Below are 110,079 nucleotides of genomic sequence, written 5' to 3' on the forward strand. Positions count from 1 at the left end.
ATTTTAAACTGAAAATATTCCCTTTCATCATATTTGGTTTTGTTTTACAGCATGGTTTTAAATAAATCAATGTAACAACAATAGTAATATTTTGGAAGATACGAATCAATATTTTATTTGATATGTATTCATGTTCATCTTCTAAAGTATATTAACAGACACTAATACGAGTTAGATATTGATTGATGGTAGTTACCAATAGTCAAAACCTGTATTATCTTACAATCATCCTTTCACTTCCCTGTGCTTTTACATCACTAGAATGCTTGAACATGTTATGATTGACAGCTGATTAGACACTTGCTAAAGCTGTAAACCACCAACATAAGGATAATTGTTTGAGAATGGGCAGAAAGTTACCAGTTGATTGCTCTCCTTTGTTCCTCCCACACCTATTCACCTATTCACCTATTCACCTATTCACCTATTCACCTATTCACCTATTCACCTATTCACCTATTCACCTATTCACCTATTCACCCTCCAACTCATACACACCTCTCAAACAAGGTGTGCTGGCTTCTTGCCTTTATACAGGAGTCAGGCCAATCAGGGAAGACCTGGGGGTCAGATGCTTCCCCAGAGCGATTCATCCCTAGGGCTTCTGGGAAATGCAGTGCTCTTCAAGGTGGCCATTTTGTGCCCCACCCAGCACTGCACACACTCATTCATACGTCTGTAAATAAATTCAGATTAATACACAGATCCACATCGGTATATTGTATATATTTGTTTTGCCTAATGTGTGTTTATTTCCAAGAACTGTTCATTATCATCAGTATTTGTTGTGAGGTTAAATATTCTAAGACCAAAAGTGATTGTTTTAAATCAAAGCTGTGACTTTAAATTAGTTGTTGATAACAGTGTATGAATATTGATATATATAGTACTTTCGCCTATAGATGGAGGTGTTGTACTGCAGTTTTCCTTTCACAAAAGTCCCTTTCATTAAAACCTCTCAACATTTCAAAATCAATTATTTGAGAGCAGTTGGCATTGTAGATTCAGATAATTATTAACTGAGGATTTAAGGAAAATGTCTGTCTGATTTTTTTATTTATTTTTTGTGGTTTCTGTTCTGATAAAAGTCAGTTACTGACTTTAAATACATTTTGTGAATGATTTTATGTTTTACCCTTTCAATATTTTAATATTCCCCCCTTTTCAATAATTTAAGTCCTCACTTATAGGACTTAACCTTGTAATAATTATAATTCACTTTATTCATGCTTTCATGACAATCCTGACCCCTGCTAAAGAATTATTCTCTTTTCACAATCTGAATCTTAGCACATTTAATGAATCCTGACTAATTTCAAATTTGTGCTTATCTAACAGTATAGCCTAACATGAAGAAAAATGCATTTCATTTATCACCAATGCATAGTCAGTTACCAATCCAACTTACCATAAGTAAACAAGTGACAGCATTTCAGATGTACATGTTTGTACAGGACTTAAATTGCCCCAATTATATAGTTTGATACATATAATTTATAGAGCAAATAAATAAAAACCCTTATCGCCCAAGCAGTTCCAGGTTTCAGATTATCACAATGCACTTTCGCCTTTTTAAACGACTGGAATGATGCTGCAAACAATACACATCCCAGTTTTAAAGAATATCTGCTGGAAAAGTCCCCGAGTGTCTCCTCAAAGCTCCCAGTCAACCAGTGACAATCAGATAGTACCCATTTGGCCACACAGAGCTACACAACGAACTCCCCACCCATCTCAGTTTTATGACATACTCATTCAGTGCGTGTGGGATGAGCTATCAAGCAGCAAGAGAACATACTTTAGCTGACATCACAGCCTACACTCTTGCTGCCGAAAGACAAGTGAAGAGTAGTGCTCTTCGTCTGCTCAGTTCCTGAGGCAAGCAATGCCACTCACACAACTCACAGTGCTTTTAACTACTCCTCAGCTGTGTGGCTCATGCCAGTCTATGGGCAATTGCAGTAGCCTCCAGTAAGAAGAATGGCTGGCTTTTATTCCTTATTAAAAAAGTGTCACGTTTCATTACTTGGTCAACACGTCAAACTATGCCTAAATCATGTGACAGGCAGGTTTGTCAGTCACAGAGCCAGATATTGTATCAGTCCTTCCAGTTCAATCTGGGAAATGCCTTCAGTTTCATTACTCTGTAATATAAGCATAGCAAATTGTTGGGTCAATGTTTTTACATTAGAGAGAAAATATAACATGACTGTTGTAAATAAGTGTACTACTTATTTTCGTATAAATTCCCAGAAAGCCATAGCATACATATTTGGCACAACGCCCAGGACTATCAAGGTAGCTATCAAAACCTAGAATCATTTGTTTTCTTATCACCTTTATTTCATATATGGTTTCTTGCCAATTATGTATTCAGATGTGCAGGACAAGGGACTTGCCACGTGTTTTTCTTGCTGTCTGTTTCTCTCATATCAAGTTTCAGAACAATGTCTTTATTGTCATCACTTGAACACAGATATCAGAAGACTCTTATGACACCTATATCAAAATGTATCCATCCTTTACAAGCACACCAAGTTCAGAGTTCATTCAGTAGAATACAGATGTATCCATAAATAAAACCAGAATAAATCAATTCTGTTCCCAACCTCTGTGTGAGCAAATACCATAACAATTTGCATAGCTGATTTTAGTTTTTTCAGATTAGACATATTAACTTGAGATTGCTGGGAAACATATTTGATTGAATTGCTTCATTTTTAAGGCCCAATGCTTACATAATGTTGTAATGGGACACAATAGGCACAACCTCACCATTTCAGACATAACCATAAACAAACAAGGCGTACCAACTGAGAATAAATCAAAGAAGCAACAGGCGAAGGTTTACAAGCCCGTCTTAACTCAAATATATCACCTGAAATCCTTTGCTTTTTCCAAGCTTACTCAGTGTTCAACACACTCTGAAAACATAATGAATAATGAAGGGCTCTTTACTCATTTTCACTCAATCATTTGAAAATATTTTTGAAACCAAAATGGTCCTAAAATCTGTCAAACATACTAAAGCTGCTTATAACCAAATAAAACAAGTATAATCAAAAAAGAATGTACATTTATAAACGTGTAAAAATACTTCAGTGTTTATACCACAACTGGGATGTCATGAGGCAACATTGACAGGTGAGTGAATATAATCCAATATACTCCAAGAGATTAACACTGAATTGACAAAACAAAGGGTGGAAAGTATATTTCTTGTAAAATTTGGATATGTACACATTTATTATAGTACAATGCTATCGTACAAACAATATCAATGCACAAAACCTTAGGAACTGACTGAAGCAAAATCAAAACAAATCACATCTATTATGGGTATATTTCTAAGCAAATCACAGTAGGCACAAAATGATGCTTCTGAGAAATTCAAAAAACAAAAACGAGAGCAAAGGTTGGTTGTGTGTGTTTTCACAGTGCACATATCTGTCACTGCAGACAACATTTACCATAGCTGTAATATTTACTTGCTGTTGGTGTAAATATTGTGCTGCAACCTTACATATCTGAAGTTGCCGTAGAAACTGTTTCTATGCGCTTTAATGCCAGAGATTAACACTTGGCAGCACATTCCAGAACATTTGGAAAACAAAAGCTGTTCCAAGGCTATGATTTGTAAGTCTCTCCTGTTATGCTTCCAATACTTAAACACACTAGAGGATCAAAAACAAAAAAAATACTGTTTACAGAGCTTTGTGCAAACACACAATGTACAGTCAGTCAGTTGTTAATGTTTGCAAACTGTGCATATTGATTGAATTCAAAATTAATCACTGCCTGACATTTCTTGGGAGTGTGTTTGGGGTCATGGATCTTCTTACAATATGAAATTCTACACCAGTATTTCCTACAGAGAAAAGAAAAGGAAAACCATTAGTTTAGGCTTAGTTTCGAATCCCCAGTAAAGGGAAAAAAAATCTAGTATGGTTTAATACATACGATATACGATGATACGTGTAACTGCAAAACTATTCAAGAGGACCGCCACAATCCAAGTACATTATCAAACTTGTGTGGGAACATTCTTGGCAGATCATTAAGCATGTTGTTGTGTGCCTCGACACTGGCTACTGAAAATATCAAGTCCCTGTGGAATTGTGCGAAAATAACTTTGACCTTGCTACATCATAGATCATTCTACATAAAAGGACAAAAGCCGTCTTGGACACAAAAAAAGTTATAGTTCACACCACATCAAATAGAGCTTATAGTCAGAAAGTATTATTAAAATAAGAAATGTATCATGTACTTTACGTTTACATTAATATTAATAGTATTATTAATCCATGACATGCTCAGAAGGCAATTTCAACTAATTTAAATACATTCAAAAGAATATTGTGTATTTCCCTTCATTGTTTGCAGTTTGATTTTCAAGTCAAGATAATGTTACTCAGTTGTCCTAGCATGCAGTTGTTGAGTTAACTATGTAATGCAGCATACCTAAAGACTCAAGGCTCCAAAATGTTTCAAACTGGAAAGATTAACATTTTAAAGTGTACTAGTCCTAATCTTATTAAGTCCATAGTGATAGAGTTATGACAACTAAAACCAGAGGATTCTGACACCATTATTGATTTACTCCTGTTTTACATTAAACATCAACTACCTGTATTCCCACTTTTTTTTAAAACAGGTCAAAAGAAAATCTGGAGAGATCCGCAGACATCCAGCTGACCAGTGTAGCACAGTATGCCATACAATATATAGACTGGTTTAACAAAATACATTAAGATTGAATAATACACAGCAAGAGCAATTAGATGTGGTTTTCTTCTGAAACTTTGGCATGCTGCAAAATATGATAAGTGTGAATAAAGTGTCAGTAACATGAAGACGTTTTTTTTTAGACAAATTAAAAAACAGCAAATAGAAAAGCACTCACCATGAGCTACATCTTTTTCTTCCGTCTTAGATGCCCTACTGCTCACTGAGCACACCAAGAAGCACAAGACAGGGAACAAACACAACTAGGCCGGCTCTTGCGGTCCTTTTGGGAGAAAGGGAAAGGGAAGAAATTCATGACATTGAGGCTGTACATTGTGTCCATAAATGAGCTCTGTGCAGGAGTTGGGTACGAACGGAACTAAACGAAATGTGGTGTGTCCCCAAAAATAACAAGGTCGCGCCAAAAGACTAGTCCAGCCCTATCTGGTGACGTCTTTAAACTGGGCTCTTCAGCTCCCTGCTGGGGACTCACTCCGCTGTCCCTTTTGTAGGACAACAAATGTCAAAGCAATACAAAACTATGTCAGTGGCAGAAAAAGAAAAGAGAAGAAAGGAAAGGAAGCAGAGTATGCCATTGTGTTCAGTCAGATTGTTTTTTACCATGAAAAATAAATGATACCTCTATTATAGGTTCCCCCCAGTCTTTAATGAGTCAATGGTTAAAAGAAAAGTGCTATAGATATAAAACCCACAGCCTCTGTACTAACCATAGACACCACCAACTCATAAATGCCTTATAAATATGCTTAACACTTCTATTTTAAAATCTTTATTTTTTTCTTCTTATTCTTTGACTTGTTAACGATTTGGAGTCTTCATGGGTCACAAGTCATTGATTTCTCAAGTGCTTCTCAGGCGCTTCTCAGGCAAGTGCTAACAGCCAGGAGGCTCATTTAATCCTGAACTCTCAGCAATGCCATATTGTTGTCTATAAAGACAGTTTAAACCCCCAATTAAAGGCTCCCTAGCCATTAGTTGTTAATCCACAGTTTCTCCCATATCATGCTTGCCCTTAAAGTTAGTGCATCTATAATAAAGGAGGCGCTTTGAAATATAGACTGATCTAAAGGGGTTATTGATTGTGTCCGCACTAACAATAAGTAAATGTATACTTGAATGTATCCAGGTGTATAGAACTGGTTCCTAAGACAGCAACACACGGAACATTGCCCTGAATTATACACATAGGAGATAATTAGCATCTGAGGCATAATCAACAAACATTGTGTGTGTGTGTGTCTTTGTTTTACTCCTACTGGAGGTCTAGAAAGCACTTTCACTGGCTGAGCGGTGCTTGGATGAATGTAGTTGTCGAACTTGAATAACTTGCAGGCTGTTTGGAAAGCCAGAGCAAATCTATTCATCCTCCCTCGCTGCAGCCATGGCAACCCTCCACAAGGACGAGCTGCCTTCCCGCAGACTCCGAGCCCAGCCGCCGCGCAGCCGCACAGCCGCACAGCTACACCGCATCCGCACAGCCCGCACAGCCGCACAGCTACACCGCAGCCGCACAGCCGCACAGCCGCACAGCTACACCGCAGCCGCACAGCCGCACAGCCGCACAGCTACACCGCAGCCGCACAGCCTGCACAGCTACACCGCAGCCGCACAGATACACCGCAGCCGCACAGCCCGCACAGCCCGCACAGCTACACCGCAGCCGCACAGCCCGCACAGCCCGCACAGCTACACCGCAGCCGCACAGCCCGCACAGCCGCACAGCTACACCGCAGCCGCACAGCCCGCACAGCCCGCACAGCTACACCGCAGCCGCACAGCCCGCACAGCCGCACAGCTACACCGCAGCCGCACAGCCGCACAGCCCGCACAGCCGCACAGCTACACCGCATCGCCGGCGGAGAGATGCAGCACCGCGCCTACCAACCCGTGCTTCCATGTGGAAACAAATATCTACAGCAGAAATGGGACCGAGCGGACTATGACGCGCACAGGAGAAAGGTATCTTATTGGTGATATTATACATGTAATGGGTGTCTCTGCCATTGCTTTTTAGTGCGTCGATACCTTCGTTAAGGCTTAATATTCAATATTATTGAAGCGTCTGTGTTCATTTCTCTCAGTTTTTGTCAGGAAACAAGCGGCTTGGCTTGATTGATGTATGTATGTATTTCTTACGGTAATGGGTTTGCTGCCACGTTTCGCTTGTGTTTCTTGGTCTTAATTGGATTTCTCTATCACACACACCATTGCGTTTAAAAAATGCATTCGGTTAATCATTCGAGTTCAAATTAACTTTATTCTCTATAATCTTCCAACAAAGGAAATCTACTCAAATATATAGTCTACTCTTAGTCGTGTGTGCTTCTTTCAAGATTGCATTAAAATAAATTAAGTTACTTTTAAGAACATTTAGGTTTATTTAATTTCCTATGCATGGGAACCAACTATCATCTAATGGGAGTGTCAATAACTTTTTTATATATATATATATATATATATATAAGTTCCCTTTTCTTTTGCTTGTGCTGAAGAATACGCAGTACTTATTGCATTCAATCTTCAATTTGTATGACCCAAGTCTATAGTTTTTACGTTATATTAATTAATCCATCTCGTAACTTAGACAGCAGTGAAATATTCAACGTTTTTTCTGTTTTAGGTGAAGTCCGCAAAACCTACGTTGAACACGACCTCGCCTCAATCATACGGCCACATGGAACTTAAAATGAAAAAGCTGCAGGTAATTAAAACATTTTTCAGAAGTTGTCTAAGTTTGGCGAAAGCAACCTAACCAAAGGGTCTTTCGTGATTATGCTAATTAAATGCCAACCTCTCTTTATTTTTGGTCAATATCAGTTCACTTTGGAAGAAATGCACTGATTTTGCTGGTCTTCATGTGCCTATTTCTCAATATCAGTGGGCATGAAAGGATGCCAGTTCTGCGATTTATAAGCGTGTCAGGACTGCATGGTGAAAAGTTATCAGTATGTTTATTGAGTTCTGTCTTGTTCCAAAAGCTGGAGGTAGAGCGCCTGACTATTATCCAACGAGACAATAACATGCTTCTGGGGAAGATTTCTTACATTATGAGGTCCACGGGTCGTATTGACAACAGGAATGACTACGAATATAAAAGGTACCCCCACCATTTATGTGTACACTGTCAGTAAAATCATGGAGCTGCAATTAAACAAAACATAAAAGTATTAGCATACTGACTCAAAAGAAAGTGTATCACCATTCTCAAAACTTTAAGGGCATGTCTGAAGTTCTTGAAAGACTGCAGTTGTATTTATCCAAAAGTACCCATAATACATTTATATTATTTATATTTGGGCAAGTGTTTGCATATGTGCAAGTGCATGCTTATGTGCATACCTATCAACACTAGGGTTTGTGCAGCAATGCATAGTACACTCAAATAACCTACTGGGGGTACTGGAAACCCCCCCATTCATTCTCTCACCCTCCACATCTCACAACAATGAATACAAATAAAACATGCACTTCTGTCCAATTTAGGATAGTCTATACCTGGTCCTACAATTTGGCAGTCCTGTATGATTTATACTGTAGAATGTATATTGAAGAAAGCAGATATTTGCTCAGTTTCACTGGCTTAGTGCCTTTCTTCTTGACTGACTTATCTAGAGACTCTGGTTAACAAGACACTCTGATGGTTGATGTGTAGGAAACAGGGTGTCGATTAGAGGAGTCGCTTCTAACTGGAGTGAGGTTGTTAGTGGAGTTCCACAGGGATCAGTACTAGGGCCTTTGCTGTTGCTAATCTATATTAATGATCTGGACTCTGGGATAGTTAGCAAACTTGTCAAATTTAGAGATGATACTAAAATAGGTGGCTCAACTGATACAATCTCGGCAGCACAGGTTATTCAAAGGGACTTAGATAATATTCAGTTGTGGGCTGACACCTGTCAGATGAAATTCAGTGTGGACAAGTGCAAGGTATTACATGCAGGTAATAAACATGGCCACTATAATTACACTATTAGAGGAATAGAAGTAGATTAAGTAACGCATGAGAAAGACCTAGGAGTCTATGTGGACTCCTCACTTTCTCCATCCAAAAAATGTGGGTAAGCAATAAAAAAGGCAAACGGGATGTTAGGGTATATTGTCAAAAGTGTAGAATTGAGAACAAGGGCAGTGATGTTCAGACTGTACAATGTGCTAGTTAGAGCTCATCTGGATACTGTGGACAGTTCTGGGCTCCACACTTCAAGAAAGAGATCGCTGCTCTAGAGGCAGTTCAGAGGAGAGCAACCAGACTTAATCCAGGTCTGAAGGGAATGTCCTACTGAGAGACTGAGGAACTGAACCTTTTCACCCTGGAACAGAGGAGACTACGTGAGGACTTGATTCAAGTCTTCAAAATCATGAAGGGCATCGACCACATCAAACCAGAGGAGCTTTTCCAGATCAGCAGGGACACACGCACCCGGGGACACAAATGGAAATTGGCCTTCAAGATGGAAAACAGGAGACACTTCTTCACACAGAGAGGCATCACAATCTGGAACAAACTCCCCAGCGATGTGGTTGAAGCTGAAAATTTGGAAACATTTAAAAATAGACTGGATAGGATCCGTGGATCACTTATTATTAATGGACACCAAACAAGCATGATGGATCAAATGGCCCCCTCTCATTTGTAAACTTTATGTTCTTATGATTGGTTGTGCCCTGGGCCAATAAAATGGCTCAACTGGTGCACGGAACCTGGATTGCCCATTGAACCTTGGCTCTGCTGTGATGTGTCTGAATGACATTGTCATTGCCAAGCTGTTGTCCAATAGGTTACTAAAGCTTTTACCTCTATGTGTATGAATCTTAAAAACTGGGGAACTGGTGCTGATCAAATGCCTCAAATTTGGACTTGCGAATGTGTCTTTGTAGTCATCAGTGTCAATATGTCTGTTCTTCCCGGTTCATCCGTAGTCTGGGCAGAGAGAAGAGGCAGCAAGAGCTGCTGCGCATCACCAGGGAGAACGAGAGCATCTTGGAGCGGATCTCCCGCTGTGGGCCGCAGTACACCTCAGAGAAGTGGCGCGAGGACTGGCGCCGGACTGAGAAGCTCCGGGAGAGCATCGCACGGTATCCCCGCAGCTGGAACAGCGCCGGCCCCAACAAGGTTCAGACTATTTCAATGACTCTGTTTACCTCCAAAGTGTCATTACTTATTTTTAGGTGTTACAGCTTGGATTACAGTATTGAAAGTGTCATGCTTTGGGCCTTCGTGTTGAAACTGTATTCAAAATTATATATATAATTTTAACCAGTAATAACCACCTTAAATAAGTCGGGAAAGTACCTTTTCCACTGCATTTCCACGGTTTAAACTAGGTTGCAGTGAGTGGCAGATTGGGCATAGCTTCAAATTGTTGTGTTGCATAGGGTTGGCATTCTGACTATAAGCTAAATATAAGATACAAATAACTGCCAACCTGAACCAACCTCTGAAATATGAAGCGACACCCAAACTTCAACACATTAAATCACGGTTAAGCCAGTCAAATTGCAATCCTTACACTAATGGAGGTCTACATTTCATTGTGGCCTTCTGCCAGGACTGGTGTCCATTTCAATCATCCCAAATAATGTGTATCATTTGTCGAATATCAGTTGTTCAGTGACAGATTAATTTCCACTGTAATCGAACCGAATGTAAACATAGTCAACGTGAACCCTTTGTTGTCATTGTGTGTTGGAGATTGACGTTTTCTTTCAGTTACATTGTGGAACAAAAAATTGTGGGAGTGTCTGTTAATCTCAGATTTTTATTTTTATTTTAAGACCAAACCCAAGTCCTCCAAGAAAACAAAGGAAGTCCAGAAAGACAAGGAAAGAGAAACAGATCTGAATGGAGAGAGAGAAGACGGTCCTGATCGGCCACAGGAGAGGTGTGCCACAGAAGTAGACCGACAGGAAGAGGGAGAGGGCAGCCCTGCAACACAGAAACCGGAGGAAACGCACGATCAGACCGCACACAACAGTGACCAAGAGGACACTGACCAAGAATGATGGTCAGGCAAATGATTTTGTACACAACAAAAAGAAACCAACCAGGAGTTTTAACTGCTGCTGATTTGTTTTATTTCTTCTTGAGCTCAATTGTCATAGAAGCAGGTTTCTCTCAATTAATTTAAACTATAGTTATTTTGTAATTACTAATTTTTTGTTGTGTATATATTATATATATATATTGTGACAGTATGTGGGGTTGAGTTTGGCGTCTAGGCTCCATGACCGAAATAAATACAAAAAACAAACAAAACCCTAACTCTTTTTAAGCCTAAATGTGAATATATATACGCATGCACCTGATATACACCTTAATTTCTTGACTTGTTTTATGATCTAATTATAAAATATAAAGAATGTAATTCCAATATTTGTAGTAATTGTATCATCATAATTCATAATAAAAAGTGTTAGATATGAATCTGACATTCATTAGTTTATATTTGAATCAGGTAAAATTGTGCAGCAAAATGTTTTGGGGGGCACAGTAGGAAAACATGATTGTTACAAATGGCTGGTATTTAATGCTTTGAACTACATCTATACGGCATCCTACATCTTTTTAAATGTAAGTGTGCCTTAATGTATTGCTCTGCTGATTTTGTTGTATTCTAAGTGCTGGTATTTCAGATACCAGTTACTGTTAAAACATCTTTGCTTGGGGTTTGCTAAGGGTAGGCATCTAACACTGCTGGAGTGGGGACCCTTTCTTATATAATAATCTCTTGCCAGTCGATCTTTTGGCACGATTAAACTTTCTCTCTGTTTCTGATTTATTACCAAAAAAAAAAAAACTGTACATACTGTATTGTTCAATTGGGTAAATAGATATTATTGCAATTGAGCTTTTTAGTCCCACTAAACAGTAATCACTCGCAAGACCACCTCCTACCTTTCTGAACCTTACTGGTGCTGGTACTTCTGCTACAGCTGGCTTCAGGGACATGAATGGACCCCTTTTTATTCTCGTCTCTTTGCCAGTTGATCTTCTGGCACAATCAAACTAGTCTCCCTTTCTGATCATAAAAAAAAAGTCATTAAAAATTGTTTGCACTTAATTAAGTCAATGGAATTGCAACTGAGGCTTTTACAAAGTTCCTCTTTACTTGTTGTACTATTTCTGTTTTATCTGTGTCACCCTAAACAATAATCACCTCCTACTACTTTATATATGCTGTACACCCAGTTACACAAAAACATTTAATAGCTTTACTATTATTATTTTTTCATAAGTTCGCATTTTTGTAAAAACACACATCAATGCATTACAAAACAACAGTCGAGAGATAAAACAACGCCTATTCTGATGTACTTAAAAATAGTTTTTAGCAGATTGCATACTGATTAAAAACGGAACATTACCACATAAAAATGAAGATAATATAAAAATAAGCAAGATAAAGTAAAATTAAAAGCCTACACTTTTTTTATTGAAGCGTGCTGTATTAAAGTGCTGTTCAGTGTGTGAGGTCTGTCACTCAACGTGCCACAGAAACACCGGCGCCGCCAGGTACACACGCCATGATGCGCATGCGCTGATTACGGGGCTGTCGCTAAATTGCATGCTGTAGTTGAAGTGGCGAGGGATCAATCATATTTACTGAAATGTTTCTACATAGGTTTGACATACAAAAAACATGAACAATGGATATCATTTGCCCCCTGTGCTCCAAAGCCATGACGCCACTGTGTGTGCCCACTACCCTTTTTGTTGCAACTGCTGCTCATTATTACAAGTTGGATGCAAAGTACCTTTTTTGTACATTTAACTTTTCCTTGATGACACAGACCTACATGTTATTATTATTATTATTATTTATTTTTTTTTTTTTTAAATTATTTATTTATTTATTTATTGGCAGATGCCCTTATCCAGGGCAACTTACAAAATATAAGCGCAATACAAAGTGCAAAAATACAGTGCAGTACAAGGCATCAAACATTACAAATTCAGATTTACATAAAGCAAAGCAATTCAGAACATAATACATTGTACAAATTCCAATTTACACAAGTAAATACAATAAATGAGGTCTTACATCCTGGAAAGTAAAAGCTAAGTGGGGTCAAAATGTGCCCTTCTCCAATCTGTCAGAAATAGGCAACATAAGTGTGCAGAATGGTACTTACTGGTAACTACGGCATCTCTAGTTGTACTAGTTACTGAGTATGTGTTCATTAAGGAATCTGAATTAGTTATGGCTGCCAATGGGTGCCATTTTCCACAACTTCCACCTTGGATGCTCACCTCTGTAGTAGAGGAAATTTTAATTATTCTGCTCTTCTGTCTCACCATTCTGGATTCCTATGTTTTAATATATAGGGAGGGAAGGAAAATTAATGAAGAGTAGAACATTTCTGGCTCTATGATGCAACCAGGACTTCGGACTGTCATTCCACCCAAGACCTCAGGTGGTTATTTGAAATGATTATTTGATAAATTAGGCAAATTAAGCATTCCCCCAGGTTTAAAATAGGTACACATTCAAATGTTTGTATTGGAGGATTAATGGGTACTGTCATCCCATATTAACAAATACAATAAAAATGGGAATCATCTTACAGTTGTTATCTACTAAAGCACAAACATAATGGAAAAGGTAATGGTAAAATAATTATAACTACTTATTACTTTAAATGTTAAAAAGGTCATTTACTTAGAAGGAGATTGTGAATCAATGTAGACTAAGCAAAGACTGCATAAAGAACCATATGTAAACAGATTCACATTGATTGTGCATTATATTTTGCTCCTTTTTGTTAATTCTCTAGAAATGGTAGTCGACACTTCCCAAGTTGTGTCTTCCATCTGACTTTCTTTTGAACAATTTCTGCCCATGACATTTTATAATGATCACATAGCAGGTGCCTATAGGGAAAATGGGCATCTTCCATAACACTAATTAGGCCTTAACCAATCAAAGGTTTTTAACAAGGGTTTTAAACCTGTCTAATGAGAAACAGCAATAATGTTCTCTCTCTCTCTCTCTCTCTCTCTCTCTCTCTCTCTCTCTCTCTCTCTCACTATATACATAAAGGATATTACTGTCTGCATTTGTATAAGCTCTACTTTAACTGTTCCTACTTCAAACACTTTATATTGTTATTCATTTTAATGTACGTAGTGAAAGAGACACAACGATGTGGTCTGAAAGCTCAAAGCTAAAGACTAAAAGCTTATTCTGACTTTTGCATGCAATGAAAATACATAAAGTACACAAAGTAATACATGAACTAAGAGTAGTTATGGCTGAGAAAATCCACTGCCAGGGCAAGCAGGTAACGTGATGTGATATGAAGGATAGCATAGAAATAAACTGCAGTATAATATTGATAATGATGACTATTATTAAGAGCACAGTGAGTTATTTGCCCAGTAGTTGCAGTGCTTTCCCTTCTGCCGGGCCCTTTGTTTACAGCCGGTGTTGCCGGTGGGACCATTGCGAGTGTAACACCGCCGGTACTACAGAAGTCGCGGGATCGGATGATAATTACATTTAGGCGGTGTGTGTGTGTGTGTTTGTTTCTAAACCTTACTTTTTTATTTTTTAAATATAGCATGGCAAACTTTTGAGTCCTTAAGGAATAAGTGCAACGATCACCATGAACCTGGACCGACTGCGGAAGCGTGTCCGTCACTATATCGATCAGGTAGAAAGATTTGCTGTTGTACTTGTGGATGATCTTCGTTTAGTCGCACAATATACGCTTGTTCCCATAAAGGTTACTATATCAGTTATCATCTATATTGCCAAGCCGTTTTTCACAAGGGAAATACTTTATATATGCAATAGTCTTAAAGGAGTTTCCTGAAGCGATGGTTAGTTAATGCAGTGATAGGGCAGGCCTCTTTGGCTTGGTGTATTTATTTATTTTTTAATACTGAAGTGAAACAATATTGTTTTAATATTGTATTCTAAATATATTGTGTTGAAGATGGCATAATTGGCATATCTCTGAATTGAATTTGAATTTACAAATGAAAATCACGTTAATTAACAATTCTTAATGTCCCAAGGTGGTAGTCAAATCATGTTTTATGTTGACAATACTAATAATGACAACCGATTTCATTCAGGTTGAACATACTTATACTTAAGGTGTGTATAAAACCTTATACAAGTCATTTCTTCTGTCTGCACAATCCGTTGATGTGACATATGCAATTATTATAAGTATTATAGTGTAAAGATGGTCCGAATAGCTATTTCTTGATCTGTCCAAATGAGTACAATATGAAAAAACTCATTTAACACTGCTTGTACAATTATTGTGCATGTGTTTAAATTTAGACAACCAGTATGCTGTGTAGGAAAGCAGGGGTCATTTCAAAAGCCATTGTTTGTGCTTGATTGTCTGTACCAGATGTGAAATGATTTGCAATTGATGATTGGGAACATGCAAACAATCCTTATAGTAATAGTCTTTGTAACAAGTTAGGGCTCTGCTACTCCAGTCTTGGATTGCCACAATGTTTCAGTCCTGAATTGCAACCCTGGACTGATATCTATATATATTTAACTATTACAAGGTTACATGTGTCGCAGGTCTCCTGTTTTTGAATGTATTAAGTTGAACTGTGGCTCTCCACAGCCTGGGTTGCAGAGCAGTTTCATTCACCGTTTTCCCCTCTTTTTGCAGCAACAGTATCAAAGTGCCCTGTTTTGGGCGGACAAAATTGCATCACTGTCTCACGGTGAGAATTGTTTTATTTGAACTTCTCCTCCACCTTCTTCTGCTGCTCATCCTCATGACAAGAATGTATAACTTGCCCTCAATATGTTAGCCTGTAAGCCATCCACCTAATTTCAAAGAGTTAGGCTGTCTTCCTTTTACTTTACTCTTTAATAATTTCAGGCATTTATTTAGCATGGCTGACTTTTGTTTCCTTTCTCATTGAAATGTGCGGTTCTTTCCCTTATATTTTGTAAACTGTATTAATAAAACAAATGAATAAACTCTTCATAGTATGTTTTCTAATCCCATAAATCTTAGACCTGATCAGTTGACTGTTTGTATATGACTGTACTAACTCACTTCTTAAAGTGATGCTGGTGATTAGATCCTAATAATGTTTTGCCTACTGCATTGTCCCAAGTGTGAGGAATGGTGGTCCGCTGTAACTCAATGCTCTCTCTTTAGAGGACCCCCAAGACATTTACTGGCTGGCACAGTGCCTTTACCTCACATCACAGTACCACAGGGCCTCTCATGCTCTCCGGTCACGCAAACTAGACAAGGTAAGACCCTCGTCGATTATAAACTACTGAAATTATGCTATTATTAAACCTGGCTCTAATTAGCAGAAAATGTAATGTTCAGCAACTATAACTGATTTATTTAACATGCTTGTCATTTGCATTCATACACTGTGGTTTGTCTTGCATCTTAACTGAATGTTGTTTTCAAATTAAACATTTTATGGGATGTTTTTATGTTCTGAGCGTTAAAAGTAAGTCGTATTTCACAATCCTTGCAGGCGTATGGTGCGTGTCAGTATCTTGCTGCTAGATGTCATGTGAGTATTTATTTATTTTTCTTCCGTAACTCTGAAAATGGAGTCACTGTGACACTGTGCGGGATAGTTATTGAAAGGGATGCAATGCTCACTGTGCTTGGTAGTCTCCAGCACAGTACTGTAATTAGTATGTTTAAACAGTAGGTGTCCCTGTGACACAGCAGTACCATTGTGTAACAATTTTGTGGGGGAGATTTCCCTCTCTCTAGAGGGGACAGAGACAGTGTTACAGTGGAATATAGGCCTACGATTCGTCTTTCATTTGGTACTAATGTTATCAAATGACTGTAACTATCACTTTGTAATAGTATTCCTTATACCCCAGGAAAATATTTATACATTAATATGTGTGTCCTTGTTTACTTTTGAAGCTGACGATTGTAGTTATCCTTTAAATGTTTATATGGGCATAACCTAATTGTTTGCTTCAAGTACAATTAGATAACTGTTGATTGCATATATTTTTTTAAAGTATGCTGCTAAAGAGTACCAGCAAGCTCTTGACATCCTTGACATGGAAGAGCTGGCTAGTAAGAAGTTGCTCGACAAAACAAGTGCAAAGGAGGATAATGGCATCAAAGAGGCTGCCAAGGACTGGGGCATGTCTTCCTCCTCAGTGAGTATGATTGGCTTTTCACAGCCTCTTCAGCATGAAGGGAGAAACAATATTTCAGACATGGATTAGAGATTTCTGTATTTGTGCCTAGATTTTAAACCCATAATTGTCAGCCTATCATTTTGAAATCCTAAAAAAATCACATGGCGTCTCATGCTCTGCACTGTGTCACACTCTGCTTAAAACAACATCCAGGGCTTGATGAAAACAAAATGTAGCTGCCAGGAATTTAAGAGTCACAGCTAAGTGTTAATGTAGTAATTAGTCTCACCTGCTTTGGTAGAACATGAATCTATTGCATATCACATAGAGGCAGTGGCCAGGCACCTGTGAAGAATTAGTCATTATGTTTTTCCAGAGATTTATCAAATTCCTGCCCATTGCTAGACCATACTGATAAAATTGTATCTTTGTGCCTTTACAGGCAATTAAGGGCAATTTTGAATGCAGAAAATCAATGTATCTAATTCATCTTCCCTCTGGATTTAATCCAAATTTGAATTTACTTGCCTCTGCACATTACACGCCTCGTGTTTGATGGCAGCTTTTTCTTTGCGAGATGTTTCTTGCTGCTACCTGTATTCACTGGCACTTGGATATCCCAAAGAGGTTCAAGATGTGAAATAGACGGGTCACGCAAATCTGCAAATAACTGCAACTTTTGAATGACTTCGACTATAACTTCAGTATCGTTCCACTCTTAATCTCTCGTTTCAGTAGCAAAAAATGTTGACATTCACTGCCCTGTTTAGAAAGTTGTTGTTTTTATTTGATGTGTGTGATCTTGCCTTTTATGATGCTGCTTATTGAATAATAAAAGAGGTTACCTGACCTTCCCCCCTGCAATCTAGATCAACAGCTCTATCTGCCTTCTGCGGGGGAAGATCTATGATGCCATGGACAACAGACCCCTGGCAACTTCCAGCTACAAAGAGGCCTTGAAGCTAGACGTGTACTGCTTTGAAGCCTTTGACCTTTTAACGTCACATCATATGCTGACAGCTCAAGAAGGTGAGCTGCTCACAAATATTTCCTCGACAGAACAGAGCGTCATCAGTTGTTAAAATAGTTGAATATATTAGTAAAACTTACTGTACCCTAATGCATCTCTCGTTCTCTCTCTTATAATGAAGAAAAAGATTTTTTGGAGTCCCTTCCTCTAAGTCAACAATGTACAGGAGAAGAACAGGAACTGCTACGTTTTCTTTTTGAAAGTAAATTGAAAAAGGTGGGTGGGAAGGCTGTGTTCTGGTCAATAACTGCAGATATATGACAGTGAACCTCAATTGATGTAACGTGTTAGATCTGTTCTTGAGATTCAAGTGCTTTAAAAATATCAATTAACCATATCATCAGTTATTTTTCTTGTGAGCATCAAAAAAACAGTTTGGTTTTTATTTGCTACTGGCAATCAGCGTCTTTGAAAAACATACATTATTAGTCATTCGTTTGGTTGTAATTTAATGAACCCATCTCATGCTGTTTAACATGCATGGACTAATGTATTTATAGTATGAAGTCCCGTAGTCCCTAAATGGAAACAATTATGTGTTTGTCAACCGGGCTGCATAAGTAGTGGTGATGCATAGATGTATTCTGGTGGTAGTTTAAGCACGTATTTAAATGCTAATTTTGTGGGGTACCGGGACATCGTTTTTTTGACAAAATATTCCCGCTTTCTTACCCCCAGTATAACAAACCCAGTGAAACAGTGATCCCGGACACAGTGAATGGCCTTCAGGACAACTTGGATGTTGTAGTTTCTCTAGCAGAGAGACATTATTATAACTGTGATTTTAAAACATGCTACAAACTCACGTCTATGTAAGTATAATTAGAGCTTGCTTTATTTGGAATGGGAAGTGATGGTTATTGTTTATGACTGGTTGCCGTGGATCTGCTGAAGTGTCATCACGCTGGACTATAATAGATTTATAATTGTGGGTTTTGTTTTCAGCTGACGAATAAAAGTAAGTTGGAAAGGTGAAGATGACACTCTGAATATGTTATGGGTACTTCATTTAAATGCTTAAATCAGAGTCCTTAGTCAGAATTATAGAACTCAATATTTACGGAATATTTTAAGATTTATATTGGTTTATTAATGAGATATATTGTGTTTACATTAGGTTTTGTGTATTTTAATCTTCCCCCATTCCTAGCAGTAGTATTTGTAATGTTTGTATTAGAACATGAACAGTTAAGGAATACATAGTCAGTCATTTCCAATTTATTTCCCCAGGGTGATGGTCAAAGATCCATTCCATGCCAATTGCCTCCCAGTACACATAGGAACACTGGTAGAACTCAGCAAAGCAAATGGTAAGACAGGGAGACGTCATTCTCTGTGACTGAACCCACCTTACAAAATTAAGCTTGTTTTATTTTTTGCTTTGTGACTCTGTTTCTTATGGTCTGTTTATTGGTTTCAAAATGATATCTGTAATTTTTCAGATGCATAATTTTCAACATGTTTTCTTGAGTACATTATTTGATTCTCTACAAAATAAAAAATAAAAATGATGTTGTACAAACATTGGAAATACATGTCAATTACAACAAAGATGAATGGATTCATACTCCTTTATTAGTATTGGTATGTTTGTTCTTCACAGCTTAGACTGCGGGAGACATTTGATGCAGAATTGCCTCACAGCTTCATTATATTTGGAGCACTCCTTCAATGTCTGTAGGGCTGATCTTTATTCATTTCTCTCCAAGGGACTCCATTTATTAGTGTCAGGCAGCAAGAGGAAAACAGTGAGGGGAAAAAAAGTATTTGATCCCCTGCTGATTTTGTACATTTGCCCACTGACAAAGAAATGATCAGTCTATTATTTTAATGGTAGGTGTATTTTAACAGTGAGAGACAGAATAACAACAAAAAAATCCAGAAAAACTTTGAGTGCTCCTAATCTCAGCTCATTACCTGTATAAAAGACACCTGAGAGCCAGAAATCTTGCTGATTGATAGGGGATCAAATACTTATTTCCCTCATTAACATGCAAATCAATTTATAACTTTTTTGAAATGCGTTTTTCTTGATTTTTTTTGTTGTTATTCTGTCTCTCACTGTTAAAATACACCTACCATTAAAATTATAGACTGATCATTTCTTTTTCAGTGGGCAAATGTACAAAATCAGCAGGGGATCATATACTTTTTTCCCTCACTGTATATATAACCACACTTTAACATTTATGAATGACACATTTAAAAAGCATCTTTATAGCCTGGTGGATAAAACCGAGTCAAGATTGTCTTTCAGAATAGTATAACTGTATGTCATGAAAAGAAGCGATTTTAAATTAATTTCAACGCCTTATTTTTCTTAACAGAGCTATTTTACCTGTCACACAAATTGGTGGATTTGTACCCAAATAGCCCAGTAAGTTCAATTATCCCTTTCTTCACTTTAAAAGTAAGCCGAATGTCCAGACCTGCTTCAGTGTCATAACAAATGATTATAAATAACACATTTGTGATATTATATTAATTTAGAATTACTACTCATTATACTTACAGTTTGTAGATTACCTGTATTAATCTGAATAGTTGATTTTAATTAAACCTTAGTCTGTTGTCTTTAGTAGTTTGCTTTTGATTTGAAATATAGTCCATCTGGACTTTAGATTGCTAAATGCTTTTACTGATTTTGTGGGCTGTTTTACTGTAGATTGAACTTTTCCTAACATGCAGAGTATTTTCGATATTTTCTTTTCATAAGGAATTGTACATTCTCAAATAAGATAAATGTAATGCTCATTTGCTGCAAAGGCTACCCAGATTATAATGACAATATTTTCTTGTCAGGTGTCATGGTTTGCTGTCGGATGCTATTATTTAATGGTTGGTCACAAAAACGAGCATGCAAGAAGATACCTTAGGTAAGGCAAACCAGGTTGAAAGTAACATTTTTATGATTATTTTGGGGACCTTTAGGATTAGATGTTATTTCTCCCACATCCTGACTTATTTAGGTTTCTCCTTTTCAGTAAAGCCACCACTCTGGAGCGGACATATGGCCCTGCTTGGATTGCCTACGGGCACTCTTTTGCGGTGGAGAGTGAACATGACCAAGCCATGGCAGCTTACTTCACTGCTGCGCAGCTCATGAAGGGGCAAGTCTGAGTCCAGTCCACCTCACTGTATGCTGCTTCTGCACACCCGGGAGGAAGGATATATATTAGTATTTCCTGTCCAGTGTTTAACCAACAGTAGATCAGGTTCTTTAAAACTAAAACTAGGACTTGTTTCGCACAATAGTTTGTTTTCTTCCCTAATGCAACTTGTAATTTGCTCATTGATTACCTCCATGAAAAGTTTGACGTATTTGCTGGCCACAGTGTCATGGAATATTTATTATTATTATTATTATTATTATTATTATTATTAATCTGAAGGAATTTGAGATGTGAATTATATACTTTTGATAATACATTAACCGGTCATGTATCATAAATTGTAACTGGATACCTGATAAGGTGTCGTTTCTTTGTTGATTGGACTCTTCCTTTCTGGATGTTGTCCCCAATGTGATCACACAATGAGCTGTAAGAGGAACCTGTCATTTTTATGTTGACCTGTTTTATGTTAGCCACTTTTTAATAGCAATTAGTTTTTACTATGATCATCTATAGTAATTATAGATTTACACACTTAATGAAATGTCTGTCTTTGGAGGTCACTGTTCTTGGAGTCTATGTAAAATGGCAAGGATTAAATTACTTTGGCAATTGTTCTGCATAGTATCAGTGAATTAATACCTTGGGTGCCATTCCCAGTGGAAAAGTCATCTCAAAGTCTTGGTGGATTCTCACTTTGCAAACTTAGTATTAACTTTCACCAGCAAAGATTTAGAAAGCTAATTTTGCTAACTCCTTCATCACTGAAAATCTAAACCGCTTTGGTAAAAATGAAAGACAAATGTTTTGTTTGAAATCTGGGTTTTCCAGGTGCCATCTCCCAATGCTCTACATCGGTCTGGAGTACGGTCTGACCAACAACTCCAGGCTGGCCGAGAAGTTTTTCAGCCAGGCCCTCAGCATCGCTCCAGAGGATCCTTTTGTGATGCACGAAGTTGGAGTGGTGGCCTTCCAGAACGAAGAGTAAGTAAATTTCATTCACAGCGTAATTTTTGTGGGATAACTGTTTGAAAAATTGATCTTTTTTTTTTTTTTAGACCCCCCACACTTATGTTTGGAGACCCATATTTTCTAGAAAGAGGTTTCCATACAGCCCAAAGGTGTGACATGGAGTTTACTTTAATGCAAACGATGGTTACTGTTTGCCAAATGGTGTTCAGAAGGCAGATTCTCGAGGGTAATGTTTGTACAATGAAAGGTACAATAAAGGATGGGATTTGAATTCATAAAACGAGCGATGGGTGCTACTCTAAATAAAAACTCGATTAACAGATGAGGTGTCGCATGTTTTGACAAACTAACCGAATTCTTGAACTTTTCAGCTTGAAGTTGGCAGAAAAGTTGTTTCTTGACGCAATGGAGAAAATAAAAGCCATTGGAAGTGAGGTATTTATTGTTCTCATTTTGCTAAAGATAACAGATTTAATGTTTAACAAGTTAATTACATAGTTTCTGTTCTCAACCTGCAATGTCTTTCAAGATTTTAAATGAACAAACGCAGTATTCAATAACGATGTATTCAGGTAGCAAAGCCAGTGCCTAGCAGACAATCCGTGTGTATCTGATCTAGACTTGTTGTTCTCCTGTATTCCTAACGGGGTAACCCTTCTTCAGTGGGTGAGAAATAGAATAGACGCATTGTTTACACAAAGAGCACTCCATAGTTTTTATAAAGTTTTCTTTAAAATCTCGAACCAATTTTCAAATCCTGAATGCTGCTCATTGTTCTGCTCACTGAAAACACTGAATTGAATTTCTGACTCTAGTTTCACTTTGAGTACGAGTGAGTTGTTTAGATATTGTGTATTACAATATCATATTAAAATATCGTAAAGGTCAGGTATTCTGTTTGGAATCCTGTTTTGTTTTGTTTTGTTTTTTCCCCTCCTTCCTCTATCGGTTACCCAGTAATGGAGATGTTTGTTCTTCTTTTGTTGATTATGCTCTGCTTTAATGAGACAACTCTGAAGGCTGGTTCTGTTTTATTTTATTTTAATTAAAGCCTTCCCTACCATCAAGGCAGAAGTGACCTTTTTCTTCAGTGTGCCAGTCTTAAATGTTTTATTTTTAAGTGTGCTTCTGATTTCTCTTATTTCAATGAAGTCTAATAGTACACACTAATGAAAGGGTCCCTTAGTAATTGGTAGATGACTGGAGCGCATGGCTGGTGGTACTTGATTGGGAGTTGTGCAGATTTTCAGTGAGCTCCAGGACAGTTAGGCCTAATCACATTCTGTGTAAATATGTATTTTTATTTTACCTATGATATGCTTCCCCTCCGTACTATGAGAAAACATTTGAACACATCTCCTTTAAGTATTTATTTATTCCCCAGTTAAATACTAGGCTTCTATCTAAGACTTGGTTTTAAAATATATAATCAAAACTGAACTGAAAACACTCCAGGGGAATCAGTCTCAAAGTAATGTTTGTATCATGTTGTTTCTTAAGAGCAGCTAATTAAGTGTATACACATCTAACAATGAGGTGGCATATATGGTGCCTTGCATATCTGTTGCAAGGCTTGGACTGCATCTGTTTTGGACCTATTACAAAACTACCATGTCTTTTTTCATTTGCGTGCAGGTGACTGTGGATAAATGGGAACCACTGCTGAATAATCTCGGCCATGTTTGTCGAAAGCTCAAGTGAGTACGCGCTTTAATGCATGGGTTGATTTGGTGATGATCTTTTGCTGTACAATATGTTGTGCCAACACTGTTTTTGAGATGAAATTGTACCTAAACAAATGTTTTCCCTTATCCAAGTCGTGTGAAAGTAATTCTGTGGAGTTATGTCTTTGTTAAGAAGAATGTGCTTCATCAGATTCTTACCAAGCATGCTTGTGAAATTTGGCAGCGTCATCTTGTGGCAACGCGTAAATTCTTCATAAAAAAACAAAATGGTCTCAGATTCTGGAAGCAAAAAGCTGCAACATTTGTTTTTCATTGGATTCCATCTGCTTGTGGTATTCAGTATGTCTTTTCTTTACAACACAGAGGTAGTTGTTTCATAGACTAGGTGTTACCTAACCACCTTTGTGCCAGACGTTTTTTCGTGCCAGGAAGTTTAAAATATTCATGAGACAACAGGGTGTTAGTTTTTGGCATGGGGAGAAAAAGCTCACGCTGGAACAACTTAAACAATATTTTGTTCCTTTTGTATTTGTAGTGCAAAGCACAATATAAGCTTTTTTGGGGAAGTGTACAGAATCGAGTATCCCTTTCAGAAACTATAGGTCATAGTCTTTGCATCCAGTCATATTTAACTTCTCATTTAATTTCATTTAACTTCTCCTCATTTCAAAAGTAATTGTAAAGAAAAAAAGAACTGTCCCTTTAAATAAGTGCCTTTTTGTTACCATGGCTAGTTATGCATATCACTTCTGTGAATGTTTTTCTTTGGCAGACTAGCCTACCTATTGTAAATGTGGCATAATTTAATGTTCCACTGTAAGCAGGACAGCTGCTTTCAAATGGGTGCAATTAATTAAATTCCTCTTCAGGAAACAAATCCAATTTAAATGTATGAAAATTTCAGTGCACTGGGTGGTAAATACTTCCTATACCCACTGTATATGTGTATAAAGTATGTGTATATTATTTGTGGGCCAAGGTGTAGATCACTTGAGCTCCTTTCTCCAGAATTAACTATTTTTAGTCACACGTGTTCATTAAAAGAGCTCTCTCAATTCTGCTCTTTCCATGGATAAATCACTCGTGTGCCTTTGTTTCCTGTTATACCTTGTGTTGCATTTATACATAGAATAGACGATTGTTCTACGTTTTTTAAGATCTTACAAAGCACCGTTCTCCGTTTGATATCTGATATTACACAATAGTATAATATAATATCATATATACTTCAGTTTTTTTCAGTTATTTTTCTTCTTTTAATGTGTTAACTTACTCCTAACTGACTGACACATACCTGCAATAACAGAATTGTGATTGAAAATGTATAATAGAAAGGGATAATCCATCAATCTTTTCTTGGGGGGGAAGAGCATCTGTCTCTGAATTCCTTGCTGGTACAGCCTGATTTTCACATGCTTGTTCTCTCTGTAGGAAGTACGACCAGGCTTTGGAGTATCATCGACAGGCTCTCGTGCTCATCCCCCAGCATGCTTCCACATACTCTGCTATTGGATATGTGCACAGCCTCATGGGAGACTTCGAGAGTGCAATTGACTATTTTCACACAGTAAGATCTCAAGTCTTTTGTAATTGTTGGACTGGGTAACATACAAGTGCCATTTTTTGGAAGTATCCAACTCCAACAGATTCCTAGCTTATTTTTTCTTGTATTATTGAGCAGCGTATATTACATGTTTTATGTGGTTTTACTATAACCATTTCATTTCTAAATTTTTAGAATCAAGGTGTAAGGTTTTATATGTATCTAAATCAAGCTCTTTTTTATCTTTAATTTTAGCCAATTAAAGGCGAACTGCACCACAGTTTTTTGTTTTGTTATGTTTTTTAATCTTAATTGTGTTAACTGTATATATTACATACTACTAGGAGTCTGACCCTGGATATGTTCCATTTGTTCCATTGACACCAAAGTTTCATAGCTGTGTATAAAGCAGTATAAGGATGTCTCTTCCACATGAATTATTGATCTGACAGCGCTGAGGTGTCTGACTGCCAGTGCATAAAGATCCCATCTCTTCTGCTTATGTTAATGCTCGAATACATACATTAGTGGACACACCGCTACTGAAATGTGGATTTTGATATCTATTGATTTAGATAATGTTCAGAGCTGTACACACATACACACACACATATATACACAATGTCAGGAAAAAAAACTATTTGATGTATAAGTATGTGCACATTCCTATACATATATTTTCACTTCAAGACTATTTGCGACATTGCCATATTTAAAATAATGTATACAGCTTACAGATTTAATATTCAAAAAATTGTGGTGCAGTTCCTCGTTAAGTGTATGCATTTGATTTGAAGCATTTGTTTTGCGGTCGTGTCACAACTGATTCTCGTGCGAATTCTGACAGGCTCTCGGTCTTAAAAGGGATGACACGTTTTCTGTGACGATGCTGGCGCACTGCATTGAGATGTACATTGGAGATGCCGACGCTTACATAGGTATGAAGCCAATTTAATAATTTATTTACAGTGCATTCCGTGGTGGCTTTGTATATATGTGTTACCTGCAAAAGCAGCTGTTCTGATGTTTATGTTCAATTTCAGGGACTGACATCAAGGACCAGCTGCGCAGTACGCTGAGCACTCCGGCCCTGATGAAGATGCTCAACCACAGTTCGGTGGACAGCAGCGAGTTCAGGCCCCAGCCTCTGGAGGAGAGCGGCATCATGGCTCTCGAGACATCGCCCCACCCTGACAAATCCACCGAGGCTGCTCCACGGCCCTACGTGCCCCTGGAGTTTGACATGTACGAAAGCGATATGATGTTAGAGACCTCCATGTCTGACACCAGCACGTGATGGCCGAGGCCTGCCGCCTTCCTGGGGTCATTGCGAAGTGTGACTTCCCCTGAGACAGTGGGCCGAGACTGACCCGAACCACCCTGACCAGGGGAGGAAACGCAGCGGCCGTGAACGTCCACCCTCTCAATTGTCACTCTCAAGCCAGCTATGTATTACTTACCTGTGGATTTTTACATCATTGAATAAATAAAATGACCTGAACAGATTGGCAGTTTTCCAGCTAATGCATTGATATAATAAACGGCATGTGAATTTATTTTTACAAAGTTGTGCATTTTATTTATTTGTTTAGCTTTTTCCCCCCACAGATATTTTCATTTTTGTATGTTCTATATTTCAGATTTTTCTATATGTGGATGTATATTAATTGTCCCAATTGTGATTTAGTTCAGTGATGATTGATTTAGGAATCTTCGCAAACCACATAACATCCCTAACAGCAGCTTTTATCAGCTTAGTTAATTAGAAATAACTAGTCCTTGTGGGACTCCCCAAAACCAGGAAATGTAGAGCTTGTTTGAGGGTGTGTTTTATAACTTCAGGTGATGGGTGTGTGGAAAGTCTCTGATCTCTTTGTTACTGACCTTGAGAAGGTCCTCAGTGGGACCATCAGGTGGTTTAGTTGTAATGAATGGCATGCAATTCTATGTGAGGAAGGAAAATAACACCTTGGATTTGCTTAAGCGCCTTTACGATACGAGTAGATGCACAGGAGTGTTTGTCTTTAAGGATGTAGTTTCTGTGTTGTGGGTGCGCACATACTTCCTACACTTTCTAACTAGACCTTTTTACTAAATTCAAGGAAATTCAACATATATGGTAGTGTGTCAACATTGAAAGGGGTATTAAAAGAAAAATGTCTGCTTGATCATTTCTTACTCTCCATTCCATTTGTTGTGTGCACTGGTTCTTAGTTTTTGTTACTTTCTTGTCCATTGCCATTTAAGACAACTGATCTGTGTAAAATGATGAGCACAACTAGTGACACTTCCCCATACATACTTCCTGCTAAAGTAGATCGGGGCAGAGTTCATGGACCCTTTCTCAGGAATTAGGTTCTCTAGATTATTTAAACACAATCACAAGGAGTACAGACTATAAGAAAGGCTAAAGAAGGAGCACAATGTCAGGATGGAAATCCCTGCCCCCAAAAACAGGAGCATCCTTCAGTCAAGACATAGGTTTGAGGCCTAACACCAAGCACATAGCTACTGGCCAGTATAGTGGTGTCTAGCTGCTTGGCTTGACTTAAATACTCTTGCAGACGGTTCATGCTCCTACATCGGGCAAAGGAGTGGTAGTTAATATCTGTAATATCCCGCATTCACCTGCTCTGGCTCCCTGTGACCCTGTACTGGATGAAGCTGTTATTGGAAATGGATAAATGGATGGATCTTGCATTTATATTGTGCAGTTCATCCCGTGGCATCCTGAAGTGCCTAAAATTGGCAGGAGTATTGCTTCATCCACCAGTGAAATTCAGCCAATGCCAGTGTGTGTGTGTTGTATAAATATGTTCAATATTTTCCCTATATTTGGTTATCATTTTAAGATGGCAAAGCTCTTAAATAGTCCAGATTGTGACCTAATTTAAACAGAAAGTGGGAATTAATTTCACAGCACTTATTTGATTTGGTTACTGCATAACTAATTACCTGGTTCTCTATTCCCAGGGCCATCTAAACATTGTTAACAGCCCCTTCCCCCTCTCAACCCTAAACAATGCAGCAGATTTTTATAATTGAAACCTTTTCTACATGCAGCTCCACTTCAGGTGGTCTGACGTTGATGCCGAAATGTCTCTTTGGAGAGCACTTACGTCAGAGTTCCCCCACCCTTCATAGACCTGCTGAGGGGAAAAGGGGGGAGATCAGTAGCCGGAGTAACCGTGGGAGTACGCTCTGTAGCCTCCTTGCTATTCCTGCTGCTGTGTGACAGAGATTCGACCATCTGAGGCTGATGGAGAGGCCACGATGGGCTGCACTCCGTCGAAGTCCAAAGCCACCTACACCCATGACAAAGTCTGGAGGGATTTTGACACCTGCTCGACGCTGGTTTCCAGTCTCAAAAGCTCGGTGTCGACGCCTGAAAGACCATCTCCTCGGCTCTGTCTGGACACCAGCAATCTTAAGCAGACTTTTCTGAGTGGTAAGCGTCTTGTGTCTGCTTCTGACTGGCAGCAGAACCCCAGGAAATAAATGTGTTTGCTGTGTGTTTTGGTTAATCTGTTTTCAAGAGACTTAATAGGCCACCGTGCTTTAGAGAGAGATTGAATCATCATATATTGCCCAACACCACATGGACAAGGAGCAGTCATTTAATCAAACTAGAAAATGAAAATGTGACTTTCACTAGGAAAAGGGAAGGTTTCAAAGAGAACTGTACCGATTGGGACTTCAATCTATTTTACAAATTTTTTCCATTATAAGGAAATTAAATAAATATTATTGACTTTGCAAGTAACGTTGCTTTACTAATAATCCTCAAAAAAGGTAACAATTGACAATAGTGGGCAACCATTCTTAATGTGTGAATCCCACAGGAATAATGAATGTGTGTCTCAGGCACTGTCAGTGAGTTCTGACTTTGACCCCAGGTAGGACCAATAGGATAGACCAATCCTAGTCTGCATCCCTGACCCTAACCTTGTTATACTGTGTGATCAAGAAGTGCTGCCCATTACTGTAAGCTGTGACTCTCAAAATAACCACATAATCCTCCTCCTCATCGTGATTGTGCACTGATTGTGTGTCCTGGTTTAGTGCCTACCCGGGACTATCACGGTAGGACCCTCAGCCAGCCGAGCAGCCCCGACGTGTGGAGTACCTTCAGCAGCCCGAGTGCGGCCAGTCCTCTCTGTCAGCCCCGGCCGAGCATCAAGCCCAGCAGCAGCGACAGCGACTCCTCCGACAGTGAGACCCCCTCCACCAAAAGACGGTAGCAGCAGCACGACCACAGCCCCTACTGCCTACCTCTGCTTACCACCAAACCCTGTAGGCGACACTTTCAACGACGCTTTCATCGCTGTCAGTGAGTCTCAATGCAATATCTGACCGCAATTTGTATTTCTGCCACTTGCATTTGCAGTAAATACCTCAATTGTAAAATTTAAACACCTGCGATATTACATGCATGCGTTTAAACGAACAATTTAAGCAAATGATTGCCTTGTGGCACTGTTGTGTGACTTGTCGTCACAGACAAAACTGTCAACTCATTTTTAATAATGGTATTTTGTAACAGTTATCAATATTTGCGTATTATTGTAGCTGTTTTATTAACTTAGCCATTTGACTAGATTAGCAAGGGGGTGTATAATTTACCTTGATTTATTTGCAGTCCAAAACAGTCAACACTTCAATTCTATTCATTTCCCTAATTTTTTTTTTTTTTTTTACAGATCAGTTGACCTAAATTGCTTGAAAAAGTATAGCATTTCCCCCTATTTAAATAGCAATACTACTTCTGCTGAACTGAGTACATTTGTATTTCTATATGCATTTTACATTTCTATAGTGTGACTTTTCTATTTGCAAAGTTCTGTGCATTTGTATTATGAGATTTTTATTTTATGAGGTCTTCCCGGAGAAGCCTGGTTTAATAGTTTCAAATGAACACTTATTTTCAATAGTCAGGTAATCCTAGCATAGGCTTTTCCATACTGTGCTGTGTCATATAAGTGTATACAATTGTGCAGAAGATTGTGTTTATGTCTGTGTGTCATTTTAATTTTCTTACTGTTCATTGAATATACACATTGGATAAAGACGTCTGCTAATGAATAAATAATAACACTATTATCATTATTTATAGGTTAAGAATCGTATAAGATATAAGAAATATATACTCCACACATCTGAATATGAAAGCAGGTTATTCTTTTATTTATGTTATTTAAAGACACGTTTCATATTACTCAGTGGATTTGGAATTCAAAGTAAACGATCTATAAATGCAATTTATACCAATATCTGTTTAATACATCAATGTTGGTCAAAATGTTGGCCCAGTCTTTGAAGTTCTGGTGATGCAGATCCATGCTTGTGGTGCAAGGATTATACCAGGACACACTCGTGATGAACAGCTTGTATTTACTAAAAAGTTACTGGTCCATTTCAGTTGAAAGAAATGTCTGTACACTTGCCAACAGTGTTCCTTTCCCTTTGGGCTACACCCACAATATGATTACAAAATATATATATATATATATATATATATATATATATATATATATATATATATATATATATATATATATTGTACATTTCTCTATACTGTGCTGTATGTAAAGTATGAACATATTTAGGTGAATCGGCAGTGGTTTTCGAAATGTACTTGTAAACTGTTTGCATGACAAATCTGTTCCTTGTTTAAAGTAAATTGAGAAAATATTAAATTATTAAAAAGTAATTAAAGTACTTGAATGTAAGTCATACAATATGTGATTTAGATTCAAAATCCTTTTTTTTAAATGTGTGCAATCAACATAGTTCTGCTTTTCTATAAAATAATAATAATAAAGTATTACATCAAGTTCCTGGTTGTGTAAAAACATGTTTAAATATTGTACAATAATATGCAGCTATTTTGGTGTCATGGTTTTGGATTAGGAAAACATGTTTTATTATTATTAAATAGATGGATTTTATGGATTTTACATCATGTAGCCTAATCTGTTAAATCAACTATATCAAATGAGATGAGGATGTTTATTTGTTAATAGTTAAATTGCTATTTCAGATATTACATTGATTTTAATCTCCCCTACTGAGCAGGACATCTCACAGCAGCAATCACTATTCAAATGTTTAAAAAATAAACATGTTTTTGCTAAGAACTCACTAGATAGATTATTTAACTTAAAAAAACAACAACATGTCCCATTCCCATATATCATACTATTAAACCCATAGGACAGAAGAAAGGGTTAAAGTAGAATAAATCTAGTCACAAGATATTCTGCAAGTCATTTCATGTTACCTTCCTGGAAACTCAACTTTTTCTCGCAGCTCTGACCAACGCTTTTCCTCTTTGTGCCTGATTAATATTTCAATGGTTAGTCACACCTGATGAGGACGTCTTGCAGTATCCAGTTGCAGGTATAAAAACAGTCTTTATGGGAGATCAGGTTGCTTTAACACAGACATCGAAAGCAGACAGTACAGACACTAGTTTACACTCACAGAAATGAATAGAATGGAGGTTAAGAGTCAAACTGCGCTCTTCTTGCTATTGCTCTGCTGGGTGGTCGCAATACTGTCCTATCCCACTGGAGCCCCTGTGGGTCAATGTGTGATGATGACTCCAAACCATTCCAACGCGACCCTCTCCAACATGTCTTCTCCCTACTCAGTAACTGTGAATGCATCTACATACGTGCTCGGAGGCATTATAAAAGGTATGTGTGTGTTTGCTTGTTTATATATTCATGGTATTCTGTCACATATATATCTTGTTATTGTAGGGTTTATTTTTAACCCTTTGGTGCACAAATATTCCACTGCTTAATGTATCATTTACATATAAATATACTTCAAACAAATGTGTTTGTTAATAGTAGTACAACACATTTTATGTTCAATTTTAATGCAGGAGCTGTGTATAGGTATTCGGAGGAACACAGACAATTGTATGGAACGCAATCTAACATAAACTATAAAAATACACAAAATGTGTCCTTAAGCACAATGCGTAACGTGTAAAAACAATAACATTGTCTATAACGTATTTAAACGTCTTAAAAAAGTTTTCAGAAAACTATAATACAATTATTACGATTATTTGAAATTATATATGTCAGATTATTTGTTGATTTATTGATTTATCTATTTATTCCTAGTGTACATAAATTCATCAGTCCCCTATAGAGGTATTTTGCTGGAGGCTAGGGATGTCAACACTTCTGCCATTGTTGGCACTTGGAAAGATCTATCAACTAATACAAAAACATTAAATGTAAGTCTCATTAATTCACTATTAAATTACTCTGTGTCTTGCATGTTTTTTTTTTTTTTTTTTTTTTTTTAAGATTAAGATATACATTTTCCTTAGGATACTATTGAAATTACTTTTGCTTGTAATCCCACCACAAATTATGTATGCAGCTTTATGACATGTAGGCTATCTGAACTGGTTAAACACAATTTGTACATGTTCATATTTTTTTCATGCACAATTACTATTATTCTCTTATACTTTGCTGCATTTAATGTTTGTAACAGTGTATAATGATAGTTTGTTACATTGTTTTCACTAAACAATTTTGATTTCTTTTAAAGTGTGGACTTGGAACCAATAACGCAGTAACTCATTGCAATAATACAGATAAATCTGGGTTGGTTTATACCTGGGTGGCCCCTGCAAAAAATGGCCCTAACAAAGTTGTATTCATGTAAGTACTGCAACTGTTTACTGGCACAGAATGATAAGTGTGGGCAGAAGCAACTGAATCGGATTATAGTAAAGAAATAAAGCTGATGGGAGAAGTTGGGTGAGCAAATATTGGGCCTACTTTGACAACTGTACAACAGCGCCCCCTGTGGTTTGGTAGATTATTGTCAGCCTGCACCAATTGGTCCTCTTAGTAATCCATTAATTCAGCTGTGTACACTGTGGCTTCACCGAGCACAGTTTAGAGTTGAACATTAGAAAGATGAAAGACAGGAGGTCAATTGGCCCATCTTCATTTCAAGACTAAAGAGATTCCTGCTATATTCATCAAACCATCCTTTGAGACCAGGGATTTATGGCAAGCCAAATTATCATTTAGAGATATCTCTAAATGCATTTAAAGATATCTTCAAATGATTTAGAGATATCTGCAAACGATTTAGAGGTATCTAAATAAGGTGCTTTTTAAAGATATCTCTAAATGATTTGCAGATATCTTTAAATCATTTAGAGATATATGCAAATCATTTAGAGATATCTTTAAATGACTTCCTGTATATTGGCTGAGATTATCACTTCCTGTTTCCTTATTCAGTTACATAGAAATGAATGAACAAGTTAACAGGAAGTGATAATCTTGGGCTACATACAGGAAGTCATTTGAAGATATCTCTAAATGATTTGATATGGTGAGCAATAACAAATATGTCTAGAAGACATAATACATTTAAAATCTAGCAAAGTTAACAAATAAAATCACAGTATCTGCAAGTTAGTTATATGGATATCAGCTATAAAGTCAAGTTAGACATAAAATAAGATACATCTTCTCAATGTTTTTATTTTAAATAAATGTTTATTTTTTCCAGTGGATAGGTTTTTTCTTCTTCTTTATAAGAAATACATTTTCTTTTCATTGCAATCAGGGCTACTGTTGTCAAAATAAGGGTAGAATACTGGATTGAACTCAAATCTTCAGAGCTAACATTAGGTAAGTATACTCTCTAGAGAATTTATTTTTCAAAGGAGACAAGCAACAGTACATGGTGACAACCCCATGGTGACTTAATTTCTATATTAAGCCTTATTTCAGTGAGCCCATCCCTGCAAAGAGTATATCCCATACCTTGAACAGAAAGTGCAAAACAAGAGAATATACCTTAATAATGTGTGTGGACCTTTCTGGCAGATATATGTAAGCACTGTGTTTGTAAACCTGTATTACTCCTTTTTTATTGTGGGATTACTTTAAATCCTGTCCCTCCCATCAACCCAACATCAAAGAATAGGATGATATTATATTATTATATATGTTTTCAGTTAATATGAATATATGATTAAATAAATAATGATTAAATGGTTAAAAGTGGATTTTTGTTGTATTTCAGCTACCACTGGAGCGGCCTTTGGGCTGAAAAGCAGTGCCTTTGTTACTTTGTCACTGTTGTCATTGGGTCTTGTCCATTTTCTCTGATTTTCCCTTCCTGTGTATGGAGTGGATCCCTTCACTTCTCTCTCTAGCCTAGAGGATAAATGTACTCAATTTACAGCTTTAGTTTAGTGAGATAAAGATTCTATCCATGTGTTAAATTCACCTCTTTGATCTAGTTTGTCTACTTCCTAGATAGTTTATGAATATCATTGACATCACACATTTTGCACAAATAACTCCTACACAAGAATGTGTCCAACCCTATGGCATTTTGATTCCCCTCTTCTGTAACGGAGTTGTGGATGTCTTGTGGCAATGTGCAATATTTATTGCTATAATAATTAATTATATATATATATATTTTTTCTATTTAAAATGGGTTTTAGGAAATGCCTTCTTTTAAAAAAAAACTACCAATCTTCTACCTTTTATTTAAATAATTTTGATATGGTTTTGCTGCAGCTTTTCTGTATTAATTTGACAGGTACTTCCGTATATTAATATATATATATATATATATATATATATATATATATATATATATATATATATATATATATATTAGCCGCACAAAAGAAGAACTTTATAAAGAAGGAGGAGTGTGTTGTAGATTTAACCTTTTTATAACATTCTTGGAAAACGTATTTTCTTCAATTGTTTGTGTGCTATGTCTTGTTTTGTTTAACGACTAGTTTGACAATGCCTCTTGTAAGATGAGTTGGAAAACAGCTATTGTAAATAGGTGAATTGTCTTCATCTGTTTATTTAACTTTCATTAATATTTACCTAATGTTTTCATGTTGGTATGTTTTCCTTTGTTATTCAAAAATAAACAGTTTCTCTTAAATTCTGCCTTTGTGTGTCTTCTGTTATTAGCCACAATGATGAAATAATACTCATAAAGTGGAATGATTGGCACCTTTCTGTCATAGAACTATTGGAAGTATTTTAATATACGTATGGTAGAGACCAAGGTATTGCTTTTATTTAAATTGTCCAACATAATTCATAACAGAAATATTAGAAGCTGAAACGATATTTTAACAGGTGTTTTCAATTAACATGACATTATGATTATTATGATTATGATTATTATGATTATTATTAAATGAATAGTATGAGTAGTTTTAAATTAAGGTACAACATACCTGCAATACCTACATAACACTTGCCGATAAAAACTAGTTTGCATGTAACCTTTAAAATATGTAATTCAGCATTGAAAGCACTGCCAGCTAATATCTAGCCAGTGTCGGTGCTAGCATAGTTGGGGCCCTAATTTTTGAAATGTATTATTTACAATAAATCTGATGCTTAAAACAACAATTGTGGATCCCTCACATTAGGGCCCCCCAGGCCTTCTCGGGGCCCTAAGCAACCCTAGTCTGCTTATAGCTGACACTGGTCCTGTATGTGGCACAGACGCACGTCACAAAGCCTTTGATGAAATGCCCCTGATGTGCGGTAATGTCACACAAACACAGTCAGTGGGATCTTGTGAGGCTCGGCTGCCCGCTCAAATCTCGCGGTACTTGGCCTCAGTTCTCGCGAGCGGGGCTGTCACCCTGACCGCGGACAGAGAAATGAGGTCCGAGAAGGAGTTGCTGACCGGCGGCCGGGAGAGGAGGATCGTCGAAATACAGTTCAGGGACTTGCCGAGGGACCAGGACGGAATCCCGACCAACACGAAGCACAAGGAAGAGAAAAAAGAGGTCTTCACAAAGGTATTCAGGGCGGTGTTGGGACTGTTTTTAAGCGCAGTACAGTAGGAGGCATGGACATGGAGGCGAAGCCGGGGATCAGCACCACAGACAGCGACGCTGCGGTCAGTGGGGCAGCCGGGCACAGCCGGGCACAGCCGGGCACATTGAGGCGAGGGCAGCTGTGCAACTTAATGTTGAATATATACGTCAAAAGACAAAAAAGCAGTTGTGTAGTATAGCTGACGCGCTTGGGTGACTGATTTGTATGTGAAATGTTCACTATAGTATGTGCCTTTGAAATAAGCAGCGCAGCTAGGCATAGCGATGTTTCACTTTCTGCTTCAAATGATTCTGCATTGTAGAGCTTTTTCCCAGTTTTTCTATCAGTATGAGCGAGAAAAAACCCCAATCAACAAATAAGTAAATAAATGGGGCACGCGAACAAGCTCAAATATCGCCTGGACGGATGTGCGGTGATGCACACATTGGCACTTGGTTGTTGATGCATGTCCTTATCTACAGAAAACACAATGGCTTACTATTGCATTGATATGTGATGGTGATAATGAGGATTAATATTCATACAATGGCATGTTATGTAATAGCCTGACCACGTGTTCCCAAGAAAACATTGCGAAGCGGCGAGACAGAGCTTTTGTGATAACAGAAACTCAATTGCGTGACCTTGTCAGTATTGGATTCTTTACTGGGATTATAACTAGAAATCAAGAGACATGTGACACTGGAGAATTAGGGACGGGGAGCCATTGCTTGATAATATGACGAGACTCCTAAATAAATATTATCAAAGCATACTGCAGTTTTTCAAAGGGGAGACCGGTGGCTCAATAATACTTGCCCCATTATGATTATCAGAGGGCCATTTGGGGATTTCAGGTGTTTGAGGTCGGTAGTGTCTTTTAATTATCCTTCTAAAAGTGTTATCAGTTGAACCTGATTGAACAATTGAACCATTGCTGACTAAGCAAGTGAGGATTGAAGACAGCCCAACTCCCTGCAGGACTGTATTGTTTTTTAAGTTTATATTCCCTAGTCACTCATTTCAGAAGTATGCTGCCAAAGATATTTAGCTGTAAGGTCACAAATAAGAAATAAATGGCTACCAAAAGTGGGGATCGCAGATAACTTCTTATTTGACTGATTGTGTTGTGATGGTCAAGTTGGTATGCTTGGATTTATTGTTGCCTTTATGTGTATAGTTATCTTGAATCTACAATGAACCATCAATATATAAGGACAAAGCAGATATTAAAAAAGTATAAATTCAGACATAAATATCCCTCTTGAGTATAGAATCAATAACTGAGCCGATAATCCCCTTAAAGCTTTACTGAGCAAAGTAATAATAGCTATCATTGTAATAGTATTAATAATTGTAGCTATTTTAATGAGCTTCGAACCTACACTAACATATTTTACAGGTGGTTATTCGGCGCCTCCCTCCTAATCTGTCAAAGGAACAGCTTGAAGATCAACTGAATCCTTTACCTGCGTATGACTATTTTGAATTCTTTTCAGCTGATCAAAGGTAAAATTCAAAATGATTCTGTCTATCAGGAAGTTTGAGTAACATGACAGTGGTCCTTTTGTGACATCTGATTGTGTTAGGCAGTGCTAGTGGGGTTTGCTTTCATGCTTGGGTGTCACTTTTTAAAGCAGGCTTAATATTTGTCAGTCTAATGGTACAGTTTGGTAAATATACATACTGTTTATCTAAGAAGCAGGCCAATAAACTGCAAAGCATATTCATTGTTACATTGTCAGATACAAAAACTACTTAAACATGATGTATATGAAATTGGTTCTGCTCATATGGCTGGTTATATATTTTCAGAAGTATTACTTAGGAGAGCTAGTTGAGAAAGGAATTGTGTATAATGCATTTCACATTTTTTGTCTTGCAGCCTTTATCCACACCTTTTCTCCAGAGCTTACATTAATTTTAAGAACCCTGAAGACATTGTTCTCTTTAGAGACCGCTTTGATGGATACGTTTTCATTGATAACAAAGGTAATCCTTTGCCTAATTATAAGGCAATTAACTCGTTGTGCGTACCAATTAACTGCATTGTGTGAACTGATTTCATAATGTAATTGGCTCAAGTACCGTGCTTTGACTAGTTGATGTTTCAGTTGTATTCTAGAAAGAACAGCCATCTTAACAGACAAGCAAACCTAAACACACCTTCTGTGTTTCACCAAAACAGTAATGCTGGGGTCACTAACACAGGTTTTTTTTATTCAGGTCAGGAATATCCTGCTGTCGTAGAATTTGCACCTTTTCAAAAAGTTTCAAAGAAGAAGCTTAAAAAGAAAGATGCCAAAGCCGGCAGTATTGAAGAAGGTATTTATGGATTTCTTTGCCCTCTTTAATTGTTTATCATAGGAACAGCTTAGTACTGGTTTCAAATTGAAATAGCATTTGCTATCATTGACAATATTCCTCTCTAATTGTAATTAACAATTCAAAATGCTTTAGAAGCCGTGCTCCTTGTGGTTGAACTTGTCCCCTTCTTGTTGGTATATATGAAATTATGTTGTTGCCTTTCCTTCAGATCCTGAATACAAAAAGTTTTTGGAAAATTATTGTGGCGATGAGGAGAAGGCCACAGCCAATCCCGAGACACTGCTGGGAGAAATCGAAGCAAAGACCAGAGAGCTCATAGGTAAGTGATTTTTTTCTTTTCAAGGCAATTGTGACAGGGAGCAGAGGACACAGAGACTTCAGATTTAGCTGACAGGTGTTTTTATTCAACACCTTTACGCTGTGGATAACAACAAAGTAAATCAATTATATCCTCCTCATGGAAGAGTCTTCAAAATCCCTGGAGGGGTTCTAAATAAATAACAAAAGAAAGGCAAATGAACAAAACAGACATTGGGGATGTCTCTATGACGCTTTAGAGGATTTCTCTGACAGTAGATGTCTGGGTAGCTTGATATTTCAGCAACACAATCGTGATGAGTACAACAAAGAGTTCAAAGGACAGACACATACGCTTCACTCACCAGCCCTTAGGAGTCAAGCCTCACATGAGGAAATAGTGGGGTTAGCGAAATTGTACAGTATCAGGAGCATAATTACTCATTATGAGGACAATAATCATAATGTATTCCAAGGATTTTTGTTTTTTCTAGGCTTTGTAACAGAACATTCCATGACTAAAACACTTGACCACCCAGCACTACACAAATGCAATGCTCCTAGTGAAAAAACATGTATATGGTTATTTTTTTACAGCTAAAAGAACAACACCACTTCTGGAATACATAAAAAATAAGAAACTAGAAAAACAGGTAGGAACATGTGTATCTCTTCACTGATCTATATCTATCTCTTTCTCCCTCTCTCTCTTTCTCTCTCTTTATATATGCAGTAATTTCTTGTATCAAAATTATAGTATAAGAAGTCGATTGTGCTAATAACAATGCATATTAATTATTTTAAAATAATCTGATAATTTATTAATTAGACTTGGTTCCAGCACTATTAGTAATAACATGCATTTTGAATGTCGCCCACCATGTCAGGAGATTCCACCATCATTCTATGCCTTCTTAAATGGATTTGAATACCTTACACAATCAAACCTGAAAAATAGAACATTAATCAAGACACTGCTCAATCCCATAGCAGGTTGTTGAAAGGTATCCATGCGCTTGCAAAAGGTAACCAGATCTAACTGCCCTCTTGTGCTGTAGCCAAAGACAGCGCAATCATGCACGGGCAGTTTAAAAACAGCTGCCTCATTTTGTAGAGAATCAGGGAGGAGAAGAGAGAGGAGAGACGTCGCAGAGAGCTGGAGAAGAAGCGCCTGAGGGAGGAGGAGAAGAGAAAGCGTAGGGAGGAAGAAAGACGTAAACGCAAGGAGGTCGAGAAGCAGAAGAAGCTGGCAGAGAAGGAAATTAAGATCAAGGTCTCATTTTATCTTTTTCTAGCGGGGATTATAGGCTGAAAATCAAACAACGTATCGTGCTGCTGAATGCGTGAGCGAGCCAGCCAACAGCATCTGCAATAATTACAGCCCATCTTTCGTGGTTTAGAGTGTGTAGTATCGATTCAAGGAATGCTGTCAGCTTTGATGCATATGCCATTCGGGCAGGAAATAGGTGTAACAGGTTGCAGATTTCCTTAATACAATAATCACACCCGTTACTTTCAGATAGGGATTATCCTGGTTCCTTTGATAATGTAGTATCAGGAAAATAAATCTCCTTAATGTAATAAGTGCCTAAAATATATGTATACAGTTTGGTCCATCAATATTTGGACAGTGACACAATTGTCATCATTTTGTACACCACCACAATGGATTTGAAAGGAAACAATCAAGATGTGCTTTAAGTGTAGACTTTCATCTTTAATTTTTATATGTGGTCCCCCCCATTTTAGGGGCTCAAAAGTAATTGGACAAACTAACATAATCATTAATTAAATTGTGAGTTTCAATACTTGGTTGCAAATCCTTTGCAGTCAATGACTGCCTGAAGTCTGGAACCCATAGACATCAGCAGATGCTGGGTTTCTTCCCTGGTGATGCTCTGCCAGGCCTGCACTGCAGCTGTCTTTAGTTCCTGCATTATGCCTTCAGCAAGTGAAATGCTGCTCAATTGGATTCAGGTCAGGTGATTGACTTGATCATTGCAGAACATTCCACTTCTTCACCTTAAAAAAGTCTTGGGTTGTTTTCACAGTATGCTTCAGGTAATTTTCCATCTGCACTGTGAAGTGCTGTCCAATGAGTTTTGAAGCATTTGGCTGAATCTGAGCAGATAATATAGCCCTAGACACTTCATAATTCATCCTGCTGCTTTTGTCAGCTGTCACATCATCAATAAATACAGGGGAACCAGTTCCCTTGGCAGCCATACATGCCCATGCCATAACATGCTTCACAGATGAGGTGGTATGCTCCGGATCATGAGCAGTTCCTTCCCGTCTCCATACTCTTCTCTTCCCATCATTCTGGTACAAGTTGATCTTTGTCTCATCTGTCCATAGGATGTTGTTCCAGAACTGTACAGGGTTCTTTAGATGTTTTTTGGCAAACTCTAATCTGGTCTTCCTGTTTCTTGTTTACATCTTGTGGTAAACCCTCTGTATTTACTCTGGTGAAGTCTTCTCTCGATTGTTGACTTTGACACAGACATGCCTACCTCCTGGAGGCTGCTCTTGATCTGGCCAACTGTTGTGAAGGGGTTTTTCCTCACCAGGGAAATAATTCTTCTGTCATCCACCACAGTTGTTTTCTGTGGTGTTCTGGGCCTTTTGGTGTTCCTGAGCTCACCAGTGTGTTCTTTCTTTTTAAGAATGTACCACGTAGCTGATTTAGCAACACCAAATGTTTTTGCTCTCTCTATCTGATTGGTTTGTATTGATTTATAAGGCAAAACTGAAGGCAAAATACCCAAAGAATAAGCAGGAATTAAAGACAGCTGAGGTACAGGCCTGGCAGAGCATCACCAGGGAAGAAACCCAGCATCTGCTGATGTCTATGGGTTCCAGACTTCAGGCAGTCATTGACTGCAAAGGATTTGCAACCAAGTATTGAAACTCACAATTTAACTCATGATTATGTTAGTTTGTCCAAATACTTTTGAGCCCCTAAAACTGGGGGGAACACATATACAAATTGGTGTAATTCCTACACCATTCACCCAATTTGGATGTAACTAATCTCAAAATAAAGATGAAAGTCTACTTTTAAAACATATCTTGATTGTTTCACAAATGCATTGTGGTGGCGTATAGAGCCAAAATGATGACAGTTGTGTCACTGTCCAAATATTTATGGACCTAACTGTATGTCTGTTAGTATGTGATATTGAAATATCAAATGTGTTCTGCTTTAATTTGTCTGAGTCTGTTATTTGTGCCAGTGTCTATTCTTTTGAGAGTAATGTTTGTTTACTTCAACCCTAACTGGAACATCCTATAGGCCTTAAACATATATTTTTTTTAAATACATACATATCATGCTAGTTTATAAGAAACCAATAATGTAGTCAACATGAGATGAAACCCTAAATCAATGATGTATGTGGCTCATTTTAAAAGTTAAACATTACATGGTTATGGTGTTTAAATTTCTCCCCAGCTCCTAAAAAAGCCTGAGAAAGAGGATGATGTGGACACAGACAGGCTGAAGGAAAAGGGAGACAGTGGAGACACTGAGAAGAGCAAATGGGGTAAATCCTCTTTATCTGGACACATGAAAATGAAACACCCAGACAAAGATTCAAAAGACAAGTAAGAAGCTTTCTATTTTCAAACCTGGACATACTGCTGTAGTTGACTAAAATCTGAAAAACCAAATCAAAACTTTGATCCCTCCACAAATCACAAATTTCAAAGTTGTAACTGTGTCACATTTTGATTTGTAAATAGTTGCGTTAGATTAAGCTGCGATAGGTTGCAGATTTGTGCTTTGCGTTGTGAAGAAGCTAATATAGAAAGAAGTAGCAGAGATCATAACTGTTGCAACTGTTTACATCCCATGTTAAGCCATTCCATTAAGCCATTAAGTAATTGTAGTCAACAAGTTCCTTTGTTATATTTTGTCTTGTGAAAGATCACTATAAAACCAAGTGTCGGCCTCCTGTTTCAAATCAGTAACAGAGCAACAGTGTTTCCACAGTCAAACTGGTAGTGTAAAGCTGTAATATCATAAGAGGCCCAGTTTAGGGTATGAGAGTAATTCAGTATCTCCACCCTGCCCGCACAGAGCGCATGCCGACAGCGACCGAGAGCAACGTGAGCACGGGAGGAGGCTGCGGGAGAAGGATCCTGACCGGCAGAGAGGCCGAGACGAGGAGCGCCGGAGGCAGAGGCACCACTACGAGTTCGACAAGTTCATGCGGCGCAAAGAGGAGACCAAGTGGGGCAAGGGATACTGTCAGGACCGAGCCAAGAAGGACGGGCACAGCAGCTACTCCTACTGCGGAGACCTGGGAGACAAACTGGGCAAGGACGACCGGGCTGACGACATGGGGTCCAGGAAGGAGCGCATACGCAACAAGGTGAGCAAGACAGGGCCGAGCCGTGACGTAGATTAGTTTTCGTTTGATTTGTTTTGTTTGAAGAAGGATGACATTGAAGACTTTAATGAAAGTGTAATTCACACCAATTCACCAGTAATCACAATTGGTGATGCTTTCCTGGTGTCCATGCTGCAGTTTAGGATGGGGGCATATATTTTACATTTTTGTTTCTGCCTGTGCCAACTAGGTGGTAAAGAAACAATTCACTGTATTGTTTTATTTTCAAAATACTGAGTAAACCCTTGGTAACAGTATTGCTTTTGTTTATTTGTTCTGTTTGGGTTAGGGGGTACATGTCGTCAAATGTCGTCAGCCCGGTCGTCCTTGCCCAGTTTGTCTCCCAGGTCTCCGCAGTAGGAGTAGCTGCTGTGCCCATCCTTTTTTTTTTGGGGGGGGGGGGGGGGGGGGGGGGGCGGTAATAATTGCCAGGATTTAGGCAGCTATATTAATTTACGAAGGCTGGCGTTGATTTTAACAACCACTGAAATATGAAAATTAATATGGAAAATAAACATTCAGAGGATTATAGGATTGAAAATCCAATGACACTGAGCCAGTTTACAGTACAATGACATTAATCTTGCCATTTTTATACCCAGGCTGTAGCTGAGTATTGGTTTTAACCTGCTTCAAATTGCCTGGAATCACACTTATAAAATACTCTTCCACTCTTGCTATCAATAAGGGCAGATTTGTTTTATAATGATTGTGTTCTTATTATTGCTCTACACTTGCTTGTTCATGCTTGTTTTCATTTTCCATATGGTAGTAGTCAGGTAAGAAGCAACAGAATACAAAAACAAATGCATGATTAGCATGTTAATTGGGTTTGGAGACCATAGCAATAGGTTTGAGGTCTACAGAAAATGTCTTTGTTTTTTAACTGTTTACGTAATCAGATATATCGTAGTTGAATTCTGAGAATGTTTAATGAATGTAGCAGGGAAATATATATATATATATATATATATATATATACATTTATAATATATGTAGACAAGAATCGATATTAATGTCTAATAAAGTTAGGCATTGTCACAAATGTCACCCCTCCATTATTCCCTCTACTGACTCCATACATGTGGCAAATGGAAGAAACTCTGTACCTAGTGTCAGCCAAACCAATTTGTTGTGTTATTAGTTGTACGCTGCATTTCAGCACATCTCTGTTAAGCCGGTTTAGCTTGAATCAAACTATGGCTGCAGTGAGCTGAAATTGATGGACGGCCCGTGTTTCTCAGTCTGTGTTAGTGCATCAAGAGAAAAGGACCTCCCACTCAGAGGGGCGTGACGTGATAGGAGGGGCTCTGCCAGTGAAGGTACAGCTAGCTTTCGAGCTCTCGAACCCAGGGGAGGGAATGGCCTTATGCGTCGAGGGGAGGCTCCATCCAGGGAATTGCCTGATTTTGACAGCAAAAGCCAAAGGAAAGACCTATGATAAACCCAGCAGACACAATTGACTTCCTTCCCCCTTCCTTTAGTCTCCAAAAGCTTACAAATAGATTTGAGTATCCCTCGAGCAGTGGAGTGCGCAGCTCTGGTCCTGGAGGTTGGGCAGGTGGAAAGACAACCTAAAAACACTGCAGCCCTCCATCACCGCTCTGCACCCCTTGCCCTGAAGAACATCGTATATATGTGGTCTGGGGATACAATAGGCACGGAATTAAACAGAAAAAACATATTTAACAATAAGAGTCTTACGAAGAGAAGACATTGGGGGACAGGACCACTATGCAACATTTTTTGTACTTTCTCCTCTTGGAAGGGATATATGAAAAAAAGTAATGGGTATCGTGTCATTCTGTTATACAAAACCCATACGATCGTTGCATTGACCGCAAGCAGAATATGCTGTGCCCTAGTCTTATCATATTTCTCCCCTAGCTCTTTTGTAATTCTGCGAATGGTTCCTTGTTCCATGTTCTGATGAGGGAAGCCATATGTATTCCTTAGATATGAATCAACCAAAGCTTTACTGCTGTCTTTTGCTGTCAATAAAAATGGCATTTGCATCATTTGACATATAGTCCTACATTGTAAAATGGGAACAATGAAGTATTGAGTGGCATTTCTTGTTAAGTAAAATCAAAAACCACTCAAATGTGACACATAAGTGAAACTAATTAACCTATAGTGAGCAGTGCATGGTCTTTACCTACACACTGGCTGACTCCATTATCATGCTGCTTGCAGGGTCAGCTTGGGGAGGGTTGTGCACTGCCAATACTTCCCATTGACATAGGCTGGGGTGTGAAAGGGAATGTATATTATGTTTCAGGGGCTATCAGTGTTGAACACCATAAACACACACCAATAAGAACGGAGAAGAGCGCTGATATGACATAAAATGGCACATGTGGTAAGGGCCGACACATGCTTATAGGTCTTAACCACACTTCAGTTTTCCACACTTCTGTGTTTAATTGAATCATTAAAAAACAAACACTGAAGGCAGGAATTTGTAATTGAACATTAGTAGGCATCGTCTCCTTGGCTTGGCAGTGTACATGATAGCACTCCCATCGGACACTGTGTTGTGCAAACGGGGCATTTTTATTTATGATGGAGTGTGTTGTTTCTTTTTCTTTCTTGTCTTCGCCTCCTTTTGGGCCAGGACCGCCCCGCTATGCAACTGTACCAGCCCGGGGCCCGGAGTCGCACCCGAGTCGGATCTGGAGGCAAATCCTATGACTGCTCCAACGTCTCTCCAGAGGACACCGGGGACAGGAAGTACGATCTAGCAACAGGAACCGGATCGGAGAAGAGTGGGGACGAGTAGTGACAAGCTGCATGCGGTCCTGCGCGTGAGGAATTTTACTGTATTTGTTCCCGACATTCTCCTGATGTTTTTGGAGAAGAATAGTTCCTAAATACTATGGCACCTTTTTCTGTTCGTTTTCCTTTTTTACATATTGTTAAAATTGTAAAGACCATCAAATGAATTTAACGCTTGTGACGTTCAATTCAGTTTGGATGAATGCACCGTGCTGTGTAGCTACAGATAAAACTTTTTCAGCCGTGTTTGAGCTTAGTGCCAGATGTCACTCACTGCCTGATAAGTTTACTGTTTTTATTTGTAGACGAGACTAAAAGAATATACATTGTTTTATACTGAAAGTGCACTTAAACTGCACACCTAAACTGTATCTGCCACCTGCCTATTGACATTGAATACCTCATCATTTAGTAAGATGTTATTATACATGTATTTTGTAGTGTATGGCAACTAATTCCATTAGAATGTAGATAAATATATGTTTATACATTTAAGATATAACTATTTATCAGAAAGAAGATATATAGTGAAAAAATTATGTATTGAAAAATATATATCTATTATGGTATTGCATTGCTGGCTAGGTAATTTACAGTATATATTTTAAAACAGTATGTACATATGTAATGTTTATGTCATGAAAATACATCAACGTATTTATTTTTGACTTTTGATTTTTCTGCGCAAAATTATTTTTCCTGTGTGTTGCCCTTTCAAAAGTTAATATTGTTCACATTTTTATATCTTGTAATATACATATAGTATTATTATATCTTGTAATATTGTGTTGTTTTTGTTTTGTACAGACATTCTCTTGTTTGATTCAATTTGAGTGAAAGTGTGTGTGGGGATATGATTGGCCGAAGAATGGAAAAGTCTGGTCACTAACAGACAGTATTGCTCTCTTTAGATGATATGAACAAAATGTTTGTATTTTGGGTTATCACCACAGTCTATAGATGAAGAAAGAAAGTCCAGTATTTTACAGTTGTAGCTCAAATTTGTATTTTCTACATAGGGGATACAATTTAAATTTTGAATAGAGCTATATCATTTGACAGATATCTTTTTATCTTTGAAGCATGGGTTTTAATTGACTGAAATGTGTAATATGCCATTATGTTCACATTACAATTAGATCCCGTTATTAGCAATATTCATTCCATAGTTTTTTTATTTTTCCCCACGAATACCAAAACCATTTGATAAAATACAATAACACGACGAAGTATTTTAGCACGCACAATGAAGTGATGTAATTGTATTCTGTTTAAGGCTTGTCTAATCCGATTTCCACTCAGTCACTGTCAACAAAGTGCAAAATAAACATCTTGGACTATGATCGAGTTTGTACCTTCTCATCTGTGGGTTCCAGTGTAAAGCTCTGTTGGTGTCACTGGCTAGTTTAGTTAAAAGTATCCCGTGGTGCTCTTTCTCCTCTGCTGTCTGGATTTGTTCAGGAGAGCACGGCGTCTGCGGAAAACCAGCAGCTTCTGTTGGATTGCCGGACTCAATCCTTCCAGCGGCGCACTGCCTGTGCCACAGCGAACTCGCTCAGCTTGCTCCCAAAACCCATCGCTGTTGCACACCTGAGATTGGAAAACACGATCCTGCATTAGCCGCAGATGGCTCCTTTACTTTGAAAACATGCCAATTCCTCAAGTGTGTAAATCTTTTATAACTTGAGGTTTACTCCTTAGTCTGATGTCAACTCTCCTTATCCCTCCGAATCTGACCTCTGAAGTCTATACTACTGTTTGGATCATGTTGCCCTTTCTCATTTTCAGTGATAACAACAATACAACATCATTACCTGTTGAAGTCTTGTGCAAGTCCTAGAAATACTCTTAACATCCTCCCAACTGAGAAATGATAGGATGCATATGATTAGACTTTCAGGCAGCCGCACAAGATAGTCATAGTGCTGTTGACAGAGATTCACAATATACTCCAGCGTCTCTGGCCCAAACACTCTTTTTATTGTACCTGCACGAAGACAAAGGCAAATACAGTAGGGTTAAAAAATGAGCCACAGTGTTTGAAAAGTTATTTATTGTTAGGTTTCAAATTGGAATAGGAATGGAATGGAGCTGGTGCATAAAAATGAACAAATCCCCAGGATGCAGTCTGGCTCAGAAAAGGGCGTTTCAATAATTTACTGCATTTCCTATCGTTGAGCATCGTCTGAAGTGCCGATGTAAGAGAGAAGTGGATTCTGGATCGGGGAATGGAATTGAATGCATCTGATCTGAATATTGTATGTGTGGAAGGCTGAATCTCCATGACGATATTAGCATCACACATGTTTTAGATGTTGCTAAACAAGCTCATTCAGGTATATTCTTGTTGCCTGCTAATACACAAGAGGCACATTTCTGATGTGCCCAGGCATGCCTACAAAGCACCCATTTATTGATTTATTGAAACCCTTAACATGTCTTATACAGTCACTATATATTGAGGAAGTAAGAGCAAAATAAACACTCTAATAAATGATGCATTGTTTTTGTGATGAAGCGTTGCAGTAAATCAGTTTACCACAGAGCAGAGAACAAAAGAGGTGGTTGAAGAGTTAAAACACATTGGCAATGGGTTCTTTTTTTGTAATGCAGTTTTTTCTTGTCGTCTATGATCCTGATTCTTGTAAAAATACATACTCTTTTAGCTCACATACCCTGCATTTGGTTGTCAACCAGAAGTTCCCGGTGTGACTTCCTGTCCTCTCCTGGGAGGGCTCGTGCATTTTTGCAGGGGTTGGTCACCTTCCACACTCTCAGCACTACCTGACACCAGACAGGGACCCCAGAGGTTACCTGCATTTGCTTCCGTTTCTCTCAGATTCATATTAGTCAGTTAGGGTCAATATATGATATTAAATCATACTACGGTTTAATATCAGTAAACTGATAATGGTGCTTTCAGCATAGTAAACAAAATGCCTCTTAATGTACATTCAATAGACATAACTTGTATACTGTTGCTATCTTGACTAGGCAACATTTGACACTGTGGAACATGTAATCACCTACCCTTTAGAAAAATATGATATATCTTATGGAACATTTGGAATAGCCTTCGAATACAATCTTTAAGGTCCTTTTTTAATTTCTATGCATAAGTGCAACACTAGGTATGATCATATAAACTTAGATACATGCATACATACATAAATACAAACATACATATATAGATAATTATAAAGTACATATGTGTCTTCTCATATTTGTACTATTAAATACAATAGCAATACTAGCAATAATACAAATAATAATAATAATACCTCTTCCTTTGAGACTTTCAGATGGTAGTAGTCCTTGCTTGGTGGAGGAGCCTGCAGGCTAATCTCACACAGACTGTCCTGCAGTAAAGATGCCATGCTTTGCCCAGGCTGTAGTGAGAAGCCACACAAGTCTTTAGTCTGTTACTAGGAGTGTTATCTGAAGGGTCAGTGCACTTCAGCCCAGCACACACACTCCTTCTGAGCTATTGAAGTTTGTAGTACACTGCAGCCTGCCAATGTGCAGTACTGCAACAAAGTGAGGCACAAACACCACTTTTTGTTCGATTTTCTTAAATTCTGCAAATCATTTGAATCGCAATCTATCTCAATCTCTTATGAATGCATTTTTATGAATGGTTTATGTATTTTATATGAATATATATGAATATAGCTATATTGTAAACGTGGTGATCCCTATGGAGCACGCCTTGTTCTAACAAGAAACCAATCGGCTGGAATCTGTATAATTTCCTCGAAGCTAAATGAATGTTTAGCAAACTCAGAAAAGATATAATATACAATTAAAAAAGAATAATTAAGTTCAGATAAAGTGACAAAATTAGTCACTGAATGATATTGCTTTAAATTAAATTTAAAAACATTAAAATACAACTGTAAATATATTGCTTTTACCATACAAAAAACTATATAAAATAAATATATTTAACTTGTATATAAAAATTGAAACTGTGTATGTAAATATAACAGAACCGTAACAGCTTCGAACAGCGAATTGGAAATAAATAAATAAAAATAGACACAAGAGGCAGGGCTTCCTGTCATGCGTACCTTACACAGACCCTGATTGGCTGACGCCAAACCGCGGCGGAGAGGGGACGTTGCAAGCTGTCTATGCTATTCTTTTTTTTACATGTCAATTACTTAAAACTGTGTATTTAAATAAAATATACAACATAATGCATATCAGTCGGTAAAACAAACACTGAGAAGCATGAGTCTAGATTAATCTGCATTGAATGTTGGGGAAGCTGAAATTAAGGGTAGGTAAACGTTTTGTAGAGCATTTTTGCAAGATTATGTTTTTTTTTTTTTTTTCCCAGCCTTCGACTACTCTAGATTACTGTAAACTATCCATTTTACATCACATTATATGTGTATAAATGCAAATCTGCACATGCAGTCATTTGTTTAGAACTGGAACTCAATGGAAATGTGGTCACGGGAGATTGCAAATGTGTACTTATGCGTCTGAAGAAGACGGTGTGGAAAGATTAATAATATTCAGCCATATCTGCCATGCATGTTTTAGTTATGATTTTTTAAATCTTTCCAGTATGTCTACGGCGAAATGCACATTGTACTTTTTGATGTCCTTTCTGGACTGCATTCCCCTAGAAGGCGACGACGCTGAAAACACTACAATCCTCGCGGTGACAGTTACTTTGTACGGTCGCTTCCACTGTCGCTTTTGTTTCATTGTTACTTTCTCCGGCTCTGAGAACTCGGCTCAGCTGCCGGTGGACTTCACGGACAGTTGAGTGAACCCCCCTCTCTCTCTCTCTCTCTCTCTCCCTCTCTCTCTCTCTCTCTCTCTCTCCCCCCTCCCTCTCCCTCCCTCTCTCTCTCTCTCTCTCCCCCTCCCTCTCTCTCTCTCTCTCTCTCTCTCTCCCTCCCTCTCTCTCTCTCTCTCTCTCTCTCCCTCTCTCTCTCTCTCTCTCTCTCTCCCCCTCCCTCTCTCTCTCTCTCTCTCTCTCTCTCTCCCTCCCTCTCTCTCTCCCCCCTCCCTCTCCCTCCCTCTCTCTCTCTCTCTCTCCCCCTCCCTCTCTCTCTCTCTCTCTCTCTCTCTCTCCTTCACCACCACTCCTCCTGCACCCTCTCCCTGGCCCCCATCCCAACCTGTGACAGGACTGACACATTACAGAAGCGCTGACCAGCAGTTACTCTTTTTAAATAAAGCAGATTAAGATAATTATACTTAGTATTTACACCTCATGGAATACAACTAAACTAACAAAAAACTTTAAATGAACTCTAAATTGCAACATGCTCAGTTAATTCCATCTTTACTGCTGTTTCTAAATAAGCATTCAAGTTAAAGCAACTTAAAAAACTTAATAGACACTTCACTTCTTTTCTTATAATAGTCATCGATGTATTTCAGTGGTGTATTTTAAATAGTTGTGAAGTACAGTATGTCAAGATTCAAATATAAATATAGTAGTGGCTATAAATAGGCTGTATTTGCTAAAGTCACTAGGTAAGTATAATAGAACAGGTGTTAATTATATTTGTGCTAGAGATTGTAGGCGAGCAGATCATTTTTCTTTGTCCAGTATGCGTAGGAAAAATATTGATAATACAAAATAATCGCAAATATTGAGCAGAGGAAGATCAGTGATGGAAAAACACAAGTTGTTTGATTTAAAAAAAAAAAATCTGTTTGTGGTTAAATACTAATGTGTCAATTTCATGTGCAGATTGTGGCGGTTGCAGATATTCCAGTTTCCACTGGTGCCATACTTACAGACATGATTTTTGCCAGACAAATGTGATGTGGGGAAAAATACAAAAAAACTAAAAACATATTCAGACAACATGTCCAACTGAATGACAAATGCATAAAAAAAATACATATATATGCATTTATGAATTTCGACTTAAACACGCAAAAAAACAACAACATAGGGTTTCTTATGAAATAATCATGCCAGTGTACCAAAAAATGTGATGTAATATATATTTTTTAAATTTGAATTATTTTTTAGATAACAATATTTAATACCTAAGTATTTGTATTCTTAATTCCTTTAAATAGGCCCATAGGAAATGGTGGGGCCTGGCCCTCTCTGCCTTCTGGGAAACAAGAGACAGCTGGATGAGGACAAACAGCATTTACCAATCAGCTCGGGGGAGGGTGGAGCTTTCATCTTTCCGAGCGACAGCTTTGGAACACAAATAGAAAACAGCAATCCATTATTGTTAATGTTCATTAGGGTTGTCTTTTCAACACAAATGGCTGCAGCCTCACTGCTTCAGGAGGGCTGATGTTATGTAGCAGCTGTGAAATTTGATGTTGTTTCCTTAAAATATCCCTTGCATTTCTGCTAAATGATATGTAAACCTTGACAGATTTACTTTAATCTAACCATGCATAAACCTAAACCTGCCGATTTGTTGCTATGGCAAATGTGTATTATTTCACAGCAGTGAGGTGTAAGAATAAAAACAAAAACAACTTGTGCAAATCACCTTTACTTTCAAAACCCTGAAATGTCTGTATCGTTTTTAAATAGAAAGGTGTACTAAACGGCAGACTTTGAAGTATTTTGATTAAAATAATCGATCCATTATGTAACTAACAATATTCTAAGATATATTGACAATATATACAATATAGTGTAATTTGGATACAGTTCTCCACTCAGGGTAGAGTTCCAGTTAATAGTTGATTCACAAAAATGTGAGTTATATTATAGTTATTAGAAATGAACATCCAATACTGGGGTGTAACATATACAATAACATATTGATAGCATGCTTACAAGAATAATGTATTGCCTCCCTTGTTTGCACTACAGCATTTGGTTATGGTCTTTAAACTAATTCTTAAAACATATTTCAGAATGTAGTAATATGTATCGAGGTTTTTCAGGAGGCAGAGGATAGAAACATTTTCAATCAGCGTGTCACAAAATAGTTATATTCGTAGTTATTCGACTACTCTGACTGTGACCCCAGGAGAGATGTATAATCCCATAGACTCAGAGTGAAATGGATAACTGTGAGATCAATCTGAGTGGGGAGAAGTTAGGGAAATGTCTAGGCGGGCCAGATAAATATTGAAAACAATGTTAGGTGAGGAATTCCTCCTCTCTCTCTCATATCACCTCAGACAGTGTCATTAAATACCTCTCTCAAGAAACTCCTACCCTATTGTCGCAGGATAATTTTGTGTAGCATTACTTTCAAATATCCAGGTCATGTTTTTTCAATAAATGTTGCATGTTATGTACGTTAGTTATAATACAAAAAAGTAATTATACAAAATTGAGCATACATCTATTTTATATAATACGTACAAAGAAACCATTTAATTTGATTTGTTGCAAAGTGATTAATTTCTGCTTCACGATGAGGATAACTTGCATTGTTATCTGTACCTTGCATGTTTCCACACTTTTCTGCAGCTCGTGAAAAATGAATGGTCTTTTTTAAGGTTTTTAATGTTGTTCTGTTTCCTTGTCTTGCAGATCAGGTCTTCTCTCCCTGTGACAGGAGAGCCTGCATGGCACAAAAGGTAAAGTCCATGGAAGCACACAGACAAATGTTCAACGCAGGAATGAACGGACATTTACAATGTGCCTTCTGTAGCTACCAGTGTGTTAGCAATGAGACCTTCCAGATTCATATGGGTACGTACCATCCTGTTCACTGTGACGAAATTGACGTAGGCAGGTTGGGCAAGGTCATCATTTACCAGAGAAGTGCCAAACTCTACCACTGCAAGATGTGTTTCTTCACCGGGAAAACCTACGCCCGAGTGTACGACCACGTCATCGTCAGCCACTCTTTCTCAGGACACAAGAACATCCAGGCGTTCAAAATCAAGACCAGCGAGAATGGAGAGTTGAAGGAGCACCTGAGTGATGACAACGAGGACAAGGAGGTCTCCGTCAAAGAACCACCGAAGGCCCAAATTGGGGACGGCAAGGGAGAGCATCCGAACACAAAACCCGGTGCGACCAACCAGGATTACCTCAACAAAATGCCGGCCAAGTTCACGCCTCTGAACAGCACCAAGAACGAGGACGAAGGGTCGGACGAGGACGAAGACTCCCTTGGTGTTGGAGCGGTGACAACGTCGCTGAAGAGGAAGAGAAACAGCGATGAAGAGCAGCCGCCGGACGATGAGGACTTCCCTGACTACTCTCCTGGCGGGGCGTCGAACGCATCCAGCAAGCAGCTCGAGCAGGAGGAGTCAAAGGATAATGCCCAGGCTGAGGAGGAGTTCCTGTCCAAGTATGTTCGGCGCAACGTGGGTAGATACTATTGCAAGATCTGCAACTGGAGGGGCAAGATGAAAGGATTTGTCCTCTACCACGTCAGCAGGAAACACAACATCCCCAAGCCCTACGCCTGCAAGGAATGCCACAAGTCCTTCTTCCTGGAGAGCCTGCTCAACAACCACATCAGTCTGCACCACAAGCAAGGTCTGTACAAGTGCCCCTATTGTCCCTTCGAGTCCAACTTCCTGCGAGGTATCAGGAAGCACCTGAAACACTGCAGCTCGCAGCAGGGTGAAGCTCGGGACAACGAGCCCTGGGACAGTGACGAGCACATGGATGAGCAGGAATAAACAAGTCGCCAGCGCAGGGCCAGACGGACGCACCCCCTTTTATCTTTTTCTTTGATCCCTGGGGTTTGGTTGGATCCATATTTTTTTCGATGTTGTTGCCCCGTGTCGTCTTGTGTCGTGCACGCCCCAGAAATGCAACTGTGACAGTGACCTTTATGGAAAAACAAGTCAAACAATTGCTATTGCTGCTAAAAATCAATGCCCACATTGTATTTTTATGAGACAAGTCACGCTTGTGCCCATAGCACAAGAGCTCAGCACTTGGCAGCCTTAAGTGACTCTCCATTAACCAATCACCTCAACAGTAGCAAGCTAAGGAATACATTATGAATGGGACTTTTTTATATTTCCAGTGAATACATTATATTGATAATAATATATATTAGTAGCATCTAATTTAATGGACAATTATATGAGTTTATTTGTTTTGGGGGATTGTTATTTTACCTTCAACATATTGAAATATCCCATACATCAAATGTTTACTCACATAGGGAGGCCTCCTGGATAGGAATGTAATGGTACTGTATTCTCTAAAGAGCAATAGTGAGGGTTGTTGTAAAGAGTAAGTAGTAGCCACCTGGAAATGATAGTGTTACAGTTTCCACATTACAGCAGCTATTTAGGTCGACTGAGCAGGATTTCATATTAAAAAAATCAACCATAACACTAACTGCTGTATTAAATGTTTAGTATTATGATTATTTGCTCTCCTTCAGTTGCTTTTTAGTAGTGTGAGGAGTGCATGACAGAAATACAATGCATGGCGGAAGACAATGAGGGACTAAAACCTTTTACTGTGAATGGTTATGATGTTTACGGTGGGAAAAATGTTTTTTTTACCTCTGCAGCTGTAGCAAAATGTGGGGCAGTGCAATGCTGTTTTTTTCTAAACCCCACAACATCTTTAAAATCCCAAATCAGCCTGCAGCTGAGATTCATTGACCACGTATTACTCCAGGGGACAGATTTTAGAAAGTTCGCTAACAGACACGGCCAGTTTTTGAACACGTTCACTAAGTTTTACATACACACTGCGGTACAATCAGGAGGCCATTTATGCTGATCACGGTGATGTTTTTTGAGGAATCTTACCTCTCATGGTTGATTTAATCATCTTTAAATTCAATTGATGTACTTCTAATGAATTTTCAACCCTTCAGGAATCAAAGTGGATCGGAAGACTTATCCTGTTTTCTATAACACTAATCCGTCTCAGAGTGCAAGGCGGCCTGCGGACTGGAGGCTATTCAATTACAGGTGATCACTCTCGGCTGGTATGATTCACTCTTCTCAGCCGAGCTGGGCAACCAAAGTGAAGCAGATCCACTGGGGACTTGAGCCTCCAACCCTCTGGTAATGAGTAATAGCATCCGAGTCAGTGCTGCACTCTGCCCTTCATTTCATATGCATACGGACATTGCTTTACTCTGTGATTATCCCATTGCCAGACAGGAAAAATGAATTCCCAGGTACATAAGCTGGTGTGGAATTAAGCTCCTGCCTTTCACTCATTATATCTGTAACATTCTTTTTTATAGTTCTCTAATTCCCAACATGCTCTTCTTTTTGTACATCTTGTGTCCCCTAGCTGTGTCTATTGTCCAAATCAAGAACTGTTGTTGAATACTCTACCAGCACTTATTTACTGTTTTGTTTTGTTTTATAATTTGTCATTTCAGTCTACATTATTCCCCCGGCTGGATATCAACTCTACTATAACTGTAACTCTGTTAGTTTCATTTGTTATTCTAATTTATGGTTTTCCAGGTGCTCTTTTTATGTAAAGTAGTATGCATTTTTTGTCAAACATGCAGTATTGGATTATTTTACATTAAATTATGTTTTGAAGTCACACTCTGCTACTCTTTCAATTTGATTTTAATGGACATAACATAATTTTCTTTATTTTGCTTAAATTAATGACAAGAACGATGTATTTGTTCAGCATTTTTACATTGTTTAAGGAGTATGCAGTACTTGGAAAAATTATGAACGGATGTTATACTTACTATATACTAGTTTGCAGTATATTAAGTAGGTAAGAAATAATTGAATGGTTATTTGAATTGATTTAAGGGAAATACTGATGAGGTAAAATGAGAGTGTATAGCAATGAAATTAGAGGAAAATACAAAGACTGCTCAAATTATACTTCCAGCAGATGTCAGTGGTTTACTATTGTTATACTACTGCAGATAATTTCATTTTACAACACTAGGTGGCAAGACTTCGAGGATTTATTAATATTAATAACAAATACCTATACCTTTTTCACACCCACAATACTACCTCTTACTACATTAGCATAAGATTCCACTATTCAATTTCACTAAATGTGGAACTTTCTCTCAAGCAACAAAGTTTGAAAATAGTTTTATCAATACAGAAATATAGTTTTAAATAATTTCCTCTATATAATGAATACTGTATTAAAACTATATTGTGTATTCTATATTTAATAATGACAGTAAAGGCTCACCTTTCCGGTATATGTGCAATTAAACAGATCTGGTGATTAAGAAACATCTCCAGTACTGTGTGTACTGTCTGAAACATGTAGCATAATATTGTCTTTGTTCTCAGTTTTTAAAGGAAGTGTTTTTTCTGCAATCTATATTAGAAGAGGGAAATGCAATCCCATATAAACCAATACTGAGAAATATGTATTTCCAGACACATTGCACATATTAATAAAACAGTAGCTTGTATCCTAGACACATAGGTAACGTTGAAGGAGGGAACATAAAACTGAACTCTTTGTTGTTTCTGAACTCCTGTGGGCATTTTCACTCAAATGAAACCAAGTGAATTGAGTACTGGTGGGGGTGTGGATGGGGAGTGAATCCTTGTTTCTATGCATATTAAGTGAAGTGTGAAGGTTTTTTGAATGTGCAACTGGGAACAGATAAGTCCTAAATTGCAGTCTGATGCAAGGTTACATGCATGCACACAGGCTTGCACAGTTGCAGCTTGGACTGGATAATTGGTAGTAAAAGATCAACTAATTGCTGCCCTCCATGGACTAGCCCCCCATCCAGACCATGTACTGGATTAAGTGGTTATTGATAATGGATGGATGGGGGTTTGTCTAATGCAACATTCCCTCATCTCTTGATGAAGATTAAAAGAAAGGAAGGAAGGAATAAAAAGAAGAAGAAAGAAAAACAATACTAGAAGTAATGAGAATACTAAAAATAATAAGGAAGAAATACTAAATACATAAATAATAATAGTTATAATAATATTTATTTGTATTATTCAATATTTCTTGGCAGATGCCTGTATCCAGGTTTTACAGCATTATAGTGCCTATTTGCACCTATTTGTACAGTTAATATAAAATACAAAGCATACAGGTGGGGATGGAGGAGAGAAGAACATCCAGTTCATCCAGAGAAGTGGTGAGTGGACTGGGAGGATGGTAGAGAACCAGTAGGAAGAGGTGAGTTCCACTGCATGGAGGTCAAAGATGTTATAGATAGAGGAGAGAAAGGGGCAACAGAGAAGGGGAGAGCAGAAAACCCATCCAGATGCACAAAGACAGAGTAAAGGATAGCAGGAGTTAGTTCTCAGGGGAGATCCATGTTTCGGTGAGAGCAAGGAAGTCCAGAGAGATATTGGAGGGAAAAGTGGAAATTAAGCTGGCCCTGTTGGAAGCTGAGTGACATTGATGGTGCAGAGGTCTGTGAGGCTTTTACAAAGTCCACCTGTGACTACTTGGAAGAGATCACACACAGAAACTGCGTTGAATGACACTGGGTTGGGGAGAGCGCGAATTCTTCCCTATTATAGCAATTGTGTTTGCAAACAAAAGTGCCCTGGAATGCCAGGAATGCTATCACAATTTTCTGATTGCAGAGAAAGCTACCAAGCACACATTTCCACTGTACAGGAGCTCAAAACAAAATGCTAGTTTTACTAGTTAATAATAATAATACTATATTTTTATAATTAATAATAGTACAATACGTTAAGCCCTACCTTTAACCCTCCTGAACCCACAGTCAGTATTGTTGTATTGCCTTTGACTGCGGCTGTGTATATAACTGTGTACAGGAATGGGGATCACTAGTCATAGTAGTGTCACCATATCTGGTGTAGTAAACACAAACTGTCTGACAAGCAGCTGGCATTGCAGTTGCATTTCTGACTAAGTATGAGAGAAGGAATTTTTAAAAAGAGACTTTTACAGGAGAATCGGGAACTGGTGGCACAACTAAATAAAGTCAAATAAAGACAGACAATGCCATAGTATATCTCTTGTGTAAAGTAGTTTGGACAAACTTGAGACTGAAATAAAATCAGTAATCTCTCCAACCAAGTTTCTTATGTATTTATTTATTATTATTTCAAATGTTTTATGAGATCTCAGAATGGAGTAAGCTTCTAACTATTAGTCATGGTTTCTTCCATCTTTTCATTATACTCCACAAATGAGTTTTTACACCCTATCAGTCTTAATCTTCAGATAATACTAATGTATGTAATATGTTACATATTAAACAAATGTTCTCAACATGTGCAAGAGATCTGGTTTTGAACCTAGGAAGTGAAACATGAATGCCAACCCCCTACCCCTGAAACAAAACCTGTAGCCTTAAACAAATAGCTTTTAACAAATATGATCAATTTGCTATTTGATCGTATAAACCTTAAACAAAAACACTAAGGGTGCTAAACAAAATGTTTCCTTCTGAGGACATGGCATAATTAAAAATGATTGGGGTGATTTTCATATGTATCATATACACTCACCTAAAGGATTATTAGGAACACCATACTAATACTGTGTTTGACCCCCTTTCGCCTTCAGAACTGCCTTAATTCTACGTGGCATTGATTCAACAAGGTGCTGAAAGCATTCTTTAGAAATGTTGGCCCATATTGATAGGATAGCATCTTGCAGTTGATGGAGATTTGTGGGATGCACATCCAGGGCACGAAGCTCCCGTTCCACCACATCCCACAAAGATGCTCTATTGGGTTGAGATCTGGTGACTGTGGGGCCAGTTTAGTACAGTGAACTCATTGTCATGTTCAAGAAACCAATTTGAAATGATTCGACCTTTGTGACATGGTGCATTATCCTGCTGGAAGTAGCCATCAGAGGATGGGTACATGGTGGTCACAAAGGGATGGACATGGTCAGAAACAATGCTCAGGTAGGCCGTGGCATTTAAACGATGCCCAATTGGCACTAAGGGGCCTAAAGTGTGCCAAGAAAACATCCCCCACACCATTACACCACCACCACCAGCCTGCACAGTGGTAACAAGGCATGATGGATCCATGTTCTCATTCTGTTTACGCCAAATTCTGACTCTACCATCTGAACGTCTCAACAGAAATCGAGACTCATCAGACCAGGCAACATTTTTCCAGTCTTCAACTGTCCAATTTTGGTGAGCTTGTGCAAATTGTAGCCTCTTTTTCCTATTTGTAGTGGAGATGAGTGGTACCCGGTGGGGTCTTCTGCTGTTGTAGCCCATCCGCCTCAAGGTTGTACGTGTTGTGGCTTCACAAATGCTTTGCTGCATACCTCGGTTGTAACGAGTGGTTATTTCAGTCAAAGTTGCTCTTCTATCAGCTTGAATCAGTCGGCCCATTCTCCTCTGACCTCTAGCATCAACAAGGCATTTTCGCCCACAGGACTGCCGCATACTGGACGTTTTTCCCTTTTCACACCATTCTTTGTAAACCCTAGAAATGGTTGTGCGTGAAAATCCCAGTAACTGAGCAGATTGTGAAATACTCAGACCGGCCCGTCTGGCACCAACAACCATGCCACGCTCAAAATTGCTTAAATCACCTTTCTTTCCCATTCAGACATTCAGTTTGGAGTTCAGGAGATTGTTTTGACCAGGACCACACCCCTAAATGCATTGAAGCAACTGCCATGTGATTGGTTGATTAGAAAATTGCATTCATGAGAAATTGAACAGGTGTTCCTAATAATCCTTTAGGTGAGTGTACATCCCCACATTTCAGTATCAGTGTTATTAAAAGGCATTTTGTATAAGAGATAGGAGGCTGTGCTAATATTTTCCATAAAATCACTGTCCATGAAAAAATGTAATTGTGTTTATACCTGGTGCACTGGAAAGGTTTCTCCTACAGGTCGTTCACTTCTAATTTCACATGTGGTTTCCTGGACGTTACTGGAGTACTTCTGCCACTTTCACTGGCCCACAGATCACCACACTGCCAACTGTCAGTGTCCATTTCCCCTGCAAACACACTTTCCCACAGCCTCAATTCTAGATAACTTTTCTGTGAATATTTCCCTCAGCAGCTGTACTACTCTCATTATCATGTTGTACTGCTCTGTATCATTTGGATTGCTCAATATTTTACTGGCTGCTGTACATTGCTGTATTTGTGTTACCAGCTGGATAGTTTATGTAACTTGGAGAAAGCTCTTTGGTGTACTTGCCAGTGATCTACTTCACAGATTTGTTTAGAGATTAAAGGGTTACTTTTTTATTCATTGTCAATTATCTTGTTAAGCTCTGCTCTTGTAACGATAGGAAGGGATTGGGATTTGCCAAATGTTCCTTTGTTGGGAAAGACAAGAAAATGAGCGGGCAACATTATAAGTATTGGGACAGATAGATAGACAGACAGACAGAGACACTTTCACACTCTTGTACTACAAACAAATCTTCATATTTTGCACCATAACCTCACTGTTTCCTGAAGCCCCAACTATTTCACAAGCCCAACCCCGCCACAGTGTTAGAATAGTGTGTGCACAATGCCTGTGGTAAGAATCTTGCTTGCTTGTCACCTTGCTGTTATTGATTTGAAAGATATCAGTACCCTTCACCCATAACAAAATGGCACTGACACTTATTCACAGTGCCCATTTGGTCTGCCACTGAAGCTGTTGTCACTGAACATTTCCAACTGAAGCTCTTGACTGAGCCTTAATCATTGACAGTGTCTTTACTGGGTGTGATAAGCACATACAGACGGGTGACAAATTAAAGGAAAAACCAACATAAAGTGTCTCAGTAAGGTGTTGGGCACCACGAGCTGACAGAACAGCTTCAATGCACCTTGGCACAGATTCTGTGAGTCTCTGGACTCTACTGGAGGGATGAACACCATTTTTCCAAAAGATATTCCCTCATTTGGTGTTTTGATGGTGGTGGAGAGCGCTGTCTAACACGTTGGTCCAAAATCTCCCATAGGTGTTCAATTGGGTTGAGATCTGGTGACTGCGAAGGCCATAGCATATGATTCACATCATTTTCATACTCATCATACCATTCAGTGACCCTCATGCCCTGTGGATGGGGGCATTGTCATCCTGGAAGAGACCACTCCCATCAGGATAGAAATGTTTCACTATAGGATAAAGGAGATCACTCAGAATAACTTTACAATGATTTGTAGTGACCCTTCCCTCTAAGGGGACAAGTGGACCCAAACCATGCCAGGAAAATGCCCCCCACAGCATAACAGAGCCTCCGGACCACCTCTGTAGGGGTCAAGCAGTCAGACCTGTACCGTTCTCCTGGCGTACGTGACACTTGCACTCACCCATTTGTCGACAGTATGGTGAAGGATGACTCATCTGACCGTATCACTTTCTTCCACATCTCTGTAGACCAGTGCCTGTGGTTTTTGCACCGCTGAACTCTCTAATGTGCATTTGTCTTTGTAATGAGGGGTTTATGCACTGCAGCCCTACTATAATATCCCTCTCTGTGTAGTTCTCGACGGACTGTTCTTGCTGACAGTCTGATCACGTCCTGCATTGACATTCTCAGTCACCTGGGAAAGAGTTGCTCTTCTGTTTTTCCTTACATATCACAGTAATGCACGAGCATCACGGTCATCGAATGTGCGCTTTCGACCACAATTTCCAACCCTATTTACTGATGTCTTTCCCATAGATCTAAATGCAGATGTAACTTTAGTCACCGTTCCTCTTGAAACACGAGCCAGTTGAGCGTCTTTGTGATTGAAGCTCCTGCCATTCGTGCCCCAATAATGACCCCTCTTTCAAAGTCACTTAGATCCTTTCCTCTTGCCATCTTGATCCAAAATCGAGGTCAACTGGGCCTGCTCAGCATTGTTGTACATACCACAGAGCATGATAGGATGTTAATTGCTTAATTATATCATGCAGTACACCTGTTTGGAGGCATCTGCATTCATTCCTCCACTCATTTATTCAGGTTTTTCCTTTAATTTGTCACCCATCTGTATGTGATTTCTGTGAGTGCGTTGCTACCAGCATTTTTGTGTCACTGCCTGAAAATTGATACATTCCAGCCCTCTGGTGGACCACATGGGGGTTCGACCACTACAGATACCACATGGCATAGAATCAATAAATCCTAGTGTGCCACACATGTAGTTCTATGTAATGTTAAATCATCTGACTGACACACCAATATCCTGTGTGTTTAGAGTTTATTTCCTAAATGACTGAACTGAATGCGGCTTGTGAGTCATTGGATAGTCCTATTGGGGATTTCTGCAAAATGTTTTATACAAAATCAAGCATTATAACTCATGTAATCTTTTCAGACTTAGGAAGTGATACTGTTGGAGTAAGACATTTATTTTAAACTTAAACGGCAGGACAGATTCAGTTCCTCATCCAATGCATATGCAGGCTATGTAAATATGATTTTTTTATCCCTAAATTATAGCTGAATGTATCATCTGCTGAAGTTCAACTGGCTTATGTGTCAGCCCCCAAATGACAATTAGATTTCCATCCTGCTCACAAACCAGCGTACTCCACCCACCTTCCTAAAGACCCAGGTCTTTGAGGTTGGGCTTGTGGTTATTGTAGTTTTCAAATTGCGCCTTCTCCTTTCACATGAGACACAAACGCACGCAATGTTACAGGCAACCAGAAAAGCACATGGTAAGTAGCAGATATAAAACCTGCTTATATTATTATTAACTATAACTATAATTATTTATAATTGTAGGTTCCTCTCTCTCTCTCTCTCTCTCTCTCTCTCTCTCTCTCTCTCTCTCTCTCTCTCTCTCTCTCTCTCTCTCTCTCTATTTTTTTTTCTCCTGCTTTGAATTAATAACGTACTTTTTTAAAGCTACCTGTGATTATAAAACATTGACCTTAGTGATAATATGATGATATGACCTACACTAGTAGTAGACCATACTTACTTACAGGTGTAAGTAATTCAAATTAATTGAAAATGTTGAAATTGAAACAAAATCTCATAATACTGTATGACCAGAGGACTGGATTTGGTTTCTGTTTCAATGTTTGAACTTAATTAATATATGGACAAGTGTGAAGTTCAGTTTCAACATTTTTGCTTTCATGTTAGTACATTTTACAGAGGATATATATATATATGTCTTGTACTGTGTAAATGTATGTGTCTTAACCCAACTTTCAATATGGAGTTCACTGTTGTTTCTCTGTCTCACCACAGTTATGTAGTAAATAATTGCAAATTGTCACAGAAACTCATAACTTAAAACTCCTTACTCCTAATTGATTCTTAGAGGAATATTTCAATGACACAAAGTCTGTATATTATAGAAACAATGCTGTCTATTGTAAATAATGATTGCATGATACATATGACCTGTATTTTCATACAGAAAAAGAAAAAAACAACTATTATTCATGTTAATTGTGGCAAAAGCACCACGCCGAAATTTTATAAAAAACAATATATACATTCTTAAGACAGATAACCTTTATAAAACATCACCACACAGATTTTACTTTAGGCAACTAAATACTACTGAGAGAACTGACTAATATTTTTAATATTGTATTTAAAATAGTCACAGGAAGAAATATTTCTTAGTACTGGGGTTAAACAAGAGGTAATGATATTAAAAGGTTACAAAGGAAAAGTTGTTTCTATTTTGATTAGTGTTGTAAAGGCAGTTTGATTTTGTCCAGTACAGACAGAGCTGTGAAAAGTATGTAATGTTGTCACTTGAGATAAACACACAGCGCCTTATTGTTACGGTAAATTTCAAAGAAAAGACAAACACAAAACAGATATTATATATATATAGATAGATAGATAGATAGATAGATAGATAGATATGAGCATATGGTTGATCAAAATATATTTCCTTCACCTATATATTACAAATCAGTTTGGAATGTCCAAGATGGATAATTCAGCAGAAACCATGCTTTGGATAGAAGTTAGTGTTAGTGTTAGTGTAGTCTGTAATAATTACAGCATTTTGAATGATGTAGCACAGAGAATGTACCTTAAATTTAGATTACCATATCAAATGGTCTTTACTGATTTACTCTTCTTTTCAAAAACTGGAATGTCGTCATTGATATATAAAAGGGAACGTCCTTGAATACTTCCTGATTTTTTATTTTTAAATGAATAAACATTATAAGGTTTCATGGTTTGTGTAGTTTAATTACCTAAATAGGGCATAATTCCTCTATACTATACAATGGTTTCAGTTTCATCACCTGCTTCTTATTTATGATTAAATATGATTGAAATAGAGTTCAGTAACACTGGAAAAGGAAGAGTTTTAATGTCCAGATATGTTAAATATGCACCACAGTTGTAGTCAACTTCATAAACCAGTGAGCATTGAGATACATCAACCAGTGTGCCTGTGGAGCAGGTAGGGCAACAGTTGGTTTTTACCATTTCACAATGTTTATCTGACTGAAGATGCAGTCCATGAAAACTTTGAAAACTCCCTTCGGCCTAAAGGAGAACTGTGTCCGATGTGGAGATCCACCTGCCAAAATGTATACTCCTCCACTGAAGTAGAGTTCTGAGAGGCCATCCCTCCCAACCAGTTAATTTGTAAACATGTGAACACCTTTGCGGGCATTTGTTTTTCAGTGTTATTTGGTGGCTTGGGTGCACATGGTATTGAGGTTGAAAGTAAGCCTTTTGCTCTAGTTTGTTACCCAGCCCCAGAACAATATCGAAACATCTTTACTGCGTGGCTTTCTGAACAGACACTCGCTTGTTCAAACAGTTTGGTTTGGTGAGGTAGTGCGTAGGGTAGTGCGTAGACTAAGCTTTCTGACAGGATACTGATCCAAAAATGTGTGATATCTAAGCAAGCCCATGTGCTGCTGTATCTGGTTAATGATACAGACAGACGTGAAATAGACAATGGGCATAGACAATTTCCTGTCCAGAAAGGAAATATGAATAAAAGAAACAGGCACCTTTCGTAAATTCCAGAAAATATTGTTCATGAATATTTGAAATATACTTCTATATATATTAGGATTATTTTTTATTATATGCATGACAGTGTTCCTTAGCAAGACATAGTGGAAAATTAGATGTTTAAATACTGAACACATATTTAACATCTTGCAATTAACTTTTTGGAAATTAATTATATATAAAATAAATCGTACAAAAACAAATGTTATACTGGTAGTATTCATACCCAGTATTCCACAGTGTTTTACAGATATTATAGCGTAAATACTTCTCTTTATCAGCAGTATAAAATGTATTGAATGAAATCTAACTGTTTTATTTCATGATATATTGTATGTTTTCTAAATATAATGACAGGCTTAACATAAGAAATCCCCTTATATAATCCACTGGGGTGTATTATAGTAATGCGTTGAAATGCAATATATGGATCTGGAACAGAAAAGAGGAAAGACTATTCTACTGTGTAACATTTAACAAGTCTGTGGGTTTGAGATCACTGAAACTAGGAGAGTCTGACTTGTACTAATACTGTACAGCTGCCAGGGGCAAAACTACGTCTTCTGGTATGATTTGACAGTTTCTTGTTTAATGTACATGAAAGTTTTTCAGCGGAAACCTGCAAACCACAGTTTAAAACGAACAAGGAATAAGACAGCCAGCCCTTGTATACCTGTTGTGGTTTTGGTTTAATTCTAAGAAAATCAGTGATGATGCAGATACTTCCCATTGATAGGGCGTAAGTCTAGACCAAACTTAAATTTGACCCACCCAAACGAAACAAAAATTATTTGAAATCCCCCCCATTTCTTAACTGTCAGAAGCCTCTAGGGAAGATATTTGTCATTTGTGATTCATGGGTAGGTTTCGATGTGGTCTAGGCCTCAGTCTCATTCCAAGAGACCAAGATGATGACAATAAATGGGTGGGTGCTGCATTAATTTACTCATTAAAGCTTCTAATCAGACTATTAGACAAATGTGTTTGCATTTGGAATGTTACAGTTTGGTATTTGTATTTCGTTTTGGCAATATTTCCGTTTGCAAATTCACGGTCCAAAGCATTCAAAGGTTACTGCAAATTATGTATTTGCATTGAAAAGCATTTGACCCCATGTCAGCTTATTGCAAAGCGTAACCAGTAATCCTACACCAATCAGGCACTATTTGATGTCTAGTAGAATAAGGTGGCTGTGGTTTAGATACGTGCTAACGCAATTAAAAATGTTTGCACATGATACCACACCACATTACATTACATTACATTATTTATCATTTAGCAGACACTCTTATCCAGGGCGACTTACATTTGTACCCATTTATACACCTACGTCAAGAAGGTGAGAGTGTGAAAGCACTGTTAAAAACATACAGTTTGAAATAAGTGTCAATCCGTTTGGATATCTTTTCCGAGGGACACTGAATTACAAATATGCTGGAATGTATCATGATACCTAATTGTCAATACAGTTCATCTCAGTGGTTAGAGGACTTGTTACAGCGTGTGGTGAATGTCGCCCTCTAGTGTTGGGCTATAGAGCCTGCATGATAGTTTAATAATGTGGTATACACTCACCTAAAGGATTATTAGGAACACCTGTTCAATTTCTCATTAATGCAATTATCTAACCAACCAATCACATGGCAGTTGCTTCAATGCATTTAGGGGTGTGGTCCTGGTCAAGACAATCTCCTGAACTCCAAACTGAATGTCTGAATGGGAAAGAAAGGTGATTTAAGCAATTTTGAGCGTGGCATGGTTGTTGGTGCCAGACGGGCCGGTCTGAGTATTTCACAATCTGCTCAGTTACTGGGATTTTCACGCACAACCATTTCTAGGGTTTACAAAGAATGGTGTGAAAAGGGAAAAACATCCAGTATGCGGCAGTCCTGTGGGCGAAAATGCCTTGTTGATGCTAGAGGTCAGAGGAGAATGGGCCGACTGATTCAAGCTGATAGAAGAGCAACTTTGACTGAAATAACCACTCGTTACAACCGAGGTATGCAGCAAAGCATTTGTGAAGCCACAACACGTACAACCTTGAGGCGGATGGGCTACAACAGCAGAAGACCCCACCGGGTACCACTCATCTCCACTACAAATAGGAAAAAGAGGCTACAATTTGCACAAGCTCACCAAAATTGGACAGTTGAAGACTGGAAAAATGTTGCCTGGTCTGATGAGTCTCCATTTCTGTTGAGACATTCAGATGGTAGAGTCAGAATTTGGCGTAAACAGAATGAGAACATGGATCCATCATGCCTTGTTACCACTGTGCAGACTGGTGGTGGTGGTGTAATGGTGTGGGGGATGTTTTCTTGGCACACTTTAGGCCCCTTAGTGCCAATTGGGCATCGTTTAAATGCCACGGCCTACCTGAGCATTGTTTCTGACCATGTCCATCCCTTTATGACCACCATGTACCCATCCTCTGATGGCTACTTCCAGCAGCATAATGCACCATGTCACAAAGGTCGAATCATTTCAAATTGGTTTCTTGAACATGACAATGAGTTCACTGTACTAAACTGGCCCCCACAGTCACCAGATCTCAAGCCAATAGAGCATCTTTGGGATGTGGTGGAACGGGAGCTTCGTGCCCTGGATGTGCATCCCACAAATCTCCATCAACTGCAAGATGCTATCCTATCAATATGGGCCAACATTTCTAAAGAATGCTTTCAGCACCTTGTTGAATCAATGCCACGTAGAATTAAGGCAGTTCTGAAGGCGAAAGGGGGTCAAACACAGTATTAGTATGGTGTTCCTAATAATCCTTTAGGTGAGTGTATAGTACAACCTACAACCTGCTATGATTGAGGGGGCTTTGGGAAATGTTTTGGGGACAGTTTTTTTTTCTACCCATTATATAGTATGTGATGTACAATATAGTGCTATTAGCAGCTTTACCCTTATTCCTTTAAGTCTTGTCTACTGTACATAACAAATTCAACATTTTATCTTTCATTCAGCCCATCCCCAGAAGGAGGAAAATGTTTCAGTGATGCCTAATTTCACACCGTGATCTAGCCTAAAAGGAAATTAATATTTTCTGATAATTAAAAAAATGAAAGGATATTTGAACTGTTTGTAACAAATACATATATTTTTACCCACCTCCACCCCCTCTCTTAGAAGGACAATATTACTTGTATGGCCAATTTTACACTATCTTAAATGCTTTTTATATTTGACAATTATAATTGTCAATATTTCTACCTGCCACCACCCCACTTAGGAGGACATCATATCTTTTTTATAGTTATACATTAACTTAAAAACTTTATTTTCTTTTTTTCTTTGTGATTCTCCTTTAGCCATTCCTAAACATACTCAACATTTGCTTTGAAACTCAAAAGGCATACTATATTACAAACTATTGTGAAAAAAAGACAAAGCCTGTAGAAAAAACACTTTAACTGTCTCACAGCATCATTACAACAAACAAACATATTCATATTAAGGCCTTAAAGTGTTATAGACTTTTCATGGGGTAAATTGTACACAAAACAAATCATATGTGGCAAAAGCAGCCATTATGTCACAACATCAATCTTCTGTTTGTTTTTGCAAAAAACCCATCAAACGCATCCATATCAAGGCCATTTGTTATTGACTTCTCATGGGCCAAAATGACCAAATTCTTTTGTAGCATAGTGCGACGGAAGGGGGTTAAGACCCGTGACAAAGTAGAGAATGAATTCTCACAAGATGCTGAGGACACCCCAATAACTAAAGCAGTCACATAAAGTGAATGCAGCTCTGGGAATGCTTCCTTATATCCCTGTACATGTTTACACCCTGTCGAAAGATCCACAGTACTGGAGAATTTCGTAAGCATCATGGGTTTGGCAACTTGAATTTCATTTGTCATACTGTCACTTGGATCAGTACCTGCCAGCCTCTGTAGGGGGAGCAACATGTCCAAATCTAAAAAAGAACTACATTGGGGAAGAAGACCATTAACTGCCTTCATCAGATCAGTATTTCTCCTTGAAAATCTGTTTTCCATTTCATCAGTGGCTCTATCCAGAATATTTAGGAGTTTTATCTTGAGCGAATGACTGGGGGTATTAGATGAATTGAATGCTGTCTTGTCAGCTGTGTGCTCATTGTCCTCTTTCTCTTTAAGGTAGGGCTATCTACTCAAAATGACCCCACATTTAATCTCCTCTGATATCTTTCACACCCTGCAAAGAGGACCTGATGACCTCCCCAGCACTGCACAAATCTACAGAGTCAGCCCACAGAATAGAATTTGCCGGCTTCAAGACACCAAGAACCTTTAAAAGGAATTTACTTATTTAAAAAAAAATCAACTGCACTATCAGCCCTGATGCTGCTGCACTGTCCTCTGAGACCTCAGGAGGATAGCATCCTGATTCTCTAACAGGCACCTTGTTACTTCATAGTGACTTGTCCACCTTATTTCCAACAATCTTTTAAGAGAAGGGACATCATAGTTATTTGAAACATGGCGCCAATGAAAGAATGAGTGAAGAGGTCCTGATAGCTCGAAAAACATTTTGGCACGTGGCCCTGCTTGCATTGCATGTACCACTGCCAAGAGCAGTTGATGGTTAAAGCAGTGTATGTGTGGAATGTCCCTGCCTATCTTCTACTGCAATAATGTCTGCACACCACCCCTGACCCCACTCATAACAGATGCACCATCATAACACTGGCTGATTATGTTATCAGGACTGTAACCAATGAGATGCACCGAATCACACACAAAACGAACCATAACAGACAGATTCTCAATATTGCACCTGCCTCTGGTTCCATCACTTTTTATACAGAACCCTACTGTATCTGCATTTTCATATTTATTTTTTACCTCATTCAAAACTAAGCTGGCTAAAGTATCAATTATTTAATCTTGCATATTTTTAGAGGTGTACTTTGCATTGCATTTTTTGTTATTTCAAAAAGTTTGGGATCCCTAGCTAAGCTATATTCAAACAGCTTCATGCCCAGCAGACATATTGCCCTCGCTGTTTGTTCTTGCCTGAGCACTTTCAAAGCTTCCATGAACGGAAAGCTCGTTGACTGCTAAAAATCTCAAAGCTTCACCTATGCTTTTGACATAGTTCCTATTATTCTCTAACTGGGTAGGCCCGACGAGATAGGATGTGGTCTCACCACTTTCCTCCCTCTGCTCCATTTCTGCACATGACACTGTATTTTGCGAATGGTATTGGCTAGACACATGCCTTTGAAATCCCTAATCCTTGTCTAGTGCATTTTTCCAATTTGTAAACCCTTGCTTTGTAAAAATTACATCTCTATCATTTGTGCAAATGATTACATCTCTATCATTTGTGCTTCCAAATTTGCGACAGAGGAAGCCAAAGCATGCGTCCAGGTTGACTGAATACTCCAGCCACGGTGTTTCACGATACCACCTCGGATTGAATGCATGAGTGGTTTGACCAAACATACGTTTAGGGAATGATTTAAGAATGGGCTGCGAGGGTGCACTTGTGTTCTGTCCATGGCTAGCATCCGAGTTGCTTGAACAACTATGTCGGTTTGGTAACATCGGCAAGAGTAAAGAAAACTAGTGGCCGAACACGCCATGCTGGGGCGAGAAGCAGGTGCACCACTTTTGCCCAACATTCCCATGAAATATCAGCAGAGGTGCTACGTGGCTTTGGGACCATAAATCTGTACATATTGCTAATGGAATGTCTATGCTAGCAATCCACTTATAACTAACCTCAACACAGTCAACACACACAGCAAGCCATCTAGTAGCTAGCTAGACACATGTGTGTTGCCCAAGTCAAGAACTATCAAAGCCCTCGTCCTGCAACTGTACACAATCAACCACCACCGACCCACAAAAAGAATGCCCCCTAAATCAAGTAAAAATAAAAAATGTAATAAGATATGAAACACCAACAATTAAGGTCTAAAGCTAATGTATGCATTTCAGAATGCAAAACCAGTGACACTGACAACTGATCAGACAGACAGGCTAGCCTGCGCTGTGTCTCTGAGTTTTATATCGTCGAACCAGCGAATCAGAAATTAGGAAAATATATCATGTAATTTTTTTGATTGGTCAGCAAGTGAAAAAAACGTTTTTCTTGTTTTTTATTTGAGGGGGCAAGATAAAAATGTGAGGGGGCAATGCCCCCTCCAGCCCCCCCTAGAACTGGCCCCATTCATAAGTGTTAGGACTGTCACTACATCCTGTAATTCTCAGAACCACCAGAGCCCAAGGTTACAATGCACCAAAAACCGTTATTGGTGACCATTTCATTCCTTTTTGCATTTGAAGTGACTCATTATTCTTGAACTGTCTTGATTTTTCATTTTTTTTCACCCTTTAATTTACTACTTACTTTTTTGTACCTAACCAGTTACAAATGCTGCCATTTATCAATGATTCACTATAAAATATATGAACTGCAGTGAAATGGGAAAAGGTCCTATTAGGTTAACTTGCTGGTCACAATGTAAATTATTTTGAACGTATGAATACTGCATACTCTATAATGTGTAATGTTCACTACATAGCTAATGGTTTGTTTTCACTCACTTTTCTTCTGTTTTCCTTCTTCTTTCAGCAACACATTCAAATGAAAGCACTGCCTCCTAGCTACAGCTCCTGACAAGGCATCCACGATGAGTAACGCCACTCACAACTTCTCTGCCAACGTGCTGGAGATGATCACCAGTCGGATCCTCACCGAGGCCCTGCCCATCATTTACCTGATGGTCTTCATCGTCAGCACCCCCTGCAATCTCATTTCCCTCTGGCTGCTCTGCTGCCACACGAAACGCAACAACCCGACCATCATATTCGCCATCAATCTGTCCCTGACTGATCTCCTGTACAGCACCTTCCTTCCTTTTCAAATCATCTACCACCTCAGGGGCAATGACTGGCCGTTCGGGCAGGTCATGTGCAGAGTTGCCACAGCTGCTTTCTATGGGAACATGAACTGCTCAATTTTGACCACCTGTGCCATAAGTCTGGAGCGCTACTGTGGGATTGTTAAACCTCTGCGCACTAAGCACTGGATGACTGCCACAAATGCTGCCATCATCTGCCTTTTGGCATGGATTTTTGTCCTTGCTGTACACATGCCTATGCTCTCCCATGACTTAACAATGAAGGTCGACTCACTGAATATCACAACGTGCTTTGATATCCTTCCTAAAAGTCTGTTCCCTCACAAAGCATTGGGGTACATGTATTTTGGGGCCATACTTGTATTCTTTTTCATCCTTCCTTTGATTGTGTTCATACTCTGCTACTCCGCCATCATCAAAGCGCTCCGGGTCTCCACTAGCTCAGATACCCAGCGATCCAAGAGGCAAACCATGCGCCTTATAGTGGTGGTGGTCCTCTGTTTCCTTGCCTGCTACGTTCCTAACATCGTGCTTCAGATGCTTCACATGGTTTACACGTACAAGGGCAAGAGTTTGTATGTCTATTACAAGCTGTCCCTTGGTGCCAACAGTCTGAACTGCTGCTTTGATCCCTTTGTGTATTACTTTGCCTCGAAGGAGTTCAGGGGGAAGTTACGGCAGAAACTGGGCTGGAAGTCCAGCATGTCCGAAGAACCACCTTCTTCCATTTGGTCAGAACAAGCAAATTGACCAATTGACTGTCCTTCTAAGCTAAATAAGTTATAGGATCCATTCCTCAGTGGGAATTCAGTTCAAACCATTAAAAACCAAACATGGGGATATAAAAATAAAAGGACCCTCCTTGAAATGACAGCAGAGGGTCATGCAATTCACAAAAGGATTGGCAGATTGCACTATGAATTACTTTGAAACTTCCATGACTTTTAAAAGGAATTAACAGTGGCAGCTTTGGATATAGGCATCTGGAAGATTTAAAAAAAGGCTACGAATGAGCCTGGTGTCAGAGAATTGTTTCACCATTTTTGTCCCAAAGATGGTCTCTGAGGACTCTGAGTAGACAATGCTTTACAAAATAGACATTATCCTCCTCCAACCATTGTGTTATTCTCCCAGCTTTGTCAGGGGGCGACTTCAACCTAAAATTCAGTCAAACTTTAACTGCAGAACTTTGACACAACTATATAAGTGAGATATAAGACTTTCCTTATGAGGTAAGACCACTCTCAAAGTGTTAACAGTCATATTGTAGTGTTTTGTTTTGATCATATTAAAATTGACCACTGCAGGTTAACAAAGTATTACATAGTTCCTAAATTTTGACCCACAAAGCCTAATAGGTCATCTGGATTTCATTTCACCCACGCTCTCCAACCGCAAAGCACATTTTCACTGACAATTTTTAACGGTTAAGGCAGGGAAATAAGTTTTCTTTTATCCACCTCCAAAACAATAGCTACCATAATCTCTCTTTGTCTCAGGCCAAAGAGTAAACAACACAAGGACATAACAGACAAGGACTTTCCTGAGAGTAAAGGTACAGTAAGTTATACAGTAAAACCCTGTTGTCACTCTGTTTGGTGTGCATGGTATTCAAGTAAGAAGCCTGGCACCCTATGGGAGGAAATACTTAATAGGTCTACAGTATACTCTGCTTCCACAAATAGGACAGTTTTGCACTTGGGAGATATAAACAAACTATTTAGTTTAACTAACAAATAAAACACACTTTGGGCTGCACTGTGTGCTAATAGAGTCCAAGTAAATCTGCTTAAGTTGACATGAACCAGGTGTCAATCAAAAAGATGTCAAGAACCACGAAGGCCCAGGGTGAGCCTACATCCTATTAAACACAGCGTGAACAATAATAGTTGCAGCTTCTGTGTGCTGAAATTCCCTGTAATTAAACAGGGTGTATTTTGGCAACGTGTTTTACATCAACACGGAAGAATACAGAGTTTATGACAATACGGGTCTGGTTTTGTTTCAAAGCAAAGACAAAATATTTTTGTAAAAATGGAACACATTGATAAACAATATGCTGTGTGACCTTCGTGGGTTAACTACCTAGCTGCTCTCCCATCTCAATGGTTTTAAAGATACTGATGTATGTTTCATTTATTTCATTATTGACAATTTACCATGATTAGTATGACTTAAAATTATGAAATTCAGTTCTCATGCCTCTGTACTGACTTTAAGTTGAAAACTCTTAATTTTCACCTAAATTGCTTTGAGATTTTTAAAAAGCATGTATTGGAGTATTATATGAGTATATCTAACCTGTATAATCTTAAAGATGGATAAGCTATAAATACATTTATTTAACTGTTTTTGCATTCACTTGGTTATTGAAGTCTTGTATTTTTAAAGAAAGTTAAGTTGCTTATCCATTTTAAGCATTAAGTAAAACAATTTCATCTTGTTTGATTTTCATTATATAACTGGAAGCATTCAATGCTGAAAATAAATATTTTTTTATTTTATTTGCCTCCTGTTGTTGAGTAAATCTTACTTGTCACTGAAGTTTCATCCTGTTAATCTATAGAGTGGTATATAAATAAAGATCTCTCACCTTAATTGAGGCCTGTGAAGTTAAAACCTACAGTTCTTGTTTACTGCTTTGGTAAATACAAGTTAAAGGCACACAAACCAGTCATTGGAAACAAATGCAAAGACAAGATAAAGGTGGAGAAGCCTGCAGATGAGGGCATTTTATTGAATTTGAAATCTACCAAATTATGCAAAACCAGCAAGTGCATCACACTGTGTGCACAATGCTCTAGCAATTGTGCACAATTTCAGTCCACAAGGGCCAAGTTGCTGCAGGTTTGAAGGAACTTTTCAATTAACAACTGATTTAAGACTTGGAATTACACCCACTTGGGCCCTTGAGGACAGGAACTGTGCACCACTGTACTGATTTATAGCTACTTCACCAGCTTACCTGTGTAAGTTCCTTGAAAATCTCACCCCAGACACCCATTCATTCATAGCAATCACTTGCACTTATGTTGGCACAACAGTTATTCAGTAAACTACACATCAGTTTAGGGTGGTAATGACAAAAATGTGCAATGAGTGATGAAAGACATGTTGCATGTTGGATTAAATAACTGTCAATTCAGAACTGTGTGTCTGAAAGATGTAAAGTCACACCTTAACAGTTTCTTCCAATTTTACCACAAAAGGAAGTTTATATTAATGTAAGTAGAAGACGGACTCCCATTGTCACTTGAATGAAAACCACAGTTTTCTAATGTAAAGCAGTTGCTGATTGCAACACAGATTCAGGAGGAAATCAACAGTAAAGCCAGTTCTGTGCAGACTTGAGTTTTGCTTATTTTCTGCTCCTTCCTTCTTTGTTGAGTTTATACATTTTACAATGGACAAAGGTTCACCTGTCCCCTTTCATGGGTTTCTTTATTTTATCCACATTATTAAATCCATCAAACATATTTTCTGGTTTGAATACAACTTTACTGTAGCTGGAAAGAAAAGACTGTCCAGATTGAGCTTGTTTCTAGGAGTTCCTTCCCCCCAACCCATCCCCTTCATCTTTAAATGATACAACCACATTTCAGTTTGTGTGCAGAGTAACTATATACACTCACCTAAAGGATTATTAGGAACACCTGTTCAATTTCTCATTAATGCAATTATCTAACCAACCAATCACATGGCAGTTGCTTCAATGCATTTAGGGGTGTGGTCCTGGTCAAGACAATCTCCTGAACTCCAAACTGAATGTCTGAATGGGAAAGAAAGGTGATTTAAGCAATTTTGAGCGTGGCATGGTTGTTGGTGCCAGACGGGCCGGTCTGAGTATTTCACAATCTGCTCAGTTACTGGGATTTTCACGCACAACCATTTCTAGGGTTTACAAAGAATGGTGTGAAAAGGGAAAAACATCCAGTATGCGGCAGTCCTGTGGGCGAAAATGCCTTGTTGATGCTAGAGGTCAGAGGAGAATGGGCCGACTGATTCAAGCTGATAGAAGAGCAACTTTGACTGAAATAACCACTCGTTACAACCGAGGTATGCAGCAAAGCATTGGTGAAGCCACAACACGTACAACCTTGAGGCGGATGGGCTACAACAGCAGAAGACCCCACCGGGTACCACTCATCTCCACTACAAATAGGAAAAAGAGGCTACAATTTGCACAAGCTCACCAAAATTGGACAGTTGAAGACTGGAAAAATGTTGCCTGGTCTGATGAGTCTCGATTTCTGTTGAGACATTCAGATGGTAGAGTCAGAATTTGGCATAAACAGAATGAAAACATGGATCCATCATGCCTTGTTACCACTGTGCAGGCTGGTGGTGGTGGTGTAATGGTGTGGGGGATGTTTTCTTGGCACACTTTAGGCCCCTTAGTGCCAATTGGGCATCGTTTAAATGCCACGGCCTACCTGAGCATTGTTTCTGACCATGTCCATCCCTTTATGACCACCATGTACCCATCCTCTGATGGCTACTTCCAGCAGGATAATGCACCATGTCACAAAGGTTGAATCATTTCAAATTGGTTTCTTGAACATGACAATGAGTTCACTGTACTAAACTGGCCCCCACAGTCACCAGATCTCAACCCAATAGAGCATCTTTGGGATGTGGTGGAACGGGAGCTTCGTGCCCTGGATGTGCATCCCACAAATCTCCATCAACTGCAAGATGCTATCCTATCAATATGGGCCAACATTTCTAAAGAATGCTTTCAGCACCTTGTTGAATCAATGCCACGTAGAATTAAGGCAGTTCTGAAGGCGAAAGGGGGTCAAACACAGTATTAGTATGGTGTTCCTAATAATCCTTTAGGTGAGTGTATATATATATATATGCATTACAGCTTGACAGTTAATGTCTTAATGAACAGTTATATCATGATTTTGATGTAATCTTAAATTAAACTTGTTTAGCTGGTGGTGTAAACCTACGTCCTATTTTCACCTCATTGTAAAGTACATACTGTAGTTATTCTTTATTTTTGTTGATTGGATTTTTGCAGTTTGTTTTGTGCAAGACTTACCATTGACATGCCATTCAGTAAAATGTAAGCAGTGTCATAAGTCTTTCTTTGCAAGTGACACCTAACTAATAATTGTACCACATTTTAATGGAGGGAAGGAAAGTGAAAAAAAAAATGTGTCTTAAGGTCAGATTTTCTATGAATGTCCATGAAATTGCAGAGACAAGTGCTTCTCTGGTTATTTCAGATCATATATAGATATGCTATAATGTGTTGATGATGTGTTGGTCTCTCATAAGACTTTCCAGAGAGACTATTGACAAACATTGCTGGATACCACAATTAAATATATATTCACATAAAAAATAACATTAAAAAAGAAAAAACTTGATATGCTTGATGGATCTTAATTTCTAACTACACAATGATCCCACAACATCATCCCTCATGTATAGAATGGAATGATGCCATTATTATTTAGTATCAGTTTTTGAAATCATAGGCAGATGGCAGTGAGATTTCGGTTCTGGATTTTCCGTTACTTCTCCACAGAAGGGTCAGACCTGTTTCCAAGGTGAGTGTTTGTGCTTCTGTTTAATTTGACACACGAACACCTTTGCTTCATTCCAGGAAAGACCACTGTCTCTCTCTCTCTCTCTCTCTCTCTCTCTTGCTCTCTCGCGCTCTCTCTCTCTCAAATTCAATTTCAAATTCAACGTGCCTTATTGGCATGACCAAAAATAAGTATTGCCAAGGCAATGGTGACAAACAACAGTTTTGAACATACATACATACATACATACATAAATACACAATATGTATGTTGAACAATTAACTGATTCATTTCAATTAATAAAATGCAATCATAGTTCAGAGAGACATAAAACTGATATTGATAGTAATAATTGGGTGTAGCATAGGTGTCATTGCCTGTGTCCAGGGGTGTCCCCTGTGCGAGTGAACTGAGTGTCCACTGTGTCCCTCAGGCTGTGGCAGGCAGCTGTATACTGGGCTGCCAGTAATATGCAGCTGGTCTCCTCTCCCAGAAGGACTGGCACTTTCTCTGATTCTGGCAGGTCTGGAAATCTCTTATAGAGCTCTGCTATTTTGGGGAAAAATTGTACTCATAAATGTTCATATTTTTCACATTTTAGAATAAAGTGCAGCTCTGTCTCAACCTTTCGGTGTTGGCAGTGGGGACACAGCCTGTCCTCTCTGGGCAGCCAGGTCTGCCTGTGTCGGCCAGTCTCGATGGCCAGGCTGTGCTCACTGAGCCTGTATTTGGTCCGGATCCTTTTGTGTTTTTCGTTCGTTATTAATTTAAGGTATTCTGCCAATGTGCAGTGTCTTTTTAAGGCCCAAAAGCACTGCAGTTTACTTTGTGCTTGTGTGTGTGTTTCCCAATGGGTGATGTAGTTTTCTTTGTGCTGTGTGATAATTTGGTTGACTCTGATTGTGTGCATGTGTGTGTTGCTGTCCTGAGGCTGGCCGGTGTCGGTGTGTGTCTGCGCAGTGAGCCTGCGGACCAGCTGGCTGAGGGGGCTCCTCTCTGGGTTCAGCTCTTGGCATTGCAGGGCCTTGTGGTGGTAGGAGTGTGTGTCACTGTTTATTAGATGGAGCCAGAATTTAATTGCTCTTTTGTGTATGTTGATTAATAATGGGTATTGGCCTAATTCTGCCCTGCATGCGTTGTTCGGTGTTTTCCTTTGCACCTGTAGGATATTTTTGCAGAACTCTGAATGCAGGGTTTCTGTTGAGTGTTTGTCCCATTGAGCAAACTGCTGCCCTGCGAGGGGACCCCACACCTCACTGCCATATAGAGCAATGGGCTGGATTACGGATTCAAATATTTTTAGCCAGATTTGTACAGGTATTTTTATGCTAATTTGTCTCTTTATGGCATAGAAGGCCCTGCATGCTTTCTCTCTCAGTGTCTTCACCGCCGTGTTGAAGCTTCCTGTTGAGCTGAGTGTGAGGCCTAGGTATGTGTAGTAGGTGCAGTGTTCGATGGTGCTGTTTCCTAAAGTGAAGTGGTACCTACTTCCCTGAGTCCTGGCCTTTTTCTGGAATATCATAATATTTGTCTTTTTCATGTTTACTGCCAGGGTCCAGGTCTGACAGTACTGCTCCAGCAGTGCCAGGCTCTGCTGCAGCCCCTGCTCTGTGGGCGACAGCAGCACCAGGTCATCTGCGTAGAGCAGGAACTTGACTTCTGTGTCATGTAGGGTGAAGCCGGGGGCTGCAGATTGCTCCAGCATTGTGGCTAATTCATTGATGTAAATATTGAATAGCGTTGAGCTCAGACTGCAGCCCTGCCTCACCCCACGCCTCTGAGTGAAGAACTCTGTTCTTTTATTGCCAATTTTAACTCCGCACTCGTCTCCTGTATACATTGATTTGATGATGTCATATGTTTTACCCCCTACACCACTTTGGAGAAGTTTGTAAAATAAACCTTTGTGCCAGATTGAATCAAATGCTTTTTTTTAATCTATGAAACAAGCAAATATTTTATTTTTATTTTGGTTGACGTGTTTGTCAATGAGGGTGTGTAGGGTATAAATATGATCTGTAGTGCGGTGATTTGGGAGGAAGCCAATCTGACTCTTACTCAGGACTCTCTCTCTCTCTCTCTCTCTCTCTCTCTCTCTCTCTCTCTCTCTCTCTCTCTCTCTCTCTCTCTCTCTCTCTCTCTCTCTCTCTCTCTCTCTCTCTCTCTCTCACACACACACACACACTTCACCACATCTTCACAGGGACAGAGCACTTCATGTGAAGATGTTTCAAAGGGGACGACTGCAGTGTTGGTCTTTTGGAAGGTAGCCACAACTCAGTCGTTACAAAACAAAAAGGAAAACAATCTCGCAATGAAATGCCACGTGTAACTGTGCTGAGTGTTCAACTGACATTTTGAAATATCTAAATTGTTTGTCATACTGTGCTGTGATGTTTTTAATTTCATTTTCTTTCCAAATAGTGTGATCAAATATGTAAACAACATATTTATTGCACTTGGCATTTACTTCACATTGGGAATTATTGCAGATAAGTAATTACCGCTTGCAAAATGTGCTGCTAACACATTTCTGATAAAAGACCTAACACTTTAGCTTCATGGTTGCCAATATCTCTTTATAAAGGATGTATAAACAAATCTATTGGCGTACAATCTGAACATATGAGAATAAGGTATCATTTATAGATATATTTATATGATATCAATATGTGTTTGTTTATACGGCTTTACTACTTGTAATTTTGCACACCCTGATCTGAGGTTTTACCAAGAAAACTCATCACTGCCAGATTAAACGTGTGGAGAGCAGTCCAATGTGTATGTTAAGGCAAAGAACGAAACTATTAATCTCAGCTGGGAAGAGACAAAAATAAATCCCAGACAAAGTGAAACCAAATAAATGCACAAAACAAAAAGGAGATCTGAAATCCACAAACAATTCAAACATGCATTGAAGGCATTGAAATAAACTACTGAAACAATACATAAACAGTTCATTAGGTATTAGGTTTTTTATTGCATTTTATACTTGATAACATTTGTACTTACTGTGGCAGGATATAATGCTGTACTAATCTATTTTATTGTTTTTATAGATGCATGCAGATAATTTATTTCATGGTGCTGCTAGGGTGGGGTGCAGCTTATCTGTGAAAGGGACTTCCCACAAAAACCACATGATGTTTTATGCCATGCACGGGGGAATTCTTGCAAGTTTTGCTGAAAATGGTAGAATGTAATGCTTTGCCATTTCTGAGGAGTCTTTCTGGAATCCAAACCCTGCTGTAGACTTAGGTCAGTGCCGGTACATTGTTTCATTATACCACTGCAACAGACTGGACTGTAAGGTATCAATAGAAATGTCAGTAGTTTTGTAAATCAGCATTTGTATTTGCAAGATTACGACATTTTACAGTAGCGTAGACAGCAGCTGAGAATATAAGACATAGCAAAAACAACTTGTCTTCTGAAACAGCAGACTTCTGTTCATAGAGTGAGGGAAAAAAATATTTGATCCCCTGCTGATTTTGTACGTTTGCCCACTGACAAAGAAATGATCAGTCTATAATTTTAATGGTAGATATATTTTAACAGTGAGAGACAGAATAACAACAAACTGACAGTTATTTTGTGTTTCTTCCATTTGCGAATAATCGCACCAACTGTTGTCACCTTCTCACCAAGCTGCTTGGCGATGGTCTCGTAGCCCATTCCAGCCTTGTGTAGGTCTACAATCTTGTCCCTGACATCCTTGGACAGCTCTTTGGTCTTGGCCATGGTGGAGAGTTTGGAATCTGATTGATTGATTGCTTCTGTGGACAGGTGTCTTTTATACAGGTAACGAGCTGAGATTAGGAGCACTCCCTTTAAGAGAGTGCTCCTAATCTCAGCGCGTTACCTGTATAAAAGACACCTGGGAGCCAGAAATCTTGCTGATTGATAGGGGATCAAATACTTATTTCCCTCATGAACATGCAAATCAATTTATAACTTTTTTGAAATGCGTTTTTCTGGATTTTTTTGTTGTTATTCTGTGTCTCACTGTTAAAATACACCTACCATTAAAATTATAGACTGATCATTTCTTTGTCAGTGGGCAAACGTACAAAATCAGCAGGGGATCAAATACTTTTTTCCCTCACTTTAGATAACATCTATACATGTCCACAGCCAGGCATGGTACACTCTCGGTTAGCAGGTTTTCACTGGGTATACATTTCAATCATACAATCTTTAAAATATTATTTTCTTATCTATTTTCCAAATGTCAAGAACCAACACATATATTGTGAGACACCTTCCGCTAGACTTTCTGAGGCGACGAAAGGTGCTAAAATGTGTGAGAGCATGATAATGAGACTGCTGCAGGCAGGATATGCACAATGGAGCTGCAAAATAATTTTCTCTAGCAAGGTTTAGAGTGACCATGCAGAAAGGACCCAAGAAAAGGCTAAACTTTCCAGACTTCTCTGGAGTTCCCCTCGTCTGTCTCTAACACATACCACAAGTCCTTAGTCCCGGGCTTCAGAGCCATCGCACTTGACACAGGCAATAGAAAGAAAGTATGCGCCCTAAGAAACAAAGACAAAGACAAAGAAAGTTCAGTCAATAAAAGGGAAATAAGTGTAGTTCATAAGACCATTCAAAAACTCGCTGACATCCTGTTACAAAACCACATTTTGTTTTGGGAACACAAGGAAAATCAGGGGGTTAACTTTACCACAAGACCACAGGGCCTGGAAACACACTTGTGAAACCTCAGGCACTGCAAAACAAGGCCAATCATGTGCCTGACACAGTTTAACAACACATTTTACAACACCCTTAATATTGGAAAAAATAAACAAGTCATGAGTGTCACTTATTTGTGTCACGTTCGCACGCCGGATATTAAATATTGTCCCTGAGCAACGTAGAGCAGCAGGTTTTTCCAAGTCTCTCCAAATCACAAAATGAACTGGGAAGAAGTGTATAGTTGATTCTATTAAGATGATAATGCACTCTAAACAGATAGTTAATGAGGTGTGAAAACCTGATGACACAGCAGCTCTTTGTGATCAGGACTGGGGACTGAGGATGTATTCCTTGTCCCTAAATTATTAATTAAAAAAAAAAAGACATGCTTGTGTGACAACGTACACAGAAATGGTTTATGTGAGTAGGGAGAAGTGGAAACTGTGAAAGCAAAGCACTGAGAGATGCCATATTTTTATTTGTATGGATATATATATGTATGTAGTGTAAGTCATTACAAAATGAAACCAAAATGTGTGGGAGTCTGTGCTTGTGTCAGTTGTCGTAAGTAGTCCATCACAAGGCCTCTCAAGTCATAAGGAGGTGAAGCTCAGGTCGCCTTCTGACCGAGCCCACAATGGACGTCATACGCTGAAGGTGGCATTCCTTCTTCAGTTCTGGGAATTTTCAGTTTCACTTCTCTTGGTGTGTGCCAGGGCAAAGAACAGAAAAACTCACAGTGTATTAAACTGTTGCTCTTCTTATTATTTTTTCTGGTTTCCTCTAGCAGATCTCTCAATCCAACTCTAACAAAACCTTTATTAAATATTAAAGCAGTGACACATGCTAATATGTGGACAAAGGTTAACAATTGGCTATTGTTTTAGTTAGCTGGTGTGGTGTACAGGGCGAAAACACAGTTCTCCACTCTGTAATGTTCAGTACTTTCCTCTTAATAAAGGGTTATTGAGTTCAAGCTCCGGCTTCCCCGCGATTTCAAAAATGGATGGATGGATAGGTGTTATTTGGTTTTTAATCTTTATTCATGAGTATTTAAGGGAAAATGGGGGGTGGGGGAACATAGAGACTGAAAACATAATTATTATCAGTTAATATGGATGATACTCAATGGTCAAGTTTAATTGAGTGAATTGTAAGTTGAAAAGCAGTAATTGTACTATACCATCATGCCACTAGATTCATGGGCACACTACTGTCAACTGTAATTCACTAATAGTCATTTTAGTGATAAATGTTGGTAATTGTGTATATTGCCTCTTTATCTAATGCATGTTGGGATAGTGCCCTCAACTTAGAAGCTATACGAGTCCAATGTAGTGTAAATATGGGGTTTAAGAACTGGTTAATGTAAAGAAAACACGTCATACTGAGAATAGGAGATACCTCAGACTGAAATTAAGTTCACAGAGGGGATCCACAGCAGTCCATATTAGGGTTTCTGCAATTTCTGCTTATATGAATTATTTAAACTCCAGTATATTTAGTAAAGCAGTCAATTGTACTGTTGGCACTAAAATATGTGCATATGTCTCAGCAGCACAGCTTGTACATGTGGACAATATACCGATATGGGCTGACACCTGGCAAATGAAATGAGTGAAGATGGGAGACTTGACAAAGATACAAGACACTGTGGAGCTAGAAAGGGACTTTACTGATGTTTCTTGATGCTGCTGCTGCATCCACTCTTGTCCATTGTTAGGAACTGCTACAGAACCAGGAAAACGGGAAGAGAGAAAAGCACATTAGATCACTGCTACAAGGATAATCCATTGTTCTCTCTCGCTGAACTTCCCTGTAGTTACCTGGTTGGCGTAGCTTTCTGGTGGCGGTGCACTCCCTGCTTTTATGTGACTGGGCTCTGGAGCGGTTGTGTGAGAGGAGGGCAAGGTGGGCACAGGAGGTGAAGAAGGGACATCTACAGTGGATGAGATTGAGTGTGAATGTGCATCTACTTACTGTGATGGTGTGAAAGATTACTGTGCTAGAGTTTAAACACTGGAGGGCACTGGAGGGGGAGATCTTCAGGAGAGCCACCAAGGTAAAAGATACAACTGTCTTTTCTCTTTTGTTTATTGTATTCCTGTATTTCTAGAGTCTGTATTTATATTTATAAGAGGGTGTTATTAGTATTTTTATTACTTAGTGACTCTTTTATTCATTTTTAGGTAGCATTTTCAAGTGCTAGTGATATTATAAATATATATATATATATATATATATATATATATATATATAATATTTAAGGAAGAAATAACACAATTTTGTATGTACCTGGTGCATTTGGGTGAACCTGCTTGGGAGGCATAAGGGTGGTGTTGAGGCTCCTCAGGCTCAATAAACTTTGGGGTGGCATAGCCAGAGACCTAAAGAGATTGAGTGTCACTACCACCTGTGCCAATTACACCTGTTATTATACTATTTCTAACTATGTAAATATGTATTGCTGCTATTTATTGAGAAAGGTGCTACACAATAAAATAAAATCCAGGATGCCGTTGAGATGTGTTCTATGAACCTTAACTTCTGCTTTCTGTGTTTAGTCACATATTGACACAATGATGACACAAATTGAGAAAGCCAGTGTACTAGGGTGTGTGTGAAAGAGCTCCGTTAATCTGCTAAAGCTGGACGGCCCAAGTGAAGAAGACAGTTGGAGCCTCGTATCTGGGACGGCTTTAAAATCTAGAAAGCATCCGATTTAAACCTTCGTGCCTCTTGGCTGCGGTGATACAGGCAGTACGACAATGAGTTAAATATTTTCACATGGGAACCAGACTTTTAATGTCCCTCCCCCTTGCCAACTGACAAAAATCTGTCATCATTTCCTGCTGTAGTATTTATAATACGTTTGAAGATCTAGCAAAGTGATCCTCACTATCTTGCATGTGCTCACAGGGCGCTATAGAGGTAAGCAACCTTCACCTGTCCCTTTTCTGCAGCATTTAAAGCAGGAGTATGTTAGATTATTGATATTGAATTTGGAAGATGGAATAATGTAAATAATGTATGACTGTGTGAAGAATAAAACCAAAGATCCCTGCTGTTGTAGTTCTTGCACATCCAGATTTAACCTTTGCAGAAAGGTAACTATAGTGTTTTGGTGTGTGGGTGTGTAAATGCATGTGCATATACTTGCCTTCTGATGATAGCGGGAGGATTTCTGTACTTCAATGTTGTGTTTTATAGCGCAAAACCACAATACAATGATAAACAAGTGCTCAGGTATTACAGGACCTCATAAGTAGTGATCCAGGTGGAGTTTAAGGTTATTTGCATAGGCATTGTGTGTGGTTGCTTAAAGACATGGGCTTTTTCTTTCTCATCTCCTTGACTTGCACAAGCAATTGATTCAACCTTTCCATTATGATTCATGTAAGTAGTGCTTTATTTGACTCCTGTCAGTGCTGATCTAGAACATATGCAGATAAAAACCTAAGGTAGAATTAGGAGCCATATTGTCAACCTCTGAATGGGATCAGGTTGCGAACAGAAATTAATATAAAGTTGTTTGGTTGGGATTAAACTGCTTTCTTTACTGATCAAACAAAATCAGTGAATTTTCTTTGACTTATACTGATGTACATGATTCATTTTCAGTTTCCTCCTGTAGTTCTTGTACCCAGAAATGCTGTATATGTTTTCATGTTCTGAACAGAATAATACCGCTATTCTGCAAAAAGAGGAAGCTTCATTTTTAAGCACACACAAAAACAAATCATACCTGCAATATATAAACAATTTCGCTCTAATAAGACTAAATTAGAAAGTTGCTGTTCTGGTATATTTCCTATTTTGTTTCGCTAAAACAACAGAGCATGTGAGTTTTTATTCTGACAATTATTTACACATGCATGAGTGAAGACCTCACGAGAGTCAGACTAACAGAAGCCTGGATTGATTCACTTCGGCACACCCGCCAAACTCCAAAGCCGCAGGGCGTGTATGAAAGACACTTCTGGTGAACATGTACTCACCATAAGTAGACCTGTTTGGAATTTGTGGTTGGTAGATGAGTCAAAAGCCAGACACTAGTAAAAACATATGTACAAGAGTTGGACAACTGTCTACCAAAACCGCTTAGTCATTAAAAATGTATTATTGTTATTGTTGTTGTTGATGTTATTTGTGTTGCTATGCTTTATCTCTTGGAAGAGCAACAAAAGTCAAGAATGGTTGTATATTCGTGCCATGAATTAACCACAGTCGAGAAATGTCTTTACCTCGAAACAGGCACTGGTGGTTAAAGACTGCGGTAGGGAAGAATGCAAGATTGCCCTAAGAGCTCTAATGGTGCGGCCTAATTATCTTTGACATCAAAATGAACTCCACACATTTTATAGAAACATGACAGGTAAAGAATGGCAATTGGTATATAAAGAATTGCCTTTGACTTAGATAGCATTTGTGACTCTAACTCAGGTAAATTGATTTGCTTTCTACTGCAGCTGTCGTGTTCAGATGTAAATTTGACATATCCTTTACTAGGCATCACATTTATGTATTTATGTATCTGGATAAGATTCAGCACAATGATTAAACCTTCTCATTGTTGCCCAGTGCTTGTGAAAATGCTTTCTGTCACCTGCAAGTGGTTGCAATGAAAATGGTTTGCAAGCAAGCACCCATGTGTTTTTGGTGGCAGACAATCAGTGAGAGACAGACATCTAATCCTAGCATGGAGGGATTTAAATAAGCAAATTTGAGCAGCTGTTTAGCCTTAGGTGCTGGTATTAGTTTTAGTTTGGTGTGACCTAATTTTGGAGAATGTTGGAGATGATAAGATCTTTCTGACCTGTTTTTAAGGGGAATAACTGGAATCAAAAGTGTGAGGTTACCCACACAGACTATACGTTGTCTATGTAATCAATGTATCTTCTACAATATACAATCTTTTTAAAGCATACTAGCCTACGTATAGAGATATCTGGAGACTAGAGTGTGCTTATTTGAAGTTCATCTCAGCCTCTTGCAAGCTTTCCTTTATTCTAGTGCATACTGTGATGCACTGTGTGTTCTGACACCTTTCTATCAGAACCAGCATTCACTTTTTCAGCAATTTGAGCTACAGTAGCTCGTCTGTTGGATCGGACCACACGGGCCAGCCTTCGCTCTCCACGTGCATCAATGAGCCTTGGCCGCCCATGACCCTGTCGCCGGTTGACCGCTTTTCCTTCCTTGGACCACTTTTGATAGGTACTGACCACTGCAGACCGGGAACACCCCACAAGAGCTGCAGTTTTGGAGACGCTCTGACCCAGTCGTCTAGCCATCACAATTTGGCCCTTGTCAGAGTCGGTCAGATCCTTACACTTGCCCATTTTCCCTGCTTCTAACATATCAACTTTGAGGACAAAATGTTCACTTGCTGTCTAATATATCCCACCCACTGACAGGTGCCATGATAACGAGATTATCAGTGTTATTCACTTCACCTGTCAGTGGTCATAATGTTATGGCTGATCGGTGTATTTTAACTATATGAGCATTGAGCCAATTGCACCCCCCCTTTGCTCTTTGTGAGCTATAAATATATCTACAACTTCCTCCAAATTTGGCCAATTACAGCCAAAGAAACATCAGCAAAAGGTATTCTTATACAGCTGTACTATAAAATAAATCTGCCTGGATATATCTTTGTGTCACTATTATGACTGAAATTCAAAACAAATCAGGCTCTCATGTAATTCTGTCACATGCAACATGATCCGCTTCCTCCTTCTGACTATGCTGTTCCCTAGCCAGGTTTGTTGATTTTAAACAAGTTTCTCTGCTCATCTCCTTGAAAACATTTAATTTTAACTTGTTTTATTTTCATGTCTTCAGAAATTCTTAATCAGAAGCTTGTCAGGTGGTTCAACTCCAAAACAATCTCACAATCAGCATCGGGTTTGTAATTTTGTAAAGGTAGTTTTCATTTAATCTAGCCTAAATTACTTCTCTTCCATAATAAAAGGAGTAAATATGTATGACTAGTATTATTGCTGTCCCACTGGTTACCATTAGATGCACATCCCATGCTGAGATAAATATAAATAATAATCAGAAAAGCAAAACCCTTTTGCTCAGAATTGAATGCTTCACCATTTAGGCTTTGAAATTCTCAAACTCAGATGAAGAGTTTACCCACTTCCTGTTATTTTTCTGTTTCTTTTTATGATCATTTTCTTGCAAGAAAATCAGCTGCATTATTTTAAAGAAAATTAATTAAACCAAGTCCCTCAATGTTGTGTCTGTAGTGAGGACATTGCACACAAAATGCTTGTGGTTTCAGTCAGAATAGTATGTTTCATTATATTAAAGATGCAAAGGAATAATGCTTCACGTGAACAATATTTTGAATGCTTTGGCTTAAACAAAGAATGTAAACACATACACACACACACACAAACATTTTTTACCTTACCATTTGAACATGTAGGACTATAGGTTTTGGACTCTAATGGTATATATTTTAAAAGTAAATTCCCCCCAGCCTTGTGGATGCACATTTTTTAACTGAAGCATGTTTCTTGCATTAACTTGATTAACACAATTGAATGCAATTAAAACATGATAAACAATAAACCATCCAAAAAGAACTCTATTGTCTATTACTTTGGCCTAAATACTCACTACTGCAATTAGCGTCGTCCCAAATGGTACAGAAAACGGACTGCATTGCATTTAAACCTGCTTGTCCATGTCCATTTTTTTAAAGAATGGCATGAGTATACTATTAAACTAAATAAAAAGTCAGTTTGACATTAATAGCATCAATCAGCACGACTTCCAGCTGGACGATAATCTAAAATGTTAAACGGTACAATGGCATTGTGTTTCTTCACTTTCTTCTAACTACTTTTGAAGAGAATATTTCCACACCTGAAAACAGATCACTATATGAAAATGTATTGCTAATGAATATAAGTTATATTTATACTTTCTTCTGTTTCTCCGGTTAAACAATATAATAATAATAATAATAATAATAATAATAATAATAATAATAACAAATCAGTTACCTTTTTGATAATAATAATAATAATAATAATAATAATAATAATAATAATAATAATAATAATAATATATTTTGAATTAGTAGTAATTATAGTATTACTTTCCAAAAAGGTATCCAAAGAAAGCCTATTTTCACCCGTGATAATGCTAGTCAGCCCTTTTTGTTACAACGACCCTTCAACATTACTCCATAGGCTGCACACTCCTCATTTAAAATAATCCATTTAGCAGGTTTCCTCTTTATTCTTTCTCCTTATGCTTTTTATGAAGATGAAGTTATTATTGTAGAATGTTTCATGATGAAAACACACAGAACTTCTGGGTTACGGATGAAAAATCCATTCAAAATGCCCACAGAGAGTCTCATGTTGGCCAGGCGTCTGATTCATGATTACAAACTCATTATCTGATATCTGATAAAAACTATAAAATACAGTTATCTCAGTAGGCGAGGCTGCTGTCATCTATGTATCATTATCATTCATCGACTCAAAATGGACCTTCTCACCACTAAACTTCAGTTCACTGAGGAGAAAGGTGCGACGGGTGTATCCTTATGAGATATTACCACAGCGAATTTGCACAGTAATGTGATGGTTTTCCCATGCCTTTATTTTCCTGGTCATGGTTAACGATAGTCTGTATCATGGTTTCTACACTGCACTGTGGTTTTGCTGTGCTATATTGTGCTATATTACATTTGCAAAAGCTACTGTAAAAATAATTATTCTCCCAAGCAGTGAAGTCAATAAACTAAATTTCTACTTCACGGTAGTGTGGTTCACCAACTTATATCACTCATTGTGTTTCCTTAGAAATGTAGACATTGTTAGGGGCAACTAGAGAGGAACTTGTTTCCAACAGAGGAAATCATAGCAGATTAAATTAAAATAGAGCAATCAAATGTAATGTACGCATGTGATGTTTTGGTTTAAATATGTAGAACCTCACTTTATGAATGAATACGACTACAAAAATATAAAGAGAATTAAACAATACTATAGTTTAATGCAGGCAAAATACCAGAGCAAGATGAATGTGTATAATTTTATTCTTCTCTGTGTTAAACTGTGTACATCAAATGAGATCAAAATCAACTTTCTTCATAGACATTCTCCAGTGTCAAATCCTTTTGACACGAATTAGTGTCATGCTACTGTCTCCAACAGAAACAGAAAGCGCCGAAATCTGATTTAAGGGCTTCTGTAGCAGCAAAAGTACATTCACATATTATACATATATGTAAAGAGTTTGCTTTATTGTAAGCCAAAACTTTTAAGAACTTTAGAGAAGGATAATTGTACTTACCGAACATCTATCTACAACCTAAAGAGGTATATTCTGTTAAAATAAAATAAAAAAAATCCAGTTTCCCAGACAGTGATATCTTGATAAAGAGCCTCTTTAAGTAACTTTCTACATGTGACAATTACAGATTACAGTACTCACAGTGAGCTTCACGCTGCCATACAACTCACAGAAAATGTGCTCAGGGTCGCAGTCCAGCAAGTTCCTCTGTATCATCAAAGGGTTTTCTTTGCCCAATTAAACAGACGGTGCTCGATTCAATTAAACCACGTTCCCACGAAACTCAATTGTGATCACTTTGCACGAAGACTGTGGTGACTAGTCCCCTAAATTCAGGAATGGGAATAGTTTTTAAGCTAATTTCCAAGTATTAAGATACATTGACACATTTAGAAGCTTTAGAAATTCTCAACAATCCAAATAAAAGAGTAATAAGTGACACTAAAAATGAAGCTGGAGCTTTTAAGTCCCAACATGAGAATTCACGTAAATGTTTTGTCTGCAAACTGATTCACTGCTTACACTGAATCACCTGAATCAAAAAAACATAACTCACTATAGCATCACAGTTATTCAGAACAGTACCTTTGCATTTTTCTCTTTTTAATAATGGAAAAACCCATGTTCTGTAGAGGTGGAGTACAATTAAGAATGGTAATGAAAGTACACTGATTTACCATAAATCTTCAGATTCATGAGTGGGATGATTTTCTGCATTTGTACCCAAGTTGCTAAGTGACTTATGACTCACAAGTAACCTTTAACACACATAAGGTTGCCATAAAGGTTGTGTTAGGTATATATATATATATATATATATATATATATATATATATATATATATATATGTATGTGTGTATGTGTTATAATTTATTAGTTTGTGGATTTAATAACTAATGATCCGTAGAACATTTATTGCAGCAGGAAAGAGTTGCTTCTACGCACCACAAGCGTTATGTGATGACATTTCTTTTTCATTTGTAAATAATTATAAATCAATGTACTATTCACTAAATTTAGACTAAATATGTTTATTAAACATTTTCAAAAACAGAAATACTTCTGCCTTCAACTTAAAAATTAACCTCTTATTTATTTATTAACCAGTTTACAGTTTCCTGTTTAAGTACTACCTTTTTCACAAACTATATTGCAAGGGGCTTGGTCTTACAGAGAACATAATAAGTTGAATTACTGTGTGTTTATTTTAAATGCCCACCATTGTAATCCTTAAAGTGTACATCTATTTAATTCACCTGGAATGATCTGGGATTTCATACAGAAGTGTTTGAGTCAAAATCAATGGAGGAAGACGCACTGACTTAAATAGCTCTTTACACAGTTTATATATTGCAGAACTAATTCAATAAGTGTGTATAATTAATCTCACACACCTGACCACTGACCAGTTTGTTAATGCATTCCATTTAATCAAAGGTCAGGGCTGATATAATTTTTTTGTTTAAAATACATCTTCATGCAGTACTGCTTTAATCTTGGTGCTAATATTTTCTCTGATGAGGAGAGGCAGATTATATATTGGAATTCTAAGGTGTCATCAATTGATGTCTGGATCAATTTAGATATATGATTTTACATTACAAAAATATAACAATGACAAAATAAAGTAAAATAACATTTTCCCAGGATTCTATGGACATTCATACAGTTAAAAATGAAACTTTTGCTGATTCATATACAATGTACCAGGGGATCTTTTTTTTATGTTTAATCATTTGAACTATACAGACTGTTTAAAGGATGTGGTTATTTTCGAATGCACCTATGAACATCTGATCAATGTCAAGTGTCTTTTGAATGTATGTACTTTGAAGGAAACACTTGAAGTGTGATTTAAAAAGCTGAAACATGAAAGTCTCTCTGAATTTATAATTTGGTCCAAGTTGCTTTTAATCTGTTGGGAGAGCTGATTTATGCAATACGGAGGCCTAGTTGCATCACATTGCAATGGCTTTCATTGACCATGTTTACATATGTCAGATTGACCGATGGATCAAGTAATATGCTTCCTCAAGTCTGACACTCATCTGGAGAAGATCTTGTTTGTAAAGTGTGAGAAAGGGGTTCCTTTTTTATTTTGACCAATTCAGAAGTCAGTCAGCGTGCCGTTGAGCAATACTTCAACAATAAAGGAAAATGTGATGAGGGCAATTCTGATTAGTAAATGTATTTATTTTTTCTTAAAGAACAGGCACCACCACAATGAGTAGTTCATGAGAAGTGCAATTCTCTTTATAGTCAGGTTTAAAAGGCTGTCTTTAATCCACAAGCAATTATGAATACACACATGATTTATCACTGTGATTTTGTTTTATTAACAATGCTGATTACATCAAAGACAGGTCGTATCAGTCAGAAAAACCTAGAGTCCTGTCTGTTCCCCTGAAAATAATAAATACATTACAATATGTATAGACTTTTTTTTTTTTACCATTAGAAAGGTGGGAATATGCTCATCTAAAATGATGAAGTGAGACTGATGCCTAATTTTTGGCTCTCAGATAACGTTAATTAAATTATACTTATTTATCAATTATTTACTTTCAGAGTAAGTTGAACAGCTACTCAACACAAGCAAAAACTAAGGATTTCAGATGATTGAACTTGAAAACATCACTGAATTGAAAAACTACCCTGGTCAATCACCAAACTAAAACAATATTTCCTTGTACTTTAAGCCTGCAATGGGAGACAAACCTGGTTCAATTCTAAAATACGCATCATCATACCATTTCAGGAAGCTTGTTTTAGCTCTTCTTGCCAAGTTAATAAGTATTTATTTGATTTAAAGTTTGTTTTTATAGATAAGTTGTAACATTAACTCACTTGTTTGGAATTGTAGGAGCTTTCTGGATGGTCTTTATGTTTATGTTTTTATGTTTAGAATAGTGTCATAAACTGGTGTTATCTTTAATTACACCTCTTAATCCTTTTAATGGCTAACGGAATAACATGTTTTTAACACCTTTGTTCTAAAAGCATAGTAGTGGAGTGGTGTGGGTGAAAGGGAAATTTTAATGCTTAATTTAAGCTTGGGCATCTTAAAAGGTGGAAATGTAATGGAGGCTGAAATATTCATAAAGCGTTTTACACCAATTCACATTTTCCGACACCTGTTCGGCATTTAATAAAATACTAATGAACGTTAGTGTACTTAAATCACAGCTCGTAGAGCTGCATTTATGAAGATGTTGTGTTTCAGTGACTCATGCACTGGGTTGTTCATTTGTGCATTCACATGTGAAAAGCAACAGTGTAGGTCATTGTGATTCGGCGTACAGCCTTTGATACACATGGGCCTTGGTTTCAGGTCTCTGTATGTTTCAGAAATGACAAGCGCTGATTGCACCTTGCAAGGGTTTCTGTGTACTCTGAGTAAGATCAAAACTTGGGTTTGCACAGATTGGCCAGACTAAACTCTGGAACTTTAGCTGTGCAGGGAGCTGTGAACCCTCTTGAATCGCTACATCACTGACAAGTATTATATGCTTTGGAGGGACGACATACAGTGGCTATAGGAAGTTGTCACGTGTTGTTGTGTTACAACCTGAAATTTTGATACAATTAAATTTTTGTTTCCCTTGCATCACAATTTCAGGTTGTAACACAACACAAATGTGAAAAGGTCCAAGGGGTGTGAATACTTCATTTACATGGGACACACTACATACACACAGTCTTACCATACATTTCTGTATTTCTCTCCAAATGCTCGTTGTGTTTTAATAAATGACACTGACTACTGCAGGACACTCACATTGGTATGGAATATAAAGTATGACCTGAAATACCTTAAAGTCTGGCTGATAATTGTATGACAATTGAAGCTGAAATAACCATTGCATTGCATTGCATTGCACTTTTTAAGCACAAGTATTTCTTTTTAGCATGCATTTTATTTGATTCTCCTCTTTGTTGATTTGTTTTGGCTGTTTTCCTTGGAATATCCAAAATGGTTTAAGAAGAGGGTCCTTTTTTCAGAAAAATTGCATTACTTTTGGCTTGGACATTTGCTTTATGATTTCCGACCCTGGACATAGAGAACTCCATTTCTGTTTGAGTTAAGGCTCTCCTTAAATCACCATTCTTAAAAAACAAAATCATGTGAGTTAGTCAGCAATTAAGCATGATACATGTTCAATTCAGTGAACTGTGCTTCTGGAGGACTGACGGGTATGCTGATGATGCTTGTTTCAACTCATTCTTTAAAGTACTGAATTTACCAAAACGCCTACAGAGCTGATCAGTATGACAGATTTCCATATTTGTATCAATTAATGTAGTGTGATGTTTCAAACCCAGAAGGAGGGATGGAAACCACTGTTCTAAATGTTAATCCCCATCTCCCTTGTTTCTGTTCACAGATCTGCATTCATTCCACCATGGACTTGAACTCCACTCAACTTGACAATGCAACCCTGGCGTTGTTTCAGAACAAGGAAGCCAGCACCGCCCTCTCTGTCATATATGTCATTGTGATCCTCATCAGCTTCCCAAGCAACAGTCTCTCTCTCTGGCTGCTGCTGTTCCGCACAACCCTGACTCCCTCCACCATCTACATGATCAACCTCACCATCACCGACCTGGTGATTTGCTTATTCCTCCCTTTCCAGATCGTTTACCAGCTCAATGGCTACAACTGGATCTTCGGAGAAAATATGTGCAGTGTTGTGACTGTCATGTTCTACTCCAACATGTATTGCTCCATCTTAACCATGACGGCCATCAGCTTGAGCCGGTACATTGGAGTGGTGTGCCCTATGACCTTTGAAAACCATAAGAACCGCTACGCCTTGATGGTGTGTCTAGCGATGTGGGTAGCCATCTTGATTGTTATGTATCCGTTAGAGAGGACTGACTTAACCTACAAAGTGAAGGAGCTGAACATAACTACCTGCTTTGACATCCTTAAAAAAAGCATGCTCCCGTCTATAGGTGCCTGGGCCGCCTTCCTTTTCACCTTGTTTGTCCTCCTCTTCATGATCCCTTTCATCCTGACGGTGTACTGCTACACCAGAGTCATCCTCAAGCTGCTCCACCCCAATCAGCAACAGGTGAACAGGGACAGCCAAATCCAAAAGAAAAGAGCCATACTTCTCGTCACCATCGTACTTTTTGTTTTCATCACTTGTTTTGCCCCCAACAACATAATTTTACTCACCCACATGATTGGAAGACTGTACTACGACAAGTCCTTTTACATGGCCTACAAACTGACCCTGTCCCTCAGCTGTCTGAATAGCTGCTTGGATCCCTTCATTTACTATTTCGCCTCCACCGAGTTTCGGAAAAAGCTCAGGCAGGTGCTGAACTTGCAATCCACCCTCAGTATTTTCTCGCAAGAGGAACATGAGATGATGGCGAGAGGGGGGGAAGTCGCTCTAAGGGGGGAAGACGCTCTAAAGGGGGAATTCAGTGCTTAGTAGAGCTTCTTTTCTCAGCGGACCTATAACTTAATCTCAAGAAGTCATGAGTAAGAATGAAAAGACAACTGTCACACTTTACTTGAATGTGGTACATCTTCATAAAGACATATAATGAAGTCCTCCCTAGACTCAGCATTTACATCTATTTAGGGGTTGGTGCTTCCACGTTTTATTATATTATAGGTTTAGTTCTGATTTCTAAACTGTGTCAGGAATCCCAGCATTAAAACAACACATCACGGGAACCTAGAGGACAGCAAAAGAGGGGTAAAGTCTTGATAAAGCAAACTCTGTATTCGACATGGAATGGTACATGAAAATTGAGAACAGTCTTTGTAACAAAAAACAAAGTAAAAAACATGCAAGAAAGTTGGAATTTAAAATGTGATTGTACCAAGTGTTTGGGGGGTTTCTTGTTGTTGTCTATCAAGGACAGAGGAGAACAGCATTATTGCAGCTTGTAATCTTTGTAGAGGTTGATCAAAACAAAACACAAAACAACGTATACTTTGGTCCCATTTCAAAATGTGCTTTTCCATTGCTCGAATGCAAGGAATGTGTTTGAACCCCAGAAAAGCTGAATGTCAGCTGTTAATAGCAGATATGTGACAATATATGAAGCATTAGTAAACTTGGTTAAAAAATATAAGAAAGGTGGTATTTGTCAATCAAATACAATTTTATTTGTAAGGACTGCTATTTCATAAGCCTTTCTTACCACAGCAAAAAACAAGTAAAATCAAGTTTAGATCCCTGCAAGTGACGATGAATATATACACTCACCTAAAGGATTATTAGGAACACCATACTAATACTGTGTTTGACCCCCTTTCACCTTCAGAACTGCCTTAATTCTACGTGGCATTGATTCAACAAGGTGCTGAAAGCATTCTTTAGAAATGTTGGCCCATATTGATAGGATAGCATCTTGCAGTTGATGGAGATTTGTGGGATGCACATCCAGGGCATGAAGCTCCCGTTCCACCACATCCCAAAGATGCTCTATTGGGTTGAGATCTGGTGACTGTGGGGGCCAGTTTAGTACAGTGATCTCATTGTCATGTTCAAGAAACCAATTTGAAATGATTCAACCTTTGTGACATGGTGCATTATCCTGCTGGAAGTAGCCATCAGAGGATGGGTACATGGTGGTCATAAAGGGATGGACATGGTCAGAAACAATGCTCAGGTAGGCCGTGGCATTTAAATGATGCCCAATTGGCACTAAGGGGCCTAAAGTGTGCCAAGAAAACATCCCCCACACCATTACACCACCACCACCAGCCTGCACAGTGGTAACAAGGCATGATGGATCCATGTTCTCATTCTGTTTACACCAAATTCTGACTCTACCATCTGAATGTCTCAACAGAAATCGAGACTCATCAGACCAGGCAACATTTTTCCAGTCTTCAACTGTCCAATTTTGGTGAGCTTGTGCAAATTGTAGCCTCTTTTTCCTATTTGTAGTGGAGATGAGTGATACCCGGTGGGGTCTTCTGCTGTTGTAGCCCATCCGCCTCAAGGTTGTACGTGTTGTGGCTTCACAAATGCTTTGCTGCATACCTCGGTTGTAACGAGTGGTTATTTCAGTCAAAGTTGCTCTTCTATCAGCTTGAATCAGTCGGCCCATTCTCCTCTGACCTCTAGCATCAACAAGGCATTTTCGCCCACAGGACTGCCGCATACTGGATGTTTTTCCCTTTTCACACCATTCTTTGTAAACCCTAGAAATGGTTGTGCGTGAAAATCCCAGTAACTGAGCAGATTGTGAAATTCTCAGACCGGCCCGTCTGGCACCAACAACCATGCCACGCTCAAAATTGCTTAAATCACCTTTCTTTCCCATTCAGACATTCAGTTTGGAGTTCAGGAGATTGTCTTGACCAGGACCACACCCCTAAATGCATTGAAGCAACTGCCATGTGATTGGTTGGTTAGATAATTGCATTAATGAGAAATTGAACAGGTGTTCCTAATAATCCTTTAGGTGAGTGTATATTATAAGCATTTTTGTATCATTCAAAGAAGAGCGTCAAAATAAATTACAGTAACATCAGTATATTTCTGCTATTAACAACATTAAGTACTAGTAAGTACTGTAGACTTAAAACACCTAAAAACGTATAGTATAAGACCCCGTTCACACTTACTAGGCCGGCCCTGGCGCCTCAAATTTAGTCCGGCTTTTTCCAGACACCGCGTTCACACTTGCGTTTAGGAGCCTCAGTGCGTCACATATGCGGCGAAAAGCGGCCTAAACGAAATGCATGCCGGGAATAAACGCATCTGCTCAAACACGCCAGTGACGCAGGACATTATGCGCTGTATTTATAATCACAGCTTATTAATATCGATTGGCTATTGATCGGTTCTATATTTTCTTTGAAAGTAATCTTAACCCTTTGCAGCCGAAGCTTTCTAAAATAATTAAAAATGTGCTGGTTCAATGGGGAATCTAATTCATACATTTCCCTTTTCCAATGTCTATCTTCGGTTCTGCAAGTGTAAAAGTGCTGGTATACAATTCCCCGAAAGCGAAGCACCTTCATTAGCACATCTGCATTAAATCACAGTAAATCGTGTGCATTAGTGTGCAGTCGTGTGCGCGGAAAGCGGCCTCTGTGACGCGTCTGTAGTTTTATATCCTCAGACAGCAGCGCTGCGCTCCTGCGGTTTCTGTTTTACCTTCATCTTCATCTTCATCCACATTGCAAACCGCGCTTTCATTTCTGCATCGGCCCAGTTTTACCTCTAACGCCGGCATTTGTGATTGTACTGCTCAGCTCAATATAACTGCATTTCGGATTGGATAGTAAACAGCTGGTCTCGTTTTAAAATGTATTGATTTGAATGGAAACCTGCTTCGGTTAAATTGATATCGTTTTAATGCAAAATGCGGACAATTAATAAAGTTATGGTCCCGTTCACAATTTCACAATGCAATTTCCACGTGTAGTTTGAACTATTTACATCATTTTAACTCATTACTTAGCATAGACCTTTATGTGAACCAGCGAAATGTATCATAGATCTATAGATCGATATGACATTCAAGCAATACAGAGTCAATACTGTCTGTGTCGGTGCACGCGTTTACTCTGAGTTTACTCTGAGTTTACTCTGTGTTTACTCTGTTAATTCTGTGTTTACTCTGAGTTTACTCTGTGTTTACTCTGTTAATTCTGTGTTTACTCTGAGTTTACTCTGTGTTTACTCTGTTAATTCTGTGTTTACTCTGAGTTTACTCTGTGTTTACTCTGTTAATTCTGCGTCTGACGCGCATCTATGGGGGCGGGGCTTGAGTTACATCACACGCTGACGCTCTCCACAGGCCAGGGCGGTATTATGAACATAGTATTATGCTGACCAAGTACTTTTTATATTATTATTATTATTATTATTATTATTATTATTATTATTATTATGTACAGTTTTTTTAATTATCTTCAGCACATATTAACCACTTACCATCAGCAACCATAAGGTCCAGACCCTTTAGGGTTATATGCTTCTTGGACTCAGTATTAGATAATATTTTTTTTTCACAGAGCTACTGTCTAGTGGTTTTAACAGGTGAAAATTAATGTTTATACAAGTGTTTATTTTTGTTTTCAATACAAACTTATGTATTATGTGAAAATGTGTTTGTTTTTTTCCGTTTCTACATTTTGTTCAATGCAAAGGTTGCATTAGTGCTTTTGTAAGAATAGCACCTTGAATGTGAGGTGAAAAAGCGTACACTCTCTATTTTTGCCCAAAGTTGTTTTTTTTAAAATAAACTTTTCATCAAATGTGCATACAAAGATGTGTATCTGTGTATCTCTTCAGGCCTTTAAACTGGACAGAAAGTCCTGTACATTTTACAGTATGATCTCAGTTTTCTTAGGCTTCTCTGTCTCTTTACATCAAAACAGGATGTAGCCTGGCTTCAACAGTAATAGTTATGCTGGTAAATCTTTCAAAGCAAGCAGAGTTGATGTTTAATATTCCATTTCCCCTACACCAGGGCACATTTGTAACATTTATTGTTTTTACATTCATTGGCCTACACTTTTGGGTAGATTAGATGCAATAATTACCCACCATCAGGGTTTGTTTACACAATAATATGAAGGCCAAAAGGTTTACCAGATTATAACAATTAAGTATAAATCCCAACATAATCTGAAAAATGTGTTTTTAGTAATAATAGTTACTCTGTTTGTGATGCCAGATTCTACAGATAAACAATTGCTTGCAATACAGACTGACAAATAAGGAACAGACACTAACTCAACACCATGCAATACCCATGCCCCACCCCACCCCACAAACATTCACTTTTATTTTTTTACTCTCAGGGATACAGCAGACCTCTTAAAATATAATTATTATTGTTGCATTATTAAATAAAAGCATCATGGGCTTTTATAATTTTCTATTGGCATTGATTTTATATACAATGTTTATTCCAGGGCACTTTTATAGATTATTGGCAATTCACCCAAATGACAGGATTTCACACACATGCAACACAAACAAATATCAATGAAAAACCCAGAACTATGTGGAAATACAAGTTCCCATTCCAAATACATTTACTCTTTAAAATTACATTCTCAGCCCGAGTTTGTCAGCCTTTACAGAATCAGAATTTATTGTCAAAATGACTAAATTATATGAATTTAGAAATTGCTAGTCTAGAAGCCTTCAACATTGAAAAATAGACTGGATAGGATCCTTGGATCACTCAGTTATTAATGGACACCAAACGAGCACAATGGGTCGAATGGCCTCCTCTCGTTTGTAAACTTTGTGTTCTAACATCAGATGCCTTCAACGTCTGCTCAGAATGACCTGGGAAGTCCGCATCCCCCATGTCAACAGCCGTGATCAGTCACAAACTATTAGCATGGAGGCTACCCTGGCCAAAAGACAACTCCGCTGGGTCGCACATGTGATTCGGATGCCAAAAGAACATCTGCCCTGGCAGGTCCTCTAAGATCTGCGACTCTAGGATCGGTCTGCACAGTCATCTGCAGTGGCACCGGTGGCAACAGAGTCTCACCCTTCCATTGTATGGAAGTTTTGTTATCTTCGTTTTAACAATAAGTAATCAAAGGGAAGGCATCCAAATTAAATCACATTTCATTCCAGAGTGTATTATAACAAAATGTGAAAAAAGTCCTTGAAGGGTGACTATTTATGCAATCCACTGTATGTTGTTGGGGGTTGTTGTTTGTTTATTTGAGTTCTTTACCGTTTTTTGTTGGTTCATTAGGTACGTAAGTAGCACATTTAATTTCCTCCTGTATTAGTATGAATGCAGCTGTCTTAAACCTTTTGGGATTTGTATTTTAGACCTATTTTTTCTACTCTGATGCATTAGGAATGTTAAACTTTGTGGTCAATGCAAATATACCGGTGCAAAAGATAAACAATATATTTTAATATAAACTAATAGTGACCATTCCACTCCTTGCAATCCATACCATTAAAATACTTGCAGAGACTTCAGTTAGATGCTTCAGACACCTTTCTGAAAAACATTGACTCAGTGGAGACATTCATTGTTTCAGCAGTTAGTACATAAGACACGTTTCAGTGATATGAGAAGAAAAAAAACCTTGTGATGATAAATGTTTTCACTTCTGTCTGAAAGTTGTGAAAGTCATCAGTGATATTTTGTTATTTTGTTATTCTTTATTTCATTACAACCATTATGTTTACACCTCCATTATTATCTTGTAGCAGTATTAGGACCTGTTAGCCACTGCATCCTTATGTTGCTCAAATATATTTCAGTACTTCGTAATCGATGGCTTTGTGTTCATTCTTGTTCTGTTCAATCTGATTGCAATCATGCTTTCCACTCAGACAAGGATTTTATTTGGTTTAGATGAAGCAAGTGTGGTTCCTTCACATCTTGCTTTTGAAATGTGCTCTTTAACCGACAGAATGATTTAATTTTTTCATTTTATTTCTATTATAATGTGAAGTCTGTGTAAAAAATAATCCAATAATCTGATAAATCATTACACAATGAAGCACTATGGCTGTGAAAATGTGCAGAAAATTACAATTATCTTGAAATATCAGCTCCAAAACTGTTAAGTGAAATTCTATATTATGGTTTCTAATGTGCAGAAAGATGGTATTAACTCAAAGACATAATCAGTTTATATTTAGAAAAGTTTTTAACTCTCTGGAGGGTTGTCTGAATGCACAGCCCTTACGAAAGTTTCTCTCTGCCCTTTCTTAATCTGAGACCTTTAACTGTAAAAAACAGTTATAATCATTCATTAAATGATGATTAAATGATGGATTGTTTTGCTGTTATTCTGTCTCTCACTGTTAAAATACACCTACCATTAAAATTATAGACTGATCATTTTTTTGTCAGTGGACAAACATACAAAATCAGCAGGGGATCAAATACTTTTTTCCCCTCACTGTATGACCGCTAATCTTTCTGTACTTAACCGAAAACTCAGCTTTACCAGAATCAATGCCTTGTAAAATCTTGTACCCACGCTCATTCTACTGTCCTTTCTATACCCTTTGCTAGCCCTGTTTTTTTTTTCTTAAATCACTATGCATTTCTGTATCTTAATTTCTCATTTTCATAATCTTCTGACTCATCTCTTCAGTCCAAAATCTTTGCTATTAATTTTCGTCTGCACTCATTTCAGTAATAATCATGTCATGAATTTAACACCAGGGTCACATTCCATATTCATATATACACCATATTCCTTCAGGAAGTGTCTAACACATTTTTACAATTTCTCAAATCCCTGTAACACCCAGATAGAAAGTATTATGAAACAGTTTTTGGCGGATTGCTTTTTTTAGCATGTTATCCTGGACCTCAATGATTTAGAGTTTGAAGTTCTAACAGGGTGCACATGCATTTCCAAGCAAGCAGGAAACAGGAAGTAAAAGTCTGATAAAAAGTTTGGTGTGTGATAATGAAAATGAGAAAACTCTTACGGAAGGCTTTCAGATCCTAGAGACATGTGCCATCATCCACTCTGCCGAAAATCTGCTGGTGAGAAACCACAAAGCTGGTTTTCTTCAGTTTTTTTTTTGTTTTTGCTTTGCTTGCTATTGGAAGGTTTTGCACAAACTCCACATTTGTTATTTTGCTCATTTGCAAAAGCCCAGACTATTGTGCAGTTTAATCATCTAATCATTCGGGTTCCCAAAAAAGTGGAAATGTATTTGTCAAATTGCACTGAACCTGGCAGGAGTATATCAAATACTAAATATTATACAAGTATACAAAATAATACTGACTACCGATTTTACAGATATAGTGCAGAAGGAATGGTGCTTTGACCTGGAGTTAACATGCCTCTTTCTAAAGACCAGATCTTCTAAATTAACTTTTCATATTGGATTCATATTCCATGCGGTGTTCACAAACTGTCCTATTCATTGCATTTTAAGGAGTGTCACTACTGAAAGATTAAAACGTAATGTTCGAGTGTGGAAATCGGCAACGTACTCGTGGTCAGAATAATATGAAGGGCACTGAGAAACACTTTACAACTGGATACAGAGCACATCATATATTTCAATGATAAATAGAGCATATATGAAAGATATTCAACAGACACATTTTGCAATATCAAAATTAACTTCCCCAAATAAACAGCACATACTTTACCTGAGATGATATCTGATAATGATATAACTCTTTCTGTTCCCAGACATAAAACAGTTAATATTAATAAGACAATATCCATTGAATTACATTTATTCACACACACACATACATACATTCATATGTAATGTGAAGTGCCAAAGCCTGACATAAATCACTCTATAATTATAATGTTTTGTTGTTTTCCACTTTCTGGGTTGTTTGATTTATTTGAAGAATGTTCTTTTTATTTTTTTGGTTGATTGTGTTATGTAGCCTATTGGATTGATTTTCACGTGTGTTTTCTTTTCCTAATGAATTGCATGAGTTTCTTTTGTGTGAGCTCTCACACCGAGACACACCAGGCTGCACTAATTCAGGCAATGCCCTGCCCCCACTCTGCAGCCTTTTCAAGCACCTGTTCCTTTCCACTCTGAGGCCTCGCCACTATAGAGATTGGACTGAGAAGCTCAGTGGAGGACCTGCAGTGCCCACAGGTTATATTGAGTACAAGCTGCAGGAGAAGACTGGAGCAGCACATGTGCACAGCTACTGGGACTCAATTTATCCTTAACTGGTTAATTGGGAGGTCCTATATTGTAAAGTAGTTGAGAGGCAGTGCAGGTGTGAGTGGTTAGCGCTTAAGAAAAAGGTTAGGTATTCACTATTAGAAGTAATGTATTCTACACAAAAAATGTGTTAATAGTACTATGACACTTTTTTCTTTTAACACAACCTAAGTGTGTTTATTATTATTAACCATAATCTTCTGCAAAATGTATTTCAACCAATCGACACCCTTCTCTCCAGGTTAGCTCTACACTTTCTACAAAACTTCTTCTGTCACGACGAAATTACAAGAGGTGTGTCATTTTTTTTTTAATCATTCGTTTGTGTTCTATTTGAGTTAATTTTACAACTGTAGCAAAAAAAAGTTAATTAAAAATATCATATTAGTACAGAATTTTTGTTTTTAATCTCGAACGTCCACAGTGCTCTTCCATATAATAGAGGAGCCAAACGTCAGCCTCAAAACCTTAATGACTTGGAGAGGATCTGCAAAGAGGAGTGGGACAGAATCCCTCCTGAGATGTGTGCAAACCTGGTGGCCAACTACAAGAAACATCTGACCTCTGTGATTGCTAACAAGGGTTTTGCCACCAAGTACTAAGTCGAAGGGGTCAAATACTTATTTCCCTCATTAACATGCAAATCAATTTATAACTTTTTTGAAATGCGTTTCTCTGGATTTTTTTGTTGTTATTCTGTCTCTCACTGTTAAAATACACCTACCATTAAAATTATAGACTGATCATTTCTTTGTCAGTGGGCAAACGTACAAAATCAGCAGGGGATCAAATACTTTTTTCCCTCACTGTAATTGGGTGCTCAAATATCTCAAACAACACCACCTTGATTTTCTTAGAAGTTTCCCATCCAAGATACTGAGGCCCATCCCTGCTTAGCTTCTGAAATCTGATGAGATCAGGCTTGAATAGAATCAACAGATTAAAAATAGTTTGATACATTAAAAGATTATTATAAAAATATAAAAATGTGTTTAAATCATGTAGTGTAGTATTTGTTTAATTGACTTTAACTTTTCATGTTAAGTCTGGGACTAGCATCTCTCCCCTCTACACAGAAAGTACAGAAATGCCTGTGAAGCACATTCATCTGATCTCATTGGTCATCAGCGTGTCATCGTCTCCAGGAATGACAAGATAGCTATTGCACTTGAGGATGAGAGTCTTTCCTGTGCTATATTGAGAATTGATGTATTTATGGGGTTGTTATACCTGCCAACATTGAATGTACATATTTCAGGTTTTGTTAATTTAATTATTCATATGGAATTTATATATTTCCAATGTCCAGATTTAAGTTTAACAGATTTTTAATTTAATTTAAAAAGCATATTATTCCACCCATAATATATAACATGCTGTAGATAATGTAAAAAAAGAGTGTTATCCATTATTTGACATGATGTAAGTAATTTTCAGAAAAGCATCTTAAGGGTAAATAAGTAAAATTAATTCAAATTGTTGCATTTTTTATATGTACTAGGTCTTATATGTACTAGGTCTTAAATTAATTGTTTGTGATTGTAATTTTGTTGTTTACTCAAAGAATTACTTCATTGGATGAAGGCATCTGCTACATATTTGCAATAGTAATAATTTATAATAAATGTATATTAAAGTGTCTCTGTTTACATTGAACAACTAGCACAGTTTTTCCTTTGTTAAATGTATATTTTGTTCAGCTTTAATAGGTCAAGGTGTTGAGTAAAACTAACACATTACTGTGTTAATGAAACAACACATTATTTGTGCTGTTATTCCTACACACAAATGTGTGTCCTTAATCACACTCAGTATGTGTTAATAAACAATTCATCATGTGTTGTTTTTAACACGTGTTCTAAGAGTGTAGGTAAACCTGTCACTATCAGTAACTTTGTTCCTTTTATTTTTATTACATTTTAGGATTATTAGTTTATAAGAAAAGGCATGTGGGGAAACTGTATAGGCCACTTTTGAGCTGACATTGAGACAGTTTTATGTTTTTCAAATATTTTAATGCTTACATAAAATAAGAAGGGCAAATTATTACATTTGGGGAGTAGAGGAGAATGAATTTATAGAATATAGAATATATATGTATACTTTTCTGAACCAGCTTTATTAAAAATGCATAGCAATGCTATTGGGCAAAGTAATTTTTTTTTCAGAGATTTATCACAAGTATAATCTATGAAAATGTGTTATTTTAAAATAAATTAAGAAAACAGGAAAGCATAACAACAATCAAAGGTTTAAAAATAACAATTGTCAATTATATATCTTATTAAGAACAGTACATTGAATCTGTATGTCGTGGGTGTGAAATGTTATCTTGCTAACATACTTATAATCTCATGTTGATAAATACTTGACATCAATTAAATACTTGACCGAGATTATATACTACTTCATTCATTCATTTAGATGTTTACAGCCAGTAACTAATCGATCAGCAAATAGCAAATGCTTCATATGGCTGTTTTTATACAGAGCCAAATTAGCTCTAGTCTTGGATTACCCATCTAAAACAACTACGTATTTTTCCTTAATTATTTCCTTATTAAATTGTTATTTAACAAAATGTCTGTTTAGATTAACATCTTTTTTTAGAAATTGGAAACAATCTCTCATACTGTACATAAAGGTAAAAACCTGTGTCTACAATAGAGGTATACATAAAATATTATTTTAATCATTATTTATCTAATGAAATGTACACGAAATACATTCATAGATATAAAATCACATGATATACTGGATATTTTTTCAAGTAACCTTTTTCTTCCAAACTCAGAGTATATCTTTTGAACGTTTTGGAAATTCACTGCAGACCTGTGCGTCAGTACCGAGTGTTAGCGGTATTTAAAAACATATGTGGCTAACAATAAAGTATGATATCTTGAATCTTTGCCCAGTAATTATAAAACAAATAATCACAATATAATGTATATAAGTATGTCATGTAATGTAAAGATTCATTTAAAGAAGAAAGGGGAATTATGGAGAATTAAACAGTCATAACAATACATTTCTGTCCTCTTTTTTTTTTTTAATAAATCACTGCATACAAATCAGATCATGGTTTGAAAGCATTATTCTATGAAATGGATCATCTTGTGGTATGTTTCTGACATTTATAACGTGGTTAAACCCCCAAAATGATTCACATTACTAAAACAAAAAATCTGCAGACATTCAAAGTATTGTTCAAAATGCAACCAAGTACACGTACAGCTTGATAAGGTCCTACACAAGTACTTTAAATTGTATTTTACATGTGCTTTATTGGGCATCTATATACTTTACATGGTATTAAACTGATACTTGTTTTTTTCAATGAAAATGTATGCATAGCGGTAGGCTATGTATGATGTATGATGAATACTTATTAATAGCACAACACTTCAGACAAATTAGAATAGCCTATCAAAATATTTCAGTACAAGATATTTTAAGTTATTTTATGCATGTGCAGATCTCTGGTGGAAGATTAGGTTTGACAGGCCCGGCTGGAGGATTTTTGTGGTGGATTCAATAAATTTAAAACAAGGAGGTGCAAATGCTGCAAAACAAGTAAAAACTGCAGACATCACAAAAACGTCACCTAATGAAAAGGTCTTTCGTCAAGTGATATGCATTGGTATATACACTCACCTAAAGGATTATTAGGAACACCATACTAATACTGTGTTTGACCCCCTTTCGCCTTCAGAACTGCCTTAATTCTACGTGCCATTGATTCAACAAGGTGCTGAAAGCATTCTTTACAAATGTTGGCCCATATTGATAGGATAGCATCTTGCAGTTGATGGAGATTTGTGGGATGCACATCCAGGGCACGAAGCTCCCGTTCCACCACATCCCAAAGATGCTCTATTGGGTTGAGATCTGGTGACTGTGGGGGCCAGTTTAGTACAGTGAACTCATTGTCATGTTCAAGAAACCAATTTGAAATGATTGGACCTTTGTGACATGGTGCATTATCCTGCTGGAAGTAGCCATCAGAGGATGGGTACATGGTGGTCATAAAGGGATGGACATGGTCAGAAACAATGCTCAGGTAGGCCGTGGCATTTAAACGATGCCCAATTGGCACTAAGGGGCCTAAAGTGTGCCAAGAAAACATCCCCCACACCATTACACCACCACCACCAGCCTGCACAGTGGTAACAAGGCATGATGGATCCATGTTCTCATTCTGTTTACGCCAAATTCTGACTCTACCATCTGAATGTCTCAACAGAAATCGAGACTCATCAGACCAGGCAACATTTTTCCAGTCTTCAACTGTCCAATTTTGGTGAGCTTGTGCAAATTGTAGCCTCTTTTTCCTATTTGTAGTGGAGATGAGTGGTACCCGGTGGGGTCTTCTGCTGTTGTAGCCCATCCGCCTCAAGGTTGTACGTGTTGTGGCTTCACAAATGCTTTGCTGCATACCTAGGTTATAACGAGTGGTTATTTCTGTCAAAGTTGCTCTTCTATCAGCTTGAATCAGTCGGCCCATTCTCCTCTGACCTCTAGCATCAACAAGGCATTTTCGCCCACAGGACTGCCGCATACTGGATGTTTTTCCCTTTTCACACCATTCTTTGTAAACCCTGGAAATGGTTGTGCGTGAAAATCCCAGTAACTGAGCAGATTGTGAAATACTCAGACCGGCCCGTCTGGCACCAACAACCATGCCACGCTCAAAATTGCTTAAATCACCTTTCTTTCCCATTCAGACATTCAGTTTGGAGTTCAGGAGATTGTCTTGACCAGGACCACACCCCTAAATGCATTGAAGCAACTGCCATGTGATTGGTTGGTTAGATAATTGCATTAATGAGAAATTGAACAGGTGTTCCTAATAATCCTTTAGGTGAGTGTATATATATATATATATATATATATATATATATAGTTTTTTAAACATGCCAAGTCAATTTAAATAAAAAGTGTAGATTTTGGAAATGAATTCTTTTTTTTTTTAATGGTTTATCTGAGGGCCAGATTAAATCAAAACTTTGACCCAGCCGCTAATAGCAAACTGCAAACCTGTACACACAGCGGTTACATTTCTGATTAGAAGAAAGTGTCATCATACTGAAAATGAAGCCGCAAGTACTGAGTACAGTCCTGTAGTTTTAAATTAGCGTTGGTTCAAAGTTTTGATTTAATCCGGATCTAAGTTTAGTTCCATGTGAACTGTGAAAAGAATGTCCTAATTCTGTCCAATTATGCATAGTATTGTGTGGGCTAGCTGGGAGATTATTTCATTAAAAAAAAAAAAAACATTGTGCCTGTTTAACAATGACATCTGACAAATGACAATGTACCTAAAGGCAACAAAATCCCTCATGT

The 110,079-nt window shown here is 38.1% G+C and overlaps 8 protein-coding genes across 10 annotated transcripts; 7 read left to right on the forward strand and 1 right to left on the reverse strand.

Moving 5' to 3' along the window:
* Positions 1 to 5,751: 5,751 nt before the first annotated feature.
* Positions 5,752 to 11,662, forward strand: cfap97d2 (CFAP97 domain containing 2). Its single transcript, XM_066707611.1, has 6 exons — positions 5,752 to 5,766; positions 6,082 to 6,708; positions 7,370 to 7,450; positions 7,728 to 7,846; positions 9,670 to 9,862; positions 10,525 to 11,662. The coding sequence occupies exons 1-6, from the start codon at positions 5,752 to 5,754 to the stop codon at positions 10,750 to 10,752; spliced, it is 1,263 nt and encodes a 420-aa protein (XP_066563708.1). The 3' UTR covers positions 10,753 to 11,662.
* A 2,536-nt stretch (positions 11,663 to 14,198) lies between these two features.
* Positions 14,199 to 27,380, forward strand: cdc16 (cell division cycle 16 homolog (S. cerevisiae)). 2 transcript variants are annotated; one of them, XM_066706783.1, is made up of 18 exons: positions 14,199 to 14,403; positions 15,394 to 15,448; positions 15,895 to 15,992; positions 16,232 to 16,270; positions 16,743 to 16,886; positions 17,738 to 17,897; positions 18,020 to 18,114; positions 18,577 to 18,710; positions 19,129 to 19,208; positions 20,226 to 20,275; positions 20,701 to 20,774; positions 20,883 to 21,008; positions 21,843 to 21,995; positions 22,355 to 22,418; positions 23,619 to 23,680; positions 25,100 to 25,235; positions 26,059 to 26,149; positions 26,255 to 27,380. In XM_066706783.1, exons 1-18 carry the CDS (start codon positions 14,356 to 14,358, stop codon positions 26,506 to 26,508), a joined length of 1,863 nt encoding a protein of 620 aa, XP_066562880.1. In that variant the 5' UTR covers positions 14,199 to 14,355; the 3' UTR covers positions 26,509 to 27,380. The 2 variants fall into 2 exon arrangements, with proteins under 2 accessions (XP_066562880.1, XP_066562881.1); XM_066706784.1 differs by lacking the exon at positions 14,199 to 14,403 and having other exon boundaries at positions 15,397 to 15,448; positions 15,897 to 15,992.
* A 4,212-nt stretch (positions 27,381 to 31,592) lies between these two features.
* LOC136751795 (putative defense protein 3) lies at positions 31,593 to 35,174 on the forward strand. Its single transcript, XM_066707571.1, has 5 exons — positions 31,593 to 31,909; positions 32,351 to 32,466; positions 32,790 to 32,902; positions 33,828 to 33,892; positions 34,290 to 35,174. The coding sequence occupies exons 1-5, from the start codon at positions 31,699 to 31,701 to the stop codon at positions 34,373 to 34,375; spliced, it is 591 nt and encodes a 196-aa protein (XP_066563668.1). The 5' UTR covers positions 31,593 to 31,698; the 3' UTR covers positions 34,376 to 35,174.
* A 711-nt stretch (positions 35,175 to 35,885) lies between these two features.
* On the forward strand, positions 35,886 to 47,216 carry upf3a (UPF3A regulator of nonsense mediated mRNA decay). 2 transcript variants are annotated; one of them, XM_066706785.1, is made up of 11 exons: positions 35,886 to 36,057; positions 37,479 to 37,585; positions 37,962 to 38,068; positions 38,303 to 38,401; positions 38,613 to 38,723; positions 39,299 to 39,354; positions 39,816 to 39,974; positions 42,156 to 42,307; positions 42,783 to 43,077; positions 44,340 to 44,417; positions 45,713 to 47,216. In XM_066706785.1, exons 1-11 carry the CDS (start codon positions 35,917 to 35,919, stop codon positions 45,875 to 45,877), a joined length of 1,470 nt encoding a protein of 489 aa, XP_066562882.1. In that variant the 5' UTR covers positions 35,886 to 35,916; the 3' UTR covers positions 45,878 to 47,216. The 2 variants fall into 2 exon arrangements, with proteins under 2 accessions (XP_066562882.1, XP_066562884.1); XM_066706787.1 differs by lacking the exon at positions 44,340 to 44,417.
* LOC136751300 (F-box only protein 36-like) lies at positions 46,855 to 49,790 on the reverse strand. The gene is made up of 4 exons (XM_066706789.1): positions 49,155 to 49,790; positions 48,549 to 48,657; positions 47,688 to 47,860; positions 46,855 to 47,463 (listed from the first exon to the last, which is right to left on the reverse strand). The coding sequence occupies exons 1-4, from the start codon at positions 49,248 to 49,250 to the stop codon at positions 47,284 to 47,286; spliced, it is 558 nt and encodes a 185-aa protein (XP_066562886.1). The 5' UTR covers positions 49,251 to 49,790; the 3' UTR covers positions 46,855 to 47,283.
* A 171-nt stretch (positions 49,791 to 49,961) lies between these two features.
* LOC136751299 (chromosome alignment-maintaining phosphoprotein 1) lies at positions 49,962 to 56,328 on the forward strand. Its single transcript, XM_066706788.1, has 2 exons — positions 49,962 to 50,155; positions 53,366 to 56,328. Exon 2 carries the CDS (start codon positions 53,401 to 53,403, stop codon positions 54,469 to 54,471), a length of 1,071 nt encoding a protein of 356 aa, XP_066562885.1. The 5' UTR covers positions 49,962 to 50,155; positions 53,366 to 53,400; the 3' UTR covers positions 54,472 to 56,328.
* A 6,883-nt stretch (positions 56,329 to 63,211) lies between these two features.
* On the forward strand, positions 63,212 to 75,025 carry LOC136751301 (P2Y purinoceptor 8). The gene is made up of 2 exons (XM_066706790.1): positions 63,212 to 63,361; positions 72,233 to 75,025. The coding sequence occupies exon 2, from the start codon at positions 72,291 to 72,293 to the stop codon at positions 73,269 to 73,271; it is 981 nt and encodes a 326-aa protein (XP_066562887.1). The 5' UTR covers positions 63,212 to 63,361; positions 72,233 to 72,290; the 3' UTR covers positions 73,272 to 75,025.
* A 10,345-nt stretch (positions 75,026 to 85,370) lies between these two features.
* LOC136751302 (P2Y purinoceptor 8) lies at positions 85,371 to 100,343 on the forward strand. The gene is made up of 2 exons (XM_066706791.1): positions 85,371 to 85,693; positions 95,476 to 100,343. Exons 1-2 carry the CDS (start codon positions 85,670 to 85,672, stop codon positions 96,532 to 96,534), a joined length of 1,083 nt encoding a protein of 360 aa, XP_066562888.1. The 5' UTR covers positions 85,371 to 85,669; the 3' UTR covers positions 96,535 to 100,343.
* The last annotated feature ends 9,736 nt before the right edge of the window (positions 100,344 to 110,079 follow it).

This window comes from Amia ocellicauda, chromosome 6, assembly GCF_036373705.1.
Source record: "Amia ocellicauda isolate fAmiCal2 chromosome 6, fAmiCal2.hap1, whole genome shotgun sequence".
Taxonomy (NCBI): domain Eukaryota; kingdom Metazoa; phylum Chordata; class Actinopteri; order Amiiformes; family Amiidae; genus Amia; species Amia ocellicauda.

What these genes read in the sequence shown, in the direction of transcription:
- cfap97d2 (XM_066707611.1), top strand. An exon ending in ATGACGCGCACAGGAGAAAG is followed by an intron (nt 6,709 to 7,369) that starts GTATCTTATTGG and finishes TTTCTGTTTTAG; the next exon opens with GTGAAGTCCGCAAAACCTAC. An exon ending in TTAAAATGAAAAAGCTGCAG is followed by an intron (nt 7,451 to 7,727) that starts GTAATTAAAACA and finishes TTGTTCCAAAAG; the next exon opens with CTGGAGGTAGAGCGCCTGAC.
- cdc16 (XM_066706783.1), top strand. Translation starts at nt 14,356, where the DNA reads ATGAACCTGGACCGACTGCGGAAGCGTGTCCGTCACTATATCGATCAG. An exon ending in ATTTGTACCCAAATAGCCCA is followed by an intron (nt 20,276 to 20,700) that starts GTAAGTTCAATT and finishes TTTTCTTGTCAG; the next exon opens with GTGTCATGGTTTGCTGTCGG. An exon ending in AGATGCCGACGCTTACATAG is followed by an intron (nt 26,150 to 26,254) that starts GTATGAAGCCAA and finishes GTTCAATTTCAG; the next exon opens with GGACTGACATCAAGGACCAG.
- LOC136751795 (XM_066707571.1), top strand. Translation starts at nt 31,699, where the DNA reads ATGAATAGAATGGAGGTTAAGAGTCAAACTGCGCTCTTCTTGCTATTG. An exon ending in CCTAACAAAGTTGTATTCAT is followed by an intron (nt 32,903 to 33,827) that starts GTAAGTACTGCA and finishes CATTGCAATCAG; the next exon opens with GGCTACTGTTGTCAAAATAA. An exon ending in ATCTTCAGAGCTAACATTAG is followed by an intron (nt 33,893 to 34,289) that starts GTAAGTATACTC and finishes GTTGTATTTCAG; the next exon opens with CTACCACTGGAGCGGCCTTT.
- upf3a (XM_066706785.1), top strand. Translation starts at nt 35,917, where the DNA reads ATGAGGTCCGAGAAGGAGTTGCTGACCGGCGGCCGGGAGAGGAGGATC. An exon ending in AAAGACCAGAGAGCTCATAG is followed by an intron (nt 38,724 to 39,298) that starts GTAAGTGATTTT and finishes ATTTTTTTACAG; the next exon opens with CTAAAAGAACAACACCACTT. An exon ending in GACAAAGATTCAAAAGACAA is followed by an intron (nt 42,308 to 42,782) that starts GTAAGAAGCTTT and finishes CTGCCCGCACAG; the next exon opens with AGCGCATGCCGACAGCGACC.
- LOC136751300 (XM_066706789.1), bottom strand. Translation starts at nt 49,250, where the DNA reads ATGGCATCTTTACTGCAGGACAGTCTGTGTGAGATTAGCCTGCAGGCT. An exon ending in GGTTGACAACCAAATGCAGG is followed by an intron (nt 47,861 to 48,548) that starts GTATGTGAGCTA and finishes GTCTTCGTGCAG; the next exon opens with GTACAATAAAAAGAGTGTTT. An exon ending in CTTGCACAAGACTTCAACAG is followed by an intron (nt 47,464 to 47,687) that starts GTAATGATGTTG and finishes TTCCAATCTCAG; the next exon opens with GTGTGCAACAGCGATGGGTT.
- LOC136751299 (XM_066706788.1), top strand. Translation starts at nt 53,401, where the DNA reads ATGGCACAAAAGGTAAAGTCCATGGAAGCACACAGACAAATGTTCAAC.
- LOC136751301 (XM_066706790.1), top strand. Translation starts at nt 72,291, where the DNA reads ATGAGTAACGCCACTCACAACTTCTCTGCCAACGTGCTGGAGATGATC.
- LOC136751302 (XM_066706791.1), top strand. Translation starts at nt 85,670, where the DNA reads ATGTGCTCACAGGGCGCTATAGAG. An exon ending in GCTCACAGGGCGCTATAGAG is followed by an intron (nt 85,694 to 95,475) that starts GTAAGCAACCTT and finishes TTCTGTTCACAG; the next exon opens with ATCTGCATTCATTCCACCAT.